This window comes from Phoenix dactylifera, chromosome 1 (assembly GCF_009389715.1).
Source record: "Phoenix dactylifera cultivar Barhee BC4 chromosome 1, palm_55x_up_171113_PBpolish2nd_filt_p, whole genome shotgun sequence".
NCBI lineage: Eukaryota > Viridiplantae > Streptophyta > Magnoliopsida > Arecales > Arecaceae > Phoenix > Phoenix dactylifera.
The window spans coordinates 14,180,214-14,324,392 of record NC_052392.1 but is presented as its reverse complement, the minus strand read 5'-3'; the positions used below and the strand labels follow the sequence as shown (position 1 = coordinate 14,324,392).

Sequence of the window (144,179 nt, the reverse complement as noted above, 5' to 3'; positions counted from 1 at the left end):
AACAAGTCAAGTCGATCTCGAGTATTGCTTTTTTTTATCGAATCGAGTTCGAACTTGGATGCTAAAGCTCAATCGATCTCGAGTCGAGTTTCTAGCCCGAATATTTTGAATTGAGTCGAACTCGAGTCTCTAGCTACCCGACTCGGCTTGGATCGATTGCGGTATATTCTCGTGCACTCATGCTCAACTTCTTTGCATGTTTTCTTAAAGTTCTTACCCTAATATTTGAACTTCTTAAAGATAATTTCATTGACTGGTATACTGCTAGGACATGCTTGTTTTTCATTTTGGCTTCTTTAAATAGCATAGCGGACATACTTAAGACCTATTCATGAACAATTAGCATGCAACCTTAGCATGGCTAAAGATGCTAGATCTTACTACTAGATCTAAAAATAATGTGTAAATGTTTGGAACATGTCCACTTCCCAGTAGTGAGCCACTAAATGTAGCTTAGCATGTCTTAGCATACCAATAGCATATTCTTGAACGTCATCTATCTATCTGCACCAACATTATATGATAAGGCCTTGCTCGCTATCATTGCAATTTTTGGTTTTTAGATTTTAAAAAATAAAACACAAAAACCAGGACAAGAAACATGATTGATAGAGTATTTTTCTTTTTTTTTCCAAAAAAAAAAAAGAAATTCTTGCCTAGCTTTTGAAAAAAGTGAAAGCTATTAAGAGCAGCTTTCAATTTTTTTTCTGAAAAGAGAAATGTTTTGCTTTGCCCCCATCATCGTTATCATCATCATTGTCACAACCACTACCCTCATATTCGTCACCACCACCACAACCGCCAGCACTGTTGCCACCACCACCACTGCTGCCCATAGAATTTATGCTTATGCTTTTAAAAACAGTCAACCATATCAAACATATTTATGTTTTTAACAATTTAGGAAAAGCAGAAACACAGTTGCAATTTTCATGTTTTAAGAAAATAAAAAACTAGCAGTGATGCTAATTGCAACTGAAGCATGCTATGTGGCAGCCAACAAACATGGTCATGATAAAAGTTTCAATTCTCAGATGACATAACAGTTCATAGGCATGAGAAGCTGAGTTTACTGGAGATGAACTCAAAAACTGTCTTATAATTTGCAACAAAATCAACAAGAAAGACCAAGTAATTGACAAAATTAACTAAAATTATTCCTTCGAATGACATAGATTAACCAATTTTGACGCATCACCTGCAATAGCTTTTTGTCATTATGAACCAACATGAACATGAAACCAGCACAATGAAGACAGGGTAATGCTAGTAGATATGTTTGTACTATGTCTGTCAACTATTTACATAAACAGATAATATCAAAAAATGTAATAAAACCAAAAAAATGTTAAAGACATGGTACTTACCCCAGCCCTTACTACTATCAAACAACAAATTGACATTTCTTTGAAGATCCATCCAGCTCCGCACAATATCAGGATGATCAGGGCCATTAGCAATGACATTTCTTAAAGCAATATTGGATTCTTGCACTTTACTTAACAAAACATTTTGTGGATGTTCCAACACCTAGATTATATGACATATACAAATATATGAGATGTAAGAACTAGCTCTAAAATGTAAAATGAAGGAAACAAGTCATCTACATAAAAATGGCATCTTCTGAAATAGTCAGGCTTTTGCCTATGAAAAGACAAAAAACTCTTCATAACTCACATAATATGACAAAAAAAATAATGTAATGATCATAAAATTGTAGAAACAAAAATGTCAAAATGAGCAAAAGAAATATATCAAACACGCAGTAAGGTAACTGGCATGATGTTAAACACCAAAAGGGCTATGCTTGATGGCATACCTTAAAGCAGGCCTAAGAAGAAATTCTAGGCCAGAATTAAGATAGAACATAATTTGCAGTTTAGACACATTAATATGACCACTACTTTCACAGAGAAACACTATAAAGTATAAACTAACATGATATAAAAGCAAGATGCCACTCTACTCCAAAATGAACCTTCAGGTCAGGATCAAGCCTGCCAGTAAAGTAACAGCCAAGACTTGTGTTGTTTCACCCAATGCCAGACAGACTTAGTTGATCGCCAGACTGTCACCTTTTGTATAAAAGATTTGTCAGAACATGGCATCCCAGCAAATACAAGAGCGCTGTAGGGTTCCAACAATATGGCAAAATATAAGTTGTTTCATGCTGTTCAGATAGGTGCAAGCCCACTTGGAATCAAATCCTAGGCATTCTGGGATGCCAACAGAGGATAGAATTTTAGACATCACGAAGAGGCAAAAATGTCTTAGATAAAAGGGTGCAAAAATAAATCATGCAAATCATGGAAGAAGAAAAGGACCAATAATGTATTTATCAAATCCAAAATTGTAAAATAATGTTAATGTACTGTGATCAGTATGGTATCGTAGCAAGTGGTGAAGCAGTTTGTTTAGGGATAAAATCAGTAAAAACATACAGAGTATGAGGGCATGTCGGAAAAGATTTGCTCACCCCACGAGTACCACTCCCAGCAGGAGGACGAAACTTGCTTGGTGGAACAAGAAGAGTCTTCAAGAAAAACATTGCATATCCTTTGTCCCTACCCAAACGATTCAAACTTCTACGCTGAACATCGCATATAAGTGCACATATTTTGGCTTCATTATTCCACAAATCTTTTAAAATAGCTTCCACCTGAAAAAATCGAAAGAGCAGACACATGCATCCGATCATGCATACTTGAACTCAGCTATTAATGCTTCTAATAAAATTTAAATTTATAAAATACATGAAACCACATGGCTGCATGGAACATGAATTGAATTTAAAAAGTACAGTACACACCTCGGAAGGTAATAGATGCTTCTTCTGTCCTGAAGATAACATCTGCTTAGCAATCTCAGGAGGGAGATCCCTTGATTGTTTTTTAGTTTTTCTTTGGACTTTTGTAATGGAAGATGGTTCTTCATCAAGTTGTGAAGCACTGTCTCCTCTTGACTGTGAGCCTTCAGTATTTTGATCCTCAGTGGATGACAGACCCAGATCAGACTCCATTATGAAATTACTTCTTATATCAGAAGCTTGTATAGCCTACACATAATCATTCCAATTGTTAGCACAAGAATCATAATATCACTTAGCAATGCAGAAAACAAAAACAAAAAAAAAAAGTTTGATAAAGGTTGACTTTTAAGCACAGAACTAGATTTCATTCCATACAATTTGAGACAGATGGCAGAAAGATATGTGAAAAACAAAAAAAAATGATTAGTTGGATCTCCAATTCATCTTTTCTAACTATGTGACCATTCTTCTGGCCATAAATAAAATAGGACTACAACCAATAACACAATTTCAATTGCATCTCCTTTTTAATAGAAATCCAGTTCCCTGCATATTATCAACCATTTGGTTAGCTTAAAAATACAAAACTAAAAACAATGTTGAAGTTTTAAAAATCAATTGTTCTACCAATCTGTAATTATAGCATGCATGTATGGGGGTGTTTGGAGTCTAGTAAGTGGAGCCACATGCAGCTCAACTTGTAGGTGCAGGCAAGCTAGCTTGTTTGAATACTTGCAACTCAATTGCACAGTAAGTTGAGTTGTTTGTTGGGCAGCAATTCATGGCTATCTTATGGTAGGCTGACTCACGGTCAAAATGGCTGCAGACGAGTTGCAACTGCTCAAGTAGGTATCTTATATATACATATATATCTTTTTCCTTCCTCCCTTCTATCCCATCCACTGTAGAGTCCCTCCTCATTGTTGCCCTCAATGCTGCCACCCAAGGTTCACAATCTCGATACTGAATCTCGTGCAGGTACCATGTTGATATAGCGCCGGAACGCCCAACATGGGGCGATATGCACCAGTATTGCGAACCTTGCCATCACCAATACCCGCCACCTCCAAGAGGCCCATGGCCATCTCCACCTTAGACTTCAACACAACAGGCTTGTCCTCTTTCCCTTTCTCTCTCCTCCCCCGCAAGACTTGAGTCCCACTCGCCATTGCCCTCAATGTCGTCGCCGGCCCCCGCCACCATTGTGAGGCCCATGGCTGCCTCCTCCGCCTCGAACTTCACTACAACATGCCTCTCCTCCTCCTTCCCATCTCCTCTCCCCCACCCTGCCCTTAGGTCCCTCCCAGTTGTTTCCCTCAAGAACGCTGCTGGCCCCTGCCACCTCCGATAGGTCCATGATTGCCTCAACCTCGATGAAATGTCTATCAACGATGCCCCTCTTTTCCAGAAACTCTACTCCAAATACAAGAAGTGAGCTTCCTTATACATCAACTACTGCACAACTTAAATTACAATGCGACTTGAGTTGCAATACAACTTCAACTCTAGAGCTCCAAACAACCCCTATATGTGTGTGCATGTATAGAAAGAAATAGCATTTCATGGTATTTTAAAATAAATCTCACCAAAATTATCAAGCACAAAGGTTAGAAAATAAAAACATTATGCAAACAGAAAGAAAGTATCTACCTCGCCTTTAGTAAATGGCATCATTAATACAAAAAGAGCTGGTGTTTGTAAATTGAATGGAACTTTGCATGTGCCTATCATAGCATAAATGACAAAATGGTGCACGGTCCATTTTCAAAGATAAAATGAGGATACAAATATTACCAAACTTCTTATTATGAATTCAAACACAAAGTGGTGGTCACACTGAATATGGATAAGCATTAGCCCTCACCATTCTGCAATCAATTTTTCTTAATTATTTATTATTTTTATTTGGAATCTAATATATGTATACACTAAAATTGAGGCTCTGCTTGTGCAGAGCTCTCCATTTGCCACATGGACGTCCACATTAATAACACTATTAATAAAACTCTTTATTTTGGATAATAAGTAGGGCTCTTATTTAATATATTTCTTTATCAAAATATAATAATAAAATATTATTGATAAGAATCTTATTAGCTTATTAAACCACATTAAATAAAGTATTTTTTTATTAGAACTAATAAACTAATGTAGAGATTAATGACATTATTAATAACCATATTTACTTAATGTATGATGATATTGATGAAAAATGTTTTTTATTAGTATTTCCCCACCCATATCCCATGCAAGTCATTAGATTGCACTAATTTTATATTAATTTCTATTATATTTTTTATAATCATGATCTTACTTCTAAGTGAAAGTACAATCACTAATAACCTCGCTATATTGCATTTAAATATACCCTAGATACAATGCTTTCTATTTCTTATTATACAAAAGTTGGACCATGATCTTATTATTGTATAATGATATCATTTTACCATATTAATAGATATACATATACATATACTATTATAATTTTATATGGTGATAATATATTGTAGTATTAATATCAAAAATTTACTTTAGAAAATAATTAGAATTTTATATCCAGTATATTCTATTATATTTTGTTATCTACCATATCCATTCTATATTGCATTTCAAGAATAATTAGAAAATGGAGAAAAAACTGCACCCTGCGCATCATGCGGTTTATATGCTAGTTACTACTATTAAAGTTGCATCCTTTGTAATATAAAAATGTTGCATCTTTCACAAGATGCAAGTAGCATTGCGGAAATGAAAGATTTTTATTAGGGTTCATGATCAAGAGCATTGAACGTCAGAATGAGAAAAAGGTCCTTAAGACAATAGATTGAAAATTTAGAATCACAGACAGACACTAAACATGAAATGATTGTTTAGAAAGAAATGAAAAAGTGGAGACAGCGGCGGCAGGAGGAGGGGGGTGGGAGGGTGTCGGTGGGAGGTGGAGACGTGTGTGCAATGGTGGGCAGCAGGGCGGATTGTTGGTTTGAATAAAGTGTAGCCCATTCAGTTCACATAATATAGGGCAACAATTCAGCAAATGAGAACACCTAGATATTCTGAAAGGAGTAATCAGCTCCGGGTCCATGAAGAACAACCAGCATATTATGTCTCCCTTTTATCTCCCAAAGCTTACAGAAGTTAGATTCATAGTGAAAACCTTAGATTAAGGCAGTTGGGAAGGAAGGAACATGGGAATGGAGTGTCGACCTCTCCTTTCTAGTTTCTTCTCTTTTCTTTGTTTCACTATTTTTCCCAATCTTGCCTTCTATACTTTCCTCCTCCTTTCCTTCTCTTTTGCTTCCTCTTCTCTCATTTTCCCTTCCCTCCTTACACACCTAAGTAACACCACAACAGAACTAGTTCTTACAAAGAAGTTAAGGGGCAAACAACCTGTTCTGCTTCATATACCACCACCAAGTCTCTTCTTGGAAACTCAGAAATAATGTACTGACTCAGATAATTATGAACTAAAACAAGGCTTAGAATAATAGACCAAGCATTGAACAAAACCAAAAATTGACTCATCAAATAACAGTCAACATAACAAATATACCTTATTGAGCCAACCAAATGTAGGACTAGTAATTGTTGGATTTTTCCTACTACAGTTCGCACACTTCTTAGACTTTTCCCTCAAAAATTTAGACAGAATGGAGAGAGCCTCAGAATGCTGAAGTGAGGTCCATGTCTGTTGTTGCTTTAAATTCGTTATCTTTGACAACGATTCACTGGTATGTATAGCAGCAGACTTTGTTTCTTCTTCGTTTGGGAAATAAAATTCACCCCATGAGTGAGCTTCTAAAGTTTTAGCCCCAACAATGTCACCCTTTGCTATGAGACATAGTTGTTCAGCATATCTTTGGACCTGAATATAGTTCAAAAGGGAATGAATCATAGCAAATTTAAAAAAGTTGAGAAATTTATAAATGAACTTCGATAAAACAATGACAAAAGGGAGACTCAAAAGACAGCAAAGAGTGGAATTACCTTTTCTTCATTCAACCTAAACTTACGGCAAAAGAAGCAAGTAATCTGAAGAAGATTTTGAAGATTCCTGAATAACAATGGGTTATAAAGTGGTCTTGCAAGGTCAATATGACCACAATGACCTGGGCAACGAAAAGAAAGCTGGCCACAAGATTTGCAGCTGCACAAAGTATTATAAAAATCATGCAGTGGAAATAATTGATAATTCCTAGTAAATGCATTTGCTAAGCAATAATTCAGGTATAAAAAGACTTAAAATATAGGCTAAAAATAAATGAAAAACTGGCAGAAGTGCCTAAATATACCATGTTTGAAAATTAAGCATCTAAAATTTGAGTTTAACAACTAAATAAACTCAGAACTGCATTCCTTCTGCAAGCCAACAAGTTTAGAGACCGGTAGGCATGACATTAAATAATAAGATAGCATAATAATTAATGATTAGACATCATTTTATCTCTTCTTAATTGATCCTTTAAACTAGCAATGGTTATGGTGATTAGACATAATCTATACATTATAAGGATCTCAGACTTCTCTAATAAAGGAGTGCTAAGCATGAACTTGTTAGTGCAGGCCTCCCAATTGGACAGATTTGTGGTGATTAGACATCATTTTATCTCCTCTTAATTGATCCTTTAAACTAGCAATGATTATGGTAATTAGACATAATCTACACATTATAAGGATCTCAGACTTCTCTAATAAAGGAGTGATAAGCATGAACCTGTAAGTGCAGGTCTCCCAATTGGATAGATTTGTGGCCTTCATGCATTGCCTTCTATTCAACCATAAGATTTTCCCCTATTTTAATATAGTTTTTGCAGGGGTCTTCCTAGAGCCTTCTCATGTCTCTTTCAACTAAGGAAGTGGTCCTTTTCCTCCCAATTTTCAGCTTCTCGAGCATCAGTTGGAGTATTCTTGATGTACTGACCCTCACCTATTTGCTCACACAGCAACTTGAGCTGTGCAGGCAGGATACCTCTCTCAGTTGTGGTCGTACATGTGATTCTTAATAAGCAGCAGGATTTCAGGTGTTTGACTCATGCTGCAACTTGAGTTGTACTGGGTTCATTCGGGCTAGTTCTGACAATTATTTCAGATGTTTCAACTTGATATTGTAATTCTAGCAATTCTTATCTTAGTAACTTGCCAGGAAGATGGTCATTGAGAATTTCTTATGTTCGCCTCGATCAACTTGCTGCCCAGGACAATAACACAAGGGTTCCATCGACATCTGTTAGTAAACTTCTGGAGATGTTTACTTGGAAAGTTTCGGCCCAGGTCAGGTTATGTTGCTGTCACGACGATGGCATAGTTATCTGGCCCAGGTGCAGTTTACTTTGTTGGTTCTATCTATGATGGGATAATGATTTGGACTCGGTGGCATATGTTGCAAAACCAACAGTCTGTCTTTCTTGGCCTATAAGGCAGAGGCAAGGATAAGTGGCCTAATTTCCACTTTGCAAGTGTTAATATATAGGAAATTTAAGAATAGCACTACGACTGAAAAAACTTTACCACGTAGCACACCCATGTATGGATGACTGTGAGCATCATTGTAATTAGCCCATGGACTTTTAAAAGACTTAGTAGAAGATAAATGTTGATGTTTTGATGCAGATACACTGGAGAGAAATAGAAGTGAGAGGCATTATAATTGGTTTCATTTTTATTTAACAAATTCTAATCATGCTTCCATTGATTTTCCTGGGTCTAATAAATATTTCCCACATGTTCTTTCTAGGAAAAAAGATGCTTATAGTGATTTCCTTATCTAATAAATGCTTCCATATGTTTTTCCAAAATAAGAAAAAACTAAATTAAAATTGCTTCCCCAAATGAGCTTCTAGGAATACATGTTTCCTTCGCAACTATGTAAGTGATAAAATGCACCTGGCAATATAAATTTGATATAGCACATATAGTGAAGTTCATGTTATCCCTCGCAACCCTTAGTCTAACAGCAACTTATAAATATGAGTGAAGCAATAATGTCATTAAATGCAAATGTAGAAGTAATGCAATACATTGCAAGCTTCATGTTCTATGTATGTATTTCTTGGCGCAGAAATTGAATCATCAATAAATTAAACTTACGAGTCAGTATCATTGATTGGACCCAATGCAGGATCATACAATCCATCTGGAACGGAAGCATTTTTGGAATCAAGGAGATCAGGTTTGGTAATCTTTTTAACGCTTATCTTTCGAATTTCTTCTGCTGTATAAAAGCTAAAGCGAACTGAATCCACAACCTCTGATGCTGCCTGCTCCAGAAGCATAAAATTAGTGCTGAGCATAAGTGGAGGATGGGGGATATAGCATCAGCAAGGTAATGAATACCACGAAAATACATCTTCTTTACAACTCAATACGATGTTATAGAAAAGCAGGGATTTCAACAAAAACATAGAATGACTTCAATATTGGTATATATGAAACAAAATAGTCACAGTTCCTGTCAACCAAACCAATTAAATGCAACTGTAAAATTTTAGAAGCAGATGAATGAAGTTAACAAAATAAAGAAAAACAAGTAAATTCTTGCAGTATTGAAAGGGGAAAAATAGCAAACTGAGGCTTTTAAGGAAACGGAAATTATATAACATGCAATATAAACCGCAATTGAACATGAATAGCTCTGAAAAGATGCAAAAAGATAGAGTTTTTTTCCCTTTCAAGAAAGAGATGACAGGGATGGAAGGAAGGGTGGTACTTGAAACAAAGCAGAGACATGGACAAAAACATAGAACGACTTCAATCATGGCATATGTGAAACAAACTAGTCACAGCTCCCGTCAATCTGACTAATGAAATATGGCTGCAAAATTTCAGAAGCTGATTGAATGAAGATATTCGCAGTACTCAAACGAAATAAAAGAACAAATTGAACCTTTCAATAAACAAAAAAACTAAACTAGAAACAATGTAAACCAAAATTTTGCACCAAGAGTTCCAAGAAGAGGTAAAAGGAAAAGTTTTTTCCCTTCCCTCAAGAAATAAGAGACAGAGACACACGAAAGGTTGGAAAAATCAAGAAAAGATGTGAATTTAGGTAAACCGACGAAAGACGGAAAGATCTTGAAAAAGCATTAGCACAAAACAAGCATAATCTTCGTCCAGATAGTGACATCTTGTTTCCAAGATTCGAATCCTCAACAAATGACTGTGACAAATAAAAGAAAAGAAGTATGGGGAAGGGAGGAGAACCTCTTCGGATCGGGTTTGGGCCATGTTCAAAGCGGAGGAGATGAAGCCTCACAGAGCTTGGAGGAGTCGAGGGGAGAAAGAGAAGGCACGGGCGAGTCCTCAACTCAATGGGAGATCCTCGGAACGCCAAGGTTTAGGGTTTTATTTGCCGGCTTGCCGACTTTATGTCGTTTTGCCTCCCAGAGTCTTTTTACTAATCGAACCCTTTGTGGCGGTCGGTTCGGGTCGGACCGGAAAAAAGAGCACGGGTTTCGGTTCCCCGTTTGCCGACTTTATGTCGTTTTGCCTCTTAGAATCCTTTTGCAAATAGACCCTTCATAGTCCGCGACCGGCGCGCCCTTTTGAGCGGGTTAAAGGCGCATCTATTGTGAAAGGCCTAATAAAGCGACCGACTTCGCTCTCCCACCCCCGGTTGACATAAATTACCGTAGTCCCAAAAAAAATAAATAAAAATAAATAATAAAAAGAAGAAGAAGAAGCAGCCGCGGAAAGCACCAACATCCCCATTTATTGAAAGCATAAAGTATGCTTCTTTTAGGGCTCGTTTGGTTCGCAGGAAAAGGAGGGGGGAAAGTGTGGTCAACGGGAAAGTAATGAAATGCCTCTTATTTGGTTGGAGTTTTCAAAGGAGAGAGATGGGAAAGTTGTATTCCCATGGGAATATGATTCCCACATTTCATGGGAAAGTCTTTCCCATGAGAAACATGGGAAAGTTACTTTCCCATGAGGTGGGAATCACTCCTTTTTTATTTTTTCCCAAAAAGACCCTTCAGCATTAAAGAAGCATTAAAGAGGCATTAAAGACCTAATTTTTATTAAGGGCATAATAGGAATTATACTTAACTTTCCTAGGAAAGTGGATGGTCAACCAAACATAAGCACTTTGGAAATTTGTCACTTTTCCATGGTTAACCAAACATGCCAAAAGTACTTTCCTAGGTATCCTCTTCCTAGGAATCTGATTCCCAGGAATCATATTCCTAGGAGGGAAAATACTTCCCGCGAACCAAATGAGCCCTTAAAAAAAATCTAAAATAGAGTTGGTATAAAAAGGTGCCAAATATTGTAGTTGATAAATTTATTGAAGAATGAAGATTGGGTACCGATGACTTTGAATGTTTTTTTGCTCCTCAATCCATGCCACTTCTACGTAAATTTGCATTGAAAGTGTCAAGAAAATGTCATATTTTAGAGAGATACACCATCGTATTTGAATATTTATAGAACGAGACATATAAAGAGAGCAAAATTATCAATTAGGTAATAAGCTTGAATGCCCATTTTCTTCTTACATATATCACGCATGTCCATTATTGATTTGATATTTTCCAAACTACCAGATGCGTCACTTATCCTGCCTCTGCTCAGATCATTGCCTCTTCCCGTCGATACTGTTATTTCTTTTAATTTTTACTTTAAAAAGATTTGGCTCTTTTGTACTCAATCTTGGGATATTGCATTAAGTGGAAACTTGTGCTCACGAAGTGTAGGCTAAACTAGTCAGTACACCTCTTGGTAGTCACTTCAGACTGAGTAAGAGACTTGTCCTTCTACAAAAGAAGAGAAAGATAGCATGGCAGTAGTTCCTTACTCCTCTGCAATCGGAAGTTTGATGTATGCTATGGTTTGCACATGCTCAAACATTGCTCATGCAATTGGAGTTATTAGCAGGTTCCTTGTTAATCCTAGAAAAAATCACTAGCTAGTAGTAAAGTGGATTTTCAGATACTTGAGAGGTAGCTCTAAAATGTGCTTGACTTTTGGGGGCTTAAAACCAATTTTGGAGGGCTATACAGATTCAGATATGTCTGGTGACTTTGATGGAAGAAAATTAACTTCAAGATATTTGTTTACTTTTGCAGGGGGAGCTATATTTTGGCATTCGAAACTGCAAAAGTGTATTGCCTTATGTACCACTGAGGCTGAGTATATTACAGCTACTGAAGCAGTGAAAGAGATGCTTTGGATAAGATGGTTTCTCTAAGATTTGGGTTTAAAGCAAGATGAGTACGTAGTTCATTGTGACAGTCAAAGTGTATGAGACTTGAGCAAGAATGCTACATATCATTCATGCACAAAGCACATAGATGTGAGATACCATTGGCTATGTCAGATAGTTGCAGAATAGTTAGTACAACTACAGAAGATTCACACTGACAAGAATCTAGCTGACATGATGACAAAAGTTGTGATAAGAGAGAATCTGAAACTTTGCACCGGATTGGCCGGCATGGATTCTAACTAGTAAGTTAGAGTACAGTTTCCTTCTTCTATGGGCTGGAGGGGGAGATTGTAAGTGGGTCCAGCCCACTTGAGAAGGTCCAATAGCCCATTAGGGCTTGATCTCTATTTTCTTGTAGGACCGCATGGGAGAGTGCGTGAATAAAAGAAAGGACACGTGAACTTGGGAGGCGCTTTCGGCTGAGACAAAAGAAAGAATAAGAAAAGAGAGCTAGGGGGTACTGTGACAAAAGGGCAGAGGGTGCAGCCAAAGAAATTGGCATGCCAAACAAAGAAGAAAAAGGAAGAAAAATAGGTTCTTTTTTCTTTCTTTATTTTTTATTGGGTGTGGTTTTTCGCACAGTGATTTAACAAATTAGGTTTCTATCTAAGAGTTGTGTTGGATGCTATAGGAAGTTTATAGTATTCATTGTTAGAAATCTCATTACATTCTTGGGTTCATCATATTGTGGTGGTTTGGGTGATATCATTGTTACTCTTAGGGAGGTGATGTTGGAGTTTTTCCAATTTGTTGTAAACTCAAGTTTTGAGCATAAACTTGAGGATTGTAAACTCTATATTTATTATAGTGGATTGATTGGATTTGCCCAGTGTTTTTTTTCCTGTACACTGGAAGATTTTCCACATAAATTTGATATATTTTTCTTTCTGCTCTTCAGGTATTTGATATATTGCCCGTGTGAATATTGTTTCTAGTTGGCTTTAGTTTTGGCTTAGTTTATTCTGTAATATTTTGGACCCAACAAGGTTGATGTGAGTTACGGTAGTCCCAAAAAAAATAAATAAATAAATAAATAAGAAGAAGAAGAAGAAGAAGTCGGGGAAAGCACCAACATCCCAATTTATTGAAAGCATAAAGTATGCTTCTTTTTAAAAAAAATCTAAAATAGAGTTGGTATAAAAAGGTGCCAAATATTGTAGTTGATAAATTTATTGAAGAATGAAGATTGGGTACCGATGACTTTGAATGTTTTTTCGCTCCTCAATCCATGTCACTTCTACGTAAATCTGCATTGGAGGTGTTAAGAAAATGTTATCTTTTAGAGAGATACACCATCTTATTTGAATATTTATAGAACGAGACATATAAAGAAAGCAAAATTATCAATTGGGTAATAAGCTTGAATGCCCATTTTCTTCTTACATATATCACGCATGTCCATTATTGATTTGATATTTTCCAAACTACCAGATAAGTCACTTATCCTGCCTCTGTTCAGATCATTGCCTTTTCTCGCAGATACTGTTATTTCTTTTAATTTTTACTTTGAAAAGATTTAGCTCTTTCGTACTCAATCTTGAGATATTACATGAAGTGGAAACTTGTGCTCATGAAGTGTAGGCTAAGGTGATGGAACTGTTGTTCACCTCCAACAGAAGGAGTTTAATTAAGGGGGCTTTCAGATGCTAATGTAAATATCCTAAGGGCTAGTCTTTCACATAACCACCCTTTACTTCGTAAAGGAGATCTATTGATGGCAAAAATCCAAGGTTGGTTGGTTGCATGATAGGACAATAGTAATAAATTCTTCCACAGATCCACAATGACAAAAAGGCACAGAAATTCCACCTGCTTGCTAAGGGCCAGGATGGAGAAGTTGCAAAGGCTCTAGATATAATCAAGTGCGAGATTCTTTAGTTTTTTAAGTGTTGCTAGAATAATGATGATGATGTGAGATGGGAACCATCAACCCCTCCCCTCAATAGGGTTGTGATTGCAGAGAAAATTGGGATGCTTCTGCAACGGGCTTTTGATACTGAGGTGGATGAGGCTCTATGATCTATGCTGAGGGATAAAGCATTGGGATTTGATAATTTTTCACTTTTTTCCTTAAAGAGGTATTGGCCGATCATCGGAAAGAATATCTTTCTTAGTGGTTAAGCAATTTTTACCATCAAGAAGATGAGAACTTCATTATAATCTTCTACCCAAGAGGTGAGATGTGGTAGAGCCATTTTATTTTAGGCCTATTTAACTTGTGCACCACTCTCTATAAAATTATAGCAAAATCATTGTCGACAGGATGCAACCGGTGTTGAAATTACCGATTTGTCTTGAACAAGGAGCTTTCATAAGGGTTAGAAGCATTTCAGATAACATTCTTCTTGCTTAAGAGATCATGAGCGACCTCATCAAGGCCTCCATCTGGCATAGTCTCATGGTTATAAACTTGGATGTGGAAAGAACCTATGACTGAGTTCAGTGGGACTTCTTTTTCCACTCTTTAAGGTAGATGAGATTCCAGGATGATTGGATTGGCTAGGCGTGTGGTTCCATTTAAAGGCTCCCATTTGTGTTGCTGATCAATGGATCCCTTGCAGAATTCTCGAGCTCTCTATGGTTTTTCGGTAAGGGTGCTCTCTTTCTCCGTACCTTTTTATTATACATGATGATGCCTTGTTGCGTATGTCGAGGATTGTAATCTCCAACCATGTATTAACAGCTTACTAGCTTGACCTAGCAGCCCCACATATTTTGCATCTTTTGTTTGTAGATGATTGTATGCTGGCGGTTCATTCCACAGAGGCAAAAGCAATAGTGCTGAAGGAAATTGTCATGAGGTATTACTTGATGTTTGGCCATAGGGTCAAGTTGCAGAAATCTTCATTGAAGCTCAGCTCGAAGGTTAATCTTGGTATGAGGCAAACAAATTAAGGCACTTTGAGAGTATCAGAATATACCAGCATGTGGCTATATCTTGGGGTGCCAATCATTTGAAGGAGGCATGGTAAATCGGACCACGGAGCATTAACTCAAAGCATGCAAGGAAGATTGGAGGGCTAGAAGTGGAGGGCTCTATTTATGATGGGTAGGATCACCCTGATCAAATCAATGTTGTGCGCACTACTGGACTATTTGATGACTTGTTCCATAATTCCTAAAGCTATCATCTTAAAGATGGAGCAACTAATGATGAATTTCTCATGGAACTCCATAGATAAATTTTAGTCTCATGTGAGTATCAAAAGATGCCCAACCAAGTATTGATAAAGACTACTAAAGCTCCGTTTGCGAGAGCTGTTGGTAGTAGAGCTTTTAGAAGTAGAGTTTCCTGAAATAGAGCTTTTATAAAAAGTTGTTTGCTTTTTGGTAAATATATTTCTAAAGTGCTGTGCCACTTGAATATATATTTGGTAAATAAACTAAAAAAATACTTTTGGTATGATAAGATGACCATAAAGAACATTGCACAGTATTATACAACGAAGCATAATAAAATATAATATGTATTAATATATAAATATATGATATAGTATAATATTACTATAATGTAATATAATATTAGTAATATAATATTATATACTATAATATAATAATTTAATATTATATTAAATTATTTAATATAACATATCAATGTATTATGATATAATGTAATATAATATTATTTTATAGTATAATACAATAATAAAGATAAAAAATATTATAACTATTAATGTAAATTAATTTTTCATAATATAACAAATTTTCTAGCTAGGTGATAAAATTAGTTAAACAATTATTAAAAAGATATTTTGTGTAATTGCTATATTTTATCACGGATATTTTGGTCAAAAAAACAGCTTTTCGATCGGGCCTAAAAGTATGTTTCGAAAAAGCTTCAAAATGAAGCTTTTTCCAAAAAACTATCTTTAGCATTATGGAAAAGCTAAAACAGTTTTTTCGAAAGTTTTATCAAACACCTTTATTTTATCTAAAAGTATTTTTGAAGGGCTAAAAAATATTTTTTTACAAACAAAAGATACGAAATTTGTGGAGCTGCTAGGTCAAGACTACTAAAATTTGTCATGGTTTCTAGCATACCTCAGAATCTGTTTTGCCAGAGTAAGCCTGTTTCCCTAGCAATAATCAACCTGCACAGAAATGTATTGTAACTCAAGTCCTCCAGCATTCGGCTACCAGAACTGTTGCTTGTGAACTTGGGCTGCAGCCTCATGCAGTTGCCAAAATCTTGCATTTCCTCGTTGACATGCACTAGAATGACTAACAACTTCACAAATATTCTGGAGGTAATGGAGCCCACACACTTTAGAGTTTAGACGGCCCTTCACTACCTTACTGCAGTTTCGTCACGAAGATTATGTCGATGTGTGTGTTGTCGTATGATGCGGAGTTGGGCGACCCTTTTGACATAAAAACCCTAGGATGCCCCAATACAAGCCCCCTCTCCGCGTCTCTCGCCGTCTCCACCATTGGCCTCCTTTCCCTATAAACGGGAGGCGCCGAGAGAGCTCCTAGAGATTCAAGGGAGGAGTCAGAGAGAGAGAGAGGGAGCCTTCGTTTGTATCGTTTCCGAAGGGTAAGCCATTAGTTTTCGTTTCCTTAAGATTTCTGTTACTAGATCTCTCGATCTCTGGTCGTTTTATTCGGTTGAATGGTCTATGGTTTTTTTTTCTAGATCTGGTTTCCGATTTCTTCTTGAACCAGTTTCAGATTCCAAGCAGGTTCGATTGATCTCAATATCTTGTCGTGATTTAGATTTTTGATCTTTTTTTTTTTTTTAAATCCAAGATCTGGAGCGACTTTTCGTTTCTAGTTGTCTGTAGGATCGCCATGTACTTAATTCATTTTTCCTGAATGTTTTAATTTTCGACATTGTTTTCTCATTTATAAAAAAAGTCAGGGAAGATTATATATTTTTGTTTAATTTATATATATGTTCTGGATCTCCGGTTATTACATACGATTCTGGGGGTCTTGATCTGTTAGTTATTGTCCCGTACAAGTCTTCTCAATGTTCCTGATGATGCTCATCATCCTTATTGGTCAAGGTATAGATGATATTTATATCGGTCCAAATGGATATAGACGAAATTTTGTCAGTTCATATATTGGTCTTTTCGTTGTTTTCCTTGATCCAGGGAAGGAATTTTGTTTCTTAAATTATTTTATCATTTGTTTTCTGCTCTAAGCTGCTTTTGATCTTGTCTTATTTTTGGGGTACATCGTAACCATCAGCGTGGATTTTTAAGTGGTTTGTATACTCAAGCCGTCATTTCTGGTTATACTTTAAGTATTTTTGTTTAATATTTGGTCAGTGTTTGCCTGTTATTGAAAGTTAAAAGGAGGGCAGAAACACAATGGAAGAAATTTAGGGCCTCATTGGCTTGATTTGGGATTTTAGGTTTTGATTTGGGATATTGGATTTCAGATAATGATTGTTTTTTTCCCTTGGACATTGATTATAGAGGACCTAGTTATCTTGTTAGATTGCATGAGGGGCAATGACAGTTATTGTGAACTGCATCGAGTTGTGTTGTGCGAATATTTTCCAAGTGTTTACCTCCATATGGGTAGGTAAACTTCAGTCAAAGTGAAATCCGCATTTTCTTTGACCTTCCTACGAGCACATAAGAGAAAGGTGCCTGAGATTTCATTATAATATTTTGTATCATTGTTGACATAACTAGGAATCATATGTGGGATTTTAGTGTATATATTTTTATAACCCAAAATCGTCTATTTTTTGATCTGCTTAAGGGGATATGGTCTGCTTTAATGGGGAACCCAACCATACAATGTAATCTTCACATTTGCCTGCTGGAAATTTCCAGGCTGGGAATTTTGCTTTAGTTTATAGGAAAAGAGTTCAGGAAATTTCTATTATTATGTTGCTGTTTGTTACAGTTTGTTAATGCTTCTGTTGATGTTTGGGTAGTATTAGCCATTCGTGTTCTGTTTCATGCTTGCCTAATCATTATGTGTATCGGTATAAGCTGTATTAGCCTTATCTCCTGATCATTTTTGAAATCAACCACAGATCTTAGTTTGATGTATCTGCTGATCATTGTGCGAATTTATGTCAAAAGATGATTTAATCAGCTTGCCTGGAGAACTGGGGAGAACAAACATAAGTGGATATGACAATAGGGCAGTTTAAAAGCAGGCAGTCCTCTTAATTTTTGGATTAAAAAAATGGACTGTAAAGAATGTCATCTTTTGTTTGTAACTACATATGTGGGGACCAAACAAGTGGGATTGCTTAACATTCTTGAATTACATTGATAGGATTCAATACATCTTTATTTACCATGGATTCTCAGTGATATTTGCTTAGTGTTTGTTCATAATATAATGTACTTAATGACACAACATTAGGTGCTTTAACTGATAATTTAGTAATATGCACAAGCAACAACCCATGTGAAAAGGAGGCTCTAAAACATATGCTTGTCTAGCATAATCATCAGCTTTGTTTTAAAAAATCATGGACATGCATTCTCCAAATTGCTGTTTTTATTTCATAAAATTCTGAATTATACTTTTCCCGTTTCTAATAATATTGTAGAGGGAGCACTTAGCATGGTAAATTGCTAAGCTAAATGTTTTTAGTTTTCTTTGAGCAATATTTAATTTTTATTTTTTTTTTACAAAAATTGTATCTTCTAAATTAACAATATGTTTCTTGTGTTAAAATTTGCTACTTATCTGAATGCTGTACATTGCTTCTAGGTTTTTCTTTACTACAAACCATGGCTGATCAAGTTAACCACCCAACTGTAATCCAAAAGGTTGCCAGCCAGTTTCATCTTAGTCCCAGCTTTGCACAAGATATGCAGGTCCGCAGTTACAACTTCAGTACGCCTTCTCTGTGTGAGAGGCACTTTGCATCTGCAAGCTTTGTCAACAATGCGCTGCAAACTCCATTTATGCCTGCATGCAAAGCTACCTGTGATCTCTCCATGGTGTCATCTGTGTCACCTGTCTTTGCCCATGCGCCTTCAGAAAAAGGTTTTGCCAGCTTTGCAATTGATTTCCTTATGGGTGGAGTCTCAGCTGCAGTTTCCAAAACTGCTGCTGCACCTATTGAGCGTGTGAAACTTCTTATCCAGAACCAGGATGAGATGATCAAGGCAGGTCGGCTTTCCGAGCCCTACAAGGGTATTGCGGACTGTTTCCGCCGAACTATTAAGGATGAAGGTATTATCTCTTTGTGGAGAGGGAATGCTGCAAATGTGATCCGTTACTTCCCAACTCAGGTCAGTTTTGTTACCTACCTCTAAATCACTTCATACTTAAAGTTTATTGTTGCAACCTTACCCAATTTATTTAATTTTGCAAGATAGTCAAGAAGTAGTTGGAATTGATTGCATCTGTTTGCTTATGAAGTTCTTAAATTGCAACTCGTGGATTTAGTTTCCTTTTGACTTGCTTCTCAGAACCAGGGTGTCGAATGACCTGGTTGGATCCTCAACTAGAGTGTTCCATCTGAACTTTAAAATCCCCGCTGGTTGCTAGATAAATTTTATCTTCATGGCATAATCCTTGAAAGATTTTGGGGAGCATGCACCATTTTCTTGATCCTTCTGTAGGTAATTAGCTGAGCTTTTGAAAAACCAGACGCTTTCCCTAAATTTTTTTGGTTTACATCACTGAATGCTAATTTTTGAGTTTTGACTTATGCATTTCGTACCTTTTCTAAGTAGAAAGAATGAAAGCATATGATGGAAGGTGTTTGTAGTTAGGAGGGGAAGAAAAGGATAATTTGGTTGCTTGCAATTACAACACTCCTTTTTGACTGGCCAGATTGTGCCCTACATGTTAGGCCTAGGTAGGCCTTATATTCATATTTTTTTTGCCCATTGATTTCTCTATAACCGATTTTAAAAATATATTCTTTATACATTTTTTGCCTATTCTTCTTGGACTGCTTATATATTCCCTTTTCCTGTTGTTTGATGAATTTGGTGAGGACACAATATGGCTGTACAACATCAAGGCCAAAATATTTCCTTGGCTTTCAGATTCATAGATTTTCCTTATGGTAGTATTTTAGCATCTTACTGTGTTTTTTCAACTTCTGCTATCATCTGTTGTTGATTGTAATTCATTCTCTGTGTGCTTGTACTGGAGCACCATCCTCACTCACAGCAGATGTATCTGTTGTCTTATTCTCTAGAAATTAAAGCATGTGACCAACTTCTTTGATTTGAATCAAGAACACTGACTTTATTTGTACTGGATGTTTAAATGATTCTTTCCTTCAAATATGCTAATTTCCTTACCTGTTATCACTTGCAGGCCTTGAACTTTGCTTTCAAGGATTACTTCAAGAGGATGTTCAATTTTAAGAAAGATAAAGATGGATACTGGAAATGGTTTGGTGGCAACCTTGCTTCTGGTGGTGCAGCTGGTGCTTCTTCTCTGCTATTTGTCTACTCATTGGACTATGCCCGTACCCGTTTGGCAAATGATGCAAAAGCAGCCAAAAAAGGTGGTGAAAGACAATTCAATGGCCTCGTTGATGTCTACCGGAAGACATTGAAGTCTGATGGCATAGCTGGCCTCTACCGTGGATTCAATATCTCATGTGTTGGAATTATAGTTTACCGGGGTCTGTACTTCGGAATGTATGACTCTTTGAAGCCAGTTGTTCTTACTGGAAAATTGCAGGTATGGACATTTTACAATATGAATCAATATTTAGTAACTTGAATGATAATTCATCCTATGAACATCAGTAAGCGGTCGATATTTAACTGTTGGCTATCTCTTCATGCTCAAATTGCATGTGTAATATTGTTTTACTTGCCTGAGGATCTAAATATGCTTACACCTTATACGAGCTCTTCTTAGTATTCTGTATTCATCAGTTGCCATATTGTTAGGTTCCTCGACGCTTCTGAAGTTTCAACATAGATTACTCGTGTGATATGTCTGGGTGTTTTCAGTCTTATTCACCTGTTGATAAAATTGCATGGTGGCTCTTCAGCTTGTTTTACTTTGGATGATTACAGGATAGTTTCTTTGCTAGCTTTGCCCTGGGTTGGGTGATTACAAATGGTGCTGGACTTGCTTCCTACCCCATCGATACTGTTCGCAGAAGAATGATGATGACCTCTGGAGAAGCAGTGAAGTACAAGAGCTCCCTGGATGCATTCTCCCAGATTCTGAAGAATGAGGGGCCAAAATCCCTTTTCAAGGGTGCAGGTGCCAACATTCTCCGTGCAGTTGCTGGGGCCGGTGTGCTTGCTGGCTATGACAAGCTGCAGCTGATCGTTTTGGGGAAGAAGTACGGTTCTGGTGGTGCTTAAGTTGGAGATACCTTTTCCTTAGATGGCGATGAAAACAAAACTAATATTTCTATTTGAGAGTTCGTATGCCTTCCATCCGGTTCGGTTTTATCTGCCATTTTAATAATTTTTTTCTGCAGCTGGGAATTCTCCCTCAATTTTTGGAGTGATGTGCTCCGAAACCTTAATTTATCATTGTTATAGTTGGGTTTGCCCGCTGAACGTGGAGCGTCAGAAGTTTTGAACTTTGTATTCTTATGATAGTATCTCAAATTTAAGATGACATCAATGCAGATGCCAGTAATTTGTTCCTGCTGTTCCCTTCTTTGTGTAATATGCTTTGTTCTTGCCGCATGTGAACAGGAAGTTATCGACTATTTTTCCTGTTGTATCCATTTGGAACCAAGAATTCCCGAATTGTTTGTTAAACAGTAGATCTCAGTCTTACGTTTGTAGGCATGATACGGCATTCAACTTTGGGAGAGTTAATTGTTATCTTTATTAAGGTTTGGAAGTCTTACTCCTAGACATGACCAACTTATTTCACGGTCAATTTCATGTCTTCTCCTTGTCGGTAAAGAATGCAACTCTTACCAACGAAGTAGTAGCACGGTGGGAACGGAGTTTTGATTCCATTAAAGTGGTCTAGGTTCGAAACGTGCGGGCGTCGATTAAATGTGGAGACTGGGTGCCTTCCATCTGGTTTGTTCGGTGGAGTCGCTATTTGGTCTGCCGGATACTTAGGTGGTACTGGTGTGATGTACTCATACGTGGATTTTCTACGGATCAAAGAGGGTATGAGTAAAATTTGTCCACCCGCATCGAACATTCTCCAGCGAAGGAGGCCAGCGGAGGTTGCTACGCGGGTGAGATTCTCCTCATCCCCTTTTCCTTTTTGTTTTAGCAAAAAAAAAAGAAAAAGAATGCAACTTTCCTTCTCATTTGGAAATATTGGTATATTTATATTTTTTAATAGATATATGTTGAATATTAGATATATCTATATTTATTTTAAATAAAAATAGATATAAATTGAATATTAGTTATATTCATATTTTTTTAGTAAATACAAGTATAATTTAATGTTATTTGGATAGGTATAAATCAGATCCAGTGGAATTCGATAACAAAAATTAAATAAATGACATAATCATGATATGAAATCTACTATCAAGATCGCAGGTAATGCACCATAACTATAATCAGGTAATGGTATAAGATATAAGTAGTAAACCTGCATGGAGACTGATTTGACCCAAATTTTGAATCATTGATCCAAACTAAATTATATTAAAAATATATTAAAATTAAAATTATTTAAATAAAATGTATAATATATAGTGTTAAATTTTTTTTATATTAAATATTATTATTACTTTCTAACTGTAGCATGGGTAAAAATTCATGAATTATCTACTTTAAAAGAACATCCATCCATACATACACATACAAATATATGTGTGTGTGTGAGAGAGAGAGAGAGAGAGAGAGAGAGAATATAACGAACTTTAATGATAATCGGCTACATTAGTACCATTATCATTGATATTAGCGAACTAAACTCTATACAAGCGAAGCCTCCATACAAAAACTTCCATCATTAATACCATTATTATTAATATTGATCATGTGCAACACGTGAGGCATAATTTTTTTCTCTTTTTTCCAACTATTTTTGAAATCCAATATAACAATATAATAAATTATAATAAATATGAAGCTTGAATAGCTAAATTTCCACTGTATATTAAGCAATGAAATTAAAATGATAGTTAAGTACATTCACACCAGTATTATCAATATTTGTTGCATTGTAAGTAATAATTTTTAATGATGGTTGGTGCATTAATATCAATATCATTATTAGTGTCTATATAGTGAATAGAACTCTACACAAGCTAAGCCTCCATACAGAAACTTCTATTATTAATACCGGTGCTATTTATATCGATTTCATGCAATACATGGGATATGATTTTTTTTAAAATTATTCTTGAAATGTAATATAACAATCTTAGGTTCGGCCTATTAGTTAACCAAACCCAACTCAGCCTGATCCACTGACCAGCCTAATTGAAAATTATCCTAGCCCGACCATGCAACTAGAACATGACCCAAAGGCCTGCTCCATATTTGCATTGGGGCAGAGCCCCTGTTTGAATCGTAGTCGGAGAAGAAAGTAGATTCCGCCGCCTAAAATTCCGACCGGGTGGAGGAATCTCGTTAGCTATAAGACCTCCATCACCGTCCTCTATTACCCCGCCACAAACCTCCTTCCTTCTTATTCTTCTTTTCATGTTTTGTTCGAGTTATGGCCACTTTCCTCCACTGTTATTGTGGCTACGGCCGATCCTCACTGAAACGAGGCATGAAGCACCCTAAACCCATCTTTCTTCTCTTCCGTTCTACCCCTTTCTCTATTGGGATATTCTCCTGAAGCCTCTTATACATGTTCTCATCCCACCATGTGATCAATTAGGCACATATCTCTCATGTGTCAGCCCGAGCAACGATATGGTGTGAACAGATGCCATCATTATCAATCCCTATTGTGTTCTCTGCACCCTAACCTGACTCTTGTTCCGTGATTTGACTAGTTTGACTATCTATAATGGATCGACTCAGGCCATTGGATGCTGCTACCGCCTACCTGGCTGGCCCTGTCCTTCCTCCACCTTTTATTGATACTTTTCTACTATAATCCCTGATTTCCATGACTATATTTTCTAATTACTAGATTTGATTCTATGCAAGGGTGTCAAGACTTAGGATTTTATTTTTAAATTTATCATAGATATATTTTGATAAAAAATATCTTTATGGATATTAGTTTGTAAAGGAGTCTCTCATAATTAGTTAGATTTATCTGTTAGTTAATCTCGTAAGGTAAGTAATGATCTGTCTTTTCTAATTTTTTATTTAAATAATATTATTTTTGGCATCAAATAAATTGTAAATCAATTTATCCATGATTTATGAATTTTACGAAATCATGTTTTGAACAGAAAATAAACATGTAATTTAATATATTTATAGAATTTTATTACGTTAGTTTTTTGATCTTATATGAACTTGCATATTTTGATTGAATTATAGTATATATGTTATTATGTAAAAAGAGCTCTACTACGTATTAGAATTTTAGATATTCCAGAATTTGATTACTATGGACCCTACTCAGCAAGAGTAAGCATAGTTATGGACCTACTTTATAGGGGTTAAGTGCGATACTATATACCTACTCTGCAGGATTTGAGTGCGATATCATGTACTTACTTCACAAGGGTTAAATAATATACTATGAACCTACTCCATAGGAATTAAGTGTGGTATTATGGATATAGGCTCAACCACAAGGATAATGTGGTCATAGTTGAATGCTGTTGAGTTGAACATGATATTGTCAATCAAACTTACGAATAAAAATATGAATATTCGAGTACTACTGGATATTTTGGATTTATATTTTAAATAGATAATTTTGTTTATATGCTTCTTTTTGGCAAAAATATTTATTTACATTATTATATGAATTATCGAATTAAGGTGCTTATTATTTACTAGGTTGTTAAGCTCATTATATGATCTCTTCTTTCTTCGCATATTCACAGAATTAGTGGCTCATGAGGTGCTACTATATATGTTCGTGTCGTTAGAAACGAGAACTGACTATATTAACATAGCTTAGAATTAATATTGCTATTAAAATTTGTTTTAATTAGTGATTGAAGAATATAATAGTGGATATATATAAGACTCTTGTAAACAAAATTTTTGGTTATCTCTTATAATTAGATTTATTAATTACTATAATTTGGATTTTTGTTTCTTTGATACTGTTGCATTATGAGTTCATGATGGAACCTTGCATGCTTATAGAGGATATGCCCCGTGAGTATGTGGAGGTTGCCACATCTCTGGTTCATGATTTCAAGTTGGGGGCATGACTTTGAGCCTCTATTTAAGATATATAATAGAATAGATTAATATCTATTATACAATAAATAATAAACTTTAACGACAACAGCACATTAATATTAATATGTTGATAACGATGTTTATGCGACGAAAGGAGAGCTTTGCACAAATCGAGCCTCCATTTTACATTTATATAATAGATAATAGGTGATATAATAACTAATTGGATGATGAAACACCTAGGGGCTTGCTAAATTTTACTTAGAAACTAAAGTATATCATATTGTCCATGTATCTTTATTGTTGTAACATTTATAAGTTTATCAGGGTCATGCCATCAAAAAAATAATAATGATGATGCATAAATAATCAATACAAGATGTATAACCTCCTATTTTAGACATTTTAAAACAACTCAACTTTAATTGAAATGAGTAGGGTCGGCCAAATAAATTCTTTTCATAGAATTGTCCATCTTGATCTTGATAAAATTGTATTATTTTTTCAAGGAGAATAAACAACATTACAACTAATGATTTATATTATATATTATTTAAATAATCGATATTTTTTAATACAAAATCTAGGTGGATCGATACTATGCCCGATCAATCTCATGTACCTTTTTTAGGAATCAAATTAAACTCGGCATCAGTATATACTCTTAGTTAGTATTTTAATTTTGTGTTAGAAAATCATATCTTCAGAGAGTGTTTTTGCCTTATGGGGTAAGAAAAATAAAAATAAGGTATAAACTAATACCAACTAATTAATCATAGATACATGATAAAATATTTTTTTTTGGTATTTTTTTAAAAATGCCACTAACATAATGTGTCATGAATCTATGATTAAAGACGAGCAACAAACTAATATCTGGCAATAGGGCTGGAAATACGCTCAGACCGGCTTGAGGCACATCAGGCCGGGCCAATTTTAGGTCGGGCTACAGGCTAGGTCGGAAAGAGTTTAGACCGAGTTTGGTACCCATTTATTTTTCTGGCTGGGCTTAGGTATGTTCCTCGGCCGGCTTGAGGCCGAGCCCGAACAAAGCCCGAAATGGAGCCCAAATTCAAGCCCAAATCAATTTAATTTTTTTATATTTTTATTTAGAGAAAATAATAAAGAAATAAAAGATTAAATTAAAATGAGTTTAGCTGAGAATAATGTATCATATATAATTTACTTGTGTTATAGGAGAGAGACAAATTTTTAGCTAGCTTATTTACTTATGTTATATCATTCAGGTTCAGGTCAGATTTATTTTGTTCCAAACGGATAATTCAGGCCGGCCCAATCGGGTTTAGGTCGGGCTCGGGCCTGGGCTCAAGCCTGGATTATCCAACAACTTTCTAGCCTAAGGGCGGCTCAAAGCCCGAAAAAAAATTTCGGGCTGGATTCGGATACGAGCATGGCCTAGCCGAGTTCGGCCATATTCGGCAATTTATCGTAAATATGGAACAAAGTGTTATTTTTCGGTATTTTTTAAAATATTACTAAAATATTTTTGCCAATTTTATGAAGAAGATGAGTTACAATATAGCAATTTATTATAAATGCGAAGTAAAGTATCTTTTTCTTATATTTACTACTAAAATAATGCAGCGAATTCTATGATTTCTTGTTATACGTGTTCTTGTTTTCAGTGCGTCATTTAGATTTCTGCGGTGTCTGTAGCTAATTGTCAGCACGTCTAACTAGCTATGTAATTTAACTAAAAAAACTAAATACCTAAGAAGAAAAATTGCTCATGGAATGCTAAGAGGCTGAGATCATCTCTAACACTGCTACTTCTGATACGCTAGAATAGCAACAGATTAGTAAAAGCAACGGAGATGTGATGATTGATAATATGTTTTCTTGTTTTACAAAACTACAGCGTACGTGTCATCACAAAATGGAGATTTGAAACTCCAGGGATGTTTCTTCTTTGCCCAATACGGCAATACCATTATGAACCTTCTTTTTTTTTGCTAGACTTATGAACCTTTTTTCGCCACCATCTTTATCATCCTGGAGAGGACATCAACGGTTATGATAAATGAGAAAGAAGACAAAAGATTTTGTCTCCAGCTCGCTGCAACTGTTTCATGTGTGACTTATCCTTCTGTTGTTTTATATACTAAAACTTTTTTTTTTTATAATTACATTGCCAACTTAGCTAGTTGGCATCCACGCTCTACTTTTATGTTTGATATTCAAGCTAAGTGATGCATTTTCTTGGATCTCTTTGCATTCGGCACCTTTTGCTTTATCACAAATGCTTGTGAGTTGTACTTGTGTTGGCTTGTTGAGTATTTTTTCCATGTCTAAGCTTGTGATTATAATTTATCTTTTTTTTTCAGCACCAAAAGAAATACCATTGGCACAGGAAATGGCAAGACTTCCTATTGGTGGGCTGCAAATAACCAGAAATAACCTTTTAATGTCAATTTAAGCATAGAGATTTGTTCAGTTCCCTTATTGAGCACCATAGAGACGATTTTCCTCTTCTCAATCCCAGCAGTACACCTCATGTTTTAACCAGTGACTGCTAACTGAGATGCACTCTCTTATTTATCCCGCACAACTTATTTAGCCCGCAGGTTTTGTTTTTATACACCAAACAAACGGTACTATTAGATCATCAGTTTGTGAGTTTTTTTTTTTTTTTAATGACAAAAACTCACACAGAAAGATTCACCATTCTATAAAGAAGGAATGAGAGACTGAAAAGCAATCTCAGAATCCATCGAGAAGAACGATTTTGAAGAGGGAGAAAAATTCCTTTCAAGCGAAGTCCATAGTACAAGTGGTCAGTGCAAGGGTGAGCACCCACGAGACCTCTAGCCATTACATGGAGACAGGAAATCCGGCCAAACATCTTGGAGAAGACAAGAGAGAGTCCTCATAATAGTGACAAGCAAGCGGGAGGATTCATATAACCTAGGGCCGTACCTTGGACATAGTAACATTGAGCTAATGAAGGGGAATTGGGATCCATGAACTTCAGGTCTATATCTTGGAGTACAAGGTTTTTACAGCTCACAGCTTTGCTGCAGAAGAGATGCACTGCCATCCTTGAAGCCGAGGTGCCTCTGATGTTTCGGAATGTTGACGTTGCTGATCTCAACCAACGACGGAGCCTGCAGGAAAGAATAAACAGATGTGCATTTTTTTTTCCGTAGAAAAATATGCATAAAAAGTTGCATAAGCTTAGGAGACCAGGATAGTTGTCTTCTAACACTAGATGTGTGAACTTGAAGTCTTCAAGAAAATTAATTTCTTTTCCCCTCCTCGATATCATTCCGAACTATGTATGCAAATCTAGTTCAGCATTTTTTTGGTTGAGTTATGATTTTTAAGAAGCTTCTTTGGTTCTGGTTGTTGTCGACTTCATATACAAATATTGGCTTACCACCGTAATTATCTAGATCCTGATACATGGGGGACTCACGATATAGTTAAAATCTGAATCTAAAACTATAGATCACAATTTAATATCAATGTTAATGATAATTCTTTGCATATTCCCTTGCAGGTTCAAGTTGCTTCTTTTTCTATCAAGGCGGTGTAAGTTTTGTGTGTATCTGCGGTGCGCCAACAAAACTAAGAGAAGAGAGCTCTTACCCCTTTGACACAGTTGCCAACCGGGCAGTACTCTTGGTCGACGATGATGGGGTTTTGGACGCCCCTCATCACTATGTCTTCGAAATGGAAATCTGAAAGCACGGCTCCTGTTGGACTTCTGCCATGTCTTGACCCTGAGACCGTTCGTGGTTCCCGTGAGGGTGCAGTTCTTCACGGTCACCCCACTTACATCTGGCTCATTTAGGTATCGGCCGAGGCTCCCGATGCTGATGCCATGGCCAGGGCCGCAGAACACCCCGGAGACAAGGATTCGCCTGCTTCCCGGGCCGACGGAGACGCAGTCATCGCCGGTGCCGATCTCGGAATCTGTGATCCTGACATTTGTCGAGTTACCGATGTGGATTCCGTCGGTGTGGGGGCGTCTCTTGGTGCGAACGATCTTGATGTGTTGGATCCTAACGTTGTTGGATCCGAAGATGGTCATCTGAAGGACTTGCTGTTGACTAGGGATATGCCGCGGACGGTGGTTTTGGTGACGAAGTTTAGTCTCAGATTCTTTGATTTGGGCGGGGGAAGGCGAGAAAGACCCATCAAATCTTATGGTCAGTCACATATCCAAGTGATAATAAAAAGAATCTAATTTATCAAGCGTTGATCAGAAGAAACTTATTTATCCTTTCTCACGTTTAAGTTACAAACTGATGTCGTAATTAATATGAAGTTCTATTTCAAAAAATATTTTTTTTTAAAAAAAGAATATTTTAGGCTACGTAAGTTGTATATCCGGTTCCGAAAATCATGTAGTTTAGCTTGCAATTGCAACTCTTGTCCACTAATGCGCATCAGTGAAAATCCCTTCGTGTCCCAATAATAATATTTTAAGAAAATTGTTCAGAAAGATTTTTTTTTTTCTGAGTTGCCTTTCTTGCATAAGCTTTCTCATTATATATCTTTTGAAGATTAGATGTAATAAGCTTACAAATTGTTACTGAAAATTAGTTCACAAAATTGCAAACTTGATTTTGAGAAGATTAAATCTTGTGCGGTCTAAGCTAGATATGCAACGCAGTATATTGAGGATATTCGACTTGGCAAATGCAACAACTAAAATGATTTGTTTGGTCATGCCTATCAATGAAGCTACTTGATGTCCTTTTTTTTAAGGAAAAATAACCAAAAATAATTTCTACATCTTTCTTGTAAAATATTTCTTATTTTGTATGATTCAAAGTTTATTATATTTAACCTTACAAGTTCTACTACAAATTATTTCACTAAATGCCTCTATGAGGATCCATATTAATTCCACATTAGCTATATTACTAAGTAGATCTTGAATACTTGTACAAGTTCAAGGAACCTAAATAATACCTTCCAGCTAGTCTTTTAGGTAAAATTCTGGGTTGGTACCAAATAGTATTAGAATAGACTGACCTATAACCCATGTAGACAGGGGATATTACAGCACTAACTCATTGGGATTAACCATGAGTCGATCATGCTGCTTATGATTAAATTTGAATAGATTTGGAACTTTAAACCTGGACAAGGACACTAGGGTTTAAATAGAGGAAGTATTGTGAAAATCCGTACGGACGTGTGTTTAGTCCCATATCAGCTATGTATGGATAGATCTTGAATATTTATATAGGCCAAGAAATTCAAATGATATATACCTTTCGATTAGTCATTTTGAGTGAGGTTTAGATTGTTACAACCCTTCTTTGAAACAAGGATTCCCTTCTTTTTTTTTTTTTCAAAGAAAGCTTGTTCTTATTCCTCCACCAAGAATAAGTTAAAAGAAGTAAGGGCTTATTTTTTTGGTGCATGGATCCTTAATTGGATGGATGTCCGAATGTACTAATAATAATAATTACCTACGACCTTCACTTTTTCTCATAATTATATTTCTTAATTTGTATTGTCTAAAACCTCTCATCAAGAATGCCTATTGTTGACATAAAATACAAAAGAAGAATGAAGAAGAAGAGATCATGTCCTCGTTTACAAGCAAACTTACACCAGGAAGGAGGCTGCAGTCTTTCTTTTTGGAGCATGTGTTGTGCTGCCACGGCGTAGGATCCTTGGCCATCAAATGTTCCAGAACCCGTTATCAACAACCTATCGACGTGATCAAAGGTGATCCACTCCTTGTGACCTTCACGATTGAAAACATTTATATCGGGCTGCGCTTTCACCACTCCGGAGAGCTGCACCTCCATGATGCCATTGCATGGTCCCTCAAACTTTATTGGGTTAACCAAGTACTCGCCTCCTGGAACTATAAATCCTTTTTCTTCCTTTCTAGGGGACATGCTGCTTCCCATGCTTTAAGAAAAGCCTACAAAAAAGGGATCCAATTGAGTCTAAGTCAAGCTCAAAGAATTTGCTTTCGACGTACCCAAGATGACAATCCGACTAAGGAATTGGATCAGCAAGTTGTTAATGATTACAACCAAACAAGCGGAGCATTGTAATGCACACAAATAGGTGGCATATACTTTTTGTCTCCGTAGGAGCACTCCATGGCAACAATGCCATTGCAGAGGTAAAATTGATGCGGAACTTTCATTGTCAATCCATGTTACTATCCTACATAACAACAGCAGTATCGGCAACGTACAGCCAACAAATAAATAAATAAAACAGCGACGGAAAAACACTTTCTAGCAAGATTCAAATCCAAAATTACATTTAAATGGAAAAAAAAAGGTTGCAACCGTACGTTGCCCCGGTTAGAACATCATATGAGAATTGCTTCTTTAAATTTATCATATGCGCATATATACGGTACTAGCTGGTGGCATGGTTTGCTAAGTTTCTACATCCATGTTGGCGTGGTCTCCACCACCTTCTTAATCATAAAAAAAAAGGGGGGTCATATGAACATATAAGAGAAACTTGACTTGAGCTTGCTTACCGCAGAAGAGTCGGATTTCCCATCGGCAGCCGCACCAAAATTCATCACATTGAAAGCAGTGGTACGCTTGTTTTGGAAATTTTTGCTCGGAGCGATTGCACCGACGAGTTTAATTCCTTTTGCAGATTTCTTGCCATCGGTCTGCGCTACAATTGAGACAAAGATGAGCAGCAGCAATGCCGACGGCAAGCAGGCCCTTCTGAGCTCCATTTGAGCCCAGGCTTATTCCTCCCTCTCTCCTCTGCTTTCGAGCTCTCTTGCCCAAGATTTATAATCGCCGAGGAGGAGTGTCCAAGGCCTTGACAACCCTCCTTGCCTTTAGGGGAGGGAGGGCATTCTTGTCTTGCAAAGCTCATGTATCAATACCTAAACATCTAAACTTAGGATGCTTCTTCTCATGCACCTTGCCTTCCTTTTAGTGGTCTAAAATGTCTCAACTGTCCGTGAGGTGCTCGCAGCTAATCGACTCGGTCATTGCAATGGCTTGCCCTCCTCCAACTACGGTCAACCATGTTCCCTTGCTCAGCCAACCTTCACCTCCGCTAAGAACGGGGTTCCCTCGAGCTTGGACCACCTGTTGCAAACCCTCACCAATTAACCACACCCAATGGCTCCCATTCCTAATTAAGATAATGGTAGGAAGTGCGATTAGGCTGTTGCATTCTTTAACGAAGCATGCATACATGTGAGGGGAAAAAAAAAATCATTCAAAAACTATAGAGATCTCACTCATCAGACTCCATTTAGAAGAGTTGTTTTGGTCATATATAGCAGAGGGATAGGAGTTGTTTTGGTCATTTAGAAGTGGCTGCGTCTTATTCATCTCAAGGCAAGTTAGGCCAAAGCAAACGTGCCTTAGATTCCCGCGTCCATGCAAATTTAATACCCCGCGTTGCATGCGGCCTTACTTCCTATAACAGTGGTAGGGCTTCATTTTTTTTTTTAATTTTTTTGGTACAGCAGCGGCTCATGCACAACGGACGTGGATGCAGCCCATAAGATCAAAACGGATAAGAGAATACAAAGATGATGAAATCAAGGATAGGTTGTCCCAAGTGAAACCCCTGGAGTGATGAGCTGCGAAGGATGCATTCCAGTCAGCCGCACTGTTAGCCTCTCTGTAGGCATGAGTGGTCCGGTAGGAGGAACACCTGCCCAAAAGTTGGTAGATATCATGAATCAATCACAACCCGTCGGCGTCACTGCTTGGATCTCGGATCCAGTCGATCATCGTGGCCGAGTCCCCCTCAAGGATAATGCATTCCACACCCAATACACGCCTCGCGTAGAAGACACCCTCCTATGCCGCTCTGGCCTCCGCCCCGCCCACCACCAAACAGACCTCTTGATCTTTGATGACGAACCCTGCACCTCCGCTGCCCCTAATCTCGCTAACATCGCTGTCGAAATTCACCTTAAGAAAGTCAGTGGTGGGGGCTCCCAAGATATGGATATGGTCCTGGGCACTACAAGAGCGGAATGAGAGCCCCAGATTCTCCCAATCAATCCAAGGGACGATGCAACAGCAATGCCAAGGACCTCCGCCGCATGGGTAAGAGCTCGGTCTGCCACCAGCCTCAGATGCATGCCTCTGTCCTCAAACACTGGGGCATTCCTATCCAACCAATAATTATAAGCCAGACAAGCTGCCCTTGTCCCCTGCTCCACATTATCTGGCCTCCGGGAGGAGACTCGCAAGAAAGTTAGAAAATCCTTTGTCGACATCCACCTCCGTGTCAAACCGGAGGAAACTGCTGCGCACTCCCAAATCTGAACCGCACACGGACATCCAAAAAGAACGTGAAAGATGGACTCCTCCTTCTTTGGGCAAGTCACACACTCTGAGGAAATACCAACTTTGTGTCGGGTAGTACTCCTCTAGTCGGCAGGCATCTCAGAGTCACCTTCCACACAAACAAGGCCACTCGGGGGTGAGTACGCATCTGCCAAATCTATCCTGCCTCAAACTACCATGTCGACTCCCTCCTAACCAGCACCAATACATCTCTGGTTCTCACCTTCGGCCTGTTGGAAAAATTAAATGCGCATGCGGTTTTACTCTGCATAATTACCGCGGACGCGTCTGCAAAAAATGACCAAAAAGCTCCCGACCAATACCCCTATATATACCCCTCAATTTCATCCTATTCGGGATACGAAAAATTAGAGAAACAAATATTAAAAAAATTATGGAGGAAAGTTCTTCCTCTTAGCCACTTCTGATTTTTATTTTTGTAATTATATTTAGTTTATTTTATTCTTTTTATTTCGTTCTTTGTTGGATCTGCAAGTGCGATCGGTTTGATTTGGCTTCTTTCGAGACGTACCAAAGAAGAAGTTTAGGGTCGTCGTATCTTTAAGGAGGATTGCCGGAAGACCCGTATAGCGTCTACGTGCTCCGACCTATCTTCAATCGGGCTATTTTTTCTAACTTTTATTTTTAATTTAATATTAGTGGATCTGTAGGATTTGCAATTTTATGATTTGAATTTATTAAATGAATAGATTTATTTCGTGCTAGAATAGATTTCTTTTGTAATAAAATAGATTTATTTTGATCCCGAATAATATATATAAATTATTCTGTTTAAGATTTTCTATTAATTGCAATTATTAGATTTATTTGTTTATTTAGGTGATATACTGCTAACAATCCAAAAGTGTGTGGTTTATTTTTTTGTTAGTAATATATAATTTAGTAAATCATTCTAAAAAGGTAACAATTTGTTTAACCTCTAAGAGGTTTATCATACCTCCATTTGGACTCCTCAAGGAGTCCTTTTCAGATCCCATTCAAACAAAAATTTGGAAATTAGTTAATATATAATAATTAATTCATTGAATTGACTTATTAAATCTCAATCAATTATTCTAATAAGATGATAAATCATATAATTCATTGAATTGATATTTAGATCTCAATTACAATAATTGATTTGCTACTACAAAATTAGTAATCAATTATTCTAATAAGATAATAAATCATATAATTCATTGAATTGACATTTTAGATCTCAATTACAATAATTAATTTATTACCATAAAATTAGTAATCAATTATTCTAATAAGATAATAAATCATATAATTCATTGAATTGACATTTTAGATCTCAATTACAATAATTGATTTGCTACCACAAAATTAGTAATCAATTATTCTAATAAGGTAATAAATCTTATAATTCATTGAATTAACATTTTAGATCTCAATTACAATAATTGATTTGCTGGCACAAAATTAGTAATCAATTATTCTAATAAGGTAATAAATCTTATAATTCATTGAATTAACATTTTAGATCTCAATTACAATATGATGCAGGACGGATGTAAAAGATGGAAAGCAGCATGAAAGAGGAGAAGAAGAGGGGAAGAAGAAGAAAGAGGAGAGGAGGAAGAAGAAGAAGAAGGTTAATTTTCTGGAATTCATTCATTAAAAATTAAGCAAATGCATGCCCTATATATGTAGGGCCACCAAATAACAAATAAGTCCCTATGAAGAAAACAATTCGAAAGAGGCCCTCAAAAGACAATATGCAAACTAATCCTACCCACATAAAATAAATAATAAAATGACATCAATCAATCCAGCCACAACGAAAGTGGCTGGACCGTCTTCCTGCGACAATCATGATCCTGCAAAATAATCAGTCCAGTACTCGTGTCCGCACCAACTCCCCCCGGGTAAGAAAAAGTCGACCCCCGACGAATGACTCTGGTAGTACTCCAAAAGATCTGGGTCAACGCGCTGTAACTCCGCACGAGTAATCCATGTAGTATCAGACTCCGGGCGTCCTCGCCAACGAACCAGGAAACGCTGAACACCCCCATCTCTGGTAGAAACAGTCTGCTCATCTAAAATGGCATCAATATGTTCTTTTTGTGCTGGTGGTAAAGCTAGAGTGGACGGAGATGGTATGGAATCAAGAATAGGAGTATCATCAAGCTCAAGTGAAGGCTGAGCGAAAGGATCAGTAGGAATAGAAAGGGGGCCCTTGTAAGCAACCAAATCCTCAATATTAAAAGTGGAGCTAATACCAAAATCAGAGGGAAGATCAAGAACGTAAGCATTAGTACCCACTCGTTGCAATACCCGAAAGGGCCCAGCACTACGAGCCTGCAGTTTCTTGACGGTTCCAGATGGAAACCGCTCAGGCCGAATACGTATCATAACATAATCCCCAGTTTGAAATTGTTTATCTCGCTTATGAGAATCAGCCTGTAGCTTATATTGAGCATTACTCATATGAATGCGCTTGCTAATTTCCTGATGCAGATTATGAATGTGTTGTGCAAATGCATGTGCAGACTCAGAAATGCGAATATGGGGGACATAGGTAGGAGATCTACAGGTTTGCGAGCTTTATAACCATGGACCACTTCAAATGTACTCATCCCGATAGACCTATTGACCGACGAATTATATGCAAATTGGGCGATAGGCAGAATAGAATCCCAGTTACGATTGTGATCTCCTATAGGCTTCGCAGAAGGTTACCTAGACTTCGGTTGACAGACTTCGGTTTGACCATCGGTTTGAGGATGATAAGCAGTAGAAAATCTAAGTTTGGTGCCAACCAGATGCCACAAGGTTTTCCAAAAATAGCTCATGAAGCGGACATCCCTATCGGATACAATAGTTTTCGGTAGACCGTATAACTTAACAATCTCATCAAAAAATATCTTGGCTACTCGAGAGGCATCAGAAGTCTTGGAACAAGAGAGGAAGTGGGCCATTTTAGAAAAACGATCCACAACCACAGAAATGGAATCATGTTTCCGAAACGTGCGAGGAAGGCCGAGTACGAAGTCGATACTAAGGTCAAGCCAAGGGCGATCTGGGACAGGTAACGGAGTGTAGAGGCCAGTATTTTGTTTTTTGTGCTTAGCTAGTTGACATGTGCGACACTGTCCCACAATTTTAGCAACATCCCGTTTCAAACTTGGCCAAAAAAATTGACGTTCAACTTCTTCTATGGTCTTATCACGGCCAAAATGTCCAGCGAGACCGCCGGCATGTACTTCCCATATCAAGAAATCGCGCACGGAAGTTCGCGGAATGCATAGCTTGGAAGCTTTGAACAAGTACCCATCTTGAAGATAAACACCATCAATCAAAGGTCCTTGTCCATCAGCGAGGGCATTATAGAGTTGGCCAAAATCTGGGTAAGACAAGTAATCGAGCTTAAGTCTGTCAAAACCGGTGATGGAAACAGACATGGCGGACAACAGAGTTACTCGACGACTTAACACATCAGCAGCTTTGTTCGCGGCACCTGACATATGCTTAAGGACAAAAGTGTAATCCTGGAGGAATTGAACCCACTTGGCATGTCGATGATTAAGTTTTTTCTGGGAATTAAGAAAACGAAGTGCTTCATGGTCAGAATAGAGAACAAATTCATTAGGAAGGAGATAATGTCGCCAATACCGTAGGGCCTGGACTATGGCATAAAATTCCTTGTCATATGTGGAATATCTTTGTCTAGCCTCGTTCAGCTTTTCACTAAAATAGGCGATAGGATGACGTTCTTGACTAAGCACACCACCTATTCCTAAGCCAGATGCATCACATTCCACCTCAAAAACTTTGCTAAAATCAGGGAGTCGCATAACTGGTGCTTCCGTCATTCTTTTCTTAATGTCATTAAATGCTTTAGCGGCTGCGCGTGTCCACTGAAAATCACCTCGTTTTAGACAATCTGTGATAGGTGACATAAGTGTACTGAAGCCCTAATGAAACGACGGTAAAATGTGGCCAGGCCGTGAAAACTACGGATGTCAGTAATATTCTTAGGTTCAGGCCATTCAACAATTGTGGTGATTTTCGCAGGATCAGCAGATAAACCCTCAGAGGAGACTATATACCCTAAGAAGTTTACGTGAGTAGTAAAAAATGAACACTTCTTAAGGTTAGCATAGAGGCTCTCGTTGCGTAAAGTCATACAAACTTGCCTTAAATGGCCTAAATGTTGCTCCTTAGTTTGACTATAAATAAGGATATCGTCAAAGTACACGACTAAAAATTTGCCCATAAAAGGCCGGAGTACTTGAGTCATCACTCGCATAAATGTACTTGGAGCGTTTGAGAGGCCGAAAGGCATTACCAGCCATTCATAGAGGCCATCTTTTGTCTTGAAGGCTGTCTTCCATTCATCTCCTGGACGAATCCGGATTTGATGGTAGCCACTTTTTAAGTCAATCTTGGAGAAAATCGTGGCACCTGCCATCATATCCAGCATATCGTCGAGCCGCGGAATAGGAAATCGGTATTTGACCGTGATTCTATTAATAGCCCGACTGTCTACACACATGCGCCAAGTACCATCCTTTTTTGGAGTAAGAAGGGCAGGTACGGCACAAGGACTTAGACTCTCTCGAATAAATTCCTTTTGTAGAAGCTCGTTAATTTGCTTTAGGAGCTCTGCATGATCAGAAGGGTTCATCCGATAATGGGGCAAGTTAGGAAGGGTAGCTCCCGGGACTAGATCAATGGCGTGCTGAATATCACGCAAAGGGGGTAAATGATCTGGAAGGTCTTCAGGAAAAACTTCTTTGAACTCCTCGAGAATAGCGAGGGATTCAGCCGATAATGTACTTTTAAGATGTGGCTGAAGTTCTTTAACTAGCAGGGCAAACACCGGAGAGTCCTTAAAGACATTCCTCTCAAATTCAGTGGGGCTAAGGATATGCAGTTCCTTCCCCTTTGATGTACTCTTGTCCGTACTCTTATTTAGCATTTTGGGCCGTAAAGGATTAAGCTTAATCTTTTTACCCTGGAATACAAAAGAGCAAGAGTTAGTTCGACCGTAGATGGTGACATCGAGATCGAACAACCACGGCCTACCTAATATCAGATGACCTACGTCCATTGGGAGTACGTCACACCAGACAGTGTCTTTATAAGAGAGGATTTGAATAGGTACAAGACACCGTTCTTTAATGTGAATGGACGACGTGTCGATCTAGGAGACCTTATAAGGTTGAGGTTGGGACACAGGAGTCAGACCCAAGCGGGCGACAATGCTGGAAGATATCGCATTAATGCAGCTCCCGCTATCAATGATAACTTTACAATCTTTTTCGCCGCATTTAATGTAAGTGTGGAAAATTGAGGTTCGTCTCCAGTCATCAGTCTCCTTAGGCTGGGTAATTGCACACCTTACTACATTCATAGTGGATCGGTCAGGTTCGTGGGCAATTATCTGGGGAGTAGGTCGGATACAACCTAAAGTGTGTGATTCTTCCTCGGGTTCATCTTCGACATCTTGAATATCATCTAAATTAGGCTCATAAATTTGTTCCTCCAAATTATCTATGTCATCCTTCTGTTCATGTGCATCAATAACAAGGGTCTGATTTGCACATTGGGAGGCAACATGACCAAACCCTTGGCATTTAAAGCACTGAATTCTTGAGCTTGTTTTTGGAGGTTCACCTAAAATTCCTTTGCCTTTAATATCTCGATGTTGGATAGGTGGAGAAGAAAAGGGTTTAGGTGGGACAGAACCGACTGGGGGTCTGGGTCCAGATGGTTGGGCACTTGTGGGAACACGCCTGGTGTCAGGGGCGCCTAGCAAACATAGATTTGGAGAATTGTTCGTAGTTTTGCACAAATGTATATGCTTGGTCTAAGGTGGCCACTTCACGAAGGACAATTTCTTTCCTAAGCTCATCATTTAGGCCTCGTCGAAACCAGCTTAAGATCATACGTTCATCTTCAGCTATATTACTTCGCATCATAAATTCATCAAATTGGGCGATGTAATCAGTAGCTGTGCGGCTACCTTGTCGTAAATTATTCCATCGATCTAGGAGGTCAGCTTGATAACTTAGTGGAAGGTATTTTTCTTTCAATTTTTCTTTCATTTCTACCCAATCTGTAATGGCAGGCTGATGTCTCCTGGCTAACAGTTGTTCAGTATTTTGCCAAAACAACTTAGCTCGACCAAGGAGTTTCATTCTAGCGAATCGGATCCTTTTTCCCTCCGACAAATTGCACCACTCAAAGAAGTGGTCCATTTCGTGTAGCCAATCGGAGAAGACCTTTGGATCAAGACGACCATCAAAAGTGGGGGCTTCAATCCTAATGCCTCGCATTATATCTTCATCAGGGTCACGAGGTTCTCTGGGTTCTACGGTATGTCGGTGACCTTTATCAACATGAGGAATGGGACCAGGTCCCCTAGGGCGAGGGAAGGCATAATGGTGACCTGGAACAGACCTATTATCAAAGTTGTCCTGCCGAACCGAGCCTTGTTGTTCTAGGATTTGTTCTAGGGTGTCGTCCTCTTCAAGACCCGGTAAATGGGGAGTACTATCTCTTTGGGATTCAATAACCCTTTGAAGTGAAGCCTCAATTGAATCGAGTCGGGCATTAACCTGGGTGGATATTGTGGTTAAGTCATGAATTTGGGCATTGTTTGCTTGGACTTGGGCATTGGTATTTTGGACTTGAGTATTAGTTTTTTGAACCTGGGCATTAGTGTCGTGGATAGCTTTTAGTAGGGTTTCAATTTTGGAATCCATGTCTAGGTGGGAGTCAGGATGAGACGCGACACGACCACTACGTAGATGCATAAAATGAATGACAAAATGTATGAGCCGACCAACTTTAAAAGGTTCCTAAGTAGACCTAATGCATGAAATGAATTCAAAATTGCAAAGTAGATGCTCAATATAAACTAAAACTACTCCCTAGCAAATAGTTATTGCAAACTGAAAATTAATATAAGACGCAGGCCAACAAGTAGCTGCAAACAAGTAGTACCAAGTTCTCGGACTATGCAAGGTGTCACGGAGCCACATATGTCTCCTCGATTTGATCTAGCTCCACAGTTAATATTAAAGAAATGTGACTACTAGGGTTTCTGGTTGTCTTGTGGATGTATGTGGTTGCATGTGTTGGAATATGTGGAACTAATCACCAAGCACAAAATTTGATAGTTAATGCCAACTTAAATGAACAAATTTAACCTGCGGGAAGGGAAAACAGAGTTGACCCAAACCGGATAGAGGCCTGTGCTTGCAGAAAATGTTCAAGCTGAGATGATGCTGGGTAGACGGTCACGGTGTTGCAGGGTCCGGTGGCGGTGGTCGGAGCAACTGATGGCAGGGACGGTTGGAGCGGTCTGCGGTGATGGCTGTCAGAGCCGACAGTGGTGGTGCAGCAGTCGACGGCGGCGACGGCAACGCGGCGGCGCGGCGGTGAGAGCAACCCGGCGGCGCGGCAGTGCGGCAGCAACTAGCGGCGGCGCGGCGGTGCGGCAGCAACTAGCAGCGGCAAGCGGCGGTACGACGGAGCGGGGGCGGCGCGCGGCGCGGCGGTGCAAGCAGCAGAGATAGCAGCGGCTGTGGGAAACGGGCGGGGGCGCAGATAGCAGTGGACGGCAGAGTGGGTGGCTGAGGTGGTGGGCGTAGGAGGTGGTGGAGGATTCGGACGGGCCGGCTAGTGTTTTGCGGTGCAGCAGCAGCTGCGGAAGAAGAGAGAGGCGGTGGCGCGGTGGTGTGAAGAAGAATTGGCGGCGGCGGCGGCGACGGTGGGCGGGAGTGGTGACGGCTGAGAAGAAGCGGCGTGGGATGGTGGAAGGCGGTGGTCGGAAGACCCAAGGAAGAAATCGGGAAAATAAGAAGGGAAAGAAGAAGCTCCCGCACGTGCGTGACTTACGCGTCACGTGCGGCAATTTTTTTTTTTTTTTTTTTTGAATTGGTTCGGGCTAACGGGTGATGGGCTAACGGGTCGAGACCTTACCCGCACTGTAGATCATCTTCCACCTTCGACCGTTCGACGCTCCCGACGGATCCCGCCTGATTTCACGGCAGTGGTTGCGGGGAGGCGTTGCACCGGCGGAGGAGAGTGCTAGGGCGGAGGCAGTAGAGTGCGGCCGAAGCTTCCGGGGCGACGCGGCGGCTTCCAATGGCGGATCGGTGGCGCTGCAAGGTGAAGGCGGTGGTTGGCGCCTGCGTAGCGGCGGCTGGAGGGGAAAAACGATGAGAGGGGCGGCCTATTTGCTTCTCGGGCCACCGTGGGGGTAGCCGGAAACGGGATCTTCTCCTTCTGTGCGGGAACCGAGAGGGAGGAGAGAAGGGAAGGAGACGACGATGGTGGTGGTGGGCGACGATGGCGACGACGGCGGATGGGGAGAAAGACCGGTGGAATGGCGACGGGTGGGAAGTGACCGACGGGAGGGTTTTGCCCCTTTTGTCCTCACGGGAGATGAGATGAGGGAGAGGAAAGAAAATAAAGAAGAAAGGGAACGCCCCTTCTTCTTCGAAATGCGTGTTGTGCAGGGACCCTCCGTACGATCTGGCGTCTGCGGTGCAACTACTTCAGCAAAATACAGATGAGGAAAAGGCCGAAAAGGAATCAGTGGCGGTCCGTCCATAAACTGGATCCTTTGACTTCAGCAACAGAGGTAAAGTCAGGCCTGCTCTGATACCAAAGCTGATGCAGGACGGATGTAAAAGATGGAAAGCAGCATGAAAGAGGAGAAGAAGAGGGGAAGAAGAAGAAAGAGGAGAGGAGGAAGAAGAAGAAGAAGGTTAATTTTCTGAAATTCATTCATTAAAAATTAAGCAAATGCATGCCCTATATATGTAGGGCCACCAAATAACAAATAAGTCCCTATGAAGAAAATAATTCGAAAGAGGCCCTCAAAAGACAATATGCAAACTAATCCTACCCACATAAAATAAATAATAAAATGACATCAATCAATCCAGCCACAACGAAAGTGGCTGGACCGTCTTCCTGCGACAACCATGATCCTGCAAAATAATCAGTCCAGTACTCGTGTCCGCACCACAATAATTGATCTGTTGGCACAAAATTAGTAATCAATTATTCTAATAAGGCAATAAATCAATTCTAATATATAATTCATTGAATTAACATATTAGATTTTAATTACAATAATTGTCTGGCTAGCACTAAATTAATAATTAATTATTACTAATTCAAAAAATTCAGACAGAAAATTCAGAAATTGGTTAATCCAAAATAACAAATTTAAGTTTGCACTTAGGCTTTTGTAAAAGTTAAATTTATGTGATTTCTAATGATTAACTGATTATATCCATTAACTAATAGTGCCAAAGAAAAGCTTATCAAAAAGACATATGTGCCTAAGAAAGGCTGGTACTTAAGTGAGCCTAGTGCTCTACCACCGATCTGAAGCTGACCTGGCTATTATTTTTGGATATATCAATTAGACATTCAAAATTCAATACAAATTTTAGTGCAATTTTTTAACATAAATTTTTTTGCCTTCATTCAGGTTTCTATCTCTTTTCTGTAACCTTGAACCTATGACCTCTAATATTAGTGACCACCTTAGTGCCAAACCTGAAAAATTTGATGGCCATAACTTTAGGAGGTGGTAGAATCAAAAGCGGTTCTGGCTCACCATATTAAGGCTGATCTCAGCCATAGGTGAGAGCACTATTGAAGTTGATAACAGTCTAACCCAAGATGGTCTCACCCTAACCTAAGTTTTGAACTCCATTAGGATTGAAAAGCAGCACAGGCTCAGGAGTAAAATCTCTACTAAAAATAAGAATGATGCTTATAATGTAGAGGCCTCGCCTAGAAAAAATTAGAACCAACCCTTCAAAAATAAGCATTACAAAAAGAAACCCCACCACCCTAGAAACCTTAACCACCACAATAGGAGAGCAATCCAATCCCAGGAGCAAAAGAAGAAGAAAAAGAAAGGTGGTATTCGTTTCTGTTATGTGTGTGGTTGGACCAACCATTTGGCTTTCTAGTACTTTTATAAGAAGACTGCACCTCTTCAATCCAAGAAGAAAGGTCCACACATAACCAGTGCTCAAGTCAACATGGTGACTTCCGGTGCTGGCTCATCTGAGACTGGTTTCAAGTCTGTTTCCTTCACTCCTGAAGTTAACATGACTTTACAAGCACTTGAATGGTGGATTATACCGGAGCTGGTATTCACATTTGTTCGAATCGCTCCTAGTTTTCTTCTTACCATATCTCAAGTGGAGGAGCTGTGATCATGGCAAATAGCTCGGAGGCGCGTGTGCTAGGAGTGGGACGTGTAGACTTAAATCTTACTTCTAAAAAAGTTCTATCTCCTGCACGGCGTCCAACATGTTCCGGTCGTTAAAAAAAACTAATTAGTGGTTTCTTACTTGTCCAGTAAGGCTATCGTCTTGTTTTTGAGTCCAATAAAGTTGTAATTTCTCATGATGTAATGTTTATTGGAAAAGAATTTCTAAGTAAAGGATTATTTAAGTTGAATGTAATAGTTTCTTCAATAAATAAAAATTCTTTGATTATGAATATAGAACATCCTTCTATTCGGCATGGTAGATTAGGTCATGTAAATTATAATACAATTAAACAACTAATGAATCTAAATTTAATACCAAAAAGTGATCTTAAGAACCATGAGAAATGTAAAATTTGTGTAGAAGCCAAACTCCCTAGGAAACCTTTTAAATCTGTTAATAGAGATTCAGATCTATTAGAGTTGATCCATAGTGATGTTTGTAACTCTGGTAGAATCTCTAGGAGAGGTAACAGATACTTTGTGACCTTCATAGATGATCTGTCCAAATTCTACATCTACCTAATTAAAACCAAGGATGGGGTGCTCAGCAAATTTAAGATTTTTAAGATCGAAGCTGAAAACCAAAAGAAAAGAAAACTAAAATCCTGAGATCAGATTGGGGAGGTGAATATACATCGAATGAGATAACTCAATTTTCTAAAGATCATTGAATCATTCATGAAGTGACTACTTCCTATTCTCCCCAATCAAATGGAATAGCAGAAAAGAAGAATATGATTTTAATGGATATGGTTAACTCAATGCTTATAAGCTTAGGAGTACTAGAGAATTTGTGGGGGAAAGCTTTAGTTTCAGCATGTTATATCCTCAATAGGATTTCCTCCAAAAATAATGATCTAACCCATATGAAGTTTGGAAACATAGAAAATCTAATCTTAGTTATTTGAAAGTGTGGGGGTGCTTGGCAAAAGTGAAAATACCCGATTTTAAGAGAAAGAAAATAGGGCCTAAAACAGTGGATGCCATATTTATAGGATATGCAGCTAATAGTAATGCCAATAGATTTTTGGTGATTAATTCAGAAGAAAGTGATATTAGTAACAATACCATCATAGAAGCCAGAGATGCAACATATTTTGAAGACACCTTTTCACTTAGGACTAGAGTAGATAGTGGTATAGCTAGCAACTCTAGTAGAATAAGGACAAGTGAAATTGAAGTAGAAGTATAACCTAGGAGAAGTAAAAGATCCAGGGTAGAAAAAATATTTGGAGATGACTTCTATACCTTTCTTATAACGGACTCTCCAACTGCTTTTGAGGATGCAATGAAATCCTTGAATTCACCTTTTTGGAGAGAAGATGTGGACAATGAGATGCAGTCAATTATCCAAAATCATACTTAGGAATTGACTGATCTTCCTTCTAGCTGTAAAACTATAAGATGCAAATGGATCTTTAAGAGGAAACTTAGGCCTAATGGGTCTATAGATAAATTTAAGGCTAGATTAGTTGCCAAGGATTTTACTTAGAAACCTAGGATAGATTTTTTTTATGTTTATGCACATGTAGCTAGGATTACTACTATTAGGGTCCTGATAGCATTATCCTCCATCCATAGATTAGTGATTCATCAGATGGATGTAAAAACAACTTTTCTAAATGGAGACTTAAATGAAGAAATTTATATGGACTAGCCAGAGGGATTTATAATCCCAGGCCAAAAAAATAAAGTTTGAAGATTAATCAGATCTCTCTATGGTCTTAAACAATCACCCAAGCAATGGCACTTGGAATTTGATAAAATTATACTGATATTTGGATTTGAAATCAATAGTACAGATGAATGTGTATACCATAAGAGAGTTGGAAATAAACTTGTGATCTTGTGCCTTTATGTAGACGATATACTGATCTTTGAGACAGATTTTTAGATAGTTGATGAAATAAAGCAATTCTTAAGTCATAAGTTTGATATGAAAGACTTGGAACAAGCTGATTTAATTTTAAATACCAAAATAATTAGAAGTGCAAGTAGTATTAAGTTATCCCAAAGTCATTATATTGACAAGATTCTCAATAAATTTAATTATACCGATTGTCAGCCTGTCTCTACTCCTTTTGATCCCTCTGCACACCTTAAGAAGCACTTAGGAACTCCTATCCTTCAAGGCCTATATGCTCAAATTATAAGCTCACTTGGATTCCTAACAAACTACACCAGGCCAGACATAACATATGCTGTGAATAGACTTAACAGATATACTGTTAATCCAAATAGAGATCACTGGACAGCATTAGAGATAATTTTTAGGGATCTTAAGGATACTAAGTCCTATAGTTTGCACTTTAGTGGATTTCCTGCTATTGTAGAAGGCTATAGTGATGCCAACTGGATCAGTGATACCTTAGATGTTAAATCCACCACAGGATATGTCTTTCTTATAAGAGATGTTGCTGTGTCATGGAAATCCACCAAACAAACTTTGATATCTAGGAGTACCATAGAGTCTGAACTGATAGCTTTAGATACCACTAGCACTGAGGCTGAGTGGCTTAGAAATCTACTAATAGACCTTCCTATAAATGAGTCACCTTTACCACATATCTCCTTATATTGTGACTGTAAATCTGCAATAGATAAGTGCAACCAAGAAAATGCCAATATAAAAATGAATAGGCACTTAAAAGTGCGTCGTAAATTATTAAGATATAAATTAAAAAATAACGTTATTGCTTTGAATTTTGTAAAATCAGAAAATAATTTGACTGATCAATTTACAAAAGGTATATCTAGAACAATAGTTCTAGAGTCGTTGAGGGGGATGGAGCTTAGCCTATAAAGATAAATCACCACGGTGGGAACCCAACCTTAAAAGATTCAATGGGTAGAAATAAACCAGAGTGTGACTAAATGGAGCACTATTTTATGTTTTCCTCATCCCTATGGCGCTGTGCTCATAAAAGCAAGCAATAGGATAAGTTTGTTTGTATAACTTTTAATGAGTCCGAGATCTAAGAGGTAGGAGCTTCCTTGCTAGCTTCCTTATTAGGACTCACCTATATGAGCAGTCATGAGGCCGCGATTATGGAAAATGGGCGATTCTCTAAAAAGCACATGAAAGATACCTGCGCATGGCCATATTAACGCAACCCGCTTAGAACCCAGATCGGGCTATATTATGTGTGCTGTTGATTTAATCTGAGCCATTGACTGAGGTTTAAGGTTAAGACCACCTTGGCTCCATTGATGTAATCAATTGTCACTAAGTGAAGGTTCAAACTGAAAGATACCTATACCTATTACATAATATAAGATATCCAACATTTTATTTTGATTTAAAAATTATTTTAAAAAAATAATTTTTATGGGGGATTGTTGGAAAAATTAAATGCACACGTAGCAATTCTCGAGCCGCGTGCGCAATAGCCAGCGGGCGCCTGCTGCAGTTTTTCTCCGCATAATTACCGTGGACGCGTCCGCAGAAGACTTTCTGCGGATGTGTCCACAAAAATGACCAAAAAGCAGTCTTCCGCGGACGTGTCCGCAAAAATGACCAAAAAGCTCATGACCAATACCCCTATATATACCCCTGAATTTCATCCTATTCGAAATACAAAAAATTAGAGAAAAATATTAGAAAAATTTTGAAGAAAAGTTCTTCCTCTTAGCCACTTCTAATTTTTTATTTTTGCAATTATATTCAGTTTATTTTATTTTTTTATTTCATTCTTCGCTGGATTTGCAAGTCCGATCGGGTTCGATTTGGCTTCTTTCGAGATGTACCGAAAAAGAAGTTTAGGATTGTCGTATCTTTGAGGAGGATTGCCGGAAGATCCGTACATGGGGCAAACACTTCTTTGGGACAGCGTTTACGCGCTTCGACCTGTCTTTAATCAGGCTATTTTTTTAACTTTTATTTTTAATTTAATATTAGTAGATGTGTAGGATTTGCGATTTTATAATTTAAACTTATTAAATGAATAGATTTATTTTGTGCTAGATAGATTTTTTTGTGATAAAATAGATTTATTTTGATCCTGAATAAAGTATATATATTATTCCATTTAAGATTTTCTATTAATTGCAATTATTAGATTTATTTGTTTATTTAGGTGATATATTGCTAATACGGCCTACCCGTCCAGCCCCACACCCTCCTATCCTCCATTGCACCTATCAGTAGCGGCATTGCCGAAACCTGCTTGGCCACCTGCTCACCAAAGATCCGTCGAACCAGGGCCTCATCCCAGCATCGCTCACCTGGAAGAATCAGGTCACCTACATTGCGGCCCTCCAGCTCCCCGGGTCGAGCATGGTAGGCCACCTACAGAAATGCAGGTTAGCCACCCAACAATCTCTCTTAGAATCTAAAAAAAGAGTCACATTACTTACCTTGTAAGTGAAATCAAACTACAAGTCTAAATAATTTCGACAACTCCACAATTCCTCTTAGACCCAAAGACTGAGACAAGCGTTCAACTAAAATCTCCGATGAGCTCCATAAGGCAAGACCGTCGGAAGTCAAGAGAAGAAGAAGAAAGAACCAACAGTGGTCTAGCGAGAGGGTAGAAAATTAGGATGGAGGAGGTAGCTCTCATAGGAAATTAGGATGGAGGAGGAGTATGTCTCCTACTTTAAGTAGGACAAGACTTCATTTTTTTTTCATCTTCTATTGGCTCTATCCTTTTGTTTTTTTTGGTCTTCTCTAAGTCGAACAAGGCTCTATCCTTTTTTTTTTTTTAATCTCCTCCTTCAACTCTTATATCTGGGTGATCAAATGAGCTAGATCCATTTCTTATTAGCTGGGCTGGGTATTATATGAAAGATGTTGTTTGGAATCTGACATTCTCCAAATAACGTTGATGAGGAAGGATGTCATCCCACCGTGTGAAAGGAAGGAGTGACAACGTTCAACATTGAAGGTGTGAGTCGGTGCGATTTCCACCATCTAGCAACGTAACCCAGAGATAGTTGAACGTTGCTGATTTGGGATCTTAACCTTTGCAACTCTCTAATGGCAGCAGAACTCCTTGGTTTCCTGAACTTTGAGTGCCAGTTGGATGTTGCTGTAAAGTCTGCTATGGGGACTTAAGAAGCAATACTGTGTTGAACAAGGATAAATTTAAGATGCCGAGACCTCCCAGTTTTTTCGGCCGACAGAACTGATGCCAACTTGCAAGACATTTAACACCTTTACGATGGCCTTGGTATCCCCATAGATATGATCGACAAAGTTTGTCCGGCCGTCTTTCGGATGATGTTCATGGGAACTTGAAGGACAGACATCCACTAAATGGAAAGAGTCTTAAGAACGAAATTGCTTAGCGCCTAGGTATGTCCTCAAATCCTAGGATCCCTCACCCCCCGGCCACCTAAGGTGAACTTTGATAGTAGTCTGCCAGCTGGAGGATGTTGTAAAAGTTTTATAGCGGTACGATTACGATGCTTGCTCCGAATGGAAGAGGGACGGCTTTCCTTTCTTTACCCGGAGCAGTGAGCTTAGTACCGAAGCCTGTAATTGACGGCTGGAGGGAGCTCAAGTTGGTAGCAACAGGAGGGCGGCGCACCTTTGAGACTTCAGATCCTGGAGCGGAATGTAGAACCGCATGAGAGGGGTCTCCTACGCAAGACAAGTTCTAGAGACGGGGCGCATCATCCTGGAGGGTGACTCAGTAGAGCTGATTGAGTGGATTCTACACGAGAGGTCAAGGGTGTCCGATCACCTGCTTCTAGCTGACATGCGGAGGCTGCTGAGAGAGTGCAATAACTTCCAGGTTATGCATCTGTTCCGAGAAGCGAATCGAATTGCTGATTGGGTCGCCTCTTTTGCTGCTTACCATTCTGGAAAGATTCTCTAGACCCGCTTTGTATTTATTTCTTCACTTCTGTGAAGTATTTTGTCTCTTGACTCTGATAGCAATGCTCAAGCGAGACTAGTATGAGCTGCCGATGTATCCAAAAAAAAAAAAACAACGGCCAAGTGACAGGACTCTGCTTTTCCAGCTTGATAACTTTTTTCTCAATCTTATCTGGAAGGAAACCCCAGTCTTTTGATCTGGTTGAAGATTGATGTAGAAACAAACCCAATCCTATCACACTTGTCTTGCTGAAGTTTATCCTTAACCTAGCCAATAGTTCAAAAGCATGCAGGATTAGCTTCAGATTCTGCATATGTTCCTTTGACCGCGAATTGGAGAAGCAGAACTTGTCGCATGCACTTCGGATGGGCAAACTTGCCGATGCGTCACATAGCTCAATATGTAATCAACGGTCAGTTTTTGCATTGGACAGTTTAAAGGTCAATTGTGCATTAAATTTCCCATGTACTTCGAGCCCCTTAATTCGCAGATTTTGGCTTTCAATCAGCAGCGTTCTCTCTAATCAGCAAATAGTTCATTGTTTAACATAAGTATCCATATAATCGGTAAATCATAGTGTTGCTGGAAATTGGACCCGGGGGCGGCCGCGAACCGAGGAGGAGGAGGAGCTCCGGTGGGAGAATCGGCGGACGGCGGTTCGTCGTCTGGCGGCGTCCTCCGGGGGGGGGCCTGTGAGCGAGAACGGTGGGCGGTGGATCGTCGGCGTGTGGCTCCTTCCGGGGGAACCTGCAAGAAGCCGATGACCGGGCTTTCCGGCGCCGGCCCTTCGATGCCTAAGTCAGAGGGGGCCAATGTGTTCTTGGAGGAAATAGTATGAATCAGAGTTTCTTTTCTGCCTACCAGCCAGCACCCCTCTAAAATGGAGTGGTTCTCCTTTTATAAAGAGGTGCTGGATTACCTGTGAGATGATGGAGCGAGGTCGTCGTACAGTTTGAGCATGCCGCACGATCAGGCGAATTAATGCTGTAGTGGGAGACCACGTTGGAGTCAGGGAATTGTACCGGCTGATTGAACACTGCCGTGCTGATTTGCCGTGGAGAATTGGAGATCCGTAGGCAGCAGACGACGTGCGCATTAATTGTGGAGTAAGTTGGAGGTCTGGAGAGGCCACGCGTGATGATTGTTGGCGGTCGTAGCAGGGTATGGTCCCTGGTTGATATGCCATAGCGTGGCCGGCAAGCAAAGCATGGTGCGGTAAGGCTGCTGCAGGGACATGGCCGCAACATGTGGACGAGGTCGGCCTTTTGAGGTCAGCTCGGCCTTCTATGATTAGCCTTCTGTGCTCGGCAGCCTTCTGGATGAGCTCGGCATCCTTATGTGCTCGGGGGCCTGGATGAGCTCGGCCTGGATGTGCTCAGCAGCTTCTGTGCTCGGCCTTCTGGGCCTTAGCCTTCTGAGCCTTAGCCTTCTGAGCTCGGCAGCCTGCTGGATGAGCTCGGCAGCCTTCTGTGCTCGGCGGCCTGGATGAGCTCGGCAGCTTCTGTGCTCGGCCTTCTGGGCCTTAGCCTTCTGAGCTCGGCAGCCTGGATGAGCTCGGCAGCTTCTGTGCTCAGCCTTCTGGCCTTAAGTCTTCTGAGCTCGGCAGCCTGGATGAGCTCGGCAGCCTTCTGAGCTCGGCTCGGCCTATGAGCTCGGCCTGGATGGGCTCGACAGCTTCTGTGCTCGGCCTTCTAGCCTTAGCCTTCTGAGCTCGGCGGCCTGGATGAGCTCGGCAGCCTTCTGTGCTCGGCGGCCTGGATGAGCTCGGCAGCCTTCTGTGCTCGGCGGCCTAGATGAGCTCGGCCTGGATGAGCTCAGCAGCTTATGTGCTCGGCCTTCTGGGCCTTAGCCTTCTGAGCTCGGCAGCCTGCTGGATGAGCTCGGCAGCCTTCTGTGCTCGGCGGCCTGGATGAGCTCGGCAGCTTCTGTGCTCGGCCTTCTGGGCCTTAGCCTTCGGAGCTCGGCAGCCTGCTGGATGAGCTCGGCAGCCTTCTGTGCTCGGCGGCCTGGATGAGCTCGGCAGCTTCTGTGCTCGGCCTTCTGGCCTTAGCCTTATGAGCTCGGCGGCCTGGATGAGCTCGGCAGCCTTCTGTGCTCGGCCTTCTGGGCCTTAGCCTTCGGAGCTCGGCAGCCTTCTGTGCTCGGCGGCCTGGATGAGCTCGGCAGCCTGGATGAGCTCGGCAGCCTTCTGGTCTCGGCCTTCTGTGCTCGGCCTTCTGAGCTCGGCAGCCTTCTGGTCTCGGCCTTGCTGTCGGATTTGGGTGCTTCAATTTGTGGGTGGTCCATTCCCCCCCCCCCCCCCCCCCCCCCCCCCCCCCCCCCCCCCCCATAGATTAAATCATTCAAGGAATTCCATCCATATCAGGATTTCCTGCCGGGATCAGACAATAAATGTTGATGATCAAGTTCCTAATCTTTGTAAAGTATATTTAACTTAAGTTTTTAGGATCTAGTGGTAAGTTAACATGATATTAGAGTGCAGGCTTGCTGGAGTCCGGCTTAGTCCGTTATCATAAATTAAGAGCAAAGCCTTTATTCCTTGATCCATTCTGGTGGTCATCTTCTTCTTCTTTTTTTTTTTTGCACTAAAAACGGAAGTATCATACATAACGTGTATGGATGCAACCAAGAAAGTCAAAAAGTAAAATATCGCAGAGAATACTGGGCAACTCCGCCTCTTCCATCCAGAGGTGGTCCCCGAAGTGGTTGACAACAAAAGAAGTCACTCAATCTGCGGCCCATTGGCCTCTCTAAACACATGCTTCGCCTGAAGCATCATCTCACCATAAACCATGGTCCGAATATCTTTCAAAAGTGGTGGTAATCGCCGCCCCCCTTCGAAATCTGCAGAATCCATCCAATGACTGTCGCAGAATCGCCCTCCAGAAGGATCTCTCTTCCCTGCAAGACACGCCGTACGTAGCACAATCCAGACCAGGCTGTTCTTAACTCCGCTCCTGGCACGGAGGTGTCAAACAAATGGCAACGCCCAGCTGCGATCACTCTTGAGTTCGGGCCCCTAACAACAAAGCCCGCACCTCCCCTCCTGCCGCTCTGCAGGACATATCCGTTGAAGTTAACTTTGAGAAAACTCGAAAGTTGGAGCTTTTAGGTGAAAAACACCAAGCGAGATGCCCTATAAGTAGACGAGGAGCCCTTATCAGCCTAAATTTCAGTGAGTCATGACTCCATGCATTAATTACAGAAGGAATACGCTGCTCTCTTCTTTTTAAAAAGAGCCATGTGATGTGGTTAACCGTTAATGCATCAACTAACACAGGTGTCTGCACATAAAACAATAGGAATGATGACCAGTATTTTCTCACATGTGACATATGGATGAATGGAAATATGTGGAAATGAAAGTTTTACTTTTATCATATTACACTGAATATAATTTTTTGACCAATTACTGCCTCGACCTTTCAACATTTTTAGACCACAATATGCTCCCCAAGCATAATATAATAGATGTGCAATTAAAATTAACAAAGAAAATCATGCAATGAACTTTATCCCAATATTCCAAAATTTTCATAGTCCATGCTAAAATCCAGGCACAATCAAATTTTGGTTCACGGGATAGGTATACCCAGCCAATGCCCAATCCATTAGTATGGTACCTATCTAAGAATTTGAAATGACGATGGATAGGATGCCTACAAAAAATCGACTATCTGGATCTATCTCAATTCTAATTAATCCAAAAATTTCCAATCTCATCAATAAATAATAAAATTGTCAGATATTTAAACCCATCTGATTAATCTTTATACGGATCGGGATATTTGAATTGGAATGGGTGCTTGAACTAGAATTACAAGAAAATGAGAGAGAGGAGGAAGAATAATATTAAGTAAAAATAGCTATAAATAATTTAAAAATAAATATATTTTATTATTTTAATGTAAAAATAAAAGTTAGATGTCCTTCAAAAATTTGGGGTTTGGCAACTTGTACATGGCGTGGAGAAGATGAAATTGCATCCGCTGGTATACAACGTTACACCCAGCTAAAGTGATTCACTGTACGTGACTCCATGAGCAGACGAAGGAGATTATATTTATCCATTAATAGAGAGGGAGAGCTGCCCTGAGCACTCTGTGATGTTTTATTTTCTAACTTAATTGAGTGTATTCATATATGTATTATATGAAATACTTGTTTTAAAAAAAACAAAAAAAACAAAGAGTTCCTAACGGCAGCAAAATGAACGTTATACGCGCGATGCGATACACGCGTCGTCCGATGGGCAGCTGGGATTACACGGATCCGAAAGACCCACCGACTTCATCGCCTCTCTAAATAGGACCCTTCCATGGCTCTGATTTCGGTAACCGCAGCCGAGGGAGCGAGACAATGAGCAAGCGAAAGAGAAAGAGAAGCCTCTTGGTAAGTGCCTCCACTATCTTTCGCCATCTTTTTTTTCCCGTCTTTCTTGGGATACTCTTTCTTCTCTCTTTATGAGCTCGATAATGGCGCTTCCGAGGAACATGTTCTTGATTTTTCTTGATTTTTCTTTCTTGTTTTAGGGTTTACTCTTTGGTTCTTTAGCCTAGACCGTTTGTTTTTGGATGAATTACAGGGAATGTGGAATTCCTTCGGTTAGAATTGAACTTTTCATTTATCTCTCTAAGATCTTTGATCCTTTGCTAGTTTTATTTATTTCTCATGTTTTTGGTGCCGTTTCTCTTGTTGGTTAGTTCAGATCGTTTTGAATGTGAATGAGTTTCGGAGGATATCAAGGTATTTTGATAAACATTAATCTTTTTGTGTTATTTTCCGAGATTCTTCAATCTCTCTCTCTCTCTCTCTCTTGTTGCTTCTCATGCTTGATTTGGGCGAGTTACGGTGGGCGACCGAATTATTTGAATCACAACCAAATATTCTGCTTATTGTCCTTCAAGATTTGCCATATTTATGAGCCGGTACGGTTAGTACATCTTGGAGCATGTATTTAGTTTGCCATATTTAGTTTGAATCCTATTTTTCATCACATGAACACTTTCACCTTCTCCGAGGCATCTGATATAGAGGGGATATAGAAGTCCTCCATTGTTAAAGATAATAATAATAGAAGGAACTAACGGATTTTTTTTTTTTAAAAAAAGTTAAAGAGTTTCCACACCGATATATCTGCGACTCTAAAAGGTTGAATCGGAGCGAGATGAATAAGGAGCTCTTCTAATTCCTCGCTTTCATAGAGGCCCATCAAACTCAATCTTCCAGTCGCTCTTTCTCCAGCTCCTCTGTGAGGCCCACCGAAATGTTTGTTTCACTGCTTTTAGGTAGGGTTCTATGAGGAGAGAGGAGCAGTATCTCATCCTATCAAGTATCCTCCCAAAACCTTATGTTGTTGCCATTACGCAATCCGAATTCTGTACAAGTCCAAAATGGAAGAAAATCCTTTGAGCTATCCCTCCATAGATAAGATTGATTCCGAGTGGGATGTCTTGTTCTTATACCCAGCCTCTTTTTACGGTGGTATGCTGATTGGATCAAGTCTTTCTATCTCTCAGTCAACCCAGGTTTCAACTATTTCCGAGCCTATTTAGCTAAGAAAGAGCTATTCAGATTTCTAATGTCCTTGATCCCCAATCCTCCTTTTTTCTTTATATCTACACATTCGGCCAGCTCACTAGAGAATGAAACCCGCTGACCTTCTCGCTCTCTTTCCATAAGAAAGATCTTCGTAATTTATCAATCCTTTCCTTGCCCATACTGCTAGTTTGAACACAAATATTAAGTAGGTTGGTAAGGTAGGCAAGACAGCATTTACTTTAAGTGAAACACCCTCCCAAAGATAGAAATTTTCCTTCCATGAAATCAATCTAGATTCCATTTTCAATGCCAACACTTCTTTGGAACCTCTTTGTTACAAAGAGGCATGCCAAGGTAAGTGAACCATTTAATGGTATTTGCAGAATCTTCACACATGTTCAAGCCATGGTATGCTGAATCGGCCCGTACCGGCTGGTTCGACCCGTACCGGACCGGTTTGGTACAACCGTGAAAAATAGTTCCGGCTCCGAAAGGGTCGAAACCGAGCGGTACCAGTTGTGTATCGGTGCGCACCGGTGCGCAAAGGTACAAACCTGTTATTGGTGCGAATCGGACTGGTTTGCGCCGATACGCGGGCGCGCGAGGCAGTATGCTTGCGTACCCGCACGCCTACTCATGGAAAAACGTGCCTGCAAAGGCACCCGCGCACGGAGAAACGCGACCGTGATTTGGGCAATGCGTCCCCTGCTTTGGGCAGCGCACCTACAAAGGCGCCCGCGCGGGTAAACGAGGAAGCGTGCCCGCGCGCGGGGGAAGCGAAACTCGCCCGCGTACGCGAGCGCGCTGGGAACTTTGCGGGTGCGCGCCCGTGCGCAGAAACTGTCTAAACTGGTTTGGTATCGGTTTTCACCAGTACGCCGATCAGTACTGGTTCGCCGTACCTTGGTTCAAGCAAATTATTGACCTTTTGTGAAAGTTAATACTAATCCTGACAGACTTTTAATAAGAAATGGTAGATCATCTTTTCTAAAATGTTTTATTTGGATGAAATGGATGCATTTGAAATATGTGTCTTTGTGGCAAGAGAAAGAAGAGCAGCCTCAAATATTAGAGCTGAATGGGATAATGCTATTGCTGCAATCTGTTGAGTGGTTTGGTTGGAGAGAAATACTTGAATTTTACTACAAAAGGAGTATTTAGCTATGATGGTGCTGGGAAATCTTAACTCGTTGATATTTGATTGGAGAAATAGTGTTGGAAAAGTTTAAGGGCATGTTTGGATATTCCTGCAAGAATGATGCCTATTGGCCTGCCTAGCCTACATTTTCTAAGAGCTCCCGTAAACTCAGAAGGAAAAAAGATTCATGGAGGTCTTTTTTTTTCTTTTTACCACGGGTTGGAAAGTGTTGGGTTAACATAGGTCATGCTCAAATAAACTTCCTAGTCCATGAATCCAACAGAAAAATTCAACCCAAATCCTCCCGAATTACTAAACAATCCTAAGTCTATTTGTTTACCTAGGGGTGAGGTGTGATAGGACCAGACTGGGATATATTTCCTGGTGGTTTTTTTTAATTGATATTTTCTTTTTTGAGAAATATCTCTTGGTGGCCTTGTGCAGATTTTCTAATTGGGTTAGGAAGGTTGTGTAGAAGTTGTTGCTTTGGGTCTTCTCTCTCCCTTCTTCGTCCTCTCTCCTTCTTTCTCCATTCTCATTTCATTTATCAATAAAATGTGAGATGATTTTATTCTCCATTTTGCTTTAAAAGATAAGTCATAAATATGTTAGTGAAAACAATGGGAAACTTGTTTAAGCTTTTACTATTGGTCTCTTAACTTTCTTTTTTTTAAAAAAAATCTATACCTTATTGTTGCAACATACATGCGTTTATCTGCCACACAAGCAAAATGAGCAGCAAAGATGGAGCCCTGAGGAGATTGTGGACGGAACTTACGGCTAAAAACCTTTTTTCCCCATTCTTCTCTATTCGTTTCTCATAGCTCTATAAGTAGGAAGTAGTAAGTATCTTGAATATTTATTTGGAGCAGAACATGCCTTAGCCATTCCATCCATACCTGTTTTTCCTTCTGTTTTTTTTCTTCTATTTTTTTAATTCAATGAAGGTGTTGGCTCAGCCTGGTGGTGATGTCTTTTGGTGGTCGTTAAGACCCAGACTTCAATCCAACTTTATCTCCGGTTTGGGTTTGGGTTGTACCTTTCACACAAAAGAATGATTCACCTTCTTTTGCAATGCCAACCATTAGGTGCAATAGCCACTTCAAGGCAGCTGGAAGAGATTTGAGTGCTTTGAGATATGTGCAATATATAATCCAACGGTAGATTTGTGAAAGAAGATGCGAAAGATACGACCCAAACCCTTCACGTATTGGGGCAGTTTTGGGGTATTAGAGAGGACTACATGTAGTATATGACAAATCACCAAAAATATATGCAAATTGAGATTTTCTTTATGATTGGATATCCAATTTGATGACCTGACCTGATGCGCTTGGTTGCTTAGATTAACATTAAGTTATTAAAGCTGGATTACTGGAATTTTGTGGTCATACAATTAGTCTCCTAACACGAGCCTAATATTTACTACTCGCGTCGGTTCTGCATGGCATACATTATAGATTAATTATAAGCCCGATTTCTCTAGAACTTCTATATAAAATTTAAATTATTATAGAGGCACAGACAAGGGATACGAATACAAGCCTCATATGGTGCACCAAATGAGCAAACATCCATGTGTCATCTACTGTGCTGCTTCACTGGAAATTTATAGTTCCCAGGGACTGAAATGACCCTCAACCCACCAGCCCAAAGTTGCAAAGATGATCATCTCATTCTTAACGTACTCTCTTGAGTTGGGGTTGTTTTGAACGAATTGAACGCATGATTCTAAGTAAATGGAAGAAAAATGGTGCCGGTTGCTTTCTACTTTTCTTGAGATTTTTTAATCAGAGCTATTAAATTATTATATTTGTGTTCCTCTAGGTGCTGAATTTTTCCTCCTAAATTTGTTCAGAGTTGGTATTGTAACAACTAGCTCTCATGAAATTGGGAGTGGGGGTTAACTTTAGGAAAAGAGTACCTGGTTGAGCCTATTATATATCAACGAACGGGAACCTATATTCAACTTGGTAGGAGAAACTTTGTCCAATAAACTCCAAAAGGATGGTAACTTTAGTGAACAGGGAATAGGAATCGAGGAAATGGTGGAAAAGGATAGCAAAGCAATGAACTTGAAAAAGTAGAGAGTACATTAGTTGGGCACTACTCGCGGTTACAATATTCTTTGGGTTGCAGCAAAGAAAATTCATTAATCATTCTCGGATGAACAATTAAACATGTGAACGACCAAGACTCACGAATTGCTCACAAACAAAACATGAATTACTTATGACCTACTGCTACCATTTCTCCGTGCATATACTACTTAGTACATATTTCTCTTTCTGTGATAAATAAAACCGGATGGCGTGTAGCCTCCCTTATCATCAAAAAGAAAAAAAAGACTTTCAACTATATGCGGTTCATGTTGATGTCCTTGGCAAGGTTTAATTAGTTTGGCGTGCCTAAGATTTCTGCATCTTGGGATGCGTGTATGATTGAAGGTAGCCATCTTGCAACTTTAATGCATCATGAATAACTTCTGTAACTAGTGAAAATTCTTATTTTTCTATCAATCATAAACCATTTCTTGTTGTTTCTCGCTTGTGTTTAGAGTGCTATATGTAATTATGATTTAGTTGACTATTTCACCATGTTCTCAATATATACATACACATAAAACTGTGAGGGATGACATTTTCTTCATTCTGTTTTTTAAATATTAGAATTTGTGCAGCCAATGGGTGCATGAGTGGATGATTTGTAGATTGGGTTTATTTAGCATTTCTTGGTAGAAAGAGGGCAAGAAAAATTGTAAGACGAAATATATCCTCATTGCAGCATAAGTTTTTTGAAATCCTTTTTTACCTAGAGGTGCAGAAGGTATGGAACTAGTTCCTACTCTTACCTAACATTAATTTGATCACCGTCGGCATCAGGATTTGGATTCATGTTTTTGACTCATTCCACTGATAGCTGGCTCAATTTGATTCCAAAAGAATTTAGACAAGCCCAATCCCAACTTAATTGAGTGTTTGCTCTTATTTGGAACTCACATCAAAGTAACGCAAACTTTTGCATGGATCAGAGTCTCAAGTCAGTTACAAAGACAGGGTGGATTCAAGTTTGCTCGACCCACTGGCATCTCTACTTCCTAATATGATCACGCGCATCTCTTTAAAGTGGCATGATTTTGAGTCTTTGCGGGACGTCCATACCATATTCTCAAGATGTTGAAAATTAAAAACCAGAATCAGATAGAAAGGTTGTGCGTGTTTTTTTTTTTTCGGGTGGCAGATGGAAAGTTGATAACGAAAGATGCTTTCTCCTTTGGCGGTCAATCGTACTTCTCCAAGACGGCGTGCAGGCCTTGGAACCACATGTTTCTTTCCTCTCCTTCCCTCGCAACCTTGTCCTTGGAAACATCGGTTCGCTCTGCGTGGGGCCTATTCACGGCCACTTGGTCAACGACAAATCCGTAAGTAGATCTGTCACCCGCATAATAGAATTGCAAAACTTTTCCGTCCTGAAGTAACACAAATATGATCCCGCTCATCCCTCCATTTTTCCCTTTATCCGCCGCACTACTAGCTAAGCCCCTGTACACGTGGACGGTAGATACTCATTTGATCTTGAATTGTTTAAATAGAAGGGGGTAATGGGGCCAGCGATTATTGGAACAGTCCCCTCGACCTTGTCCGTCTAATAATTGACCTCTGAGGGAGGCGAACCATCCGTACCCCTTAGGCCATCTAGCCTTGAGCCTAGGCTTCCAACCAAACTCTTCTAGAATTTATAGAGCTTAGGTTTTGCTAGTTCAAGGATCCAAGTGAGGGCCAATAGTGCCTACGGCTCGTTTGGTTCGTGGGAAAAGAAGGGGGAAAAGTGTGGTCAATGAGAAAGTAATGAGATGCCTCTTGTTTGGTTGGAGTTTTCAAAGAAGAGAGATAAGAAAATTGTATTCTCATGGAAATATGATTCCTACATTTCATGAGAAAGTCTTTTCCATAAGAAACATGAAAAAGTTAGTTTTCCATGAGACGAGAATCATTTTATTTTTATTTTTTTTCAAAAAGGTCCTTCAGCATTAAAGAAGCATTAAAGAGACATTAAAGAGGCATTAAAGATCTAATTTTTATTAAGGGCATAACAGGAATTATACATAACATTTCCAAAAAAGTGGATGGCCAACCAAACATAAGCACTTTGGAAATTTGTCACTTTCACATGGTCAACCAAACATGCCAAAAGTACTTTTCTAGGCATCTTTTTTTTAGGAATTTGGTTCACAGGAATCATATGCTTATGAGGGAAAATGCTTTCCGCGAACCAAACGAGCCCGTAAGGCAAGAGTCAAGAACGAGCTTGCTTTCTTGCTTGCTTGTTTTTTGGAGGGATATATTTGTCGTGATAGCTAAGATGCAAATCATATAGAATATCACATTTTAAACACGTATCCTTCATTACTTAACCATTCTCGAGCCTATAGACTATTTTGTATGATAGTATCTTTTCTTGAATTAACTTAAGTGCATTATGCAATTGATTTAGAGCTGCTTTTTTTTAGATTTTTTTGACCAAAATAGTCGCTCTTTAATTATTTTAGTGGTTCATTAGCGGAACACAATTTAATTGGACTTCTATAGATATGAGTCCTTTTTTTTTTTTGTTGATAAAAAATCGTTGTCTCAGAAACATTTAAGAGATCTCATGCAGATCTGTAAAGAAGAGATTTCATGCAGGTCTGTAAATTGACGTATGGATACATCTAAAATATCCACGGCAAATATAATGGTATCTCTAACGTGGGCCCTACATTGCACCATAATAAGATCTTACCATATCAATGCCTGGTCCGGTAGATGAACAGGACCCCACATGCACGAGCACGAGCACGAGCAAAGCATTTAAGCTGTTTTTCATCCTAATTCCAACTCCTTCGGGCCAATAAAACAGTCCCCCACCACCTCCACTATGCCATCACCAACTCACAAAGAAAAGAAAAAATCAGAAAGGTGGTGAGGAGGCCGCCTCAACCGCAACCGCGCCCCCCTCCAAGCCCTCCAACCCTGGCCACCATGTGCCGATTCCTGTCCGCCGTGAGCCAAAGCCTGCTTGGGCTGAAAACGAGTGCTCGCGTCGCCGATGAGAGCTCCCTCGAGGGAGTCGACCAGGGCCACGGTCACGGGGGTCGGTATAGCCTTTCAACCATGCTCGAAATCGTGCGGAAAGCGCTGGAACTCGTCCCCTGCATGATGGGTCGGACCGATGACGGGCCTGAGCTTGGCGTGGTCTCTGACATGAACGAACTCATGGTACGTGACGGCATGCGCTACGCTATTTTTGTTTAGTATCCTGCCTAAGATGGTTGATGGCTTTGGGAAAATATATAATTGGAAGCAAGATCATATATATGTATAGTACCAGCTTGTACGTTCTCTAGGTATTATCTTTGGTGGATGGTTGTTTACATATATATTAGAATGTTTTGGGGTATGGTTAGCCTGAAAAACATGAGTTTTTGTTTTAGTAAAAGATGGATTTATCGAGAAAACCTATAAGTTTCCATTCATTTTGTTTGGCATTCGTGCATGAAAACACTTATAGAATCCTTGATGCCCCTTTCGTTATAGATTTTACGGAGGTTCTATCAATGGATATGGATCTACAAGAAAAAGGGGAGGGCTTAAAATATTTTACTCTTTTTAAATATAAAAATAATCAGCTTTTTTTTGGAGTAAGTCAATAATCAGCTTTTAAAAGACATGAGTGTTATGTTTTATGTGGCAATTTGTTTGGTGTAATTTTCCAGACATAGAAAGTATGTGGATAGTGGCATGCGCTATAGATCAGGACTTGGACAATACAAAGTCATGGTCGGGGGAGGCCTTCCAATCTCACCATATTTTTGAACAGTAGCGTGATTTTTTTAAGTAAAAACAAATCCCAATAACAACTTGCCGATTTGCCCGTGCCTTCAATCATATTCCTTTATATTTTGTGGTCACAGGGGAGTAGGGAGATAAAGACTATCTGGTGGCTTCTCTTAATCAATATATTCTTTTAGTTCTTTTTAAATTCTCTTTCTTTTCCACCATCTCCGAAGGAAGAAGGGGGATTGTGAATCCTGGCTTGCCGATTGGAACCATGTGGCTGTGGATAACATTTTATTGGCTGTAGGCGTCTGAAGCTAAATAAGACTTAAAGGTTTTCAAAGGGTGGTATCTTGGCTAGAGAAGGAAACATGGAAATCATTGAATTGCGATCTCAAGAATTTATAGTTGACATATGTAATTGCCTCTTGTTTGTACTGTTGGACAATCTATTAGCTAAAACGTTATAATTTTTTTACCCAATTTTATTGTTTTATCTTTAGTATTTAATTAATTGTTTTTTGCACATACTAAATAACTAAATTAAGTTTTAATGTTATCTGGTTCGAGGCACGTTATGAAAAGCACTTCTTTTAAAGAAGAATTCATTCTGCCCAGATGCAAATAGTTGATAGTGGTTTACTTCCAAGATACAACAAATTATTTCGTGTTCTTCTTGAAGTGTACTCTGAAAAAAGAGAATCAAATTCAAATCCGAACTAACTAGATCCAAATGCATTAAAAATTAGCAAATATGATCAAATCAATCTATTTCAATTTTCTTATATGTGGACACAATCTTCTTTTCAAATGCTTAATAGGTATATTTGAGTTCACTCACTTAGTATTTTCACTTCTCTTCTCTAATTTTTGGTATTATTTAGATAGAAGGAGATGTTATTATGATGGATAGAAAGTACGATCCCTATCCTATTTATAAATGTGAAAGGGTGAAATGTGAAATGATGAGTATAAATTAGATGCTTAAGCATCTTTTCGCTGAGTGCATCTCTTCACACAATCTATCCATTCATCAAAGGTTGTCTCTTGGGATCACCATTAGATCAGATGCATCTTTTCGTGAGGATCCATCTCTTCATTTACAGAAGTCTCCTGAAGAGATAAGTGTCTATTTGCGAAGCATCCATTTGGGATATCTTGTGAGAAACAATTAGTGATGTATTCTTAGAATTCTCATAAAATTTTAAGTGAGGAAAGAGAAATAAAGATAAAAAACTAAATCTTATCTATTAGGAAAATTAAGTTTTTTGGGAGTCTAAGATAAGTTTTTATATTTAACTAGGTTTATGTTTGATGGATGCTCCAGACCCTGACGAGCCTGGAAGCTGAACCCATGCTATTTGATGTCTCTGAACCATATCCTATGCACGACAGCCACCACGTCGGAACCGTGGGGAGCGGAGGGCAGTTCGGCGACGAGGCAAGCACGTGGAAAGGAAGAGGGTCGCGATGGGAGCGGAAGGAAGAATAATTCGGTTGCCGTGACAAGGAGGAAGTAGAAGATGCTCGAAACTGGGAGCGGAAGCAATGCACGTAGACTTGGCACAAAGCCGTGGACGTGGGAAGCGGTTCGACGCCATGCACGCAGGTTCCGCACGACGTCATGGACGTGAGACGAGGAGAGGAGATGTATTCTGAAGCATGGGGGGGCATGGACGAGGGAGTGGATGAGTGATGGCGAGGAGTTGATAAGTGATGGCCCGGGTCTCTCATGGGGAGGGGGAAGAAGTATTTAATGGAGTGAACTCTCTTGGGATTGGGGGACGTAAAGTAGAGCATTTACCTTGCATGGGTTTTCTCTCACCCAAAGAGAGTTATTTCATTTGAATGTACAGTGGTTCGCTTTCACTGCTGTAGTTTACCAATTCTTTTTCTTCTTTCGTTCGACTCTATCTCTGGTTGGGATCTATCAACTGGTATTAGAGCCATGATGAACAAGGAGAGGATCGAGCGAATGAAAGCTGAGCTAAGCACCCTACAGGAGGAGTTGCGTGGCTTGGAGAAATGGGTGGATGGGCGGCTCACGAAGGTCTTGGAGGCTATCCAACATCTCCAGATCACCGTGCAGCCACAACCGTCGTTCGAGCAGCCGTCACGACTACCAACTGCACCAGGGGGTAGGACTCGGGCGACTGGAGGAGTTCTTGGGGGCCAACGTCATCCAAGAATGGACTTTCCACGGTTCATCGAGGATGATCCCATTGTTTGGCTGGATCGTGCTGAGTAGTATTTCGAAAGCCAAGGAGTCTTGGCCAATCGACAGATAACCACCGCCTCATTCTATCTGGATGAGGAAGCCAGCCACTGGTGGCAGTGGTTACGACAGACATACCACGATGAAGGAGCACTCATTACTTGGAAGGTGTTCGAGCAAGAATTGTTAGCCCGGTTCGGCCCCAACGAGTATGTAAACTTCAACAAAAAGCTTTTCCATATTCAACAACAAAGCTCGGTGAGGGAGGAACAATAGGAGTTTGAGAAGTTTGCTAACCGAGTCCGGGGCTGGATACAGGACGCGCTCCTTGGCACTTTCGTTGGAGGACTCAAGAAAGAGATCGCGAAGGAGGTACGCATGAGACGATCCCATTTCTTGTGAGAAGCAATTACAATTGCTCGAATGTGGGAGGAGAGGCTGGAGGAAAAACGAAAAGCAGCCCATAGCGGTGGACTTCTGAACCCGTCTACTCCTGCATTGCAGCTTTCCGCTCCAACACCGATCCGACACATATCATGGGAGGATATGCAGCAACAACGGGAATGAGGACTCTGCTTCAAATGCAACGAGAAGTTCACTCCAGGGCATCCGTGCAAGACTCCACAAACCTGTCTGATAGAAGCATATCGCGTGGAGGATGTAGAAGGACCCAGCAGGGGCGAAGTCGACCATCATGGCAATGGAGCCAGCAGCCATCAAAGATTATCGTTGGAAAGCAAACCTTATGGACAAGATTTTGGCTGAAGGAGGGAGGGATGATGGGTGCTTCGACCCTGATGAGCCCGAAAGCCGAACCTACGCTATCTGATGTCTCTAAACCATATCCCATGCACAACAGCTGCCACGTCAGAACCGTGGGGAGCAGAGGGTAGTTCAGCGATGAGGCAAGCACGTGGAAAGGAAGATGGGAGCAGGAGGAAGAATAGTTTGGTTGCCGCGATGACGGAGAAAGCAGGAGACACTCGGAACTGGGAACAGAAGCCATGCACGCAGACTTGGCACAAAGCCGTGAACGTGGAAAGCGGTTTGACGCCATGTATGCAGGTTTGGCACGACGTCGTGGACGTGGGACGAGGAGAGGAGATGGATTCCGAAGCACGGGGGGGCGTGGACGAGGGAGTGGATGAGTGATGGCGAGGAGTTGATAAGTGATGGCCCGGATCTCTCATGGGGACGGGGAGGAAGTATTTAATGGAGTGAACTATCTTGGGATTGGGGGACATGAAGTAGAGCATTTACCTTGCATGGGTTTTCTCTCACCCAAAGAGAGTTATTTCATTTGAATGTACAATGGTTCGCTTTCACCACTGTAATCTACCAATTCTTTCTCTTCTTCCGTTCGACTCCATCTCTGGTTGGGACCTATCAATGTTTGGATAAATATCCCATGTGAAATTCTAAAATCTAAAAATTTTGAATTAAATATTTTTTAATAAACCAACAATCCCCCACATGATTCAAAATTTTGAAAATCATATAACACATACAAAATGCATCTGAATTAAGAATACTATGCAATAGGTAAATGTACCTTGTGGGTTTGAATCTTTGCTTTTGTCGGACCTATTCAGGTTAACACTTTTCGACCTTGCTTTAGTATTTTGGTTTCATGAGTGCTCAGGAGATAGCCCATCCCATAGGTTGCAGCCCCACAACTATACTCATGTAGGTGAGTCCTTCAAGGATGTTTGCAACGGATGGACACGCAACACAATTAGCTATGGACCTATTAAGGATAATTATCCTTCCTCATACCGTTGTAATAAAAAGCGCTTTTACCAGAATGGGACTATCAAATAATTATATCCGAATTAAATAGTCCTTCTATCATCCTAAAATAACTTGTTAGTACTTATTGAACCTTTTTTTGGGATCTCTAGTCAGTAAGGTTGGGTTGCCATTGTTGGATGATCAATTAGTGGATTTCAGTCCCATTTTCTTCGTTAATTCTATAACTTGCCTTCTCGTAAGTTCGTTAGTTAGTGGATCTACAATACTCTTAGCAGATCTTATATAGTTCAATACTATTACTCCATATTTTTTGGGGTACCTTAATATCTTTAGTCTCAAGCGTATGTGCCTCTTAGGTTCATTGGAGTATTTTTGTTTAGCTTTAGCTATAGCCGCTTGATTATCACAATGTATGGATACAACAAGAATTGGCTTTTGCATAAGAGGAATATTTGTTGATAGACTTTTAAACTATTCTACATGTTGACCAGTACTATTAAATGCAATCATCTTACCTTCCATAGGGGATCTTGAGATACAAGTTTGCTTGACTGATTTCCAAGCTATAGCATCTCTACCGAGTGTAAATACATATCCAGTAGTGGACTTTGAGTTCTTTGAATCAGCTATTCAATTTGCATTACTGTATCCTTCTAATATAATGGGATAACCAATATAATGAATATTATAAAATAAAGTGCTTTTTAAATATCTAGGCACTCTATCAAGTGCTTTCCAGTATTGTGCATTAGGAGAACTAGTAAATCTATTAAGTGTTCATACAACATGAGCAATATCTGGTCTAATGCAAATTCATAACATACATCCATGAACCAATAATTTGTGAGTACTTTAATTGTGCCATTCGCTTACCCCTATTTTTACTCAATTTTACACTATTGTCATGAGGTCTACTCAAGTGTTTATAATTAAACTTATCAATTTTTTTTAACATTTTCTCTATAGCGTATGATTGTCTAAAACTTTGTGGTGATCTTATCAATTTAATTCTTAAGATTACATCAACTGAACCTAGATCCTTCATATCAAAATTACTAGATAAGAAAGATTTACTATCATTAATGATTTTTATGTTGGCTCCAAAAGTTAAAATATCATCAACATGGAGAAGGATAATAACATATGAACCATAATTTACCTTAGTATAGACATATTTATCAGCCCCACTTATAGAGAAGCCATAAGGTTGAACTATTGGATCAAACTTCTCATGCCACTGTTTTGGTGCTTGTTTTAGCCCACACAAGGATTTAAGTAGTTTATACACTTTATGTTCTTGTCTAGACACTATAAAGCCTTCTGGTTATTTTATATAGATTTTTTCTTTAAGATCACCATTAAGGAATGCTGTTTTGACATCCATTTGGTGAAATTCAAGTTTAAAAATAGAAGCTAAAGCAATTAAACTCCTAATAGATGTAATTTTAGTAACTGGCGAATAGGTATCAAAATAATCAAAACCTTTTCTTTGGGTAAAACCTTTAGTAACTAATCTTGCTTTAAACTTACTTACCGATCCATCTGTCCTTAATTTGTTTCTAAATATCCATTTATAGCTGATAGGTTTGCATCCTTCAAGTAGATCAACAAAAACCCAAGTTCCATTATTTATTAAAGATTCTATTTTATTGTTAATAGCTTCTTTTCAAAATATAGAGTCTACTAAATTAACTGCATCACTATAACACTTAGAATCATTTTCTACCAAATAGATGTAAAAATTATTTTCATAATTCTTTTCAATTCTTTTTCTTTTTCTTTTAATAGGTTCTTCTAAATATGAAGAATTAGTATTTTCACTAATATCATCTATATTAGAATTGCTACCAGAAAGGTAGGTTAGAAAAATTAAAAGATTTATTAACTTTATCTTTAAAAGGCATAATATTTTCAAAGAAAATATATTTATGGACTCCATTACAGTATTTACATCAATTCTATGAATTTCTGATTTTAGGATCATAGTTCTATAAACAGGACTATTTTGAAAATATCCTATAAATACTCCACCTATGGTTTTAGGATCTAATTTTCTCTTCTTAGTTTTGGGAATTTGAACCTTGGCTAAGCACCCTCAATTTAAGATAATTTAAATTAAGTTTTCTATCTTTTCTCGTTTTATAAGGTATAAGGTTAGACACTTTATGGAGAATTCTACTAAGAATATAATATCCAGATAGAAGAGCTTCCCTCCACAAAATAAAAGATACGCCAGAATTAGTAATAGTAAATTAACCATATCAATTAAAGTTATATTTTTTCTTTCAGCTACTTCATTAGATTGGGGTAAATAAGGTGGTATAATTTCCTGGACAATAACATTGATTTCAAAAACTATTAAGCTCATTTAAGGTACATTCTTCTCCTCTATCTAATCTAAGAATTTTAATTTTCTTATTAAGTTGATTTTCAACTTCACTCTCATAAATCATAAATTTATTTAAAGCTTCATCTTTTGTTCTAATAAGAAACACATAACAATATTTAGAGAAATCATCTATGTAAGCAATAAAGTATCTTTTTCTATTTCTAGTTAAAATGTTTAAGTCACAAACATCACTATGTGTTAATTCTAAAAGTTCAATTTCTCTATATACTGTTTTAAATGGTTTTCTTGGTTCCTTAGATTATACACATATCTCACATTTTTCATTTGCATTTATATCATATTTAGGAACTAAATTTAAATTCTTCATTCTCCTAATAGTATTATAGTTTACATGATCAAGTCTACCATGGTCCATGACACAAATTAAAAAATATAATATTATAAAAAAAGAATAACTAATTTGATTGCTTTCAACTTTTGTGACATTTAATTTGAATAGACCATCAAATACATAACTCTTTCCAATAAAATTACTATTTTTGCTTACAACTACTTTATTTGACTCAAAGATTGTTTTATAGCTATTCCTTATGAGCAAAGAACTACTAATGAGATTCTTTCTAATGAGATTCTTTCTAACTTTTAGTACATGCTGCACGTTGTAAAGAGCAAGAGTCTTGTGAGACGTTAATATCAAATTTACTCTTCCTTCACCTCTAACATTTGCAGCAATAGAATTCCCCATCTTCATGGTGTTTCCATCGGAGACCTAATAAGTGGAGAATAGGAATTTATCAACACAAACATATACATCGGCACCAATATCAATCCACCAATCAGTGGACTGATGTGCCAAATTTATCTCAAGGTTTAGTTATTGAAACCAAATTTTCATTGGCTTCAAGTGTATTGGATCCGGCGGCCACCATATTTGTCTGTAGGCTGTTCTGATCTTTCTAACTCTTGAGGAGCTTAGTCATCTGATAGCGGTAATTTCTTGCAAAGTGCTCGGGTTTACCACAAATATAACATCTTTTACTTGTATTTTTATTTTTGTTAACTTTTGATTGAGGCTTAAGTTTATTATATTTTTCTTTTCTAAATTTTTTATTTTTGTCTCCCGACAAATTTACCTTATATTGAAAATCATTGGACAATTTATTCTTTTCTCTATTTTTTTTATTTGAAGTGAAATAATTAAATCATTCATAGTTGACAAATATCTTTTATGTTTTAATGATAAAGGCAAAAGATTTTCACTTAGGAGGTTGGAATTTGTCATCAAGATTGATTACTTTTTGGGTCATATCAAGAACCAAAGCTTGTAGCTGTATTGAGTTGAGGCACTTCGGTTGATGGATGGCGGCTGGCTTTGGAGGCTCCATGTTCACCCTCGGGTCGCTTTATTTTTATGAAAGGTAGCGTGGGGCTGCCACCGAACCAAGAGGGTTCTGAGTAGATGAGGTGTGAGGCTCCACTCTACTTGTGACTGGTGTCATGACGAAGAGGAGACCATTGAGCGCGTGTTATTCAGTCTCCGATCCTAGAGCGGCCCAAGTGCGACAGCTGGCTGGCAACTGGGGTTTCTTGCAGTCTCCAATCATAGTTACAACTTTTCTTGCTTACCTGAAGGAGTCCATCAATAGACCGATCATTGGCTCTGGGGGAGTCAATGCTACCTATGTTGTTTATCATACTTGGTTGGACAGGAATGCTAGAATTTTTGAGAGATAGAGGCAAAGTTTGAGGGTCGTGGTCGTTAGAATGATTATTCATGCAAACGAGTTTACTTAGGCTTAGACTGTCGAAGGATTTGAGATTGCAAGGGACATCTAGAGGGGCCCACTCAGCTTTAGGAGCGACTCGGATAATTCTCGTCTTCTGGGAGCCTCCATTTCTGAGTTTTCTCGAGGTGAACTTCGATGGGAGTATGCTTGATGATGAAGGTCGAGGAGGTACGGGTTTGTGATTAGAGATGCTGATTCCAGACTAATCGCAGCAGGGGGGAGCCGACTCTATGATATTTCTATTCTTGAAGCCGAGCTCAGAGCTGCTTGGGAAGGGATCACCCATGCGCGGGTCAGATTGGGATAGAGCGCATCCATCTGGAAGGAGACTTGGCAACTGTAATTAGGTGGGTCCAGGGCTACATTAGAGACATGATGAGCACTCGCTACTACTGCTAGCGAGATTTAGATACATTGAAAATCAGCAAATTTGATTGAAGCAATCTCTCTCAATTCTTTTATATATAAGCACAATTCTCTTCTCAAATGCTTAATCTGTGCATTTGAGTTCACTCACTTAGTGCTCTCAATTCTCTTCTTTAATTTTCGTATTATTCAGATGGAAAGGGGATGTTGTGGGGATGTTATTCTAATGGATGAAAAGTACAATCTCTTTTCTATGTATGGATATGAAAGGGTGAGTATGATTAGATACTAAAACATCCTTTCGTTAATCCATTTCTTTACATAATCCATCCATTCATCAAGGATTGTGTCTCTTAGGATCACCATCAGATCATATGCATCTTTTCATGGGAATGCATCTCTTCATTTTCGAAGTCCCATGAAGAGATAAGAGTCCATTTGCGAAGCATTCGTTCGGATGTCTTGTGAGAAGAGAAAGCATCGATATTAAGTAAGAAACAATTAGAGACGTGTTCATAAAATTTCCCTAGAATTTTACAGGAGGAAAGAGAAGTATATATTTAGAAAACAAGTTATTTGAGAGTCTAAGATAAATTTTATATTTAACTAGATTTATGTTTGGATAAATATCCAATATAAAATTTTAAAATCTCAAAATTTTTAATTAAATATTTTATTAATAAACTAATAAGTCCCTCAGGGAATCCAAGATGGCGATTCCCCTCCACCCTTGCTCCATTAACACATGTGGCTTCTGACTGGGTCTGGATCATTTCTGATAATTGGTCTTGCCTTTGCTGACTCTTGGCTTGGCCCAATTAACAAGCGACTTGGGACGGGTCATGCGTCGATCATCACTCAGTTCAATAGTCTTGCATGGAGGTTGGACATGGGAAATGTTTATCCTGTTCCCATTTTGGGGCAGGATATATTCACCCATGTTCTTACCCGGCTTTTTTTCCATTTAAGGCAATAGCAACCTATGAAGTTTCTAAGTTGCCAAATAGAGTGCCTTGCTAGCTAGTTTTTTACCCCCCCGGTAAAATAGATTTTATTATATCAATCTAGAATACATACATCCATGAGCAGCAGAAAATAAAATATATGAACATTCAGAAGGAATATCTATCCCAGCCATTTAGCCGGAGCTAGTTCAATCTCCACAAATGAAATTTGTGTGTAAATTTTAGTTACTGCAAGCAATTTGCTTCTGAGCTAACTCAATACTGACAAAATGAAGTCCGTATCAATCAATTTTTTTTTTTTTTTGTGCTTTGATAAAACATATCTCCTTATCATCTATCCCACACTCCATTCTCTTCTTCTTTCCCGTGGCAATGTCAGCTGGAGCAGCTACTATCTCCATCCTCTTATGGATGACTGGGGATCCAACGAGGATGCTATGTCATGACTAGGCCTTCACCTTGTAATACCACATAATTCCTCCACCTTAGACAACTCCAACTCCCTGAACCCTAGCTCCTCTTAAAAGCCTTGGAATCCGATGCCTAGGGCTAACTAAATGTACATGGAGCCAAGAAAAACTTAATGCTATGGGTACTTGTATTAATCTATTTTGGTAAGTAGAGGGTGAGCAAAACAGAAAGGTACATGCAATATATATATATATATATATATATATATATATATATATATATATATATATATATATATATATATATATATATATATATATATATATATATATATATATATGCATCCCTATATATTATAAATGCGCAATTCGTGCATCAGTATAGGCGATATATGCATATCAGTCTCATATAAAACTTACCATAATTTCCATCTCTTCTCCTCCTACTTTGATCATCTTATATTTTTGCCCCACATTATCGATCTACCTCTATTGAGTCTCGAGCCATAAGAACACTACTTGCCTCTCCCTTTTCCACTTCCACCACTTTGGCTCCTTTGTAAACATGGCCACCTTCCTTCCCAACTTTCTCTCTAGTGGTGGCTCATTGTTTAACCTAGCTCCTTATTCTCTACATAAAATGTCGTCCTTGCCTATGATCCCCACCTCAATATCACCAAACACGGCAGCTCTTTTCTGTAACAGCCTCTCATATCTCACGAAACTTGCTTTCAGTCTATTTGAGCATAAACATTAACACCATAAATATTTTAGCTGCATATTTAGGAAAAATGTCTGAAATAGTTTTAGAGAGGGTAATATGGTTATTAAGGCTGGCAAAAGGTCGGGTTGACCCATGACCTGATCCGATCCGATCTGTTTTGGAGGACTCGTGGGGTCTGGTCGGATCCTAAAATTAGACATGTTCTATTTTTCAGGTCGGATTTGGATTTGCTGAATTCAGATCTGACCTAATCCAACTTATTTGAAATTTTTAATAGAACCACCTAAGAGAGAAAGATCTGTAGGACCTAAAATAATATAGAGCCAAAATAGTATGGAACCAAGAGAAGGCAAAAAGAGAACTGTATAAGGCTGCGCCAAGAAGAGCTAGAAATTACATAGGGTTCATGTCTCCAGAGTCAAAAACATTCAATGGTTATCAACCTAGAAAGATTGCCTGAGAATTGTTAGATTGTAAACTAAATCTCTTGTGCAGATTGTCTAAACAAGAAGATTTATATAGAGACAGAATGGACCAAGGCCTGCACTATGGAGACAAGGTTTATTTCTGTTTTTCCGACAGAAGAAGCATTCTAACTATCAAAGAAAAAAATAAATAAGTTCATTTACTGTAGACGGAAGGCAAATTGTAGACAAAAGGCAAGTAAAGTTCTACGTCCAAATAAGTGAGATTTCTTCAAAAAACGAGCCCACAAAGTTGCCAGACCAAACCAAGCATATTACTTAACCTGAAGGCTAGAGATTGACCCAAAAAATAAAGAAACTTTCGTGTATCACGACTTCATTTTCTTAAAAATGCCACAAATATTTAGTATTACTATTGTTGTTTCTTGAAATTTTATGGCATCGGTACCTCAGCCATGTAAAACAATCCAGGGAATGCAGTCATTAACCGATCAAATAAAAAAAATTCAATGCATGAGGCAAAAAAACTCAATTTTCCATATGTACGGTACAAATGAATGTCAAAAGAGCACATAAAACTGCAAAGCTTACTAATTATTAAATTTTTATTTTAAAATACTAAAAATTCAACTTTTGAATTTCATGACAAACTCGGTTCTAGACTCGGATCTGAAGCAGACCTATAATTTTTTTTGATTGGGTCTGAATTATACGTAGATTCGATTCGACTCGAATGATCCGAAAAAATGTAGTGGTGGATCCGATCCGATCTAACTCAATAGAAATATTAGGTTGGGTCTGAATTCAAAATTAGAATTTGAACAAGAAATTGTGTTGGGTCGGAGTCACTTATGTCCGATGGTGAAAATAAAAAATAAAAAACTAATTTTTTATTGTAAAATTAATTATGAAGAAGAATTTTTGGAAAAAATATTAAAATAATCTTCTATCAGATCAGAAAATCTGACAGCTTTTTTTTACCATCATGTACATTCCACGTGCCAGTATTCACGCAGCACACAACACAGCGCCACGCGTTGATCGGACGCTAAGGGAGCTCTCCAGACGAACCCTGTTTTTCTCCGCCCCCGCGGCAGCACGGCGGAAGCCCCCCTCCCGCGACACCTCTCTCTCTCTCTCTCTCTCTCTCTCTCTCTCTCTCTCTCTCTCTATATATATATATATATATATATATATATATCTCTGTGTACCCAAATGAAATGAAAAGAATCCCTAAAATTTCTCTTCCTCTCCCCGTCCTTGCCATTTCTGTCGGCATGAAATTTTAGGGCTCCTCCCTCCGTCGCCGTGATCGCGTCCCTTCCGGCGATGTCCTCCATCGGCTCCGGCGAGCTCTACGCCGCCATCGCCCGCCTCCGCCAGCGCTTCGACCAGCACCGCAAGCGCAAGCTGGACGACTATGCTCCCCTCTCCTCCCCTTCCGCCGCCGCCGCGGACTCCGACTCCGACGAAGACCAGGATTCCTTCCCCCTACTAAAGATGCACAAGCTCGGCTCCTCCTCCTCATCCTGCGCCGCCGGAGACGATCATCCCTCTCAGCTTAGGCCTTACCCTTCCTCTTCCTCCTCCTCGACCCTTCATTTCTTCGTTCGGTTGATGTCCCGGAACACGGTCGTGATCCACGCCCGCCCGGACGACACTGTCGACTCCGTGATCGACCAGCTCCAATCCATCACCGGCATCCCCACCTCGGAGCAGCGTCTTCTGTACCGCGGCCGCCAGCTCCAGGGCGAGGCCACCCTCGCCGCCTGCGCCGTCGAGAACGATGCCAGCCTCCAGCTCACCGGCCGCCTCCGCAGCACCAAGTACCCCAGGGCCTGGCAGATCGCTGACGACCTCATCGCCTCCATCTGCTCTCTCGACTCCATCGGCAACGACCGCGTCCACGGCACCAGGACCAACGTCGAGGGCCTCATCAAGCGCTTCCTCGTCCTCACCTGCAACATCTTCGAATCCAACCGCGAGGAGGCGGCCGCCCACCTCGAGGTTTTCACCTTGTCCGGCGCCCCCTCCGCGCTCGTCAAGCTTTACCTCTCTCCGGTCCACGACAACCGCCTCGTCGCCACCAACGCCATCAAGATCTTCCTCCATCCCAACCCCGACTTCCTCCCGGAGGACATCCATGTGCAGTGCGCCCCGATCGTTCTCAAGTTCTGCAAGATCCTCTCCGGAACGGTCGGCAAGAAGGACCCGCAGTACACCCAGTGCCGAAGCGCGCTGGCCTCGCTTCTGGAGGCAGCAGGGGGCGCGAGGTACTTGACCCATATGAAGCCCCTCGATATAATCCTCGATCTGCTTGGTTTCATCAGCGAGCTCACTAAGTTGGTTCTCTCGGAGCTGTCGGGTTTCATGCTCAACGAGCAGCCTGGTCTCGACGATCTCTCCAATTTCCTAGCTGCCATGCGCTGGGCGATCCAGGACTGGATGGGCATGGAAGGGCCGATTGCGAGGCATTTGTATAACAGCAAGCACCCGGAGTACGAGGATTGGATTGGTTCGCTGCATCATCTGTTCATAGAGCTCCTGAAGATGGTCGACCAGGGCCTGAAGAGGGTGGAGGACTGTATAAACCAGGAAGGGCTGGAGAAGTGCGAGTCCTTTCTGACCATGTGGCCCGACATCGTCGCTGTTCTGTCCATAGCAAATGTCTTTGCCAAGATGTTTGAGGATGCCCAGCAATTGCTCCATGCGCTTCTTTTGGTGCGGCGAGTTCCAGTGAACTTTCTGCTTAAACATGCTAAGAGGAGCGATAAGCTTCGCTGGTTTCTCAAGTATAAGGATGTGACTGATTTTGAGGCGAGGAGGAATTTGGTGCTGATGCTGCTCCCTGAATGGAAGGATGAGGACGATCTGCATGAAATGCTTATTGACAGGTCGCAGTTGCTGGCTGAATCTTTCGAGTACATCAACCAAGCAGATCCCATGGCACTGCATGGCGGGCTTTTCCTGGAATTCAAGAACGAGGAGGCTACAGGCCCTGGTGTTCTGAGAGAGTGGTTTTGTTTATTATGCCAAGCAATTTTCAATCCACAGAATGTCCTATTCTTGCCATGCCCCAATGATCGTCGACGATTCTTTCCAAATCCTGGTTAGTTCATGCCTTTCGTGCACTCCTTTATTTCCATATTAGTGTGCTGTGTTCTCATATTGGCAACAGCATTTAGTGCTGTCACAATTTTAGAAGACCTGCTAACTTGGGCTCTGCAATAATGTTTTCGCATCATGTTTGGGTATTGAGAATGGGATTCATTCATGAATCAGTATTGAACATCACTTGGTTGGTACTGCCAATCAACTTGCTACATCTTCTTTGATATTGGATTTCTACTTCTTGAATTGTTATTTCCTTTCTAAGATATCTCCTTACATCTATTAGATTCTTGAAGTTATTTTATTTTTGGATTGAATGGGCATCTAAGCATCCACTAGGCACAAACCTAGCACCTAGGTGTTATGCAGCCTCTTGGTACCCATTTGCCACCTAGTCTTTCAAAGCGTTGAGGGTTGTTGATCATCAATCTACCAATTATGTAATAATGATTTCTTTTAGAAGTGATTTAGGTAGAATTATTCTAATGAATAAATATTCTCAAAATCTAGAACAGATGCATTAATTTTAGTCCGGGAGGTTTGATAGAAGTTAACAAGTTGCAAGTTCGGATCCTCTGCGGTGCATGTTTTGCATCGCAAAGAGCTGTATAATCTTTGATGGCCACCGCATCATCTAACCGTGAGATGGATAACTGTCAAACAAGGCTTGATGGATCCTATCAAGTTGCATGCCATACATGTCGTATCGCCTTTGAATATTTGACAATTGTCTATCTCCAGATCAAATGATGTGGCAGTTGTTGCCGCCGTAACTGGACTGAGGTAAGAGCACAGCTCGGACGACCCTGAGGTTGGCTAGAGATAGGCTAAGCTGACTGGTTGAGGCATTGGGTGTTGGACTCCTCCGCTGGGTGGCCTGCAAGAAGTCCACTTGCTGGAGGATTTCTGACGGGAGATCCTCCGATGCCTAAGTCAGAACAACGAGATAACAATATGAAAAAGAGATTTTAGTAGAGAGCTCTGTAAGAAAGATAGCGTATTGCATCCCTCATGTCCTCCGGGTTGTTTTTCTTATATAAGGGAGCTAGCTTTATTATTACTTTGATTGACATGATGTGCAATAACGCCAGACAACGACTGGTGGTACGGCCGCAATGTAGGGGTCGGTCCATGTGGGCAGAGTCAATGCAAGTCTGACGTGGGACGTGGAGCTACCATGATCATGGATTGTCAGGACTGTAGGATGTTAAGGCTGTCAGCTCTTGTCGACGCATATTGATTGTTCTCCGTGGTTGGCGACTCAATTGGTGCTGAAGTCGTTCATCTCGGTTTATGTACGAGGATGGGAAGGTTGGTCAGGCCCGAGGTTGAGGTGTTCAGTATTTTTTCCATCACTTATCCCCCACTTCCGAGGCCGAACAATGCTCTAGTTCGAGCGATGGAAGTTGAGCGATTACTGCAATGGAGAGCGATATCTTCGTCAAGGGCCTTAAGCATGCCTCTTAGTCTCCTCAAAGCGTCGCCAAATCCGAGCCATCTCAAGACATCATCATTGCGGGGCGACCCCGAGACTCCATTAATGCAGTGATCCGGCGATTCGCCCCTGCCATCCCCTAGGTGACACGTGGCTCGATCTACTCGGACAGTTGGACCGACGCTTCGATTGGGGCCGTCCGTGCTCCTTTATAAGGACGTTCCTAACCTTCACAATCTGCCTTTTGCTTCATTCGTCCCTTCGCTCGAGTGCTCGAACGTCTAGGCCCCCGGCTGGTGCTCCAGTGAAGCCCTTCACTTCCAGCTCCGGCGTCCTTCGCACTTCTCTGTTTCCGATGGATTTTTGCTCCTTAGCCTCTGGGCCCTCCTGTTGCCTTCTTCTTTGCCTCTTCGTCCTTTTTTGTCTTCTTCTCGTTCTTTTGTCTTTTCACCCTTCTTTATCTCCCCTACTATGGACGACTGTGAGGGTAGCATCCAAGAGGGGAGTTGGTTGTCGGGCCATCCTTCCTAGGCTCGGCAGTCATTACCTTTAGTTGAGTCTGGAGCCCAATCGGGCCCGGATCAGGAGGCGTCCGTCCTTACACAAGAGGAGATGGACTTTGTTCAAGCCCGACATTTTATTATTGCCGAGTTTGTCTTTGAGCTCGCCGGTCCCAATGACCGGGTTACTCGACCTCCTCCTTTGCTTGGATTGTATAAGGAAACTCTAAGGGTCGGGCTAAGGCTGCCTCTCTATCCTTTCTTTGTTCAGCTGAGGAGGGCCTATAGCTTGGTTCTGACCCAACTAGTGCCGAACTCCTAGCAGGTCCTTGTCGGCTTTCTGTCCCTTTATCTTCTCTGGGACATTCGGGCCTCGACTTCCCTTTTTCAAGGGTGCTTCCCTTTGTAAAGCATTCCCGAGACAACGACTGGTTGTATTTTTCTTCTAAGAAAGATTGCCAATTGATTCGAGGTGCTCCTCCTTTTCATGGGTGGAAAGGGAGGTTTTTTTTGTCCGCTCTGAGCAGCCGTGAAGGTTTGAAACCGCGTGGAGGGCGCCTCGGACCGACCTGAATCGACCCCCAAGGTTGTCAGGTGTGATGATCAAAGGGCCTTGGACAAGCTTTTGGGATCCCAATCCAAGGCTCCCGCCTTGCAGGAGATGCTATTCGAGGAGACCCTTATTTACGTCGGTCTGAGCCCGACCGACCCCCTGGGTAAGCTCCTCTTGAGCTCTTCCTTTATCACCTTGTTGTATTCTTTTTTGACTGTCTTCGGTTTTGTAGTTCTTTCTATCATGAAAGTTCGATCTCTCGCAGATTTGCAAGAAAAGGAAGGCGAAGAAGAGGCTGGCCACAGTCGAAAAAGATGAGGCTCCCCAAAAATTAAAGCAGAGGGCAGAGTCTTCTTTGGTTGCCGTCGCAGAGGTTACGCAGAGGTCGGGGGCCCTCATAAGAAAAAACCGAGGGGGAATCCTCTTGGGCTGCTACTACCTTGATCGTTGCGGAGATTGGGACCCCTCAAAAGAAAAGACCAAGGAGGGAATCCTCCTCAACTGCTGCCGTCGAGGTTTTCCCCGAGGCTCTAGCTCTCGAGGTTCGCGGCCCGGCATGGTCGGCTCCGAACTCATCCGTTCGCCATGAGCGCCCTTTTGCCTCGGGCCACATTTTTGGATTTTACTCTCTGTGGTGGTTTGCTCGAGAGTTAGATTCGGCTCTGACAAACCCCGGGGTGGCAAAGGAGTTGGTCGAGGCCATGCAGCTCCCGGCTGACACGAAGGCCATGTGCTCTGGGGGCCTTGATGGGTTCTTCAATGGTGCTTACACCACGGTCATCTGGGTAGGTCTCTGACCTACGAACCTTTGCATGGTTCTTCACTTTGGTTACTGATTCTTGTTCCCCTTTTCAGCATGCCCATGTGGTCAGTGAGACAGAGCGGCTGGCCGAGAGGTTCATGAAGCGTATTTCGACACTCGAGAGAAAATTGAAAGCGGTCGTAGAGTGGGCCGAGCTGAGCGGCTGGCCGAGAGGTTCACGAAGCGTATTTCGACACTCGAGAGAAAATTGAAAGCGGTCGTAGAGTGGGCCGAGCTGCTCGAGATGAAGACCAAGGTGGCTGAGGCGAAGGCCAAGTCGGTCGAGAATGAGTCCAAGTTGGTGGAAGCCCGTGCTTCGGCTGTGCGGACCCAGATGGAGGCAAAGGAGATCCAACTGTCTACGACCAAGAAGGCCCTCAAAGCTGCCGATCATAGTGCAACGGATCTTTCTGTGAAGCTGGCCCAGGCCGAGCAGAGGGCCCGAGAGGCTGAACAACGGGCTAACGAGGTGAACCGTTAAGCTGCCAAGGCTAGCGAGCAGGCTCTTTATGCCGAGGCGAAGGTTGCAGAAGTGGTCAAAAAGTATTGCACCTCGGAGGAGTTTCGAGAGGAGGCCCTAAATATTGCGGCTGATGCATTTGCGAAGGGCTTCGAGGCATGTCGAGCCCAAGCCCAACGGCTTTTCTCGGGGAAGAACTTGTCGATCATTGATGACGACGATGGATCCTATCAAGTTGCATGCCATACACGGCGTGTTGCCTTTGAATATTTGACAGTTGTCTATCTTCGCGATCAAATGACATGGCAGCTTTTGCCACCTTATCCGGACCAAGATAGGAGCGCAGCTCGGACGGCTCTGAGGTCAATTGGAGACGGGCTTAGTAAGTTGGTTGAGGTGTTGGGTGCTGGACTGCTTCGCTGGGTGGCCTACAGGAAAATCCACTTGCCAGATAATTTTTGGCGGAGGATCCTTCGATGCCTAGGTCAGAACAACGAGACAACTGTATGGAAGAAAAAGATTTTAGCAGAGTAAGGGCTCTGTGAGAAGGATAGCATATTGCGTCCCTCAGATTTTTCAGGTTGTTCGCCTTATATAGGAGAGCCAGCGTTGTCGTTATCTGGGCCGACATAACATGCAATAACGCCGGACAGCGGTTGGTGGTACGGCCGCGCAGGGATCAGTCCGTGTGTGTAGAGTGCGGTGCATGTCTAATGCGGGACGTGAGGCTGCCATGATCATGGACTATCTGGACTATTGGTTATTGGGGCTGTCAGTCCTTGTCAACATGTGCCGATTGTTCTCCGCTGTTGGCATCTCCTCGATGGGAGCCAAAGTCGTTCACCTCGGTTTATGTCCGAGGATAGGGAGGTCGGTCAAGCTCGAGGTCGAGGTGTCCAGTATTTCTCCATCGGCAGCCTTCAAGTGGTGTACAAATCTCTGCGATGCAAAATATGCACTGCAGAGGATCCCGACTCAGAAGGTTGCTTATATGATAAAGTACAGCTATATGAAATATTTGGTTAGATAATTTGCAATGTCAAAGTCATGTTGGCTCCAATTCGGCTTGATCTCATTTCTACTTGTTGGGTTGGCTGGAAATTGGGGTAATGTAGTTGTTCTAGCCATCGTACGTCATACGGTACCAAACCAGATAGTACGAAGCATACTGTACCATACTGATTCAGTATCGGTACACGTTACGCCGAACTGGCCCCCATAGCAAGCGTGCTGATATAGTGAGGGCTGTATGGGGCTCGATACCAAGATAGCTTACCTTGGTGCTCTCTCAGTTATGGCAGTTCCAAGGAGCTGGCATCTGATCATGTTGGAACCCTGATGTGCCTATCTCTGAATTTCTAACTTATGTCTAGATTTTTTCTACGATGGAATCTGAAATCTTCAGTTATTTGGCTAAAATTTTGATTATATAGGAACACTTCAATTTGTCAAAAAAGAAAGAAGAATGGAAACAACAAAAAGAAAAGAGAACTTGGTTGATGAAGATAAACTAAAGCATCTATTGCTTTTTTGCAAAATCCAGTTGCACCTTTAACACTCCTTTTTAAGACACTACAAGACTGCTGAAATAGCTTTTGGAGATAAAGCCCAAATAGATTCCGAAAGAGAAAATAAAAAAGAAAAAAATAATTCAGCAGACCAGTTATGAGAGTGAAGGAAATGGCCATTTGGAAGATGCCAGCTACTCCTTTTTTCCCTCACCTGGCGTCTTTTCCTCCCTCTTTGCTCCATTTTTTTGTGTTTGTTCTTTTTTTAACTTCTTTCTCCTTTTTTATCTATTTCCAATTTCCTCTTCTCTCCTTCATTGTAGGTTTCTAAGTAAGTCTAGCATATAACCAATCTGTACGAAAAGGGAAATAAAGAGATGGTCTTTCTTGACTTTGATGCTAGAGTATTACACATGACTTGGTCCATATCAGTTGAGAGAACCACTTTCACTTGGATCTTTCTTTTGGTACATCATGTTTGTGATTTGGTGTCCAATAGTGTAGAATGGTCTCTAGCATTCATTGTACACCTTTCTTTCAGATGTCTATGTCATCCAAGTATAATGTGGATCATTTTAATTCGCACTTGTTGCATCAAATCTGCCTAACCATTAGCTCTCCGGTCCCAATGGACATCTGATTGCACTGTTATGTCGCTTTCTTGATGTAGACAAGAAATAGAATATGTTTGCGAAATAGCAAGTTTGTAACTCGCACCCCATCAAGTAGTATGGCCCCTTGGCCTTGATGCGAAAGGTTGAAGAATGTCATCAATCTTGATATGCTTGTAGCTGAGTGGATTTGGTTTTTTATAGTAAGAAGTAAATGTCTTGAGTAGCTTGTTTCTAACAATAGTAAGTTTTAGAATTGTAGTCTCCTTAGCCTGTAAGAAACCTCATCCTCTTGCTTGTCCTCTACAATTACTTGTCATTACTGAGTGGTTTTGATCAAGTCCGCCAAACTAGGCCGAACCGTTCCACCCGTACTGAGCCGATCTGGTGGGGGACTGGGTCGGTTCGCCTCTTTTTTGGGAACCGGCTCCGAACCAGTTAAAACGGTTCCAAACCGATAGGAATTGGCTGGAACTGGTCGCGAACCGCCTGGACTCGGTCGAACCAATTGGTTCTATGCGGAACCGTGCAAACCGTCTGATTCCCACCGAGTCAGACCGGTTTCGAACTAGCCCTCCTTCCCCCTCCCTCTTCTCTTTCTTTTGTTTTAAAGGCTGATTGGGAAGGGTTGAGAAGTTTCTCAGGCCTTCCCAACCTATCCGAACACTCCTTCCCCACGGCAAAAAATATGCTGATTCAACACGATCGAAGGAGGATCCAACTCTAAATAAAGTTTGTTTCCTCTCCCCTATTTCATTTTCTCTCTTTTTTTTGGGCGCCAAAAAATACCTTGGAATTTGCAAATAAGGGGAGATCATGCCAAATTTTTTTATTTTTGCTTGATTTTATGATATGTTGTAGATCTATGGATGATTTTAAGATATTTCATTGGATTCTTGTAGCATGCAATATCTCACTAATTATTTTATGTTATGTATTATTTTAAAACAACAAGATGCATCATATAGGTTATACTCGGATCATAAAAACATCAAAAAACATCAAATTATACTTAAAATTATTGAAAAAGTTGAAAAAAAATTGATTACCAATTAATCAAACTTGAAAACTTTAAAAAAAAATTGGGCAGTACAAAACCAGTACCATACCGACTTGCCCGCCGAATGGGTCCTGGTACCGATTCGGCGGACCTTGGTTTTGATACATATTTCCCACAATTATAGACTTTTGTCACTTGAAACAGGACAATTTTGGCATAGTTTTTCTTCCCTTCGCTAGTTCATGTGTTGTTACATTTTGGTCTCTTAGTGTGTCGTCCATCTCGGGAAGTGTACTAGAATCTTGAAGAGGCATTCTCGAGTGCTAGCGTGCCTCTTTTGCTTCAACCATAATTTCTCTCTAATAGGTTTCCATCTCAGGAAGTGTACTAGAATCTTTGAGAGGCATGCTCAAGAGCTAGCTTGCCTCTTTTGCTTCAAACAAAATTTTTCTCTAAGTTGTAGGCCTACTAATCTGTTGCAATGACCTCTTTGACTACTATGATCAAGCACTAAAAGCTCTTGACATTTCCTGGTGTACAATCATATTAGTATATGCCTGGTCTAATCTTCTAGCCTGTGGAACTGAATATATATGATTATTGGTCCACAGGAAATATTTTATGAGAACCCACTCATGGTTCTCGTCTCAAAAAGAGAGGCCTCCTAGCTTGGCTTGGAGAAGGAGAGATCCCCTCCTTATATAGGGGAGGCCTCTAAACCCATCCCCTCGCCCTCCCATCGAATGTCAGACTAAACCAAAACTGCCACCAGGGAAGCAAAACCAAAGTTCGAGAGGGAACTCCAAAAGGTTTCAAATCAATATGTCTTATCCTTAGTTGTCATCTTATGAGTTAGTTTCATGATAGTTCTTATTTAATTTTTTATGCTTTGTACTCATCATTATTAAGGAATACTTTTGTGCTTCAGTTTGCCTTTTCATTTAGATGACTTTAATCATGGGCTTAAAGGAATATATTTATTTGTGATGCAGCATCTGCTGTGGATCCTTTGCACCTCAAATATTTCAGCTTCACTGGACGGGTGATTGCATTAGCCTTGATGCATAAAGTGCAAGTAGGCATTGTGTTTGATCGTGTATTTTTCTTACAACTAGCTGGGAAATCAGTTACCCTTGAAGATATAAAGAATGCAGACCCATGCTTGTATATTAGTTGTAAACAGATTCTAGATATGGATGCTGACCTTATCAATTCAGATGCTTTGGGGTTAACATTTGTCAGAGAAATCAATGAACTTGGTTCTCAAAGGACTATTGAACTCTGTCCTATGGGAAAGGATATTGTTGTAAATAGCAAGAATAGAGATGAGTATGTCAACCTCCTGATTCAACATCATTTTGTTACATCTATCTCTGAACAAGTAACTCATTTTGCTCAAGGTTTTGCTGATATCCTTTCCAATTCAAAGCACCATAAGTTTTTCTTTCAAAGTTTGGACCTCCAAGATTTTGATCGATTGATAGGCGGAAGTGATAGCGTCATTAATGTGAAGGAATGGAAAGCACATACCGAGTATAATGGCTACAAGGCAAAAGATCGTCAGATTTGTTGGTTCTGGAAGGTATGTACATATTATGTTTAAGTATAGCCAGTGTTTTTTTTAATTTTTATATGAACCTCTTATGTGCACAACTAGTTCTTTGTTCTAGATGAATAATTTATCATCTCTCTAGTATTGACTTTGTCTAGTGGTACTGGGACTTAGGAAATGTATTTAACTCTTTTCTAATCTACCATAGAATTTTTGCTTTTTGTGATTTCTGCAGTAGTTAGAAAAATGAAATTCTGGAACAATTCATTTTAACCTTGATTATCACTTAGCCATGATTGACACCATGATATCATGTTGTATCTCAAAGGAAGTTATGTTGTGGACCGTTCCCAGCATGATTATATTCTTTACTCTTTCTTAGATAAATGGCTGCCATCTCTATAGTCTTAGTGAGCTCTTGAATTCTTGGCATGTGATGCTTCCTTGTCATCTGGATATATTTTAGACAAACTGATTGCTATTATTATGAAAAATACAGGAATGCACAGTAAATGCTGGAAATGTTGCATTGAAGTTATAGATTTAAAATAGAGTTTGCTGCATCGATCTCTCTCTCAACTACAAAACACAGTCATTTGGAGGTCTTTGTTTATCATCCTAATAGGTGTTATTAAGAATCCTTCTTGATAGTTCATGTTTGATTTATACCATTTAGACATTGGTATTAATGTCATAGAACTGAAGACAACTTACATATGGTGTCTGTATTATCTCCACAAGCTGGATAGTGTAGTATATGTTGCATCCAAGACTTTTGACAAGTGGCATGCACAATTTATAAGAACTGAGATATGATGTCCTCATGTTGGTTATGAAGTGTGCACTGCATAATGCAGATTTGCATTGGACATTTCAAGATCCAGTATGTGTGAATATAGGTAGTGGGACAACTTGTCGTATCTATCTAGTTACCTGATGTCAAACCTGACATTTTTAACCAAAAACATAATCATTAACATATTTCAAGTCAATCTATATGCAGATTGTGTATATATATTAAATACTCTATGACAAGTTGTTTTGACGTACTGTTTCTGGCTTTGACATTTTTCAGATGTAGTGTGCTTGCTAGTCATATTACGTTTAGGAATTTTAGATCTCATATATTAAAACTATGTGTGTTTTATACACAAATTCACATTCTTGACCCATCACTGTATGCTTATCCATGTAAATCTTGGATAAGATGTGAGAGTACACTAGCAACTTTTACAAATTTCTAGAGATGCTTGGAGGGTGGTTGCAAGTGAAAAACTAACTTTTAGCAGACATGGGTGTGGAGGATTTTAGTGACTTTCACAGGCTTCCACAGATTTCTGTTTCAGCAAGACATTGACAAATTCAAAATGTCTATTAACTTAGAAATAGTCACAACTTTTTGGTTGGTGGAAAAGTGTACAGAGCATGGTACATAGAGGAATAGTGGGTTTACAGAAGTTGCGGATATGTTCTTAGGAATAGAGAATTCATGTTCAAACACGAATTGTGTATCTGGAAAGGATTGGACTTAAATGATTAAAACCATTTATTTCTTTTCCTATTTTCCCGTTATGTTTGCATTTGTATGCTATTTTCTTTTCCTTTTCTTTTTCTGTTGGGGGTTGGGGGGAGTCGGATCGGGCTTGCATTTGGCCTTTTAGATCTAATGTTTCAATAAATCTGATATCCTTAAATGACAGACCCCCTCTGACATGGAGCCTTCACTTTCATTATTACAGGAATAAGGGCTGCGATTTTTCATTCCCCTTTGGTGGGTTTGGGAAGTAAAGTAGTGGTTGTAACCAGGGGTCTGAATAGGTTAGACAGGGGGTCAGATCCAAGCAAGGTCCAAATATAAACCGAATGAGGTAATTGAGTTCAATTATGGGTTTTGGTTTTCCTTATGGATAATTTGGTTTGGACCCTTAATCAAATACTCAACTCGAAAAAGATATTGTTCACTGATAATCTTCCTCCAATATCTTTTCTTTTGGGCCTAAACAACCTTATAACAATGGAGCTATTAATTCAGAAACTAAAATGTTCATATTTCTATGATTTCAAGTTGTTCCTCCAACGTTTTAGGTATTGCATGTTGTGCTTGTGCCAGGCAAGAGCAGACTTAGCACCTTCTGCTGTGCCTCATTCCTTGCCAACAATTGGCACAAGCTGGCACTTTAGTGGCAGAGCTGCAAAAACACCTTGACATCGATGAGGACAGTCATTTTTTGTCTCTATTTTTCAATTGGGGCCCTTTACACTTATATCTGGTGTTGTTTAGAGTTGTTTCATGTATTGGAGCAATAATTTCAGGCTACATATGGTGATACATTTGAAAAGAAGGCAAGCATGCATGTTCAGTATTTAGCAGTGTGTCATTTAAGCTAACGATGGATTAGTATTTTTTCTCTTATACGGTCCTTAATAAAATAGACAATAATCATTCATAAAATTTTGGATGAGAAAATTTTTCAAGACTAAGATTGAAAAGATGAAGGCATGTATAATACGTCATATTGTATGAAAATCTTTGTGAGCAAATTATAAGCCCTTTTTACTGGGACTCTTAAATCCTGGAAATGATTGGATATAATAAATTTTATGAGCTTTTAAGATTTGAGAATTTTTTTAGCATTTAAAATGCTATTTTAACTCAATCATAATTTGGACTTGTCCTTGGGCTGAAAAGTTAACCTTCTTATTTTGATAGAATTTTTAAGGTGATTTTTATTGAACTTGGATGAAGGTAGTTCCATATATACATGTAATTCTTTCTATCTAAAGGTTTGTCTTTAGCTGTTTGCTTGCTGAGTTATAGTGTTATCCTATTTTTGGGAGGTACCTTTTGTGCTACTTGGCATTTGATCGTGAAATGATTTGTGGATTTTTCCGCAATGCCTAAATACAGATCTCTGGATCTTCAACCAATAGAATCACTTGCTCAAACTAGTATCTTGCAAACCTTCAGGATATATGTAACTTCCCGTTAGGTTGCCAATAACATGTTTATGAGATGCTTTAAAAGAGGTCAAAGGCTGTAGAAGAGAAAGGAAATGTTGTTTCAAAGTCCTTGCTTGCAGTTGTTCTATCCATGAGTGGAGGCTTCAAAATAATTAATATGTTTTGGCATCATGACGGAGAGGAACGGCGGAGGTGTCAAGAATCAGAAGAGCTTGTTGCTAGTAGCCCAATTTGGGGCAGTTACAAATTGGAGTTAGCCTGAAATTCGTACCATTAAAGTTGCTAAAATGGACTCAAGTTTTCGCAATGACCAAATCCTTGCAAGGCTTTAAATTTGGGAAATATATTGCCAACAAGAAGGCATGTGTATAAGCTTTCAAGGGCTGTGGAATGCTGCAGAGAATGTATTATCAGAGAGTTAATGGTTTTAGGAAGGGCTCATGCACCTTTTGCCATTGAGGATGATACCATCAAGTACGTGGGACATGAACATGTTTTGATATATTGTCCTAAGAGTTTTTATGATACGTTATCTTAGTAACATTTAATGGTATACGTGGTTCTACAACCATTTGCTCTTTGGTGATGGTTTGTTTTGAGACTACAGCTTCTAAATTGGTATATTCGAGCTCTAGAGAGGTACTGATTTTCTTTTCTTGTCTTCATTTTTTTGGTTAAACATATGATTTAATAGTTAGGTACTTCTACTACTGGTATGAGATGAATTACTTGGTGTCAGATGACCATCGAACTGAGCCAGATTTCTTGTATATGGTTCTAGTTTTTAGTGTGTCGAATGGTTCAGAAAAAGCAGTTTATAAAATGACAATAAGGCTATTATTGTCCTAGAATTTTGTGCGGCTCAGAATATAGGGGAATAGTGAGTTTAAAGCATGTTGAGATAGATGCATGGAAGAACTAGATAGGATGGTGAAAAATTAGTATTATTGAAGCAGCCATAGAAGTTGCAGAAACTAAGCACAAAATGTTGGAGAAACAATTAAGAGCTTGTTTGGGTGAATCCCTCAAGATTCGATGCGATGGGCCTAGAAAGATCCGATGAGATGGGTCACCTCGTTTGTGGTAAAGCACTCTGGAGGGGTTCTTTAGACCAACTCTTCAGTTGTTCCGACCGCATTGAGCGATATTTTATTTTTTTGACTTATGGGATGTATTCATACTAGGCATGTGTGACCCATCTGCTTTATTAAGAAAAAAAGGGGGGAGGGGGTGCATAGGGGTCATGGGGCCTGATCCCTGCAGGAGGAGAAAAAAGGACCTGGAAAGGTCTTTGTTTTCCCTTCCTGCCTGGAGATGGTTATGGTGTGTGGACAGGTGCGTAAGGTTTGTCATTTCCTTTCGAATACTATGACTTAATTTATTCTCTATTAGAGGCTCTTTAAATCACCTGGGATCTCGAAATCTTGGCTTTGGTGACTGATGCAGTTTATGTATCACCCTAAATGCATGATTTGCCAGGCATTATGATGTAAATTGTTGTGTTCCTGAATGTTTGGGATCTTTGCATGCCCTTCACCAAATAAGATTACCAATGACTAATTTGGACATCCTGCAGATTGTTGAAGAGATGTCTGAGGAGCAGCGGAGGATACTTCTTTTCTTCTGGACATCAGTGAAATACTTGCCTATTGATGGTTTTCGTGGCTTGGGTTCTAAACTGTATATTTATAGGTCTTTGACTTCCCAAGACTCTCTTCCCACGTCGCACACATGCTTCTTCCGCCTGTGCCTCCCTGCATATAAATCCAAATCCAGCATGCAAGACCCGCTCCGGCTGATTACTCAAGAACATGTGAGCTGTGGGTTTGGTTTCTGGTAGCCGATGGACGACAAAGGGAATCTGTGATGTCTGTACAGATATATGATCACAAAATTATGTTCATCATCGGATTATGTAAGCAATTGCTATATCTTCCATATCAGTTATCTTTATAGAAAATAAGAATTTTCTGTTCTTTTTTTTTTAGACCTATTTACAGTTTTAGCAGTAGATAGAAAGAATTCTCCATAGGAAGTAAAAAAAGATGAAGGTAAAGGGGATCTCTATGTTGTTGTGGCGGTGGTGTTGGGTTGTTGGGGGTTTGGGGGTCAAAATACTCTCAATACTGACAGCAAATTTGAGGGAAAAGGACTAGCATTTCTCATTCTGTTAATGATGTAAACTTTATTCCATGTTACTCAGGAGTTGTACAGATGAAATTTATTGGATATTGATGAATTGCTGTTAGCGCTTAATGTGATGTTCATAATGCAAGCAACCAATCATGTATATTAGACTAATATCTTCAGATTTCAGAGCACAAAAATTTTGATCGCTGACGGTGAGGATATTGGAGTTATTGGCCTGACCCAAAAACAGCGAGTTATCCGCATAATATAAATCGGATCTACTTCCACTATTATGTTATTATATTCAGTTGTAACCTCTGGATGCTTGGTTCCGCTGACATTCAATTGATGCGTCATATAAATGCGGAGCCAGAGCTATGACGGCCGTCTTTCGTTTTCCTTGTGCGATCTTCAGAGTACGGACCCACCCCCTGACGAGGTAATTTGTGTCTCCTTTCTGCTGCAATCGCTAGCAAGTGCTACCAGCAGGCTTACCTTTCTGTAGCGGGCATGCCCAAAGGAATCAGAAACCACAGGCCTCATCAGGGTACGTACGGCCTTGTTATTAACAACTGCCCTCATTCTTGTCTCTCACTTTGCGTATGATGAGTCGATTTAGCTTTAATCACTCCCCACTCACAGGCTGTGACTCACAAGCTGAAGCTAAGCCTGCTTAGTAAGTATCTCCACTCATAGATGTTTTCCTCTCTGTTGGCAATGTCTGCCATCAGGCTGCTTCTATCATACATGTGGAAGCTCCAATGTCAAATCATCAACCTCGATGGGGGCAGCTATAAGTAAGAGAATCTGGTATGATCGTTTCAACAGCACAAGGTATACATGCTCGACCTTGCGAAAGCATTCATATATTCGTATCCAACATGGCGAATTGTTGCCTCAAAACAAAAAAGAAAAAGGTGAATCGTATATCCAGACAATACCTATAAAGCCACTCATAAAACCATAAATTTGTGAAAAGAATATACATTCACTTCATGTTCGCACGATATAGGGAGCCTTGGTGTTCTAAGGAGTAGAATGAACAAAAGGATGAACCAGCAAAGGGTAATTGAAAAATGCCAAAAGGAACAAAGAATTGCAGTCAAGAACTAAAATAACCGGACCCATAGTTTGATCTGTGATTAATAAGTCCCTAGATGCTGTAGTCAAAATGTAATAAATCCCTAGATGCTGCAGTCAAAATAGCCGTCCATTTCATCTCAAATAAGCAGAAGAAATCCAGAGAGCATGGCCAAATACATAACTGAGGCAACAACAGATCTTGGTGGCCCACCTGAAGGCTGTGAAGCAGGTGACCCTGCATTCCCTCCAGTACCACGCGAAGCAGGTGGCAGAGGTGGCTCCGCCACATCAGAAACTTCCAGGACCGGCATCGGGGCTAGTGCAGGGGGCAGTGACTCAGGAGCCATGAGCCCCAGCAGGTCACCGACATGAACTGGAACCATATATTTTGGTGCTTTATCACCCAATTTTGAACAAGCATTTCCTGCACAAATATAAGGCACCAGTTGGTTCAGCGAGAAATGAAACAGCAAGCACAATATGAAACATTGATGCAAAAGAATTATTAGTCAGTTGCACTCTTTCAAAATCCATGTTACTGCTATCATAGTATGTCATCCAACAACCGTCTGGTTTTTTTTAAGGCAATCAACACCTAAGAGGGAGCTCATTGGGCTGCGAGGACTGAGGACCCTTATATTCAAATAATGTTCTAATTAAAGTAAATAGGTAATATGCACGTAGCCTCATGATGGCTGCATTGGAATTCAATCATAGTAATAAGCTTTTGCGGGGAGAAGCATGGTAATCACAGAGATCAGTGTAAATAAATATAAACTGCAATTATCCAATCATGGAGAAGACTATATGCCAAAACCTCTAAATATATTTGCATACAATTGGATATCACGAAGCCAAGGCATATGTAATGCATTTAAGGAGACTGCTAGATATATTGCTGCCATATATTTACATAACTGAATATCAAATTATTACATTCTACATACAACTCAATTTTGGAAATAGATTGCATTAAATTGTATAGAAGTGAGACCATCTAGAATTTTTGGGAGGTCCGTGTGCAGAATAGTTTTAATCCCAAAAGCCTACAAATTAACATTGTAATTTGTGAGCAAGTAGGGATCATACCGACAGCATCCTGTATAAGGGTTTTAAGTTAATGACAGAATTTCTGATCTAAATGGGTGCAAGCCTTTTTAGCCCTTACATTAGTAGCAAAATTAGACTGATCTCTCTTACAACCATAAGTATAATTGCAGATAAGGGTAGAAATCCCCCCCCCCCCCAAAAAAAAAAAAAAAAGGGGTAGAGAGAGAGAGAAGACAGAGTGAACATACAATACTCACTTTTATATGCTGTAGCTGTCCCTGGGAAATCAGTAATGATACCATCAACACCAGCATCCTGAACATACTGATTGATCTCTGCTGTTGGATCCGAGAGGAAGTCCCATGGTTGAGAAACAAACTCATTCCTTAGCAGATATACATACACATTCAGGCCAGCAGATTTCAACTTCTTCACAAGTTCAGTTTGCCCTATAACAAACTTCAGGCTTTCAGGAAATATGGATTGCTTGCTTACTGCCACCGAATGAGCAAACTGCTTAATGTCCGCTATTGAGGAAGGTGCGGCATCACTAATTGATTCATCGATCATGTAGACAAGCTGATATTTCGTTTGCTGCCTGAATTTGACCAGAACTGAGCTATTAGAGGACTGAATCATAACTTCCTGAACTGTCTGATTGTCATAACCTGAATCTTTTAATGCCTTGATAACACCATCTGTGACACTATATCCAAGTTTCTCCGCAAGAAATGCGGCATTCTGTGGAAATGAAATCAACAGAGATCAAAAATGATACATAAGCCTCGAATGCACTATGTGAAGATCATTACAGAAAACAGTCGGAAGTCTCCAAATTTTTTCATAAAGATAGATTTTTAATGCTTGGATAAAGCCAGTACTGATGAGATGAGAATTGCTGAATTTAAAAGATATTAACAACACGATTACCATCTGTATGGAATTTCAGTTTCCAGGAAATTTCCTAAACATAGATGGAAAGTATCTGTAAAAATATAATCGTGTGTAATCTAGACAATTAGTTTGGGGGCTGGGGATGCGAGAAGATTTTTATCGAGTACTTTATGTGGCTCTCTGAGAGAGCATGATCAAATATCCCTCATCATCAGCTTGCTCATGAGATTCTTCAGATGCCATGTCCTGATGAATCACACTTTCCAAATACCTGAAATTTAAAATAAACCTAGGATTTTTTGCCTAGTGCTCTGTGGGGCTCTTTGAGAGAGCATGACCAAAGCAGGTATCATTTGTTAGCTTGCCCATGGAACTCATTCACATCATGGTAAATTTCACCTTTCAAAAAACTGATTCTAACAATGATTTATTGACAAATATATATCCCTCAAAATTTCTTATTTGCTTATTTATCCTTTAGAAAGTTAAAGGTGCATGTATACCCATCCAAAAATCTGAAATTTGTATTCTATACTGATGCAGAAGGGAAGGCCTGAAGTTAGCTTCAGAGTGAAACAGTGGAAGGACAATCTATTCAAAGTGAAGAACAATAATCCTAAGGAAGATTTTAACTAAACCTAGAACTAAGAGAGCAGAAGTAAATTTTAAAATTTAAAGGCTAAGGGAAACTAAAAACTATCCATGGATAACCAGTAGCTCACCGCCTCACTACCAAGAGGGCTCTACCGGCACCAAGGACTTTAACTACCCTCACCGCCGATCCCCAGAATCCACCAGGACTTGCACAAAATCCTCCATACAAGAAAAACCTTTAAGAGCAAACATGAGTTAATATGCACTCCAGAGAAAGCAAACTTCAATGATGTGCAAAAAAGGGGTACATAGGGAAAATTTATAAGCTCTGGGGCATCTTAAATAGATAGGGGCCGAACGGGTGTTCAGAGAGTTCAAGAAAACTCAAAAACAGAAGTCCTAAGAACACTAGAACGAGTAACCTCATCGTATGGACACTTATAGAAGCAAAATAGATCTGATAGCAGACTTACTACCATCTGATTTTAATCTAACGATACACTAATTACCGTCAGATACCTTCAACTTTGACCTGCACTCGAACTGTGGCGACTTTGGGAACTTCTAACCATCAGAATAAATTGGACAGCATACAGACTGCCATCCAAATATTGGATGGTTTTACCCTTACCATCAGTTCCTGGTCCTGGACTACACTGATGGTGCCTCAGTATGTTGCCCACAACTGCCACATATGAGTTCTGATTGACACGATTCAAGTGGTGCTGGAAAACTTAATCAATTCTAGATGTAATGGAGGTGGTTTGAGCTTGAAATTCATTCTATGATGATTAGGGTGAAGTGATATTCTGGACTGATGTACATCGGATTACTTTTGACCCTGAGACTTAACCTACAATTGCATAATTGTACAAAAATTATGATCATTAGACACTTGTGGATCAAGTATCTAGCCTTAGAGAGGCCAGGAGGTCCCTCATGGGCCTTGAGGTGGTGTGGTTATGACTTCAACCCCTGTTCTAGCATGATTCTCGATGCATCCCTAATGTTTTCTGGATCTTTGGTGGTATTTGGCATATTTAAACCCTCGATTAAGGTATTTGGTTATGGGGTTTGATGTTCAAGGAACCAAGGTCATAAGATCATAAAGTCAAACATCTCCAGCCTGCATGATATACCCTTCCTATCATATCCTGATGATTTTTAAAATTCTAACACTCTGGCTAGGTTAGAGAAATAACTCAACATCGCCATTAGGTACCATTATTATACAATTTTGTAAAAAAACAGAAGGCCATGTTTGAAATTCTTGCCATGATACTTAAGCAGATTGGAAATGCAGGCCCTATGGTTATTCTTACAGCAAATTCCATGATCAAAGGCCTCAAAAGGTGGGTAAACATGGGCAAACATCATCAAACCGGGGAGAGAGAGAGAGAGAGAGAGAGAGAGAGAGAGAGAGAGACATGGGTGCAAAGGAAACTGTGCTGGTATAAACTTGAGGGCTAAGCCTGCACACTTCATTGCCACAAGTCCCCCAGGAGGCCACCAGACCTCTCTAAGGCTTGACGAAGGAAATATGTAAGGTGACACTGGACTCGTAAGTGTCCAATGAGCTTAGATTTTGCAAATAAGTCAATAGTAGGTCAAGTTGCAGTCCAACAAAATCAGTTCCAAAGATGGCATCACCACAATCACTACAAGTTAAATTTCAAGCTCAGACCACTTCCAAGATGTTCGATACTGGTTAACTTTCCAACGTATCTTGAATCACCTCAATTGAAGCTCAGACAAGAAATTTATAGCCATTTTATTAAAGACTGATGCAGCACAATATTCAAACCAGAAGTAACCCGCGGAATCCACCAATGGGGTGTTGGAATCCACCAACAAAAACAATTAAGAGGAAAAATTCTTTCATTCATGATCAAAATGTTAACAAGCCCTACTAACCTTTATATAGGCAACATGGCGAGCAAATCCGCAAAATACCCCTACAGACGAAAAGACCCAAATACCTCACAAATCAGCTCTCTCATAATGTATCATCCAGCCAAAGTGTCACCGGGTGGGCTGCTCTCTTGCATCTGCGGCTATACACGTATCGGATCGAAGATCGAGGACTGGTGTTCGCACCAAAGACTTGTCATATTGATGCAATGCTAATGAAGTTCAACTTAATTACGAAAATACCACCCTACGGCCATGTCAAATTAAGGACATTTTTTCTCTAAATTTCTGGTCAACTTTCATACTTTTCTCTTCTGGAAACACTTATTAATTGGTTGACAAGTCCTACAAGATCTAAAAAGCTATTTTTGTTATTATTTATTAGGAAAACTATATCCATGTGGAGATAGGATTTTTGTGGGTCTTAGAAACCCATTCGTACAAATACCATCCATGTACTCAGTTTCGATCCTTGAAAAATTAATAAATCATCTCTTTTACTGGGTGCGCTCTGGTGTTATCTATGTGGTGGATTCTGCATGACCCTGGTGGATTATGGAGATTGGCGAAGTAGCTAGTTGATGGAGTCCTCCATCGCGGAGTGTCTTGAAGGTGTCAGTTGGTGAAGTCCTCACAAGACCCTCTTGATAGTAAGGGAAGAATCTGCTAGTTATCCCTTTCTCTTAGTTTAGTTTATCCACCTACTTCCTTTACCTTACAGTTTGGAAATTGATATAAGCTCTTTAAAATTAAAAAATATTTTTTTGAAAATTCTAGGCTTAGTTTTATTTTCCTTGCATCACTTACATTATTTTTCTTCTGGGTAACTTTGAAGCTTGCACTAGGCCACCAGCTTGCATCAGATATACGTGTGTATTTTTCATTCTTTGACTGATAGAAGCAATTATGAGGGTTGTATAATATCGTAATGTTACTTTCTGTTTGATGTCACCCAATTATTAGGGCCTATGTTACAAATTTTTAATTTCAAAGGGGGCATATTTCTATCACAACAAAAGGGGTATATATGTAAATGTTTAGACTTTCAAGGGAGTACTTTCACTTCAAAAGTGGTAAATAAAGCAAATAAGAACTTTCTGGAAGGTTTACATGCAAAAAACCCTAATATGTTCATTCAAGTCTTAACAGTCAAGTTAAATATTTAGTTATTATAGCAAGTTTGATCTCTTTTCCTGCAGAACTCCAAATCTGATCACTTAGATGCACATCCATGAGAGGCCAAAGGCTTTGACCGTAGACTACATGCTAGACCTGGTCAAATGCTTGGCCTACATACCTGAAGAAAGGTTCAAGTCCTACACAGCTGAACTCTTTAGCAACAGGCACTATATTACAAGAATTCTGCCTTTTCGTGGCTGACAAATGACAAAACAGAATTATGATTTTAAGGACTAATAGAAATGGGGTCTGGTCGTAGGTTGGCAAATGGTCAGATTAGGTATATGGTTAACCTATTTGCACCAACAATAATTTCATGAGGATCAGACAAGAAAAAAAGCACTGTTTGTGTTCCTTATGCTACCCACTCGTGAGACCCTTAAGTGGGGCACTGCAAATTATATGCTTGCTTTGTGGAGCAGAGGTTAAATCAGATGAAGCAACATGTCATATGCTAAAATGGGGCCATCTTTATGATACTGTTAATGGATTTGCACAATCTTGAACCACAAATGCAAATATATCAACATCATTTTGACATAATGCATGCTACAAGGATATATACATAAACATATAAAGATACATATAGATGCATATGTGCAGTTCATATATCTGTATTTATGTAAGGACATGTACACATAGACCAGTATTTGTAATAAAAATGTCATATGCTGGACATGTGCCATGCATGTGAGAGGAAGTAGATTGACAGGAGGTCATCCAATCTTTTCAGTAAACCCATGAAGCATGGATACAGATACATATACGACATGTACAGATAGTCGATACAACAAGTCTTTTAAACGTAGGATATGATATGAATAGGATATGACATAAATAGGATATGATATGAATAGGATACGTCAACAAATATGTATATATATTTTTGCATGCATGCGAAAATTTTATAAAGCATTAGTTAGTCATCAAAATGACGTAGTCATACTTTATATGTAGTATTGACATCCACAAACTTTAATATGTTTCAAATTAATAGACCATAACTCGTATAATAATATCAACATTGCATACCTTGAAAATAAATCATTTATTATTAAAAGGTTAACATTATTTTTTTTTAAAAAAAAAGAAAGAACATAAGGCTCTCTCCCTCGTCCCTAGAGACATGAAGGAGATAAGCACCCCAGGTGTATCTAGGAAATACCCTATGATTATATCCATGAAGAATCTGAAACCTATTTTAGATTTCGAAAATATGGTACTTAAAGTAAGTATCCAGCATGTATCCTAGAAACAAGTATCAGTATCTAATATGTATCCAATACAAACATGGCATACAATTTAAAATATCCATGCTTCCTAGCTTAAACTAATTATATTAATTGAAAATGCACACCCTTTTTCCTGGTTCCCTTCTATTGTTTTCTCTCTAAGACCTGGACCAAGGTGTATAGTGTAGCACAAGGGAGTATCTAAAAGAAGAATGGTCAGACAGAAGCTGAGAGCTTGGAAGTTTGCATTATGTTGGTTCATAAGTTACCGATGTCTCTGATGAAATTGTTCTGTTATTCTTCTATATAGACTTAGCGGAAATCAGTATTAATGTAATTATGCATAGATCTCAGCTTCTGAAATTTTGATGGCCACACCGAGTGAATACAATTGTCTACAAAAATTGGGTTTCACAGAAATTTGTTGGAGCCGGCATTATTGTAATAAAATAAAACATAAATAAAATAAAATAATAAAAAAGATAGTTTGATGAGAAGGCGGTAATAGACCAGTTGGGTCACTTTCTAGTCAGGTCAATTAAAATAATGACATATAAAATCTTGACCCATACTCGACCTGGCCCAACACGTCATGTTAGAACCCTTTAAAGCAAAACCCACTGGGTCGACCCCCGTGACCCAATTGTAACAACCCAATACCTCACCCAAAAGCTAGCTGGAAGGTATTACTTAGGTACTCCAGTCCTCTATAAGTACCCAATATCTCCCCGGCGAAAAACCGATGCGCAACTAAACACACGCTCACACAAGTCCTCACCAACCAGACCTGATTAACCCATAACCTACTCCATTCTGCATGACCAAACCCTAAACCAGCACAACCTAGTTTGCCTCACCCAACTCTTACAACTTTTGGGGACTCAAATATGAGGTGAACTAGTATTAAAAGGAGACCCACCATTCTAAAAATCCTTACATCAGGGTGATGATTGAGCTTAAACCCTGCTGTCTTGGCCCAAATAAAACTCTAGCCTCATGACCTGAACCAGCTCAAAGCCCTGACACATGCCCAGCCCCTTTAAAGTGCAGGTCGAAAAGTTTTGACCATGGTCAAACAAAAAAAATCCCCAGCACAAACGCAGTAAATAGAAAGCAAATTTGATACAGCCAGCCATAACCAGCAGCATTTAGGTATACTTCATCAATTTTGAGCATGAAATAGCACGCAGATATTATTACCTCAATGCTGATCAAAACTCCAGATAAAGCTTTGTCCTTCGCAAAATCCAAAAAATCTGATAACTTCATGAAATTTCCTGCATTTTTATATCGAGGGTTTCGATACAATTGGTAATCCACGTCGGGGCTTGATATTGTAGCTACAATAGACAGAGAAAAAAAGTTGTTACTGAAATGTTCTTTAAAAGGGGAAAGAATGGTTTATATATCATTTTATTGCATGTTATAAAAGATCTCTATATAAATGAAAATTATGCAATTTCCATATACAAGGCAATAAACAAACAAAGTCCTTGAGAATAATGAGATTCAGGGAGCAACAAGACCAGCCTTGAACCATAAGTTAAATACTTAGTAGGTGATAAGTTGAAAAGATAATACTTTCAAGAATAACTATTGAAAGCTGTTCTTGGAATTTTAATGCTAGCAAACTTTGACATGCACTAATTAAGACATCCAGTAGAAAAATATAAATTCTACATCATGAAGAACTGCTTCCATCTCATGAAGATAGTGTTTTTTTACTCTTCTGAATTCTTTTGTCTGGTTGAACACTGGAAGCCCTTAACTACATTGAGATTTGTGTCTAACTGGGCACAGCCCAGGCCTCCTCCAAATGGAGGTTCTTGGTTTGAACCTTGGGAGATTCCCAAGGTTAGGGCAGAAGGTATTCTAGCTATCATCTCTTTCCGTTGGCTGATATTTTAGCCAGCAAGGCTGAAAACGGTATGGTATGCCTTGTTTGTCATCAAATTCAAGGGTTCAAGGGCAGCCTGGAATGTGCCTTTGGCAACTCATGTTGAGACCAGACACAACTAGGACTGACATTAGCAGTCTCGAGACTTCTGTATTCTGGTCCTCTCCTTTTACAGGTAATTGATGGAAATCGCTCTTGGACTATTCTAGCACATCAATTTCGTCATGGAGTAGGTGAAACAAATAAAAAAAATGTGCTTTCATATTTTTGGTTGCAAGATCCGCCGAACCGGGCCGAACTAAGCACCGGGCCGAACTGCTTGGTTCGGCCCGTACCAAGCCGACCCATTGGAGGACCGGATCGGTTCACCTCTTTTTTTTATAGAATCGGCTCCGAACCAGCCAGAATCAGTTCCAAACCAATAGAAATCGGCCGGATCCGGTCACAAACCGCCCAGACTCGGTCCAAACCAGCTGATTTTATGTGGAACCGGTGCAAACCGTCTGGTTCGCACTGAGTCGGACCGGTTCCAAACCAGACCCCCTCCCCCCTCTCTTACTTTTGCTTTAAAAGATGATTGGGAAGGCCCAAGAAGTTTCTTAGGCCTTCCCAACATATCCCACGGCAAAAAATACACTGAATTGAAAGGACGATCCAACCCTAAATAAGGTATGCTTCCTCTTCCCTATCTCCTTTTCTCTCTTTTTTTGGACGCTAAAAAATATTTTGAAATTTGCAAAATAAGTGAAGATCATGCCAAAATTTAGAGTCATGCAAGCTACTCTCCAACTAAATTTGGTGTCCATTTATTCAAGTTTTGATGCGATCATGTGCATAGTGGCTTAGGCCCAAATTTGAAAAAATTCAAAAAATAAGCAGTCTTTGAAAAATAATTAAAAATATATAAATAAATAAATAATATGAAAAAGTAGTACTATGTATTAGATAAATCAGATGTATTTTCTAAAATAAAAATAATCTTCATCGTAACAAAATTTTGCGATTTTTAAATAATTGATAAACTGACGTACTTGATAAACCTATAGGAATGGAACCATCAATAAAGAAAGGAGTCAGAGCGTAACATTAGTTGAGATCCTGGGCAAATGCTCTCGGATCGGCACCACTGAATGTGCAATTGGTGCAACACAAAGTTCAAGGAAGAAGGGGTAACCAGGTTGAAGCAGCACTTAGCTGGTGGTTGCCCCGATGTATCTATGTGCCGGAAATATCCATAGAAGGTTCAGAATAAAGTACTTCGCTGATTTCAAAGCAGCGAAGAAGAGAATTTCCAAAAAAAAGACGAAGGTGGACTACCGAGCGACAGCCACCTTCCTATCACTCCAGGAAGTCAGAGGAGGCATCCGCTCTAGATGACGAGGAGGCACAGATCCATGCTGCCATACAGGCAAGCCTGGATAATCAGTGGCAGAAAAATGATGTGGCCAAGTATAGGGCTTGATTTAGGCCCTCATACTATAAGTCGGCCTTCGGTTCTGCAAGCAGCAGGGCAGATTCAGAGTTCAAGAAGACCTCAATAAGGAGGCGGTCAATGAAGGCGATGGCCGTATTAAATCTATGCTATGGGCTTTTGATAGCAGAAAGAAATTTTCCAAAGAGATTCTACCAAGAGCCACCATTCATTATTTAGATCCACATGTCTTTCCCAGCAAGGATTCGAAGCAGTAGAGGGTCGACATAATGCTAAAGAAGGATAAGCAGGATATGTGGTGAGCTATTGGATTCTGGTTCTACTTCAGCCACATCCTAGCAAATGTGGCAAAGAATACCTACTATAGGTCTACCATTTTCTCCATACAGACTGCCGGTCTCGATGTAGATCCTCTGAAATCGAAGGACATTTACGGTAAGCTTCTTGACAATAATGATGAGCTAGAAAAGTGGATTGCCTCGTACAAGAACAAGTGGCCTATAAATAAACTGACGGTGATGTATGATGGTTGGACCAGTCCTATCAGGTGGAGCATTAACTTCTTGATATTGTAATACGAAGACTTTCTTCCATAAGTCGGTTGATGCTTCCAATCAGATGCACGACGCCATGTACAATTTCAAATTAATGAAAAAAGTGATTAATCAGGTAGAAGAGAAGAATGTCATGCAGATCATCACCGATAATGGGCCACAATATAAGGCCGTCGGAAAGATCTTGATGGAGCGGGCCACATATTTTTTGGACCACATGTGTTGCACATTGTGTCGACCTCATGGTGATAGAGGTTGCGAAAATTCATACGGTGCAGTAAACAGTGGAGACAGCCCAAACATCACCATATATATATATATATAACCATACATGCATCTTATCACTGTGAGGAGGTATGTAGGGGAAGAAATCTTGATAGCCTCTATAAGAGAAAAGCAGTCCTATGTCAGATATTTGTCAATCCCAAGTAGCAAAATAATAGAATTGCAAGGGCCGACACTAAAGGGAGCACTATCGAAGACTTGGTGACGAGGCGGACATTATGGCAGCGGGCCGAGAAGATAGTAAAGGCTATCAAACCATTGTACAAAGTGTTTTGGGCCGTGAACAGCAAGAGGTACCCCCAGATGGGCTTCTTATATCATATGATGAGAGGGCAAAGATTTAGATCAAGAAGGCAGATCCAACGTATGCCCAGGCGTATGACATCATTTAGCAACAGTGGGATTACCAAATAAATAGACTTACATCTATCAAGTAAACAAGAACATTGAAAATTAAATTGCTTCTGTATTTGTACAATTTTAGTAAGACAATTACGAACTCTATCTGCAGCATCCTACCTAAAGCCGAAGTTTCAATATACCGTACCTGAAATTGATATAGATGACGAACTTCTGGCCGCTCTGCGTAATATGATTTACAAGATAGAGCCTAATCCAAAAGTCGAGGCTCTATGTCTAGAAGAGGTAAGTTAATTTAAGTAACATATGTAAGTTAACTGGTATCTTTAATTATTAACATATTACAACATGGTTCTTTTTCATAGGCCAAAATATTTAGAGAGAGCATTGACAATTTTAGAGTCTCGGCAGTTGTCGTAAGTAAAAAAAATATGAATCCAGATATATTGCACATCAACGATAACTATTACCTGGCATTAGATGGTTACTAATACAATAGTATGTTATATATAATTTTTTTTAATATTTTTGCAGTTAAATGGTGGATTTATTTTGGTTTGTCCGCAAAAAATCTTAAACAGCTAGCTATCCAAATCCTATTACTCGCATCCACAGGCATCCTATGATCCATAAGGATACAGATATGGATATAGTGCATCTAATACATCGTCTTTTGGTGGCTACTATCCTACGCAGCCTGAAGGATCTTTCGGATTGAATTTTGCTGCCGGCATATTCAGATGGACCCCTCTACAATCATATTATTAACCAGAGGATATTTCTCAGAATCAGAGCTTCAACGAGAGATCTGAAAGTGCTTATAACCCAAAGCGCGTTCCTTACTATAAGCCGCTTGGTTGGAGAAGTGAGCTGATGTGCCTCCTGACTATGTTAATGACTAGATATCTATTAGAGATATCGCCACTCAAAATTTTAGAGATTGATATGTATGTTGTACTTTAAATATATGTAATTGATTGTAATATTTTATATTTTCTACCTCAGTAATTGATTTTAGGATATTTCATGTTGCTTCCTATTACATGCAACATCTCACTAATCATTTTATGTTTTGTATCACCTTAAATAACAAGATGCATCACATAGATTAAACTGAGATCATAAAATCAAAAAAAACATTAAATTATACTTAAAATCATTCAAAAAGTTGAAAAAGAAATTAATTACCAATTAATTAAACTTGACAAACTTTAAAAAAATTGGGCGTGCCGGTTCGAAACCAGCATGGCCAAGCGTACTATCGGTATGGTACCGAACCGGTAACGTACCTACTTGTCTGCCGATCGGTACGGATCCTAGTACCGATTCGACGGACCTTGCTTGGTTGTGTTGTTTTGATTCATATATGCATAAATCACAGTAATGATCTTGTTAGCCACGGCAAACTAGTTCAATTATAGTGGCAAACCACATGCACCTGGTTTTATATAGGGGTGTGCAGAGGTCAAGTCAGTTTGTTTGAGGGTAGATTAGAAACCAAATTGCTTTACGTCAGTTTCTTAAAACTGAAACCACTAAAACCATAACAGAACCAACGGTTTATAAAAACCAAAAGAAACTGAACTGAGAAGATACCATATTCGATTCGGGTTAGATCAGGTTATAACATACCCTGAACCATAAACCGTCAAATTTCATAACACATAATGTCATTGGGCTTACACTTGTATGGGCTTCACTTGGTATTCTCGCCTAATAATATTTTTTAAAAAATATATATATGTAGGTCATTTTTTTGAGTTTGGGTTGATTTTCTTTAAAATCCAAAACAAAAGCAAACCGATTTTTTTGCTTTGAAAATTTTTCAAACCGAAACCGAACCAACCACAAAAAGAATTGACTTAAACCGAAATGAAGCAACCAGTTCGGTCAGGTTCGCAATGTGGCCGGTTTTTTGCGCATCTCTAGCTCTATATGTAATACTATTTTCACAACTGATGGTATAAGTCTTGATGATGATGTTTATGCATGTGAAGCATTCAAGGTTCGTTCAACCAAGAGCATTTGACGGACAGTTGTGCTCCATAAATTGACAAAGATTTGATAAATACTCCCCATTTTGGCATATAAATTCGTTGGTGATATTTGAGTGCATCTAAGGGGGGCAGAGTCTATCTATATAAAATGACATTCAAGAAACTCTCAGCTCATCACTGTCAGAGCTTTATTTGAAGCCTGAAATACATTTTTTTTTTTTTTGTTTTGTAGTTTCTTTCTTGCTTGCTTTCCTAGATTGCCTTTTTGGAAGATCCTTGTTTCCCTTCTAACCGCAGATATTGTTGAATGTCCACTTTGGACAGAAGGACATCTTGGAAAGTTTGCTTATTAGTATAAAAGTACATTGTTTATGAGCCAGAGAAACTAGATCAGACAGATGTCATGCTTATTACCCTTCCAAGTTATGAAATTGTTGACACAAATGTGGCAAACACAAAAAATTTACAAGGAGCCTCTTTGCTGTCGTTAAGTTATTAGGACTGGACTTGCAAAGTTTTCTAGGGAAAACAAAAAAGATAGAGAGACAGAGAAGAAAAGTGAACATACTAGGTGAGGTTATTTGCATTTTCCTAGGGAAACTAAACAATGCAGCACCAAAGTCTAATCTTGCTAGTTTATGAGATAATCCAGCAACAGTAAAGTATTCTTCTTCATATATTTCTATTCTAGCCATATCATCACACTTTTTCCACAGGAACTGCTAGGAGTTTTAGCATATAATCAGCAGGCAGAAAGGAAAGCATCAACTTACATTTCAAGTTCTTTGAAATCTCTTCCCATGTCAAATTAAAGGCAAAAATTCCAGGAACACCCTGAATTTCTGGGATAACAGAAAAACGAGAACTGAAGGGTGATGTTGTCACTGTAGTAACATCAATGAGGTTTAAAGAGCTCATGCATACAAGAGTGCCATCTTGTGTCATTTGAACAGGACAATCAATAAAATCCACACCATCTTTAACAGCTTGTTGATAAGCCAAATCAGTACAGTCAGGGTAGGTCCCACTAGCTCCATTGTGTGAGATAACTAGCGGCTTTCCTGAAGCACATATTAAGTGTAGGAATATAGCAATATTGAAGCAAACAGTGCTAGAAAGTCCTGGAAAATAGATGGTAAGTCATGGAAATAAACAAAATTTGACCTACCATGTTCGGAGTTATTTGCTTGTATATGAGAAAAGCAACCTGCAAGTATAATGAAATGTTTTGACATTAGAAATAAGATCTACTTTAATTAGAACACATATTGTAGAGATCACATCATTAATCACAAAGTATAAATCACTTACAATTATATCAACGCCAAAAGTTTATGCCTACAGACTGACATCAAAGCAACTAGATAAGAAGATGAGGAAGTAAAAGAAAACAAGTTTGAAATAGATGAAACCAAAAGCTTTCTGTTTACACACTATCTTAACAACCTAGCTGAAGACCATGAGTAAAAGCCATGTGGGCAAGGTTAGCGGGAGTAAAAGCAGACGGAAGTCACGTGGCCCTTAATGGGTTGGATAGAATTCAGCTATGATAAATCCCACTTAACTGTGGAGGTCTAGGCCGAATAGGCAGAATTCGGCCATGGTGCTGATAAGCAGGCTGAAAGATTAAGACTAGGCTATAATCAACCACAATACAAGATGTATGAAGTTGCATGACAGAAAAAAGGAATAGATTGCGGCGACCAAATCGGTCTCAAAGATATTTCCAAGTGCAAAAGACCAAAGTATAGGCCGAAGCAAAGATAGCCAATGTAATCCATGTTTGGATAAGCCAAGTACGATAAGACATGATTTTCGGTCTGACAGTTCGTGCAGAGCATCCGTGCTAACGAACATGTAGTAGACAATAACTGACGTCAGTTACTAGAATCTCCAAATTTAGAGGCGAGATGTGACTATTATTGAGAGTAGGCAATAATTATATTTAGTATAAATAAGTAGAATTGTATTCTGTATACAAAAAAAACTCTTCGACATCTACATCAATGAATCTTATTTTATCATAGCTTTACTTTATCCTTTACTTTCCCATACCTTAGAAGTAGTGTTAACTTAGAATTATCCTACTATAGCCTAGGCTACAATCTATCCCAATTCCTCTAATGGTGGTATGAAAGTGACAAAAATTCTTGAAGGTCAAGATACCTGAACCCATGCAACTCTCATATCCTCCCTTCGATCACCCCTTTTTCGGTTGTATTAACATCGGTGGCATGCTTACATATATCTACCCATCTTGTCATTGACTTGTCAAACAAGCTTTATGGCAAGCCCATCCCTAGGCGGCGAAGAAAGCTTCATGCAAACAGTTCCAAATATCCATCTTTCTTCTAATCTATCTTTTGTTTCTCTCCAAACAAGTGACTCAAACGAGAACCATACATTATAGATATCTAACAGCATAAGTTAATAGCATCAATTATATTTTCTGAATTTAAACAATTTCAAGTATAGAAACTGCCTAATATATTATGTGCATTCGAGATGAATTATAACACCACCCTCCTTGCATATTAGTCTAGGTTAGTCTGCCTAATCTCCTGCTGCTTAGGTTGCAAGTCGATTTTTTCTACTATTCTTTCCAAAGTTCTAGTGTTGACAGGACATGTATATGAATTGCATGGAGCCTTGATCCCATCTCTGAGAATAGGCCCCAAAAGGGCCGAAGCCGGCTAGGCTCGTGCGTTACGAGCGCGGAGACGCCGTGGCAACTCCGCGGCCTCTTGAGCGGTCGCGGATCCTGCCCAACCGCCGTGAGCATCGCGGCAGTGAATGAGCCACGACATTTCAAAATCATCTTATAAAAGAAAAGGAAGAAAGCAATTTTCAATTCTATCTCCTCCCTCACGGTGCATCTTCCTCCTTCCTCCAGGAATAGGGCTTCATGTAGCTGGTGCCGCCGGAGAGAGAAGCTGCAACATCTCCTCGGAGCTAGGTAAGTCTTTGATCTTTTTCTTCCTTCATCATTCATGCTCTCTTAAATTAGATCCAGCCTAACTATGAAACAAAAACAAAATAAAGGAAAAATAAAAGAAGAAAGGGAAACTCACCATGTGCCACCCCGGCCGGCCCCTTCCGAGCTCTCTCTCTCTCTCCTCCACGGCAAGAAGAGAGGGTCGGCTGGGGCCGGCCGCCGTTCTCCTGAGTTCTCTCTCTCCTCCACAGGAAGAAGATAGGGTCGGTCGCCGCTCTCCTAAGCACTCCGACGAAGATCACCCTCCTCCCTTGTGTGGTGGGAGAGAAGGGGGAAGGCTCCTTACCTTGCGGGAGAAGAGGGCAGAGGGAGGAGAAGAGAGGAGAGAGAGAAGAAATGAGGAAGAAAGAAAAACGGGAGGAGAAGATAAGAAAGAAAAAGAAAGAGGAAGAGGGAAGCTTCGGGAAGGAAGAGGAAGAAAAGAAGAGAAGAGAAGAAGAAAAGAAAAGAAAAAGAAAAGAAAACGAAAAAAAAAAGAAAAAAAAGAAAAGAAGAAAAAAAATGTGTTTGGGCTAATTGGGCCCAATACCTGATAAGATGGGTTCAATTGGATCTGGGCCAAATGGGCCCAAGATCTGATAAATAAGTTAAACCAAATATGGGCTATATGGGCCAAGATCTGACAATGGATTTAAAGGAGCCCAGACTAAAGGGTTGCGTTACGTTGGGTTCAAATTTGGATTTGGGCCGAGCCAGGGTCTTTCCTAAAATTAACTGAAACTAAGCAGTGCCTTATAGATTAGAACAAAAGATAGGCAGTGCCATTTCTAGTCTGTAATTGGGCCACGAGCCTAATTGTAAACCTATTGCCTATGTTACTGCGCTAAAAAGAAAATTAACCTTGTAAATGGGCATGAACCAGAAATTGGGTCAGACATGAACCAGAAATTGGGGTCAGATCTGAACCAGAAATTTGATTAGACCTGAACTAAAAATTGGGTCAGACCTGAACCAGAAGTTGAATCATGCCTGAACCAGAAATTGGGTCAGACCTGAACCAAAAAATTGATGAGACCTGAACCAGAAATTGGGTTAGGTCCTGAACCAGAAATTGGATCAGACCTGAACCAGAAGTTGAATCAGGCCTGAAACAAAAATTGGATCAAACCTGAACTAGAAAGTGGATTAGACCTTATCCAGTAGCCATGGGCCTGAATAAAAAGAAGCCCAGTAACTGAATCGGGCCATGGGCCTGAATAAAAATAATCCCAATAATTGAATCAGAAATTAATCAGGCCATGGGCCTGAATAAAGGATTAGTTTATAATTGGGCTATGGGCCTGAAAATGAAATATGAGTCCTTTGGATGGGTTGTAAGTTATTAAAAATTAAAAGAATATTAAAGAATTTGAATTAAGGAAAGGATGTGATTATATAGAAATAAATATAATAATTAGAAGTGGAAAAATAGTAGAAGAAATAGAATAGAAGTTAAATAAATTAATACGAAATTAAATGAGCAAGTAACAAATAATGAGATTGTTGTGTAATGCTAGGTGTTGAAGAATTGTCATCTAAACCTAGAAATTGGTGAGCGAACTGAGGTAAGTGACCCTGACACAATCTTATTGCTTTCAAATACATGAAACTATTTGAATACGAAGTTGTATATTACTAATTGTGTTTCTTAAAAATTCAGATCAAGCATATGTAGCAAGTGATGCATGATTTTGACTAAATGGCATTCATCATGTTTACTATATTGTGTACACTGGATTTATGATGATATAGAAAGTTGCATGAAAGAAACTGAAGTTTGCAGCATGATCATGAACTTTATACATTATGATGCTATTATTCATCTTTCAATCTACTTATGAAGTAAGATTTATGAAAAACATGATATGGTTTATGAACTCTCAGATTGCTATGTACGGGCCCTCGCCAGCGGGATTATAGTAGCTGGGCATACGGCCCTCGTCAGCGGGTTATAGTAGCTCGGCATATGGCCCTCGCCAGAACTCGACATACGGCCCTCGCCAGAGCTCGGCATATGGCCATCACGCATAATAATATTGACCATAGCTGCACTACCATCTGAGAGTACGGATTTCAAAACATAGAATAATGGGAAGGTTTTATGATGCACATCCATATTTATGAACTTGCATGATTGGACATGCATTGCTTTGACTGATTTAAATATATGCTATATGAAATGCCTATTTTGTTATAACTGTTAATTTCCTAAATTAATGCACTGGCATGAGGAACATGATACTTGATCTGGTAAGATTGTACATGGTTACTTACTGAGCCGTATAGCTCACTGTCACGCCACGAGCCCGGAGCGCGGCAGGCACCGCGCGGCGGGCCGCACAGGCGTGCAAGGCAGCAAATCATATCAAAGCAATCACAAATATTTCAAGATGACATAATTATTTAAGTTGTTCAAAAGCAGTCTTACAAAACTTCAAAATAGCATATGCCAACATAATTCAAATGTCCAAGCTAATCTAGCTAAAATGCTAATAACCGAAGGAATAATCGAAAAGTCTAGCGCACTCCCCAATCCTATGCGATCAAGTCTCTGGATCTGAAAAATAGAGAAAACAGGATAATGGACTACACTAGCCCAGTAAACAACAAAATACCCCATAGTGGGGGCAAAGCATATCAAATTAAAATACAAAATAATGACTGCGAATAAATCACAAATAACGTCGTTTTTCTTTTTTTCTCAAAACTTATTATCATTTTTACAAAAACTCTGATATCATAATCTCAACATAATAGGCTACGGCCATATAACCTAGTGGCATGGATTGCACAAAATGCCAAATTCACTATTTTTATCCACCGATGGCAGCCGGTGTTGCACAAAAGTGCCAAATCTACTATATTTACCTACCGATAGCAGCTGGTGTCCAAATCCACTATTCTAATCACCAGTGGCGCGGTGTCGAAACCGGTTCCTCACAAATTACAAGTCGACAGGTTCAACGTATAATCCTCATTGGCGGGGCCAGAACAGAACAGATCATAGCCATGCTGAGAATGCATATATATAAAAACAGATTTCATAAATTGCCCAATCATAGTTTACGGATTTCAGAGCATATAACAAAATTTTCAAATGAAATTTAACATGCCAGACCCATTTTACTAAATACAAAACATATTTCGAAATTCAATCCACTAATAATTATTTTAGAAAAATGCACTTTGAAGCATTAAGTTACTTACCTCTTCTCGCTTAACTCCTACTTTAGGTAAGTAGATTAGGTTCACCTTTTAAATTTAATTAATTTCTTTGTTAATTTTAGAGCTAAGCAAAACCAAAATCAATATTATTGGACACGGCCCAACAGGGCCCAGAGTTGGCCCATAATGGGCATGGCCCGATAGGGCCCATATCAGACACGGCCCAATGGGCCCGCATAGACCCGACCCAATAGGGCCCCCAAAGTTGGCCTCTAGATGGATTATTTATGCAATAAAATTCATTGCAGGGACGAATACTTTGTTACAGGGTACTGTTTTATAATAAAACTTGAGTGAATGGACTAAATAATATATTTGAGGACCTTTATATAATACAACTTTCTTAGAGGGATCAAATCTAGATTGTAGAAGGAAATAATATACTGTCAAGGGCTTAACTGCAAAACCCCATTTTATTGGCCAAACAAATTCGGATACAAATTCGGATTTCGGATTTCGAGTTTCGGATTTCAGGTTACAGATCTGAACTGAATTTCGGATTTCGAGTTTCGGGTATGAACTGGATTTCGGATTTCGGATCTGAACTGGGCCCAAGTTGGGCCCACAAAAGGTACGGTCCAAATAGGACCAACAAGGCTGAATTGGGCCAAAGTTGGGCCCACAATGGGTACGGCCCATCTGGCCCAACACAACTGAATTGGGCCCAAGTTGGGCCCACAGCGAACAAGGCCCAAGCTTGGCCCAGTTCGGCCCACGATGGGGCCTTCTTCCCCAAACCCCCACGGACAGGAGAAGGGGCAGGGGAGGAAGAGAGCCGGCGGGGTGGCCGGCCTGGATGGCGGAGGCCATCCCCCGGTGGATGGCCAGCCGGTCACAGTGGCGGCCGGCGGCTGCTGCGGTGGCCGGCGTCGAGAAAGAGACAGAAGTGGTCTTGGTTTGGGGCCAAAACAAAGGGAAGAATCAAAGCTATTTGGCAATAGAATGAATAGCAAGAAGAAGAGGCTTACCGGCGGTCGACGGAGGCGGCAGATCCCGGCCGCAGGTGGCTCGGTCCGGCTGTTAGCAGTGGCAACGGCGGTGGGGTTTCCAACGGCAAAACTAGATCTCGAAACAGGAGAAATTAAGGAAATAGGAATCAGTGGTGGTGCTTGGTCGAGCGGCACGCCAGCCACTTGGAAAGCAAGAGGAGAGGGAGGAGAAGAAGGGAGAGGAAGAGGAGACAAAGGAGAGGGAGAGGGCTTGGGTGATCTCATAAAGAGGAGAGAATGGGGGTTTTATCATCCCATTTCAACGGCTCTCCATGGCAGGAATCGCGGCGGAGGCAAAATCAGCGGCCGCTCGTGCGGCGGCAGGGTGGACGCGGGACGGCCGCGATGCAGCCACAGAATGCCCGCGACGTCTCTACGCCCGAAAAAGATGGAGGGGATCGCGTCTGCGATCCCCTGCTCTGCCCCTTCCAAAAGGGGCGTTGGGCTGAAGTCGGCTAGGGCTACCGGCTTCAGCCCAGTATCTCACACTCACATCCTTCCATTTATTTTCTTACAGATAAATAAGGCTGCTAGGAGCGGGATAGAGTACATGAAAATGGAGATGAAGCATAGTTACAGGAATTCATAGAAGTAGATATGTTAATAAGTTTGGGTTGTAATATTGCAAACTCAAGTATATGATTTAGATGCTCTGTACCTGCTTCCTTATGATTAGTGAATAAATTTGATCAGACTTTATCTTGCTTCATACAAGAAAATTGTTAATGTGGCTTCATGCTATTGTGGGCAAAGGCTTGCAATAGCATGGCTGTGTCACGAGCCGGATTTGGGGCGTGACACTATCATTCATAAAGAATTTCTTTTCTCCTCATCAATAACAATTCAAAAAAAAATCGCAACCCTCTTCAGAAAGGTACTTCATATTATCAGCATTCTAAACCCAAGCTTCATTATCTGATTGTTTTGTAATGTCTAATGTTTGTACAAGCCTTTCAAAATCTAGCAAACCTTGATTGCTAATCACAATACATGTAATTCTGCATCAACTTCACCATTTTCTTTTTTCTTTTTTTTTTATGGGAGGGGGATGACTGAAAGATACTTGATCTCAATTTATGTATGTGGGAAAAACCACATCTAGCTTTAGTAGCCAAATTGATAGGCAGCTTAAGTTGAACGCTTGTACCTATTCTAGGTGGAATGAAAGACACTGCTTATTATAGCACGTAAACATGTACATGAATGCATATTGCATGTATGTATACCTTATATCGTTCCCTACTAAAACCGTACAAGATCCCTCTCATATTTGGGAAAACTTTTCTCCAGCCTTCCTCTTTTAAGTTGATAAGATCACACGGCCTTCCAAAATATAAGCTCACATGCATGATAACCCCACTAGATCCATAAATTTATCAGTACATAAATATTAAAATAAATTGTTAAAATATTTATAGAAGAAAAGGAAAATAAGAGAGAGGAAGAGCAAGGACTTTATATTTTTGTTCCATCATATTCGATACATCTTAGAGGTTATATATACTATTGTACAGACTTTATGCAAGAAAAATAATACAGACTGATACAGAATCATGCTAACAAAGAAAAATATTACAGACTAATATAGGTTGTTATGTGATTCTTAAAATCACTCTAACAAGATCGTGCTAACAAAGAAAAATAATACATGTTACTACAGGATCACGCTAACAAAAAAAAACATTACGGGGCGATACAAGTCATTACATGATCCCTAAAATCATGCTAACAGCCACCCTCAAACTCAAGGTGGTACTGCAAGTGCCAACTTGAGTTTAGAAACCAGATCATAGAAGTATCTAGAAGCTAACGTGGCAGATCATGAGCTAAATTAGCAGTTTAGAAGTTGACGTGATAGACTAGGAGCTGATATAGTGGCTCAGAAGCTGACATGGTGGTAGATTAGGAGCTGATGTGGCAGCTCGGAGGATGAAGCGACAAATCAGAAGCTAACATGGCAAATCAGGAGCTAACAATAACAACTCAGAAGCCGATATGACAGACTAATGTATAAAGTTGATATTTCAACACAAAATCCGACATGGCAGATCCAGAGCTAACATAACAGCTCAAAAGTTGATGTGACAGATCAAAAGCTGACTTGGCAGCTCAAAAACCGAAATGGCATATTGATGTGCCAAGCTAATGTGATATCACAGAATCTAACATGGCAGAACAAGAGCTGATTAAACTATTTAAAAACTGATATGGCAAATCAGGGAGCTGACACAGCAGACTAATGTGTTTGGCAATGCTAATGTAGCTAAATGACGCGTCCGCTAATGTGGCTGATGTGGCTAACTGGTGTCTACCGATGTGTCTGACTGCTATGTCTGCTAACGTGGCTAGTTGTCGTATCTGATGACATCATAAATTGATGTGGCTGATAGACATATTTGATGATGTGGATTGTTATCTGCTTAATAGCTAACATGGCCCTCACATTGCCGTGACATGGCAAAATGGCTAATGTGGCAAGCTTTGTGGCCGGACAGATGATGACATCGTAGACTATCATGACTGGTCAACGATGATGTAGCTGAATGACTCGTCTTATCTATGCTACTGTGGCAAAATGACATGTTGGTTATTGTGGCTGCTTTAGATGATGTGGCAGGAAGAAGATACACAAAAGGTGGCATTGGAGTGAGGGTTGGCACTTCGAGAGAAGGCAGCCGAAGGTCAACAATCCTTGTAGACGAAAGCACCATAGAAGAGGAGGAAGATGCCTCAAACTAGGTTGTGAAGGAGCCTGAGGCAGCTAGTGAAACCGAAGATGGAGAGAGGCCAAGCGACAGTGAGGAGAGACGATGAAAGATCTAAAACTGAGGGAAAGGATGGTGGAGAGGAGCTACGGATCCATCAAAAAATAAAGAATCTTTGGATGTTAATCTACCAAGAAACAGGATCTGCAGATCTACTTGGAAACATGGGATCTTCGAGTGTTGATTCACTAAGAAACAGAGGACCTGCAGGAAAACAGTGGATCTACAAATCCATCGAAAAATAGAGGATCTTTAGGTGTTGATTTACCAAAATATAGAGATCGATAGATTGACAACGGAGGTCTTTAAGTCTTCTAAACACGTCAACAACAATCACAATAAAGGTGGAATTGATGGCGTCGGCAGATTAGGTCATCGATGGCTCCCATATCAAGTTAAAATATTTACAGAAAAAGTGGAAAACAAAAGAGAGAATTTTATATTTTTGTTCCATCACATTCGATATAGATCTCAAAGATTATATATACTAGTGCATAGACTCTATTCAAGAAAAATAATACATGCTGGTACAGGATCACGCTAACAAAGAAAAATATTAAGAGCTAATACAAGTTGTTATGTGATCCCTCAAATCACTCTAACCAGATCATGCCAACAAAGAAAAATAACATAAGCTGAAAAAGGATCATGCTAATAAAGAAAAATATTACGCGCTAATACAGGTTGTTACATGATTCCTAAAATCACACTAACAAAATAACACATTGATACAACATCACGCTAAGAAAAAAAAATATTACAGATTGATATAGGTTATTACATGATCCCTAAAATCGCGCTAATATAAATAAAGAAACCAAACTGCCAAGTGTCTTTTGTGCAGGAGGTCTGTTGCTTGAATGTGCTAGTAACACATTATTATAATCAATAGATAAATTTTCAAACTTGCAAGAATCTATTTCTCAAATTTGCTTAGAGTGTAAATTCTCTTATGCTAGGAAAAGTATGAAAAACTATTATTTTTTCAATCAAAAGGAAATCAATGGTCACAGAAGCTTGTTTCCCGTGAAAATTGATATTTGGCTAATGTCGTATTGTTTTATGAAATTAATATGACTTTTCTTACATGAGAAATAAAGTTTATAACAGGATAAAATAGTTCTTCAGCGCATGTTTCTGACTTTAGGAGGAACATCTTGGTAACTATGTTTAGATCATAACAAGTAAAATAAATTAAGATACCATGATAGTTTAAAATAAACTACATACCTTTGAATGAAACTATTTCCATACTCTGCTAAAATAAAAAACACATCATAACTAAGGTAACATTTGGTAGACATGAGAAACATCCAATAATATCACAGAGCAAAAAATGTGAGAAATCGAGAGTCATTTGTAGGCAGTCCTAAAGATAGCATTAGCCACTAAAAGGTGTAATCACAATGTCCTTTTTTCTATTATCTTGCTATGTAAAAAAGCATTTAGAGGGTCAGGAATCTAATTTTCCATTAAAACCATTTAGATAAAAGAATGCTGATTGGAGCAAGACTATGAATCTTATGCATGTAAAGAGAAACATCACCAATGGCCTCCGATGCAGTTTTCGGGAAGTCTGTCAGCACACCATCAACAGAGAAGATCCCATTGTCAACGAAAGAAAGATATTCAGCTAATGGATCATAACTGTAATTATAGCTAATTATTGCATCATTTGCAAAGCCCGATGCAAATACTTCCAGTCCTTCTTTATGGGCATCCAGGACAAAAGAGGTGTGAGGCTGTAGATAGAAATCAGATGTTACAGGGTAAATATATTGCTTGGGAACGAGAATTCCGGAGGCAAATGTCTTGATAAAGGTGAGATTTTTTAGTAGTGAACCATATGTCTGGTTTGTAGAAGGTTCAATGGCAGCTTCATCAATAAAACGGAAAATGAACTTTGTTTTGGTTCCTTTGAATGTTCGTGCTACGCTGCTAAGAAAAACCACTTCTGCCGACGAGACATAGTTCAGAATAACACGTTTTGCTAGAGAAAGAACATAGCTTCTCATACTCAAATTATGCTGCGTGTAGAACATATCATGCTGCAAAATAAGAGGCAACAAATATATTTTTAATTAGCAAGAAACTTTAAGCGATCACATTAAGAAAGAGGGCTACAGAACATAATGCAAACAACATTACCCACAGGATACCTGTATATTCAACCAAAGGGCTGGTGGCTTAGCTTGTTTCTGGACATCTTCAACAGTAAGGATAAACGAGCTAGCATCGAATTTATCAGTTCGAGAAAGAACTTCTTGTGTTACTGCTTAGGTTGTAAAAACTGTCAGAATATTAGCCAAACAAGTTCAAACATGCAGACAAAAATTCTGGTAACTTCCAAAAGATTTAGCTGCTCAGTTTGCTGGACTTTAAAGCAAGACAAATCTAACACAGGTAATAGCTAATAAATTCACATTTCCAAATTTCTCTTATATACCAAATAGGAAGTTCATATGAAGTGTAGCACTAAGATACACAGAAAGGATGAGATAAATCAAATTTACAAAATTTGCAGTTTCAAACTTCTTCACATGAGTCTATGCACATAATTCGCTTTGATGCACAAACCTACACCCACCAACCCAATGCAGGATCCAAGACAGCCCAGTACAAGTAGGCTTGTGTCTTGCTATAATTAAAGGCTATGCATCTGCTCTGCACGACAACTGCCTATATATGTGCCCATCCCCAAAGGACATACTGTCATATTGCAACAGAAAAGAGGACAAGCCATGCTGGCAACTTACAGGCATGATGCAGCAGTGCAAACCATTGTACAGAAGCTGCCAGTTCATGGTTTATGAGGATTCATGCAGGCCCACAAAGGACTGGATAAATCAGATACAAACAGTACTTACCATTAGGGAATACCTTATAGCCTAAGGTGTTTAAGGGAAAAAGAATATCATATGATAAATACCTTACTTCAGCCTAAAATGCCTTAACATGGGTTTGAACATTTCAACACCAAGCTATTTTTCTAGTGCAGCACAATTGGCTTTGGCAATGTTACATACCATTAAGTTATTTCCAACTAATTAACTTATTGATTTGCATGAGTTAGCATCGAGAGTAAGGCATTGTGCATTGACAGAAAGCACTGTCAAACCACCATGTCTAGGGTAAACTGATGGACGTGTGCATCTATAACTCTGAGAAGTTGTTCCTGCAAATAGATAGATATGTTGGCATTCTGAATCAGGGAAAAAAGCTACCAAGTGATTTTTTTTCCCTTTTATTTTTGATTCTGTGGGCAGCGGGTAGCATCCATAATAATACATGAGCTTTCCCATCCTTTTTCAATTTTTAAATGGTATAGGAGCAAACGAATAGCTTTTCAGCAGTTTTAACTTACATAAAACTTGTGATAAGTCATTAATACTATAGTCCACGGAAAACCACCCTGATGTAGGAACTCCATTAACAAGGTAATTCTTTTTCCCCTGCGGATAAACCATCTGAATGTTTGTACCATTATTAATTGTAAGTTCTGGTAGACAGATGCCAACACCATCTTTTGTCAACCGCACATCACACCATGAGATTGTATCAGAAGAACCGACAAGATATGTAAGTTTGTAGGCAAGGTCACTAGAGTCAGGAAATATCCCCGAAAAACCACCTTTGGCTATTACTACCGGGGCATTTCCTGCATAATGGAAAAGTGGATACATTAGACTTCCATAAAACAAAAAAACAATTATAGTTCAACCACTAAAGAGATAACAAAATTCAATTTATTAAAAAATCAATGCAGGTAAGTGAAATTTCATCAAAGCCTGCAGAGTAAGGGCAAAGCCGGTATAAATAATGCCATCAGATTAGGAGAGCAGAACTTAAGTTATGGAACAGAAAAACCTGGTCGCTGATTGGATAGGAAAATTTTAGCTGCGCTACAACTCAAGGATGCATAAAAAATGCCATAACAGTTTTTCACTATTGTTTTCTTTCTAACAGTATATTTTAGCCGTTCTCAAAGCTATAAAAATACTAGTAAAATCATATTGGGCTAGCAAATTAATCCATTTAATCTTAATTTGCATTGTATATCTTAAGATAAGCATCTTATCAAATAAAACTCTGGAGGTGCACAATTACCAAAAATAGTTTTATTCAAATGTGATCATTGAATTACTAAAAGTTACGTTTAGTTATTAAACCATTAGTTTTCTCAAAAATTACTAAACCATTTAAAGCTTTTTTTCCTCGATTCCTCACCATGATCTTGCAAACAGCGGGCTTATCAAGGACATCTACATAACAGGTCATCCCTGTGATTTTTCATAATTGGAAAAAGATGGAACTTATAAACATTAATCTTTTGACCAGTCCTCAAATTTCTATATCATTACTTGGTGCTTCCGCGGGCAAAATAATTAGAAAAGAAAAATACAAAATAATAGGCGGAAGAAAAACATGCTATCTCTAAAATCCAAATGAGAAAAACTCTTCAAAACCAGCGGTTCTCACATATGTAGCCGAAACCTCCCATCAGCTTCAAGGAAATCAATCTCTCATAGACAATGCATGCCAACAACTTTCACTTTACACATGCCCACTCCACATCTTTGCTCGCAAACCCTACAGCTCATTTCTTCATTTCTTGCTCAATCTTTTCTGCGAAAACCCACATCACATACATATATAAACTCCATGATCTCTCGTAACCTATGAACATATAGTAATCTAAGCAGGTTAAAAGAAAAAAGTTTCGAAAAAATCTCTCTCTCTCTCTCTCTCGCTCGCTCGCTCGCTCCCTCTGGGTGTTTTGGTAGAAAAAACTTTTTTTTTCTGTGCGTCCACTTGTCCAAATCAAACTAAAAGTCCCACCAAAGAAACAAAAGAAGAAGAAAAAATAAAAGAAGAGAGAGGGGGAGGGGAGAGACGAGCACCAGTCAAGGTTTGCCAAGCGCTCTTGGGGGTCTGGGTGGTGACCAGACCTGGATGATCCAGTGCAAGCAGTAACACGAGGAAAGCAGCAAGGCAAGAGGAGGAGGAGGAGGAGGAGAGCTGCCCCACGAATCTCCTTCCCCACATTGTCTCAGCTCTTCAAGCGCCAAGATCCCACCTCTACCGAATCAGATGCCAAAAGAAGGATCTTTGAGCTCGGTTCGCAAGAAGAGAGGCAGGAAAGAAAGACGGATTTTTGAGGTGCGATCACTGAAACGAGGGGCAAAGAAAGATCTTTTGAGGCGAGCTTATAAGAATGCAAAAAAAAAACAGAGGGTGGGGTGGGGGAGCAGAGAGAGGGAGAGAGGGGAGAAGGTGGTAGGGTTGGGCTCCAGCGGAGATGCTGCGCTGAAACTGGCGTTTGCTTATTTATTATTACCGCCTTCTAGATTACTGGGTGATTTGTTTATTGGAGGAAATAATAAGAGGGAGTTGACGATAACCGGGGGACGAGGGATGTAATAAACAGCGGATTGGGGTCATAATCTCTCAACAAAAATCATATTGGGCGGCCATAAGGGAAAAGAATATTGTGCCCATCGAAACCCAAAATTCATAAGTTTTTTCTACTAATAGAGTAGCCAATTCTATAATTAAAAAAATAAAAAAAAATCTAGCATATATTATATGGTCAAGTAATACATATCAGATAAATTAGTTATTTAGCAAACCAGTATACATATTTAAGTAAATCGATACGCAATTTTTAGAATATGGTGTTCATCATTATATGATACACGGTCAAATAATGTACACTTAGCAAATTAGTCATCTATCAACTCAATACATAACCTTTAAGTAAATTAATATACAGTTTTCAGAATATCATATTCACTAATATATGCTATATGATCGGTGATACGTACTCGTCGACTTTCTGATATATACTGTAAATTTATTCGATATACATCTAGTATTTAGTACATATTACATGGCCAGATGATGCACATTAAATAATTAATCATCTCGCATTTATTTTTTTTTAAATTACGAGATTGATGAACTCTGTTAGTAGTAAAAATCTTATTTATTTAGATCCAGTCTGGACTAGTTCTTGCATTGCATTATTCCATATAATTTAATATTGTTCCTCTACTTGTTATTTTGATTTTTAATTTTTATATATTAAATATTTATTTTCTACTTAACTTACTTAAAAGAATTAGATATTTTTAGATTTTCTGCTATTTTATAATTTACTTGTTAGCCAACAATCCAACATCATTAATGAGAGCGGTCGATGGTATACATATCTGATTTCTAGGTGTTGGATTCATCAATGACAAGTATCTTTAATATGAGCCTTGGGTCCATTTTAAAAAAAAAATAAAAAGAAAGAAAAATAATAAAGATGTTAACATTAGATCAACTGCAAGCAAGAACTATGAAGTTTGTCAATCTAAGCTAATCATAGAAAGTTGGAACAGCTTTGGATGGTATTGATGACTCGATAAGTGATGATTGTAGATATGTTAAATAAATCTTGTACAAGGTTGAGCTTAAAATTTCTACATATGTATTTAGTTGCTAGATACTTATTAGCCATTTTGCATCGGCATGTACGATTGGACATTTGGAAAATCAGGGTATAGGATTCAGTTTCTTTCCTTTCTTTTTGGTAGCATATTGGTTTTAGATGGATTGATATGTATAACATTGTCTAATCAGCAATGCGTTTTGGTTTGCCTTCATTTGTCATGATTCTTTTTTCAGTTATATGTCTTAAAAATGCAAACTCGTTTTTTTGGTAGATAATTCATTATTGTTTCTAGCTCTTTAAAATGTGATAGAAACTGAAAAGAAAATGTTGAACATCATAGAATATAAGACATTGGTTTATTTTAAATGTCGTTGTTGAAATATAGGCAATAGAAAAATTCAATGACTTTCGCACACTCACATAAATATAAATATAGATAAACAAATTTGATCAAAGAATATATGTTTTTGATAGTGACAATTTACAATGCTAGTTACATCAGTATAGTATTGTATACATTTAAGTGTAGCTTTCTATAATTTTTGATCCTTGACTAAAATGAGGCATTAAAGAATTTAAAACAATAAGAGTGTTATTAGGGTTAGAACGGATGCCTACTCAATCAAACTACATTTTCAGTCGCTTAATGCAGGTTTCTTGACCCGTATCCCTCCCGATGCCGGACTTTACAATAACGCCAAGCACTTCCTATTTTTCACTTGGAGTAGGTGGGAAAGATGGGTGAAATGGACATGATGTTCATCAATTGACCGAGTAATGAAAACTCACCTAATCTTTCCTTTTCCTTCTCCTCCGCAAAGATCGAAAATTTTATTATATCCATCCCTACTTTAAAACGAAGATTAAATTGTCTATTTGTTCGGCTAGAAAAAGCTTGCAGGATAAATTTTACGTCAAAATCTTGAGAGAGAGAAAAGAAATGATTGATTTCATGACATTGTTCATTGCGTGTTGCTGAGCTCTTGAAGCACTTTAAATTCTTGTATTCATTTTAAAGTGATTATTGATGCAACCCGTGGCCTAAACGAGTGGCCATCCTGGACCACGATAGATTAGTTCGAGTTCCTTCGTTTCCTTTTAAAATGAAGCAGGAATGCAATTCGCCCTCTCAAAAAGCTTGGGCATATATTATATACATCCCACCTATGTAGGGTGACGTTTGGAGCTTCATTTGGAGTCTCTTGAGATGACCAAGAATGGAAGCCTCGGAACGTGCCATGCGGCGGAAGACTCGCCGGCGTCACATTAGAGTGGGCCCCAGTCCGGCGAAGGTTCCCACGTATCGGCAGCTCACTTCCCTCCCTTGTGGGTCCTTCTCCGTTGTCCCACGTCACCCTTTTTATGTATTTTTTTTTGTGGTTCACGTCGCTCTCCAACGCCGTTGGCGAGATGATCGTGGGCACACGCGGCTGAGTACATTGCCGGCGTCCGACAAGCGAAGCGACGTCATTCAAAGGTGGCGTGGAAGCGATAGATAAAAAGAAGGGTAAAAAAAAAGTAAAAAGCAGAGTGAAGAACTTTGGCAGGTCCTTGCAACAAAAAAATACTTTTCCAGACACGAAAAACAACCCAAAAAGAAGCCCAATCGCAACTTTATAGAGGATCAATCGCCCAATGAGGTGGGGTTCATTTCTGGGGTCGATTGGGGCCTGTGTTGCGTTGCTGTTGGATTCTATCAGCAAAGTTTTTTTTTTTTTTTGGTAAATTATTGGTAAAGGACTTAAAAGTGTAACGGGTCTCATGCATGTGACTTTCTTGTTTCCTCCATGACTCTGTTGGAAAGTTTCTAAAGAAGAAAAATATTATCTTAAATGATAAGGTGGTGGGCCCCTTCTCAAATAGTTCTAGCTGGGCTATGGGGTGCAGGCGGTTCAGGAAAAAAATCTGAACCTAGTTGTTTCCAATTCATAGCTAAGCTGCTAGAGCCGCGAATGGATCTCACCATTTTTTTTAAATTTTTTTGCATGTATAAATTATATAAATATTTTTATAAAATTACTATTTATATGTATATTCTTTTTAAACGGCCTAAAAATAAAAATAACTGAAATACCCTTATGAATAGGTATACAAAAGAAAGTTATAAGAGTATACATGCAAATAACAACTTTACGGAGGTATACATGCAATTTCTGATATTTAGAAAAGCATATATTCAAAAAATTCATTAAATTTAAAAGCAACATGATTCATTCTATTAGAGTTGATATTAATATGAAATAATGTAACGTGATAATATTAATATTTTTTTGCCTTCTTTATTTTATTAAGGACCACTGAATTATTTTTACTGAATTTTGATCATTTTTTATTAGATTTTTTAAAGTGTATACCCTCCTAAATATGTATAATTGCATGAATATCCTTACAAAGTTGGTATTTGCATGTATATCTTTATAAAGTTTTCTTTTTATGCATCTACATATAAAGGTGTTTCAATCATTTCAAATTTAAATCATTTATTTTTTAACGGTATGATATGGGTGTATATATATAAAAGAAAGAAAAAAAAGGATATGTGTAAAAAATAAGTATTTTATTAGGTATACATGTAAATAGCAAATTTTTGAAAATATTTATATAATTTTGTATATTTTAAAAGATATATATATCACCACCATCGCCATTGCCGCCACCATCATTCCTGTCACTAACATCGATATCTACCGCCACCTTCTCTCCTGTCACCACAATCGGTGTGTACCACCACCATCGCGTCAACATCTGGACAATTTTATCCTTGGGTTATATGCATCTACCAAGTATCTAATCCTTGGATGACTGCCAAGGATTAGAGACAAAATTGTTGTGACCCTTGACTATAGGATTTTTGTTGGTAACTAACCGTATAGGATGTTACAAAATACAACCACAGATGTGCGGCCCTTGATAGCAGTCATCGAAAGATTGACGACTATCAAATAGCACGCACCATGTTCATACATGATATGTGTTCGTGGACCGTCTTATTTGATATTTATTTTCTAATGGCAGCCATCAAAGACTGCATAGCGCGGCCCATAAACCATACAGGATCCGTACTCCACATAATAAATAAAAATTGTTCTTTCTTTTTATGGCAAGATTACTAATTAAATAGATTGTTTATACGGAAACCACTCCAAACGAAGACACACGACTTACGACCCCATTTGTGGGAGTTTTGGAGGGACAAAAAACACTTTCTCGTCCTTCAAAAATACTTTTAGATAAAATAGAGATATTTGATAAAATTTTTAGAAAGTTGTTTTAGCTTTTCAGAAGCTCCATTTTGGAGCTTCTCTGAAAAAGCACTTTTAGAAATTATCCGACATCTGTTTTTGAATCATAATATTTTTTTTCTTTTTGGACCAAAATATCCATAATAAAATAGAATAATTACACAAAATATATTATATGATATAATTATAATATTTTATTCCTTTATTATTGTATTATACTATAAATATTATATTATATTATATCATAATACATTAATATGTTATGTTAAATAATTTAATATTATGTTATATTATCCAACAATCATAGAAAGGATGGAAAATTAATTTATGCTAATAATTATAATATTTTATATCTTTATTATTGTATCATTCTATAAATATAATATTATATTACATTATATCATAATACATTGATATGTTATGTTAAATAATTTAATATTATATTAAATTATTATGCTATAGTATATGATATTATATTACTGTATTATAATAATATTATATTACAATACATTAATATTATACTATATCATATATTTACATATTAATACATATTATATTTTATTATGCACTGTTGTATAATACTATATAATGTTTTTTATGACGATTTTGTCATACTAATATAATTTTCTATTTTGTTTATCAAACACATGTTAAAGCTACACAACATTTTAAAAATATAATTACCAAATAACAAATAACTTTTTATAAAAGTTCAATTTCTAAAAGTTCTACTTTTAAAAGCTCTACTGCCAACAGCTCTCCCAAACGACACCTCCGTTAGGGCTCGTTTGGTTTGCAGAAAAAAAAGAGGGAAAAATGTGGTCAACGAAAAAGTAATGAGATGCCTTTTGTTTGGTTTGAGTTTTCAAAGGAAAAAAGAAGAAAAAATTGTATTTTCATAGGAATATGATTTTCTCGTTTCATGGAAAAGTCTTTTCCATGAGAAATATGGAAAAGTTACTTTTCCCTGAGACGTAAATCACTCCATTTTTATTTTTTTTTCAAAAAAGCCCTTCAGCATTAAAGAGGCATTAAAGAACTAATTTTTATTAAGGATATAATAGAAATTACACATAACCTTTCCAGAAAAATGGATGGTCGACTAAACATAAGCACTCCGGAAATATATTACTTTTCTATTGTCAACCAAATATGCCAAAAGTACTTTTTCAGGCATACTCTTTCAAAAAAATTTGCTTTTCAGAAATCATATTCCTAAAAAAAAATGCTTTCCGCAAACCAAACAAGCCTTAGTTTATTTTGATCCACCACTGAGTGCAATCATTTCACCCGTCATAACTACTGCAATAAATTTACAAAGGTGATGGATGGATCACACGAGAAAATGGTGAGGGGTGCTGTGGAGGCGGCCCGACAGGAAGAAAGAGGTCCCCACGGTGTTGCCAAGAAAAGCCCACGTTCTTGACATGAGAGCTCTTACATTCAATACTTGCAAACGAAAAAGAAAAATAAATCCATAATTGATTATAAAACTTGCAAGTTATACCTCATAAAAAAAAATTCATGGAATTAACCATCTTATTTCTTTTAGAGAGAGACTCTTGCTTAATCTTTTAGAGAGAGACTCTCTTTAAGCAAGAGTGCTTAAATTTCAGTGTTTTAGATGTTTTTTCTTTGCCACTGGAATGGAGTCGTAACTTACAATCAAGATACATTTGGTTGCTTCCAATTCAGAATGCTTTTGACGTTTTATCTTTACTAGAATTCCAAGTAATTGTAGATGCTAAAGAATTTGTGGCATTTATTTCAACTGGTCAAAAAGAAAATAGTTTTGTTTAATAAAAAAAAAGAATCAAATATTGAAGTGTGGAAATAATATCCATTACCTTGGGCTTCCTGAACTCTTCATGTATCATACCACACTGTGCATGCCACGGACATGATATTATATGAGATTTTAAGTTTTCTTTTATTCTGTCAGGAAGGTGGGAAACGTAGATATAACGAAGTTACATGCTATCAAAGAAAAAGCGATGTATGCTTTACAAAACAGCCAGATGACAGATTTATACTTGGCTGTAATGGGAATATTTCTGAGTCGTCCACGTTACACACAGATATACACAGTGGTTGTGCATCAATCAGTTGCAACAAAAGTTGACATCAAGAGGGCAAAGACACTCAAGTCGCTATCCGGGATCAACTTTGCTTCAAATCTTTTCCTTTACAGAGTTTGTGAAAGTACGGGAACCTGAAGACTGACATTGATAGAATCCCTGAACAATACACCAACTATCATCATTTTCAACACCACTGACCTAAAAGTAATTACAGATTGCCCCCAGTATAGTCTACTGTTTCTAACATAAAACATACAAGCAATCAAGCACAGAACAAAACGGTTTTTTCTTCATCAAGTTTTCTATACTGTACTGTTAGAGGAACTTGACGCTACCGAAGCTGCACATCTGCAAGCAAAGGAGAAAAGGCAGCCAATGATTTCTTCTGGTCTTGGTCATTTTAACAGAAAAATGATCAGTTTGGGTAAAAAAGAATAAATCATAGGCTATAGAATCCATTTCACAATGAATATACAGATCGTGCCAATCATCGCCCTCATGTAGCAACGGCAAAAGAAGCTTGAGAATTAAATTACAAAAATAGTCATCTGTTCTATTCTTACAAACTAACCGACTTAAAGCGATTTTCTGAAAGTTAAATCGCCTGAATCTAGTCGACGGTCCTGCAGAGTATTGCATATGGAAACATCTTAAACTGGCACAAGCAAGCCATATGACCAAAAAACTGATATTGTCTGAGGGAAGACACAAGAGTTGCACTACAGAAGTCAATTGCATAACCACATTTACCAACTTCAATAAATCAAGAGCGTATTGTGAACTGGTACAAAACAAACCAGATGGATTATTGTCGGTATAATTTGAAAAAGAAAAAGGAGCAAATTAAGAAGTTCTAACAGAAGCTTCTATTCCATAAATTCCATGAGGTCATTACCTCTGTCTTCTCTTTCGAGATCTCATTTAAAATATTACTTGTCATGTTATTGTTTATCTCTTTAGCAATTGATGCGAACCTTGTTATTGCTATAACATTTTATCAAAATGTGATATCGAAATGTGTGGATCAATAAAAAGGAACATTCTCATATTATTCCAAGCATATTTAATTAATTAGAAAAAACAGGTTTTGAATTCTGAACTAAACCTGTAGCGAGTAAACCATCAAATCAGATACCTCTCGGATCCACAACCATAACAATCTAACCTTTTCCCAACTACTTGGGGTCAACTTTATAAATTCTCATTCACCAGGTAATATTATTTAGAAAAATCTCTGATGTTATTCCAAGTTCTTCATATATGTCCTCAATTTCCATCCATGTTACTTTAAATACTCCCCTCCATTTCTTACAACATTCAATACAAACTAAAGTATCTCTTCTTAGTATAGCCTCCTCAGATTGCTGTACATAGCCATACAACCTCAATTGATTTCCCATCACTTTATTCTTTTCATATAACTCCTACAGCCCCTCTAATATATTCAGTTTTTATTATTCTTTCTATTTTTACCACATCCATCTTAGCATTTCTCATTTCTACTGTAGTCGACTTGTTTTCATGTACTCTCTTTATTCAGAACCAAAACAGGTATCTCTAGATAAACACAATAAATTTAGGATCAGCTACATGGTTCTGCGCATGACTTGAACTACGATCCTGCCTAACTGGATTAAAAGACAGCCTACCAGGTCAGCCATCAGTTCACAAACAGGAGTTCTTTAAGTTGGAAAATGAATGCATAATTTGTATTATCCTGGTCTTCAACATTTTTGACACCTTATCCTGCAACAAGGTAACACCAGTTTCTGTTAAGCACATAGAGGAATTCAATTTTCACCTGCATTTAAACAATATTAAACAATCTATCTATTCTCATGCAAATTGCACACTGAATTTTGATGTATGCTTTCTAGTCTCAACCCAAACATCCTACTGCATTTTCCAACTGAAATGGAAAATGACTACCAAAATTGAATTGTACATCCAGAATTGACCTAAAAAGACATCATCTCAGGCGGATACTCGACAAAGTATCTGTGTATGTACATATGTACATATGCATATCCATAATGACATCTCAAGATATCAGGTAGCCAAATTAAAGAATGTAGACACTGAATTTGTGCCAGAACAAGTGTCCTAGTCGATCATATGCAGAAGATAATGACTCGTGCATATCATGGCATCCCATATATATATATATATATATATATATTAAAAAAAACACTCCTTCAGCAATGAAGCAGAATCACAGAATTATCTGTGTTAACTTTTCACATGGTACACATATCATCTCACTGTCATAACCTTCATCATAAAATCAGCCTGAGGCTCCAAGCCTTTTCCTACATGTCAAGAATGATCCATGGAAAGCTTAAACCACATTACCCAGTCATGTTCCCGGTAATCCGGGGTCCTGCGAAGGACCACTGATCCATGGAAAGCTTGAGCAGTTAAATAAATTATAACAGTAAACTGTCCTAGAAGCATAACAGCCCTCCAACTGATTAATCCAAAAGACAAAAATAGATAGCAATTGCATAACACATCAAAGATTATCCCAAATGCAGCACAAGGAACATGATGATGTATCTAGAGAAAGAAGTGCCATATTAAGATGCAATAGAAAAATAATGCATGGAGGCACAGATGGCCTAACCAGTTAATCTCACCTGTGTCATGACCGTTTGACTACATGGCTGGCCAACATCTCAGATAATCCAGATGTCGGAAGGCTTTCACATCCAAAAAGTTCTTGAAGCTTAGGGTCACACACTATCAATGTGTTCTCTGAGTCCTACAAGAAGTTAAAGCAAACACACTCCAAGTTAAGATAGAAACCAACTCCAAGAGGGGCAGGATTGAAATTACTCTGAATAATAATAATATAAATAAGGAAACAGAAACTCGGATTAGAAAAATCTTGATGACTCGTTATAGCCAGAATTTATAGAATAATATCTGGAGATATCTTGCAGAATTTGATATATGTGCATTTCTGTATGTGAACATTTGCATTTGCAGATAGTGTCTAAAAAAACATACATCATTAGAAATATATATCAGCCCTGTGCCACCCAGACTTAGCTTACCGGGCACCCCACTCCATATGGGAGAGGTCCCAGGTTTAAAATAACACATTTTGCATGAATACGTGATAGCTCTTGCAAGTACTATAAATGCGAGATCATGATATAAGATCAGCAGTTGTAAATTGATGCCTGATTACCATCTCCACCCCCCTCCCCTAATTGCATATCAAAGATGGACAAAAATAGGATGTGATTCAAGTTGCAGAACTGCAATTTTACCGTTCATGAAACCAATAAGAGCAATAGGAAAAGAAATTGAAACACGTGATCATTGCATTGCCATCAACTGGTACCAATAAAACAGATGAATTTATAGATGAATGTGTTGAGCACGAAGCTTTCGTCCAACTTTGTAAGCACAATGGAAGTAGATTCCCATCTATAAATAGTAGTTGTCTTTGTCAAGAAGGTGTCTGTAGCAGAAGGAGGAAGATAACCAGTGGAAGGTGCAATGTTCTAGACATTCCAAGTCACAGTGTTAACATGAAGATTACGTCAAAAAAAGTAAAATATCAAGTCTAAACTACTTTCAGATACAAGGCAACAGCCTACATAAAGTAATGTAGATATTTTCACTTTAGACAAGAAGGTATCAGATCTTTTCCTTTTTAACCTCTGCAGAGCAGAGCATGTGTACCAAAACAGCAAGCCATGTGCCATACTGGACAGTGGCCAGCACCCACCACAGGCATCAGTACTTGAAACCTTGTTAACAAAACTATATAAAAATCGTGAGGCACTGAAGCACATGCAGAAGTAAAAGCTAAGGACTCCATAATATCGCCCATCAAACTTGCAGTAGGGAGTGCACTTGCAACAAGGAGAACCAACCAAAAGATATACATACATTTGCTTACAGGGAGGAAAGAACAGAAGGAACATCGGTACAAATTGAACACAGGGAAGGGATGGAGTCCAGAAAATGATAAGAGATGCTTAAAAATGCACAACCCCAATGAAGATGATCGAACATATTCCATGATACACAGCGATGGCAAAGTAGGTCTGCTCCAAGAATGTCTAAAGGGAAGTTTTCAATAGTGTAATTTGTAGCCTTAAAGAGTACAGACTGAATATGCCAAAGAACATGACATGGTAAATGCTGAAGGCATGATCGAGTCTTTAAAGGACTAGATAAAAATATCAAAGAAATGGTCCAGCCTCTATAAGAATCCTCAAACAACAGCAGATATATTTAAGAAACACATGAAATGGTGACATTGGCATTACAGAACAGAGGACCACAGCTTGCAAGTAGGCTGGTGGCAAAATAGAGGGCATTAAGCTGGATGACAACAAAATTACATAATCCCAATCTTGATGTAAATCCAAAACGAGTGGATTTCTTATTAGACTGGAACATCAAATGAGTGAATCATACATCCAAAAAAAGTTTGATCAAATACATGGAATCTACCCAGCACAAAAGAAGAAGGAAAAAGAACACATTAGAAATTTTATCCAATTCTAGAAATATTTGTTTAAAATTAAGAAATGATTTACAGCTGTCCTTAGTTTCAAAAAGCTATGAGTGCCAAATCAGTTCTTAGTAAAAAATTAGAAACTGAGGGCTTTTTTTAAGGGATCACTTTTATTTATTATTTTCTACTTTAAAAATAAGAACACAAAAACTTGAGGCGAAAAACATGTTTGGTGTTATTGTTTGATTTTTTAGTTTATCAAAAGTCATTTACATTATTCCTAGAAAAATGAAAATAAGAAATTTCTTACTTTCAATATTTTCAACAAAAAGAACCAATATTTTTCACTACCACCATCGCAACCATCACCGCTATCACCATCGCCTCTACCACCATTCGTCGCCATCACAACCACACCTCTGCCACATCGCTAACGCTGCCTCCACTATGCCATAGTCGCCACCTCCACCACCTCTGCTACCATCACCGCTGCTACTTTGCCACACTCCCCCCCCCCAACCCACAAACCATAAAACTACTGCCACCACTACCACTATCATCATTGTCACCACCACGGCCATATTTATGCTTTCTCTTTAAAAAATAACTATACTAAACATGCTTATGTTTTTAAAAAGTTGAAAAAACAGAAGCAGAAGTTCCATTTTCCTATTCCTGAAAACAGAAAAAATCAATGATGCCAAACAGTACCTAAATTTAGTTACACTAATCATTGATGTGGGGCCCACCTCTTAACCAAAGAAGAAAAAAACAAAAAAAATAAATTAAAACTCACCAGCTACCAAAAGTGGTCCTGATTGTAACAAATTTTCTTGGTCTTAAAAAATGACTTAAATTCTATGCAATCAGAATACCCAATGAGAAAAAAAGGGAGGGGGAGGGGAGGGCAAGTAAGAGGCTGGTCAAAAGTTCCAGCATATTTATCTGAGGAAACAAATCTTCCCTATAAAATATTTTTGCAAACTCTCTTGTTCCTTCTCTTTCATTTTTATGATGGTGGACTCACTGTCTCATATTGAGGCTAACTAAAATCACACAAGTGCAAGCAGAAGTTTTCATATGAAAATTTATGGAGAACACAAAATAGGAAAGGTCATGAATCAAAAAACAAACATTTTTATAAGGGAGATAAGTCTGATTACAACTATTTACTAATATGGAGCTGCACTGAAAAAGGAAAGAAGGCAAAGACCTTCTAAAGTAGTTAAAGTAAAGTAGGTCCCTACTTTGGAACAAAGCCTGCTAACCACAGTTTGAAAAAAATAATTGCAAACCCTTGTGTGTCACCATTCTTTGGAGAAGAACATATGTGGTGCAACCTATAATCGATTACTACAGATGTAAATTGATTTCATAATAATTAATTATGGTGCGATTGATTAGACACTTCAGCAAATACTCATCATCCCAAAAGAACATCATAGAGGTATGTGAACGCAAAACAGAACATAATGAATATTTTATTAATGAAGCCTAATCAATGAAATATAACTAGTGCAGCAAACTGAAAATAACCACAACAGAATAATAAAAAAAATACTGCCAGTAAACTCGGGTTCCAAGGATGTGATAGATGGCAACGATGGTAATGATGATGGGTGGAGTTAATGATTGATGGACGAAGAAACGAGGGATAGGCAAAACATGGTGATAGAACTAGTCGGATAATTACCTCTGCGAGTTTGGTCCCTCCAATTCAATGAAAATCTTCAGGCCGCGCTCCACCAAGGTATCAAGATAAAAGATGATGGGGCCAAGAAAGTGGCTCCAAGAACAAATAGGTAAGAAGCAGGATGAAAGTGGAAGAAAAAGGGTCTCTCAAAGCTTCGCCCATAGTGGCACTCACCTTTCTAGAATTTTTTGCTTCTTCTTTTTTAGTTGTTGTCCTCTCTTTTTATAGGCCGAGTTACTGTTCCCTAAACAATAACCAGGTCGGGTTACTGTTCATGTAAACAGTATTTTTTTTGTGCGGTTTCTACATATTTCTGCATATTTATGCTGTATATTTTTTTTTCTTTTCTAACATCCTCCCCCCTGCTTCCATACATTCAACATGCACAATTCTACTTCCAAGACTATCATCCATCCTCCTTTGTTCCTAGAAATGAGTGATGGTCGTGGGCATTGAAAAAAGGCCAAGGCTCAAGCAATTAAATGTGCTAGTTTGGGGTTGGGTTAGGCTTCCTATCACACTTAGACGAACCTTTTTTGCTTGGCAGTTCTAGTACATATCTCGACTGAAAATTCCAGCCTAAATATGGATTTGGATGGAAAACACAGAAACAACAAAAAACATAAACTACGTCCAAGATGAAGCCCTGAGACTACATCAATATGATATCGGTTATTTAAAATGATATCCAAAAAATGCATAGCCATTGCATATAATTGATACCTCCAGCTGGTTAGACTTTATGTAGTCCCATACACGCCTAAAAGCTTCAATTTCAGGCATTTCTTTTTCTTCAGAACCAAAAAATTTAAACAATGCATCAGAAATAACCACAGGATATTGACCAGCATCAGGTTCAGTTGCGGCAACCACATCTTCAGTCTTTAATTTTTTAGAGTCTGGTTCTGCAGCCTCTGCAAGAATAAGAAGTAGATCCAATTTCAACCCTGCTACCATGCCTTTAAATATAGTGTACATTTAAAACTGATAACATACTCGTGGTTTCAAGTGGAATGATGTGCTTAGCCAGCAGCTTGTTCATCTTAAACATGTCGGTACAGTCTGTCTCAAACACTAGACGAAGTTCGTCATTGCAGATGATCTTCCTCCTGTTATTAGGATCTTGCAGATTGTTTTTCCTGATATATGCCCATAGCTGCCTCACAATCTGAGTGAAATAAGCATGATCAGTATTTCCAAATATACAAAAACAATAAGTTCCTATGGATAGCAACTAGGAGATAAAGAAGCACTTAATGCCGCAAGGCAAAAATGGTTGAAAATGGAACCTCAGTTCTTGGCATGGTTGCCTCACCAACAATGGCCTGAAGTTCAGGTGAAACACCACACAGTTTATTTAGACCCCCTGGGCCCCCCCTTCTTTTAACTCCAGTAGAAGCGCTGCAATAAATCAACTAAGTGCCAAAAATCAGCTCAAATACAATAAAATAAAGAAGACATCAAAATGTGTAGAAAGCATGGAGTCCAATGCAAGTCGGTAAAATGTGTCAAGTCAATATGACTTATCCCCTGCATTTGCAGAATATCAAAATGTAAAGCTGATTTGCAAAAGATCAAAATGTAAAATTGATACCAAGGAAATAGAGATTCAGGTCTTCCCTTAATTCATTTGCTGTAGAAAATCATATGCGACCTACATTCTAAGATTTGATTCTAATTTGAAATTACTATATGGAATATAACACTCGAATTTCTTCTAAGCAATGAAGGTATATTCAAAACCTTCTATCTTGCTTTGTACGTAAGAATAGACGTAACTATAAATTCAGGGTGGATAACATATGAACCAGTTCCTTTTCTTAGAGATTCCAGGTTATCTTTCCTCATTCTCGACTACTTTCTCTCACTCTATGGAGGGGTTTTACCATAGAAATTAATGGAGGTTCACTCACCAAACTGAGGGCAAGAAATGGTAGATATTAGATACTATGGATTGAAGGCATCAATGAGACACTGATGCCAATAGACCCCTTGGTATAATACCATATCAATGCAAGTATAGTATCTCAATTCTACTGTAGTTGCCCCAGTAGGTGTACTGTGTATCAGTATGGCAGCGTACCATAGCGGTAAGATACCACTACATGTATTGATATTGCCATACTGATACTTTAAACACTGCCATATAGTTATTTTTCACATGACTAAACAAATGCATGTATATGAACAAGAGAAAAAGATCCAGCCACAGTCATATGGATGGTTTATTATTTTCAAGCACAATTACCATCAAAAAAACACCCAGTTTAACTGCCATGATTTAGATTGCAGAAATCAGCAGCATATCATTAGCCAAATGGTATGAGACAGTAACAATGGATGTCAGTCTTCTCTTCATGATCCTAGTCACTAATTTTATTTAACCATCCATAAGTTAAAAGAAAAGGAAGTAATAAAAATAAAATCCTGATAATGGTTAACCCGAGCAAGTATGACATTACTAATTTATTAATCATCATTTCTTGCAACTTAATAGAGAATGTGTGTCATATAAGAGACTCAGTCAAAAATCGTGGTGTAAAGATAAATTAGAAGGGGACTGAATTCTGATACACAAGTAATGTGTTTTGAGTTACTTATGGTCTATGGACTGTCCAACACTTCTGAGTTGCATTTGTAGTCCACAAGTAGCTTATATTTTTTAATCCACTAAAGGTAGAATTCTTTCTCAAAATAAAACTCTACATTAAATACAATTTCTATGTGATTAGGATACCTTAGGTGAGTTTTAAGTAATTGAAGGATTATGTTAGTTTAAGCAAACTCAAAGCATGTGAGCTCTTAATTTATATCCTAGTAATTTCGATGTTGATTTTACGTCCTGATTTGGGTAACCCATCCTGTAATATAGGTTGGCATTAAGCAAATTTTGTGTCTTTTTTATATGAGCTTCCCTTGAAATCCAACAAAAAATTTAGCAACTTTTGGTTATCTTTTGCTTTTGCAATAGAAAGAACTTGACTTTGATAAAGAGCTAGTGAATATTTTCTTATCTACTTGTGATCAGCATATGCAGAAAACAACAAGATTTTTGTTTTTTCCTCCCCTTCTTCCTTGAAAAATACAATTAATGAGATGCCAGTTTTATCCCCAATAGTGACAACATTGTAGCATTTCCTCTATAAGTCACTAAGAAATTAATTTATACAAGTACACAAAGTAAATCCTCAAGCAATTTACCTACATTGAAACATTATGGGTATCATAAGCAAACCAATAGCACCCAAGCACATGTATGTATGCCTAAAAAATTAAATATTAAAAATTATGATTGAAATACAAGAATTTGATTTGCTAAATAAAAAATTTCTTTGTTCTAATATATCTTCATTAAATAGTCGACGGATATTTGTTTTCTAAACATATCACCCCCTTCACATTTAAAGGAAAGGATGCAAGACAGAGCAAAGATTTGGAAATTAAAATATGGGCTCCGATCACAGGTCATCTTGAAAAGATGAAGATAGTGGCTCTTGTTCAGTTAATTTCCTTAACAGACAGTATTTTTTTTTTAAAAAAAAAGGTGCAGTCATGGAAAAGGAAAGGGGATAAAAATCTGATTTTCTTTCTCATATATGGATAGCAATGATTAATTCATTGGTAGCAAGATAGTAACTGAAACCAACTGAGGTGCGTCAATGAGTGTGTGCAAGTGTTTGCGTGTTTGAGAGAGAGAGAGAGAGAGAGAGAGATATTTAATTAGGTTTCTTACTTGAGCTTCTGGAATTACAAATGAGATTTGTTAGTTGCACAATTAATAAGTAAAAGATATTTTCACCACAAAGTTAATAGATGGAATCTATAAGAATTTTTTTTTAAAACTTAAAACATTCTCCTTAAATGAGATAGATAAGCATAGCCTAGGACAAACACGAACACCTACCTTGAAATATTTTGAATAGGAGGCCATGATCAGCTCATATATTGGAAAAGGGAGCGGGGGGAGAGATAGAGAGAGGGGAGGGGCGACTTGGGGAGAGATAGAGACTAAGAGAGAGAGGGAGTAGAGACCCAAATGTTGGTCGCTTCCTACAAAACAATGTATCATATTATAAAGAGTTGGGATCATGGCTCTATCTATGGCCTACCAAAATTGTCATTGCTTTTCTCTAAGTATAACTTTAATGGCGTACTAGAGCAACTAGAAAAACAATGCCCCATTCTTTAATCTTGTCTCTTTCCAAATTACATACTACCAAACCATTCAAATAGCTAATAAGCTCCAAAACTTTTTGTTTCTAAATGTGCAATTGCACATGCTTGTATAATAGTCATTTTATAAAAGGAAATGTAATGACCATGACCTCACCCAAAAAAGAGCCGAACAGAATTGTTTGGGTTTTTTGACTTGTATAAGTACCCAAGATCTACCTAGTGTATAACCAATATGAGACTAAACATACACTTACATCGGTCCTCACACAGACACTTAAGCTTGGTGTCCTCATGAGGCTAGTGTCTCCTAATCACACATGGGTCATAAATTGAGTCTGAACTAATACCATTTGTAACGTCCAGGACCTCACTCAAAAAGACTAGTTAGAAGGTATTCTTTGGATTTCATGTCCCCATAGAAGTATCCACAATCTACCAAGCACACAACCAATGCCAGACTAAACACACTCGCACATGTCCTCATAGAAAACTTAAAATTGGAACTCATGAATGCAATTGGGCAGATTAATTAGGATATTCTTATCAACCTTGAAAACAAATAACCACCAACAAGACAACTATGGCAAGGCTAACCATCAAGGTCCTAAGTGCAATGCAGCCATGACCTAAACATGCTTCCTAGGCCCTGTAACTAACTAACAGCATCTTGATTACTGAAACTTTAAGTACTAACGTGCTCAATCCATCTCCAAAAGTAAATATAGCCAATAGATTCAGCATATATGGATGATCAGTCCAAAATTTGATAAGCAATTTGTTAACATGAAACCTAAATTTTGCAATTCTTTATAGAATTATAAGCATTGGACAATATAGCCTAAAGAATTTCAAGAGAAAGAAAGTTTCCTTTTAGGCATACAAGAGTTTTTGGGGATTTTTAGTCATGCAAGAGGCCAGGATGTTTTTCAAAAGACATTTTATAGAGAAGGTTAAAACGGGTCTATGGACATATTAGATCAAGCCCCTCCAGAATGGTGGATTCAAAATATTTGAGCTTGAATCTGCAACATATGAGCTTAAATCTTCTAGGCATTTAGATGAGGCATATGTCGTTGTGATCTTATTTTTGTACTTTGTAATTTATAATATACTTTGTAATACTTAGCATCTGGGATGATGGTAACCATTATATTAAGAACTTAAGAGAGAGCCTTAGAGGCCTAGAACTCTTCTTACCTGTCATCATACCATGTGCTATCGTAAGTTCAGAAGGCCACAATGGGTAGGGTTGGACACGGTCCAAGAGCGAGACAAGCCATATTAGGCAATTGGATCACGTGCCAAATTTCTAAAGGTCATAACTTGACCATATAACGCCCAATTGAGATAATCTTTTTTTTTTTTCAAATCGGATAACCTTTCAAGATTTATGATATAGTACCACCTTCTAAAGGGGAAGCATAGCTAGCAATTATGACAAAATTCTATCATTTGGGCTTCTAAATTGGCCGATCAAACCAAAAATTTTCTTTTTAGAAAATATTTTGACCAAACATATCTTCCAATCCAGGAATAATTAGGTGGAGCAATAAAAAGCAAAGTCGATGTAAGAGTTGAGATATACTTTCGGTAGAATTTTAGCTTTGTCATGTTTATTTCTACTAGTTATGTCTATTTTTGAAAAGCTAGTCCTATTCAAACTAGAAGAGGAATTTGATATGAATTGTGCCAGAACGAACTTTGCTATTATAAATAGAGGTTAAGTATCTTAATTTTTAGAATAATCAATGAAGAAAAGGGGATCTTAACCCTACTTTCATCAATTTTTTTATCTTTTTTTTTCAAATTTTTTTTGAGAGATTCGAGTTGAGCAGATTAAGAAAATTCTTCCTTCTCCTCGATCAAATCGAAAGTTTTATTGACTGCAAATTAGATCAAGAGATCAAGCCCCTTCAAATGGTGTATCGTAATCTTTTAACATGGATTAGAAAAATTAAATAAAGTACATGCCAAAACAATCTTATTTTCGCACTTCCTAGATTATAAACATATGAAGGTACTTCACACTTGGTACAACAGTAACCTCTCTATTAGGTTCACATCTATATTCAGCTTTACATATGTACAGTTATTTTTATAGTTACAGCTTGTTTTTTTAAGTCTTGATAGTTTCAGGGTTACAACTTAAAAAATTAAAAACCATATATCCAAAGATTTAAAACAATAAAGTATAAGAATCCCTTTTTTCTCCTTTCTTCCTATGTTTTACCTTTTTTCCTAATCTTATTGAATGAAACATCAAAAATGTCAAGCCAACTAAGACAGTTTTTGAGTCTTGATAGACATCAATCAGCTTCTGTGTAGATGTTGAGTAACTTGTATCACCTCACAAGCAATATTGGTCGAAACATAATGATCATAGCAAGGTAGGATGCAACTATAGATCATAGAAAACAGACAAAACTTTACTCTTTGTGGTGCACCTGGACATAAAAATTAACTTGCTAGCTGTACTTAAAGAATTTCTCCTTCCCTCCTACCCTTCCTCCATCACAACCAAGTTGAACTCTTCACCCAACATTCTATATGAAAATACTTAATCCAAAAAACATTAATTAATCAGATCCTCATGGGATAACTAAGAGAAAATTCCACTATCCTAAACTGGGAGAAAATTTCTTGATCACAAACTACAAAAGTAACCTATTCATCTCATTTCGTTCTTTCTATATTATTCAGTAGCTAAGCAAGAATTAAAGGCCCCACAAAACAGCCGCGACACGCAAACATAGATAGATAGATAAATAAATAAATAAAAGAGCTTATTAACTCAAAATCACGTTGAATATAGTCAGAAGATTATGATTCTCGTATTAAAAGAAAACCAAGACCTCAGTAGACCCAACGAACAAACCCAACTATTTTCATCCTGGAAAAGAAGATTTCGGAAAAGAAAACAAGGCAAAACACATCAAATAGTTACACGGTTAGAAGCGTAAAGGAGACACCTTTCCATCAGAGACTCAAACAGTAAACCTACTTCCATCCACAGAAAAGAGGATTACTGCAAGATAAAGCAAGCTAATGGAAAAGGAGGGATTAGGAGCAAAAAGGAGGCACCTTTCCTTTGGGGCCGGCATAGCCGCAGGCCGGACTGTGGTGGGGGCCGCCCGGGGCGGCTGCTGGAGCTGCTGCTGGAGATGGTAGGCGGCAACGACCGCGGCGGCAGGGAGGGGAGGCGGGTATTGGAAGTCGAGCCCGGGCTGGTGGGGGAAAGGGGAGGAGACAGGGGGCGTGTGGCCCTGCTGGAGAGGGTAGAGGAGGTGGCGTTGTTGGTTGGGCGGCGGTGGGGGCGGGGGGCGAGGGGGGCCGAGGAGGAGCTCGATCTGGTCGCGGATGAAGCCAGCCTTGTGGGAGAGGTCGAGCCCTAGCTTAGCCTCGACCTGGCGGACGACGGAGCTAAGATTGGCGCCGACGGCAGTGGCGGGGTCGGACTGACGGAGGAGGGACTCGACGCAGCTAGCGATCTCCTGGTCGGAAACCATGGCGACCGGCCAGCATGCGGCGGCGATTTAACAGCGGGGGACGGAGGAGTATAAACGAATCTTAAATCCCTCTCCCTCCGGACCCTCTCTCTCAAACTCAAATCCGTCTCCCTCCCCGCCTTCGGCCCCGAGCCCCTTTCTGTCTCTCTCGTTCCGTTCCTTTCTCTCTCTTGGATCTTTTATATAAACAGGGTAAATAAATTAATGAAAATGCCCTTGGAGATGCCAAGAAATCATCGGTTTGGTAGGGGGTTCTAATGTTTTCCATGGAAGGTCCAGGTTTCCCCATATTTGCAATATTGTCCTAACCTATCCCATTTTGCTTAAAGCTGCAAACAGAACCAATCCAAACAGGCATGCTTGAACCTGACACAATCTGGATCATAATTTTAGATTTAGCCCCAATCTATTAGCTGGCTGAATCAAATTAGGTTAGATCCACGGAAAGGATTTTAGAGCCGGCGGGTCATTCTAGTGTGGTCGAGGACAGGTATAACTTGGACCCAATCAAAAACATTGTAGCATCTCTTTTGTAGTTGAAATATAATAATAGATAATTAATATAAAATTAGTAAAATAATAAAACTAAAGAGAACCCACTTAAATTTAAATTTTCATTCAAAAACTTTTAATTTCATCCTAATGTTTGATTATTATTAAGTTTACAATCTATAAGTTTAAAATATATATTGATATAAAGGCATTATAAATAGTAATCCACCAAAATAAATAATGAAAAAATATAATTAAATGAGAATGGATAAATGAGATGTGGTTGTTGGGATGAAAGAAGAGAAATTAGTTTAAATGAAAGTTCATTAAATAAATTAGAAAATATATTTAAAGTGGGAGAGAAGGAGGTCTATATGATTTAGGATTTTGTACCGTGTCGAATTAGGTTTGGGTTGGATCAGGCCTATTTTTTTTAATCTAAATGAGAACTAGATGATATATGAGTTTGGTTAGGTCAAATAAGGTAGAAAAATATAACCGACTTGAACAAGATTTTAAGTGAGTCCAACTTTTGAACTTAATACAATCTACAGGGCATCAGCTTAAGTCAAGGATGGGTCGATCACGAGTCAGCCCAACTCTTTTGCAGCCCACCCTAGTTTTTACTTTTAAAATAAATAATTAAAAGGTTAGACATCACCGACTTTGCTAATGTAGTAGTTCTAATGCTGGTTGCACAACTAGAGCGCATGTGGTATCATCACCAATCCCTAATTACCTAATACGTCTAGTAGTCCAAAAAACAAAGAGTAGCTATTCAAAAAAACACTACTATGTTTACCTAATAATATTTTTGACAATAGTGTTAATCTATTTTTTTTTTTAGTGCCCAACATGATGGATAGGTGGTTTATTAGGAGCCAATATACCCACTTTGCCCCTGATGGTTTAGAAAAAATCATGGGTTGAACAAAATTTTGGATAGATTTTTGGACAGATGGAGCATTTTTCTTTTTTTGATAAATAAAAATAATTTTTTAAATTACATCCTTGACAAACTACATAAATATTTTTAACAAAAAATAGTATTACATAAAGTGTGTCGCGGAGACCTATGAGAAAAAAAAATGCCATGCAAAATAGAAAATATTTGATATAAATGTGATTTAAAATTTAAACTTTAAATACAGATGAATCTGAAACAGTTTGATCGATTTGTGATTTGAGAAAAATATAAATAAAGTGAATAAAAGATGAAACTGGAGTAAAAGTGAGAGAGTTAATACATCACCATATTTATTTTTTCAAAAAATAAGGATGTTTGCCAATCGACTAGACTTCCATTTTTGCTAAGATTTATTGAAGGGATACTAATAATTAAAAATTATTTTTTGATTAATATTTAAATAAATATGATATAAATTAATTATCATTTTTAAATTGGGGGACAATTTTGCCCCATCGATCCCTGAGGCACCAAGTAACATATGGAAATGGACTCCTCTTTCCCATCAAGAAAAATAGCCAAAAAAAAAAGAGGCAAGCCGAGAAGATGACGCCCACCTCCTCTCTCACGGCCATGCCGCTTCCAAAATTAACTAAGTATAAATTTTTTAAAAAATTTATTTAAAAATAATTCGTCGAGCTTTTTGGAATGTAAAATTGCTAATCAAACTTTTTGAGCGCTTAAGTGAATACGAATGTATGTATGCACACATTATGTAAGCATATAGATGAAACTACATATATTGTATAAAATCTTACGAAGGAAACTTTTGAATTCTTCAGGCAGCCAATACACTGAACTCCACCATTGTCAAGCAAATCAAATGAGAACTTTGAAGTGATGCATCCACAATGAAGCCACTGCAAATAGCACATTGAATATGATACACCATTAAAAAAAGTTCATAGCAAGAACAGATGGAAATTAAAAATATCAAATGTCTTCAAAAAATCGACTTACTTTGCCACAGAAAAAACACTCCCTCTGTCACGCCCCGGATCCAAGTCCGTGACACGGCCGTGCTATTGCCGACTATCGCCCACAGTAGCACGCAGCCTCATACAGGGGTAACAGGTAGCCAAAAAGGATTCATCCTTATATATATATTAAAAGTTTGCAGTACAACCTTCAAGTTTGAAACCCAAAAATACAGAACTTCTATGCTATTCAAATATACAAAAGTATATAAGCTTCTCCAAAAATACGAAGCTCTGTAACAAAATAAAAAAAAACATATCTGATGGCGATCACTGGTGAGGATCTGAAAGAAAACGAAACATAAACAGATGTGAGCTACACGGCTCAGTAAGTAATCCTGCATAATCCTACCGGATCAACCAGTAGACTAAACATGTAAATCAGGGTTTTGAGAAGCTGACATGCATGTTTATCTAATAATCATCCTGGCATAATAAGTATGCAATTTAAACAAGGTAGTAGTACAAATCACAAAATTTTCATAATATATGCATATAAAACCATGCCCCCGGCATGCCGTGGTCCTTTTTCTCTCGGATGCTACTGCGAAGTCAGACTCGACCACTGGCGGGGCCAGCACAGTTACTATTCAGCCACTGGCGGGGCAGGCTCAGTTACTATTCAGCCACTGGCGGGGCAAGCTCAGTTACTATTCAGCCACTGGCGGGGCAGGCCCAATTCCAATTCAGCCACTGGCGGGGCAGCTCAGTTACTATTCAGCCACTGGCGGGGCAGCTCAGTTACTATTCAGCCACTGGCGGCTCAGTCATTCTCAGTAGCATCTTTGAGCCCATTATAGTGCCTCTGGGCTAGCTAAGACTTTATAAACTTACATGCATGATTAAACTATCAGTATCATCATGTTGCATACATAGCCATAGCTTCTGAGATCATGCAAGTTACTTATGCATTGTAACATATCATGCATGAAACATATATACTTAAAATAAATGCTTAGAAAAACATTAATAACATGACATGATCCATAACAGGATTAGGACAGGTTACTTACATTCTTCACTAATCATGCATACAATTCAAATTGTATAAAAAAAACACTGGTTCATCTTATAAAACGTAAAACAAGATCTACGATAGGATTAAGACAGATTACTTACTTTTCATAACATAACATTCATGAAGTATGTACTTGAATAACACTTAGACAAAATATTAATGACATGATCCAACGTAGGATTAGAACAGGTTACTTACAATAATTTGTTATCCAATTCCTTAAGTCAGCCCGATGACAGATCTTTGATTCCTAAACCACATTATGAGAATCACGTTAACCTCTATCTATTATAGAATTTCTTTTATTTTACCATGAACTTGCTTTGATCTTAACCAAGGATTTTAGCCTAACTTAATTCACCTAATTTGAAGCCTTTAGGGTTCAATTAAAGTCGATTTGGGTCCACATGGTTTAATTTGGGCTTTTAATAAGAGGGTTTGGGCCTGATTTATGATTAATTGGGCCTGCTGGGATCAACATGACATGAATAGGGTTCAGACCCTAGCTCAATTGAGCTTAATTGGGTCCAGATTTAGCCCAATTTGCTTAATTGGGTTCGTTCAGGCCCGGTCAGGTTCAGGCCCAACGCTATTTAGGCTTAATTTGACCCATTTCATTCGATTGGGCTTGGATCAACCCTTTATTGGATTTACCCAAACCAATTCAGGCTATTTGGGCCTAACGGGTTTCGGACCCGAACTTGGATCCGACCCGTTAGGCAGCCCGTAAGGGCTCCTTCTGGGGGCTTCCAGAGGCTTCGGCCTCTTCGCTCGTGCCTCTCCCTCTCCCCCTTCCTCCGGTTCCCTTCCGCCTCCCGGCTCCTCCCTCTCTTTCGCAGGCGGCTGGGGAGATGAAGTGCCCTCCGATCCGCCGGCCGGAGCGGTGCTCCCTTCTCGAGGCAGCGGCGGCGGAAGGCCGGTCCCCTTTTTCCCCTTTTCTGAGGTGACGCCGGAGAAGAGGGGAAAAGCCGAGAGGGGGATCGAGGCCAGATCTCCTCCGGGGGTCCTC

General features: G+C 38.9%; 5 protein-coding genes, 2 long non-coding RNA genes and 1 pseudogene across 11 annotated transcripts in view; 3 read left to right on the top strand and 5 right to left on the bottom strand.

Moving 5' to 3' along the window:
• LOC120111066 (DNA-directed RNA polymerase I subunit 1-like) overlaps positions 1-10,154 on the bottom strand; it is a 15,201-nt gene extending 5,047 nt beyond the window's left edge. The window contains exons 1-7 of the mRNA XM_039127433.1: positions 10,013-10,154; positions 8,900-9,069; positions 6,800-6,959; positions 6,366-6,677; positions 2,813-3,058; positions 2,480-2,662; positions 1,368-1,530 (exon numbers count right to left, since the gene is read on the bottom strand). Coding sequence (XP_038983361.1) covers positions 1,368-1,530; positions 2,480-2,662; positions 2,813-3,058; positions 6,366-6,677; positions 6,800-6,959; positions 8,900-9,069; positions 10,013-10,036 — 1,258 coding nt within the window. The 5' untranslated portion in view covers positions 10,037-10,154. The remainder of the gene's footprint in view (positions 1-1,367; positions 1,531-2,479; positions 2,663-2,812; positions 3,059-6,365; positions 6,678-6,799; positions 6,960-8,899; positions 9,070-10,012) is intronic.
• Positions 10,155-16,324: 6,170 nt separating this feature from the next.
• LOC120111064 (ADP,ATP carrier protein 1, mitochondrial-like) lies at positions 16,325-21,581 on the top strand. Of its 2 annotated transcripts, XM_039127427.1 has the most exons (5): positions 16,412-16,551; positions 17,193-17,226; positions 18,705-19,231; positions 20,274-20,645; positions 20,990-21,581. In XM_039127427.1, exons 3-5 carry the CDS (start codon positions 18,725-18,727, stop codon positions 21,284-21,286), a joined length of 1,176 nt encoding a protein of 391 aa, XP_038983355.1. In that variant the 5' UTR covers positions 16,412-16,551; positions 17,193-17,226; positions 18,705-18,724; the 3' UTR covers positions 21,287-21,581. The 2 variants fall into 2 exon arrangements, with proteins under 2 accessions (XP_038983353.1, XP_038983355.1); XM_039127425.1 differs by lacking the exon at positions 17,193-17,226 and having other exon boundaries at positions 16,325-16,551.
• Positions 21,582-27,927: 6,346 nt separating this feature from the next.
• Positions 27,928-31,956, bottom strand: LOC120111062 (annotated as a pseudogene).
• A 21,877-nt stretch (positions 31,957-53,833) lies between these two features.
• Positions 53,834-54,347, top strand: LOC120111057. Its single transcript, XR_005512189.1, has 2 exons — positions 53,834-53,961; positions 54,102-54,347. It is a non-coding gene; the product is annotated as an uncharacterized LOC120111057 (long non-coding RNA).
• On the bottom strand, positions 54,262-74,214 carry LOC120111060. The gene is made up of 2 exons (XR_005512190.1): positions 74,184-74,214; positions 54,262-54,384 (listed from the first exon to the last, which is right to left on the bottom strand). It is a non-coding gene; the product is annotated as an uncharacterized LOC120111060 (long non-coding RNA).
• Positions 74,215-74,257: 43 nt separating this feature from the next.
• LOC103713564 (E3 ubiquitin-protein ligase UPL5-like) lies at positions 74,258-89,807 on the top strand. The gene is made up of 3 exons (XM_008800543.4): positions 74,258-76,167; positions 84,031-84,620; positions 89,128-89,807. Exons 1-3 carry the CDS (start codon positions 74,388-74,390, stop codon positions 89,389-89,391), a joined length of 2,634 nt encoding a protein of 877 aa, XP_008798765.1. The 5' UTR covers positions 74,258-74,387; the 3' UTR covers positions 89,392-89,807.
• A 711-nt stretch (positions 89,808-90,518) lies between these two features.
• Positions 90,519-119,413, bottom strand: LOC103713563 (glycerophosphodiester phosphodiesterase GDPDL4-like). 2 transcript variants are annotated; one of them, XM_008800542.4, is made up of 10 exons: positions 119,004-119,141; positions 118,582-118,728; positions 117,467-117,760; positions 116,262-116,374; positions 115,649-116,150; positions 105,318-105,356; positions 104,923-105,210; positions 98,825-98,964; positions 92,072-92,555; positions 90,519-91,188 (listed from the first exon to the last, which is right to left on the bottom strand). In XM_008800542.4, the coding sequence occupies exons 3-10, from the start codon at positions 117,567-117,569 to the stop codon at positions 90,902-90,904; spliced, it is 1,956 nt and encodes a 651-aa protein (XP_008798764.1). In that variant the 5' UTR covers positions 117,570-117,760; positions 118,582-118,728; positions 119,004-119,141; the 3' UTR covers positions 90,519-90,901. The 2 variants fall into 2 exon arrangements, with proteins under 2 accessions (XP_008798764.1, XP_008798763.1); XM_008800541.4 differs by lacking the exon at positions 118,582-118,728 and having other exon boundaries at positions 119,004-119,413.
• Positions 119,414-125,694: 6,281 nt separating this feature from the next.
• Positions 125,695-139,883, bottom strand: LOC103713562 (formin-like protein 18). 3 transcript variants are annotated; one of them, XR_003386871.2, is made up of 7 exons: positions 139,292-139,883; positions 133,324-133,435; positions 133,031-133,202; positions 132,758-132,948; positions 128,501-128,625; positions 127,514-127,610; positions 125,740-126,212 (listed from the first exon to the last, which is right to left on the bottom strand). XR_003386871.2 is itself a non-coding variant. In XM_008800539.4 (6 exons), the coding sequence occupies exons 1-5, from the start codon at positions 139,714-139,716 to the stop codon at positions 128,506-128,508; spliced, it is 1,020 nt and encodes a 339-aa protein (XP_008798761.1). In that variant the 5' UTR covers positions 139,717-139,883; the 3' UTR covers positions 125,695-126,020; positions 128,501-128,505. The 3 variants fall into 3 exon arrangements, 2 of the variants coding, with proteins under 2 accessions (XP_008798761.1, XP_008798760.1); XM_008800539.4 differs by lacking the exon at positions 127,514-127,610 and having other exon boundaries at positions 125,695-126,020; XM_008800538.4 differs by lacking the exon at positions 127,514-127,610 and having other exon boundaries at positions 139,292-139,881.
• Between the last annotated feature and the right edge of the window lie 4,296 nt (positions 139,884-144,179).

What these genes read in the sequence shown, in the direction of transcription:
- LOC103713563 (XM_008800541.4), bottom strand. Translation starts at nt 119,148, where the DNA reads ATGTGGGGAAGGAGATTCGTGGGGCAGCTCTCCTCCTCCTCCTCCTCC. An exon ending in AACTGCATCGGAGGCCATTG is followed by an intron (nt 105,357 to 115,648) that starts GTGATGTTTCTC and finishes TTATACTTGCAG; the next exon opens with GTTGCTTTTCTCATATACAA. An exon ending in GAGTTTTGATCAGCATTGAG is followed by an intron (nt 92,556 to 98,824) that starts GTAATAATATCT and finishes TCATTTCCACAG; the next exon opens with AATGCCGCATTTCTTGCGGA.
- LOC120111064 (XM_039127425.1), top strand. Translation starts at nt 18,725, where the DNA reads ATGGCTGATCAAGTTAACCACCCAACTGTAATCCAAAAGGTTGCCAGC. An exon ending in TCCGTTACTTCCCAACTCAG is followed by an intron (nt 19,232 to 20,273) that starts GTCAGTTTTGTT and finishes TATCACTTGCAG; the next exon opens with GCCTTGAACTTTGCTTTCAA. An exon ending in TTCTTACTGGAAAATTGCAG is followed by an intron (nt 20,646 to 20,989) that starts GTATGGACATTT and finishes GGATGATTACAG; the next exon opens with GATAGTTTCTTTGCTAGCTT.
- LOC103713562 (XM_008800539.4), bottom strand. Translation starts at nt 139,716, where the DNA reads ATGGTTTCCGACCAGGAGATCGCTAGCTGCGTCGAGTCCCTCCTCCGT. An exon ending in ATGCCGGCCCCAAAGGAAAG is followed by an intron (nt 133,436 to 139,291) that starts GTGCCTCCTTTT and finishes GATTTATTGCAG; the next exon opens with CGCTTCTACTGGAGTTAAAA. An exon ending in CAACCATGCCAAGAACTGAG is followed by an intron (nt 133,203 to 133,323) that starts GTTCCATTTTCA and finishes TATTTCACTCAG; the next exon opens with ATTGTGAGGCAGCTATGGGC.
- LOC103713564 (XM_008800543.4), top strand. Translation starts at nt 74,388, where the DNA reads ATGTCCTCCATCGGCTCCGGCGAGCTCTACGCCGCCATCGCCCGCCTC. An exon ending in ACGATTCTTTCCAAATCCTG is followed by an intron (nt 76,168 to 84,030) that starts GTTAGTTCATGC and finishes TTTGTGATGCAG; the next exon opens with CATCTGCTGTGGATCCTTTG. An exon ending in AGATTTGTTGGTTCTGGAAG is followed by an intron (nt 84,621 to 89,127) that starts GTATGTACATAT and finishes GACATCCTGCAG; the next exon opens with ATTGTTGAAGAGATGTCTGA.